The sequence below is a fragment of the Lepidochelys olivacea genome, assembly GCF_965140295.1.
Source record: "Lepidochelys olivacea isolate rLepOli2 genome assembly, chromosome: 11".
NCBI lineage: Eukaryota > Metazoa > Chordata > Testudines > Cheloniidae > Lepidochelys > Lepidochelys olivacea.
Window position 1 is genome coordinate 69,935,026 of NC_140421.1, and position 144,179 is coordinate 70,079,204.

The following is a 144,179-nucleotide window of genomic DNA, read 5'->3' on the forward strand; positions in this document are numbered from 1 at the left end:
TGTCTCTCCATTTTCACTGTGACTGGATTGCAGTTAGCTCTGAAGTAGCTACTCATATTACAATACAAACTTTCAAGGCTTTAAAAAATGCCAACAGAGATTAAAAAACCCAAACCAACCATAGGACGCTTGCAAGAAATGCTGTGTTATGGGGCTGGTGAGCTGGGCAGTGTGTGAGGAATTTGAGGTCAGGACTGAACCTTCATTCTGTCTCAGTGCTGGCCAGTAGAAGCGGGGAATGGATGCTGAATTGGTGGAGAAAATGCAGCCCAATAGCCTGTCATGTAGCACCGCCTTCCAGGGGATTGACGGAGACGGCTCAAAGCCGGGAGTAGTAACAAACGAGGTGTTTGGAAAGAACAGCAGAAATGAGCTTGGCATTTAAAATAAGGTGGCAGCTCCAAGACACTGATGCATTCAGATGCACTTGCTGCTCCTGGGATGACTTGGTTCCTTACAATTGCCGGCTTGAAGCGGCTCTGTCTGCTTCTCCCAGAAAGCATGGCTTTGACCCCTTGTGCAATTATGCCTCACCGTCAGCTCGTGGCCTTATGGTTTCTGTTGGTCTAGTCATCGCAGAGGGGGCCCCGGCTGCAGACTCATCACCCCATCCTGCTCCAGTTGCTCCCCCAGAGCTTGGCACAACAAAAGACTGTGTGTGTGTGTGTCAGGAGGGGAAAATGGGGAGCCCTAGGCCCACGCACTCCATTGGATCTCAGCCCAGCGCCCTGAGGGCCTCTTAAAGTGTCCAGTTACTGACCAGCCCCAAATTATGTCACTTCCTACCCATCTGGAGCTCCTCAGTTTGGGGCACCGTCGCTGGCTTAGCAGACTTCCCTCTGTCTCTGTGTCCAGTTCAGTCAGTCCATCTCTCTAAGGCTTTCATCTCCCAAAGGGGCAGGGGTGGGGAGGAATCCAAGTCCCTGCTGCTGGAGAAACCCTCACAAAGCTGTTGCCACTCCTGGCAAAGCTCTCAGCACCAGCCTTGTTGCCTGGTGCCACATGAAGCTCATTCCCCCTTCCCCTGGGCTATCAGTGTTCTTTTAAATTCTTCCTCTACTGGGAGCAGGCTCTGCACCTGTTGCGGGGCAGGTCACCCCTCTTCCAATACTGGATCAGTGAGGGCCTTGTAGACCCCATCACAGTGAACACCATATTCCCCCTGCCCCCAAAGCAGCATGGGTTAACAAAAGCCAAAAGAGTAAAATGAAATAAGAACAGCTGCTACAAATATAAATATAGATTTGGGAGGGGAGGGGTGTTGGGAGCGAAAGCTCATTTAGCCCTGATACAGAGCCTGCTGGGACTTTTAAGAATCTGTTCTGATAATATTTAACAGCTTAAGCTTAAGTAGAACAATGCATGTGTACGGAATTGCAGGGTAGTCCTGCTTAGTGCTACAGAGCAATCATGTTTGTGAAGCCAATAAAAGATAAAGTAATTACAAAGCTAGAAGACACTGATTTGAACTAACCCCAAACCTGGGAGGGGAGTTAACATGAGAAATGAGAAATGTATAAGAAAAGATAACAAAAAGGTATCAATAAATTTGTGAAACAAATGGAAGCTGAAGCGGTATTGTCCGGTACTGGAGGCATGTGTGATGAAATCATCTTGATGAGCTGTCCACTTGTGAGTAATTGATCGCTGCTTACTGCATGGTTTGCCTTAATCAAGGTCTGTTAGACCTACTGGCTGAGTAAGTGAAATTCTCTATCCAACAAGAGGGAAAAATGCTAGAGAAGGAGGCCTGTTAGTATATGAAGCGGAGGGACAAAATTAAATGGTTGGGATATTGACCTCCTTTGGAAATCTGTCCTCAGCAAGAGAGACAATGAGAAGACATTTGGGCAATTAATACGAAATGGAGACGTGTTATAAACGTAAACAGCAGGTTCTACTTAGTGTCAAAGTACTTCCAAGTAGTTAAAATTGCTTCTTCTAACGAGGCCAGTCCTGCCTTCTGCAATAATGATCTCAGGTCCAGTGTTGCCAACTCTCATGATTTTGTCGTTAGAATCGCAGTATTTGGCTTTGCTCTTAAAGCCTCAGCTGCTGGAATCCAGTGACTGCATGAGAATCTCAGTTTTTACTTATTGTTTGTCACCCTTGTGGTTGTGGGGAAAACCTTGGAAATGTAAGTGTAGTCCTAAAGGGTCAGAAAGGGGAAGGCAACCCACCCCCGTCCCAAACCCCAAGTTGATTTTTAAAGAATCTTGTGGTTTTTGGAGGATCTGACTCAGGATTTTTGAATGTTTCAGGTTGGCAATGCTGCAGGCCTTATTCCTCAATTTCTTGTGGTGGGGTTATGACCCGGCAAATAGACTGTGTTTGTGATGAAGAGCACTATCGGGCAAGTAGAATTGGGTGACATTCTTCATCTGAACATTTTCTTTTTCAGCAAAAATGGCAGCTGCGGGTTAAACAAAACAGTTTGTGAAGTTGCATTGATTTAGCCAAGGGAAAAAATAAAATTCCGCAACAATCAAAACCATTTCATATCACCTTTTTCAAAATGAGATGTTTCGATCAAGTGCAATATTGAAACAAAACCCTTTATTTTGGGATGCACAGAACTTTCCACTTGACCCCAAATTATTTATTTATTTATTTATACTTTTTGGTTTGATTTTTTTTTTTGCAAAACTGCTAGTGAACCAAAAAGTCAGTTATTTGCACAACGCTAAGTGCAACTGAATAAGCTCCAGTGGTGAGAGTATCAATTTCCAAGGAACAGTTCCTTTTATTTCAAAATAAACATGGATATTCTGGTATGGTACCTGTCAATACAGGCATGGCTGACATCCATGCATAAGAGCTATTAAAGTCGCTAGGCATCTGGATCCTGAATCCCCAGTGCAGCTTGATTGCATTCTCTCTATGGCTCCCTCTACACCAGTGGTTTTCAACCTATTTATCCTTGTGAGCTGCATATGCAGGTCTCTGTGTTGTGTGGGCCAAATTCACCCTGTATACCACCTGTCTGAGGATGTCACATGGGCCGCAGCTGTGTGCTGACTGGGTCGTGGGTTGAGAACCACGGCTCCACACTGAAAGATCTGTCTTGTTTCCAGGCACCATTGCAAAACCCCAGAGTAAACAAGGTAATGCTGCTAACTGTCACCAGTGTAGCTTATCCTGCTTTCATGCAGAGATACGCTACACCAGTTCAAGACACCATTTACCTTGTCTGCAACGGGACTGTATTAGACCAGCTACACTGAAGACTAGAATCAGGGCAAACCCTCAGTATATGCTTTGCTTGGCTCAAAAAGCTGGTTTCTAAAGGTCTTGGCTACAGTGGCATAGCGGGTGCGATATTTCAGCCAACAGAGCCTTGAAGTGGAAATGTTACTTTATGAAAGTGCTTGTCCTGTCCCAGAATTGAAAGCGCACTGTAGTGTTGAGAGGCGAGGATATTTCTCATGGAAATTACTGTATAACTGTAGTTAAGCTATATAAATCAACTGTTGTATCCTGCAATTTGTAAGGCAATTGTTAAAGAAAAAATAAACCACAGCCCTGCTGGGTTTGTGTATCCAGGAATCCTTTAATGTTTTTCAACTTTACAGCTTGCCGTTTTGAACAGTTCACCAGTTCAGCTGATGGGATTCATGATGAAACCTGCCTGCTTTCAAACTGCATAAGCCCTAATTAGATCACAGCATCTGAATGTGATTTGTTTGGTCTTTGCAGAGGTGTAGCCATTCAAATAAGTAAAGAACTTAATGCGCCAATAGATAAAACCCTTTTTTGTTGTGGCAGGGGAAGGATTGTCATAAAGAATTTCTCCTGTTCCTATTTCCTTTTATGCATCGATCTCATTTGTTTATCCGTTGATGTTATGGTAATTCCTGTGCTTAAAACACCACAGCATAGGACCCAGGTAACAAAACACAGTCAACAGGGAATGTACAGCATTATTGTTTGACAAGTTTCCTCTATAGCTCCTGAATGAGCGTGAAAACACAGGCTTGTGATCAATGCCAGGTTAATGAAAGTATTCTCTCCCCCCACCTCCCCAGTCCTCTCTTTCAATGCCACAGCTTCATTTCCTGTAATTTAACAACTGCATCATATTTGCAAAATGCAATTGCACTGACTGGTTAAGTGGGGAAAGTCAACGGCGAGACAGACAATTCTGCCAAGATCAAGAGGGAGGAAAGCAGACACAAAATGGGGTGCTAGGATCTCCTAACACAAAATCGGCTTTATTGTAAGATTTAGCATATGTACAGATTATAGAGACAGAGGAGGATGAAAGCAGATAAATAAAAATGGCCTGAAAGCTAATGCCTTATTTTACATTGCCGAAGTTTGTCATGAGATTCCGATAGACTGGTATTGAACTAAAGGCAGAGGATGTGTTTATAGTCAAGGTGGTACTGGACTGTGGCTTTAAAAAACACCAGGCCAGGTGCTCAGCTGGTATAAATCTGCATCATTCTATTGACTTCAATTGAGTTGCCTTACACCAATGAGGATCTGGGTCCCTGGGTTATGCTTGATGTCAGCTCAGTGGTGAGATATATACAACTAGTCATTTAATTTTTTTGCAGGGTGCTCTGATGACATGGTCGTGGCTGGATTTTGGTTTCTAACATAGCGGTAATTATTTACAGTGGACTATACTTATTTCTTGGAACGGCCTAGCCTTATGCCAACTGAAAGAGAACTCAAGATCTCAACTTGGACTATACTAGTGAGAATGGAAATGATTTCTAAAGGGAATCTGAGACTGTAAGTAGCTTCCACATGAATTATACTAAAAGTGATAAGCAGCTGCGGAGAAGTCACATTGGTTCATTTCAGCTGTCATGCCCCAGGGTATAAGAACTGTAAGTTGAGGATACAAATACCATTAGTCAGTCACAACTACAGCTAGTTGGGAATTTTTCATCAAAACGTGGGTTTTTTTACCCTCAAAATGCAATTTTTGTCAAACCACCAGAATGTCTTGAAAAACAAGTTGATTTTGATGAATTTTCTCCACATCCCAAGAAGCATTTTAATAATGTTGAAACATCCAATTTTGACATATTGGGACTAGAACATTTTGATTTTTCAGTTCAAGATGATTTTTTCAAAAAAATATTTTTTATATCGAAACAGCTGAAAGTTTTGCGGTCGAAATGGGAATTTAATGTTTCCGTGTTATTGAAATGAAAGGTTTTGATTGACCCCAAACCTTTTTTGGAATTTGGTTCCGCTGGAGATGTTAAAATATTTTGTTTGCGTTCTATTTCAGAAAGGGAAAAATGCCAAAAAGCACAGAATCTCTTGTGACGTGGTAACTCTGGGTCCTGCCCACTGCTATTTGCAATTACTATGTTAGGTGGCTGCAGGATGTATCTGCAGAGGTTTGTGCCTCTGCTCATGACCAAAGCCTAATGCAATGACCTATTACTCACACAAGGATTCACATGGATCATTCTTAAACTAAATGTTTTTATCTTAAAATACTGAGGTGGCCTCCAAGCCTCTCTTAGGCAGCTTCCGTCGCTCCTGCCCATGGGGGGTAGAGGGGGGAGTGGACAGAACTTGGACAACTGCGGAGTGACCATTTTCAAAGTGTTGGGCTGGGTTTTAGCCACGTGACCCCCATTCGAGGCAATGGGGAGTGGGCACCTTAAATCCACTGCAAACTCTTGAATACTGATGGGTCCAGTCACTGACTTCTCTGCACCAACCCAAGAGGAAAGCGAATGTCAGAGTGGAAACTCACTCCACTGAAGCCACCAGAACTACACCCAGCATGTAGCTGGCCCACTGAGTTAACCCTCACAGCTACCAGCCTTGACAACGCTGCTTTCAAATGCAGACAGACGTCCTTGTTTCACAATGTTAGGATATAGATATTCAGGCCTGTCTGTAAAGGCCTATACTCTAAGAATTTAGGTGTATTCCTATCACTTGGCTAGTTAGAGGTATAAAAGAAAGAATCAAAATCACTGTCTGCTGGTGTAAGGGCCTTCTCTTACTGTGACAGTCTGAGGCCCTGTTCTTAGGCTAAGGCCTTTGGCTAAGCGACAGAGGCAGCCATAAGCTGGGAAGTGAATGGTCACATCCTCACATTCCAAACTAGTCACATTGAAATAAGGTGCTATTGGGCTGTTAGGAATTTAATCCTGTCCTTATAGTGCCTATCACCTCCAGAGAAAGGGAAGTGCCTAGAAGCTGTAAAAGGAAATTGAGGTTGATAGTTTTCTGTCTGGTAAGAACTCACTTATCAATAGACACAGCTGGGAAACTCTTATGTCTTTACAGATGTAGTTGTGAAATCCTCACTTCTGTATTGTTTTGTCATTATAGTTCCCACTTTGCTATTGTTTATTGGCATGGTCTCTGTCTGGTTCTGTGATTGCTTCTGTCTGCTGTATAATTAATTTTGCTGGGTGTAAACTAATTAAGGTGGTGGGATATAATTGGTTAGCTAATCCATGTTAGGATTGGTTAGTTAAATTTTAGTAGAATGATTGGTTAAGGTATAGCTAAGAATATTACTATATAAATTAGGGGCAAACAGGAAGGAAGTTGGGATTCGGAAATAAGGAAAAGGAACTTGTATTTAAGCTTGCTGGAAGTTCACCCCAATAAACATCGAATTGTTTGCACCTTCGGACTTCGGGTATTGTTGCTCTCTGTTCATGCGAGAAGGACCAGGGAAGTGGGAGAGTGAAGGAATAAGCTCTCTAACACACAACATCGGAGACTTGCGGAAGAGACGTAGTGGGTGTGTGGTGTGACAGTTGGGGCTGCTTTGCCAGACACTGGGGGCTGGAAATCCTGTCAGGAACAGGCAGCAAGTTTCTTACTGGGACGTGGTTGCTTGAGTAGCGAGGTGGAGCCGGAGCTCCGTAAGCACGACTCGGCAGGATTTCCCTGACCCACAGGACTGCCTCCTCCTCTCTATCCAGCCCTTCGGGGCGAGAGGAAGCAGGCAGAAGAAAGAGAATGTGTTGATGGAAATAAAGGTGAAGCTCTGAGCGGAGGCCAGGCATTGTTAGTAAAATTGCAGTGTCGGGAAGCTCCATCTTCTTCAGGGTCGATGCGTCATCACAGGCTTCTGCAAGGCACCAAGACACTGAACTGAAAACTGGGAGGCTACAGGATCAAACTCATGAATCTCACGAATCTCATTCGCTGTTTGCTTCCAGTTTCCCTTGTCCTGCAATCTCCACTCACTGTGGGCTGCCCTCTCTGCCCCTTCCAGAGCAGGAGATGAAGCCACCAGTATGGCTCCCGGGGGAGACGTACCCCTGGAAGATCCAACTGCCTCCTTTCATCATGCCCATGTCATAGTCTTGTGTGTGCTGCAGACCTAGTCACATGCCTTGGGATCAGCTCTGCACTCAACAGCTCGATTTCTTGCCTACTGGGCTCCAGTGACCGCACACTGGCTGAGGGCGGGCAGGCTGAATCACACCACAGAGGAATGGTTGCTGGTCTCTGGGCACCATTGGTGTCTCATAGGTTTCAGCAGTGGACCCCCATGGAGGCACCATGCACATCTTGACCGACATCAGAGGGGTGAAATACTCAGTAATACAGGGTTTGCTAAGACTTCTGTGCTAATTTGTTGATGTAGCGAAATGCCCACACCCTATATGGCCGATCAGCAAGAACTCTAAGCAACCCTCCGCTCCTTTCAACCCCCAGTGCAAGGGGGCGGGCATCTGGCACTAAGGAGCAGGACAGGACAGGACCCCCAGCTGCAGGAATGATGGCTTTGCACACCCCTCTCCCACCACTCGGGTGCTGCCCTGAGCTGAGCCAGACCAGAGAATGGCTGCCCTAATCGGCTTCCTGACACTGCAGATTGAAACCCCTCCAATCATGTGTTGGGTCAATAAGTGAGAGTCTGGAAGGTTACCGCGAAGATGCGATCTGCTTTCCTGTTCTTCCCATTGGGGTTCCTTTGTGTCAAAGAGCCTCGGTAAATGGAGTTCCGATCAAAGGATTCGTTGCCGTCTTTACAAAAATAAAAGATAAAATAGCTTACATTGGTGGTGTTGATCTAGATCACGCGTGGGTGACTAGGAAATGCACCTGGATCTTTTGAAATAGCTTCCTTACACTGCTCTGGGCCTGAGTCTCCTCTGACCTACAGCAGTTTTACACTGGTGTGTAAACAGTGAGTTACTCCCAATTTACACTACTGTAAACCAGAAGAGAATTAAACCCTTCATATTGGAGGCAAACAGACCATGAGCCAGGTCATATTCCACATCAGTCAGAGGGGTCAATTACTCACTGAGCTACCGTTGTTATTTCCATTCATAATTCAGGATATACATTTCATGAATGTGCCTGGACCATTCAACCAACAGCCGGCTGGTTATTCAGGCAGCAACTCACCTCAGTGCACTCCTTATTCTATCAGTGACTCCTGAGTTATATTTGTATATTCCCCCTCTTCCCATTCAGGAAAACAGTATGACTCCACCTTGGAGACTATCTGAGCTGCAGCTTCACAGAACCTATTACAGTAGAGTGTCCAGCTTTCCTGGATGTGGCTTGATAATTTCTCAGAACAGGTTCTTGGCCAGCATAGACAAGAGGCAACTCAGGGTGTCCAGGGTGCAGGTGAGGCTGTCTTACAGCAACTCTTGACCTGTGCTCAAATATTCCAGGCACCTTCATTACTGCTGTTCAGAGTAGACATGAGAGTGCCTAAGCACCACAGCGGGTGCATTAGAAACATAAGGGGCCAGATCCTCTGTCCCTCCCATGCCCCCTGCAGCACAGAAGGGACCGCTGTAAGGCAGCAGCGGGGGATTCTCCTAGCATAGGGATCCTCAGCTGGCACGGCTGGTCTGGCAAGTGGGGTTGTGCTGGGGCAGGGCTGGGAGCCACTCTCCACCAGCCCCAGCGTGAGGTGCACATACTGGCCGTAAGAGCACCGCAGATGGGGAAGGAGGATTCCCCTGGCAGAGGAACAGCACCGGGCTGCTGTAGGGGGGAGGGATAGCTCAATGGTTTAAGCATTGGTCTGCTAAACCCAGGGTTGTGAGTTCAACCCTTGAGGGGGCCATTTAGGGATCTGAGGCAAAAATTGGGGATTGGTCCTGCTTTGAGCAGGGGGTTGGACTAGATGACCTCCTGAAGTCCCTTACCAACCCTGATATTCTATGTGGTTCCTCCCTCAGAGGCCCTGCATAGGTGCTTGCTGAGGCTGGAGGAGAGGTATTGGGCTGGAAGGGGCGTAAGTTAGCTGCTATGGCCATTCTGGGCTGTAAACAGCTCATAGGCAGCCCTTGGGAGGCTGCTGGAGCTTAGAGCAGGCCCCCTGCAGCAGCCCAGAAATAAGATGGCAGACAAGGGGCTTAGAACCAGCTTTGCCCATCCACCCCCTGGGGTGCATCTTTTGGCACGGTGCTTCCAGGGGCCCTCTGCTCAAAAGAACAAAGGCTCACGTACACACTACAGCTGGGTTCTGCTTCCACCAGGTATTTCCAGGATCGCGCTGGTCAGAGAAAGGGCTGCTCTTTGAAAGCAGGGCTGCGTTTGCTCTCCTGCAACGATCCCACAGCAAATCTAGTCGGTTCACAAGATCAGGCAAGGTCTGCACTGCCAGCTCAACCTGCTGGCTCACTATGGAGCCAAGTCCCCTCGGCCTCATGCCTCCTCATTAACTAGAAAGGTGCTGGACCTAGGAAGTAGCTGATGATGTAGGAGTGGAATGGAATGCAGCCCGTTCTTCCGCAGCTCGATTGGCGCTGGAGTGGGGCCAGGGATTCAGACTTGTTTCCGTTAAACTAAGTCCGGATTCAAAAGGGATATCCCTGAGGAAACGCAGCCATTCAGGAACCACTGTTCTGATCCTGACGGCCCACTCACGTTTAAGCGATCAAGGGGTTTTCTTTTAAAATCTGTTTGCTGGAGGTCCTTAGCGCCCGAGAAAGACAAACACAACATTCTGCATGAAAACCGCAGTACCACTGAAACACAGACTCGGGTTCCTACGCTCAAAGCATCAGACAAAGCGGGGGTATCCTCTCCATTTCTCCCTTCCTGCACTCAGCTGGTGGGCTCTCTGGTTCTCACGTGGCTTTACTCTTCGCAGACCTTGCAAACACCTCTAGTGACAGGAAAGTCCTCGGGAGTGCTGGAGCTGTGCAAAACGCGTCAGGGGGAGGGGGGAACAAAGGGAGCCTTACAAGAGCTTTTTGTTGTCCCCCCCCGGCCCAGTTCTGGGAACAGCTCAGCCCGTCTCTGCTGTTACGCTGCCTAGAGATGACGGTGCACTCAACCCAGCCCTGTTATGCCTGCCTACACTGGAGGAGCTGGGAGGAATCCTCTGCTGCACAGTTCAGTCACCTTCAGCGACTTTCTGCACCACGGAAGCCTTAGCATGGGCCAGGATCTGGCCCCACATTGGGCACTGAGGCTCCCAATAGCAGGTTAATTACTTCAATTCCTTGGTGAAGGGACACAATGGGCCCAAATCCCCCTTGGGGTAAGCATATGCCACTTTGCTGATTTCCAAAGAGTGGGGCACAGTTACAGCAGGGCTGAGCGTGGCCCATTTTTCTGGTGTATGGCTGCATCCGAAACCCCAGCTACAGGGGTTCGTTCCTCAGTGAGGCACAGACTGGCCAACTGGGCTTCACTGTGGCATACAGGAGCAAAGTATAAACTCCCATTCGTTAGCCCGCTGCATTGAGGAGGACTGCATGGTACACTGTGTTATGGAAACTTCCTTGGCACGAGCAAGTCCCCCTCTGAACTCCCGACACCCCTACAAACCCAGAAACAGCAGGCTTAATGAGGCAGCTTTTTGAACCTCTACATAATCTCCCATTCACTCTCGCCTCGTTCCAATTTCCCCTATCTGCGTCCTTCCCTGCACAACCTTGCACGTCATTGACCTGTGGGGAGAGTGACAAGGAGATACAGAGTCATTCTGCTTCCCTGGGGGGGCGTCTGGGGGATTAGACTCCTGTCCTGACGTCAGCTGATTGCCCCATCGCTCTATCTGCATGCCAGGAGTGCAGCACCCCGGTTATCTAGCTGCCCTTTCAGGGGAAGAGCCGATGACTCCTCTTCACCAACAAAGAGAAGGGACTTTGCTCCCTGTGAGACTCAGATCAGGAAAAGTGCCTTGCAATTCACTTTTAATGCGGGGGGGATGAGAATGATAAATTCATTCTCGGTATTAAATGATTGCTTTTCCCTTTCCTCACCACTCCTTCTCCTACTCAGCACTTATCTAGAAGGAGAACAGCTCTTTCTTCAATCCCTCCTGCAAGCTTATGATTCAAGATAAGAGAGAAGCGGAAAAATCATTTCCTAATGGCTCTTGTCGCCAGCCGCCAGGGCATAACATATCCAGAGACCTTCCCATTGCACGGCCACGGCTGCTGAATTTCTGGACTTCGTCTTCTTTCAGACACCTCTAGCTGCGGTAGTATAGATGGCCCTGGGCTGGGAGAGGCAATGGCTCCTGCCCCCGTGGAAGAGGTCAGAATGGTGACAGTCTGGGGACTGTAAAGACACTCACATAGAGGAAAAACCCACAAGGGGAGTGGCAAATACCATAGACATGAGGAGGTGGGGGAATGCTGACTATCTGTATTTCCTTAGGGGAGTGGAGAGTACAGAATCCCGTTCTCTGCTGGGAGGGGGCCAGGAAGATTTTTTAGCCTTTTGCCTCAATCTGGCCACTGGACTCTACTTCCTTCCCAGATCCCGCAGGCCAATTTCTAAAACCCCACTCCCCTGCCCTTGCCATACCAGCTCTCTGGCTGAAAAACACGGCTGGAGGCCGGACAGACATCACGTACAGCCCCCACAATGTGGGGCATGAGTCCCCACAAGGTATGACATGACCCCCCACCCTTTCCTCAGACACAAGCAGAGAGCACAAGTCTTACCGGCAATTTCAAGGGAACTGTTGAATTTTCTCCTTAACGCCTGTGGCATAGACATTAGCTAGAAGAGAAAGGAGCAGAGCTGCGGTTAATCCCTGGGACTGTGTCCTTTCTCTCGAAGCACTGTAGGAGGGGGCCAGTGGATAGCCTTAAAGCTAGGCTTTCCTTCTGTGTTCAGGAAAGATACCAATCTCCAGCACGCCTTCACATGTCCATCCCGGTCAGAATCAGTCAGCTGAGCGTGCACCGGTGGGAACGCTGTGTTTACTAGCTGACTGTACCCAGGATACATGGGGACGGGATGCACAAGGGGAAAAAGCAACGCAAAGATCATTGTTTAATTCTTCCCCAAAGCAAAACTCCATTTGACAAGAGAAATCCTGACAGCCCTCCTGGAACTAATTCTAGTGCTAGGACACTGTACCTTAGATGGCACCTTGTTAGCCTTAAGGTGAATGGCTAGGAGGCTGTGCACCATACAGAAGTCTGCATTCTCCAGAGGGTTAAGAGATATTATTGCACTTTCAGAATGAAACTAATGCAGCATTCGTAACAGATTCCAGATTTGTGGCCCTATAGTCAGCTACCGAACAGCTAGCACCAGTGCAAACTTCCTTAAGCGGCTCTGCCGTTAGGTCTCAGCCCTGAGCCGGAGTAATTGCTTTGGCCCCGAACCAACAAAGCATTTACACGTCTGCTTAAGTCGACTCCTATTCAGTCATGCACGTAAGCACATGTTCTGCCGACCAGGGATAATTTGGGTCTGTGGCCCAGTGGCTACCTCACAACCCCCCCCCCCGGTAGCCCCAGAACGGTCCTGCATGCAGTCCCTCCTCTCTGTTTCCCTTCTTGGCTCCCCAAATAAACTCCATGCAGGGTTTTCCCAGCCCTTCTTGGGGTCTGATTTATTAACTCAAAGCTTAGAACTAAACACCCTTCAGCGGGGTATAGCCCAAATGCCCTGGTCTGGTCAGAGCCCTTCCTGCCTTAGCAAGCTAAGCCCAGCCCTTCCTAGCTGCAGCCATTCCCCTGGTCTCAGGGTCTGCAGTCTTACTACAGCCCCCAGAGCTTCTGCCTCATAGAATCATAGAATATCAGGGGTGGAAGGGACTTCAGGAGGTCATCTAGTCCAACCCCCTGCTCAAAGCAGGACCCATCCCCAACTAAATCATCCCAGCCAGGGCTTTGTCAAGCCTGACCTTAAAAACCTCAAAGGAAGGAGATTCCACCACCTCCCTAGGTAACGCATTCCAGTGCTTCACCACCCTCTTCACTGCAGCCATCTTCTGCAGGAAATTCCCTGGTTCCCTTCAGGCAAGGCTAATCCTGGTATCGCGGTTGGCTTGGCCCCAGGCTCTCCAGCCCAAGGCAAGCCACCCTCCTGTAGGGCCCTTTATGTATGAGAGGACAGTGTAGTTTCCATGCCGATTACTGGCCTTTCTGCCAGGTCTGCCAACAGCAGCTGCCAATTATTGATGGTGATGAATCTGTGACGCGGACACATGTCCGTTAGGAATTGGCTGAGTCCCCCAAGCCCATTTCACACAGGCTACTTGATGTGTCTTCAAAGGGTAGTGGCCACAATCACTCCAGACTCAGCTTATGTTCAGACAGGTGGCCTAGAGGAGAAAGGCTTTTCAGACCATTCCTGAGCAGACTACCCAAGCTTTCTCTGGTTTGTTTTAATCACCTCCTTGACAGCCAGGAGACATCTGTGTACTCACTTTGAAGTCATTTGGTGATGCCATCTCTGAAGAGTCCGTACTTTGATCCCCTTGACTGCTACCTGCGTTCCTGGGAGGCTGGAGCATAAACAGCTTGGAACAGAAGAAATGTAAAAGATTTCTATGACTTCTTCAGTGCCAAAAGACAAGTGAGAGGCACAGCTGTCCATTGGGCTGACCATAGCAGCTGGGACATTTGCAGCACTGGTTCTCCATGGCAGCTCATCCTCCATGGTGATATCGAGGGACCTAGGAGTTACATTAACTGACTGCTTAAAGAGTGACATTGAGCAAATAGCTGATCCTGTGGGTAGGGCACTGGGTTAGAGCTCAGGAGTCCTGGGTTCTTGTCCCAGCCCTGCTACTAACCTGTGAGGTAACTTTGGGCAAATCACGTCACCTCTTTGTTTCCCCTCCCAATGTCTGACTGTCTTGTCTATTTAGATTGTAATAAGTAAAAAGAAAAGGAGGACTTGTGGCACCTTAGAGACTAACCAATTTATTAGAGCATAAGCTTTCGTGAGCTACAGCTCACTTCCTCAGATGCATATCGTGGAAACTGCAGCAGGCTTTATATATACACAGAGAATATGAAACAATACCTATTCCCACCCCACTGTCCTGCTGGTAATAGCTTATCTAAAGTGATTTCCAGCACAAATCCAGGTTTTCTCACCTGGTGAGAAAACCTGGATTTGTGCTGGAAATCACTTTAGATAAGCTATTACCAGCAGGACAGTGGGGTGGGAATAGGTATTGTTTCATATTCTCTGTGTATATATAAAGCCTGCTGCAGTTTCCACGATATGCATCTGAGGAAGTGAGCTGTAGCTCACGAAAGCTTATGCTCTAATAAATTGGTTAGTCTCTAAGGTGCCACAAGTCCTCCTTTTCTTTTTGCGAATACAGACTAACACGGCTGCTACTCTGAAACCCATTGTAATAAGTGTGTCCCACGAGCTCTTGATGCCAACTGGCAGAGTGCATAAGGGTTACAGGAAGCTCTGGGGTCTGACATTTACATTCTGGTTCATCAAAGAGTGTCACGTGAGGTGTCTACAGAAAGCCGGTGTCACACTGGTCATCAATGTCATTGTGAAATGTGTGTGCGTGTGTTGAGGAAGGAGTTACGTACTTACACTGAAAATTATGTTCTTAAGGTCTAGGGACTGGCCACCAGCAAAGGTGAAAAGCAGGTTTTCTCTCAGACAAGAATCATGTATTGGTCTGTTTACATGTAAATTAAGTCTTGCTTGGTTCACACTGGGCCTCCATTTACAAGCCTGAGCTGAATGCTAATGAAGGATTGTGGAATCTTCATAGAGAGGAAATTTGCAGGAAGAGGAAAACAGCAAGAGTTTGTCTGTTGAGGGGCAATACACTTAACTTCTGAAACCACATCTGAGGGACATATGAAATACTGTGCATTCCTTCAGTTTGTGAGGACAACCTATCAGCAGGATTGATCCTATGAGAAGGGATCTCAACCAAACCAGCTGAAAACACTAGGGAAAGTACTTGGGGTAAGTATGCTTTCTTGGAGGAGGTAGGGGAATACCTCGTCAGTTACTTTTTGGCTCCAGAAAGCAGGTTATGATTTTGTTTTATATGTAACCACTTGTTTCCAATATCCTTTCCCACTCTCGCTTGAATCTCTGTTCTTTGATAATAAACATATCCTTGCTTTCGCTATTGAGAGAGAGAGAGAAGGAGAGGGCTAACAGCTGTGGTGATGCTGAATTCCATCCTGCACGGGTATGTGCTGTTCCTTTGGGAGTGTTGTGAGAATTCAGTGGAGCAGAGGTGGGGCACTGCAGAGGGGTTGGTGTGTGCCCATTGCTCACCTGCACAGAGACAGCGAGGCCTGCAGAGGCCTGGCAGGCAGCGCTTGTGTTGCCAGAGGTTGGTGGTTTCAGGGAGCTGATCTACAGAAGGGGTAAACAAGACTGCTTCCCACTAAGGGCACGTGGTACCTCCCAACCCTGGCTACTCTGGGGGAGTGTCACAGTGTGGTTTTAGGGGCAGAGCTGGTCTCGTACTGTGTCTATGTGTACAGTGCCTAGCCCAGTGGTGTCCTGGGACCTCTAAGCACCACCACAATTCCAATAACAACAGCCAGGAGATAAAATCTCCTTTTACAATATGGATCTCAGCTGCCCTTGGCCCACTGATCCTAAGAAGGTGGGAAAGTTCTCGTGTCCCAATTTTAAGGGGTGGTATGCTGACATGCCAGCGGTTGCTGCAGATGAGGATCTCTAAAATGACTGGTTTCAGAGTAACAGCCATGTTAGTCTGTATTCGCAAAAAGAAAAGGAGGACTTGTGGCACCTTAGAGACTAACCAATTTATTTGAGCATGAGTTTTCGTGAGCTACAGCTCACTTCATCGGATGCATACTGTGGAAACTGCAGAAGACATTATATACACAGAGACCATGAAACAATACCTCCTCCCACCCCACTCTCCTGCTGGTAATAGCTTATCTAAAGTGATCACTCTCCTTACAATGTGTATGATAATCAAGTTGGGCCATTTCCTGCACAAATCCAGGTTCTCTCACCCTCTGCCCCCCCCCCCACAAACTCACTCTCCTGCTGGTAATAGCCCATCCAAAGTGACCACTCTCTTTACAATGTGTATGATAATCAAGGTGGGCCATTTCCAGCACAAATCCAGGTTTTCTCACCCCTCCCCCCAAAAAAACACACACACACAAACTCACTCTCCTGCTGGTAATAGCCCATCCAAAGTGACCACTCTCCCTACAATGTACATGGATTTGTGCTGGAAATGGCCCACCTTGATTTTCATACACGTTGTAAGGAGAGTGGTCACTTTGGATAAGCTATTACCAGCAGGAGAGTGAGTTTGTGTGTGGGGGGGCAGAGGGTGAGAAAACCTGGATTTGTGCTGGAAATGGCCCAACTTGATTATCATACACATTGTAAGGAGAGTGATCACTTTAGATAAGCTATTACCAGCAGGAGAGTGGGGTGGGAGGAGGTATTGTTTCATGGTCTCTGTGTATATAATGTCTTCTGCAGTTTCCACAGTATGCATCCGATGAAGTGAGCTGTAGCTCACGAAAGCTTATGCTCAAATAAATTGGTTAGTCTCTAAGGTGCCACAAGTCCTCCTTTTCTTTCTAAAATGACTGGGGAAAACTTAAGATTTCCTGTGACAGATAGTTGGGATTTCTTTCTTATAAAGGAGGAGACAGCGTGCAGTAAACGAGTTCCTTATAAACATAGGGCAAGGGGCACAGGGGATAGCACAGAAGCCCAGAATTATGTAAATATATGTGCAGTGTCTAGACCACTGGAGTGGGAATCAGGAAACCTGGCTTCTATTCCCTGCCCTGCCACTGGCCTGCTGGGTGACCTTGGGCAAGTCACTTCCCCTCTCTGTGCCTCAGTTTCCCCATGTGTAAGGGGGGGTATAATGCTACTGCCCTCCTTTGCAAAGCACTTTGAGAGATACTGATGGCAAGTGCTGTAAAAGAGCTAGGGACTGTTATCACAGAGCTGTTTTGTTTATACTGTATGTAGAGCAGCACTTGGGTTAAGGACCTGATGCAGGAACTGGCAGGGGAGGCTTTTAGTGCTGGGTTATGCAGGCGGTCAGACCAGATGGTCATAACCGTCCCTTCTGGCGTTAACGTCTGAATGCTGGGTACGTCCTCTGCAGGCAGACACACTCACCTGTGTGCTGTATTTCTTCTTTGGCTTTTCCACTGGTTTCACTGTCAGCCCAGCAGCACTCAGAGCTGCAATTCGAGACTCTATATCGGAAACCTAAGAGACAAAATGCACATAACTTCCCACAGGTGCGCCCCCAGAAATGACTGCGGGAGCTGGGCAGATCCCAATCACCACCAATCCCTCTGGGGCTACCTCCGCTGCAGCCACTGGCCCCAGTGCCCTGCCCGCCAGGTCCATGCCACGCTCAGCCCCCGCTGGGTTGGAGAGTGAGCCCGCCCTGCACTCCTTCCGGAGCAGTGGCTCCTGTCCCCCGGGGACTGAGTGCAGTTTTCCGCTCTGGATGTTGCAACCTAGTGCATGGCATTGCAGCGCTATTCAGGTTTGGCCCGACCACTCCTCTATAGATGGAGACTGTCATAAATATAAAGGGAAGGCTAACCACCTTTAAATCCCTCCTGGCCAGAGGAAAAAACCCTTTCACCTGCAAAGGGTTAAGAAGCTAAAGATAACCTCGCTGGCACCTGACCAAAATGACCAATGAGGGGACAAGATACTTTCAAAGCTGTACCCTAGAGTTCAGAGTGGGGAAGGAACCTTGACAGAGACAGAAGGGTGGATGGGCCAAATTTGATTGGAGTGGTGACCTAGAGAATGGGGGTCGTGGCGCCAGTCAGCTTTGGCCCGCCTGCCCCTCCAGACAGGCCAAACCTGAATGGCACTGTATCCCCCACCTGCAGGTTGCGATTCCACTTGGTTTGGGGGCCCTCAGCAAATTGCCCGCAACTTCCCTGCTGCCAGTGATACACACCGTGCGTACGGCTGTGAACACCACTGTAAATACGGCAGTGTAAAGGAAATGCTCGTTCAGAGTTTATTTTCTTACTGAGTAAATGATGAAGCATTCAGTCGTTGGCCCAGCGCTGTGTTTGTACAGTGCTTAGCACGGCTGGGGGTCTGGTCTATGACTCCAGCCCCGAGGCACTACAATCATACAAATAAATCACAATGCAAGAGCTAGCCTGACCGTGCTGGATCACCCACTTTGCATAACTGAGCTATTACCTCGCTCTCGGCACACTGCATCTGCATGGCCGCTGATGCCACTTTGTCCTCCAGCTCTGACAGCTCGGAGTCTGTGGTCCCGCTGTGCCGTGCACGTTCCTCTAGGTCCCTCGGGGTTTGGTCCAGCCCAGATGTCTTTCCAGCAGTCGTGCAGACCTGAAAAAAAGCCATCGTGTGACTCACCTCGCAGTCAGGCATCGTCTGTTCTGCCGTCTTCCCATTCTAACCCCCGCTGCGGCGACACTGGCTGCTCTCTTTTGCTAGTTAGACAGTCCTCAGGTTACCATGGACTCAGCCCCAGATGGTCTCCATGACTGGCGAGGTCAGCGCTGTATAACTACAAACTTCTCTTTTGCTGAACAGTCTGTACCTTCGGACTCCTGCGGGGCTTCCTTCCTCTCAGTGACTGGGCCATTTCCTCCCCTTTGCTATTTTTCAAAAGCAATTATCGCTATGGCGAAGCGGTAAAAGCTCCTTCTGAAATACCAGGACAAAACGCCACGAGCTGTCAGCGCCCGAACAAGGATCTTCACGTCGTGCATTGAGACTAGGAGGTAGGCACTTTGAAACAACCGCAGGCTGCTGTGTCCTGCCGTAGCATGCTTGCAAGGAGAGGAGAGAGGGAACAACACTGCCAGGCTGTGAACGCCTCCTGTCTTCTGTAGCTGTGTCTGGATCTGCCGAAGAGCAATGTGCGGTATAGAGATGCTACACTTTGGGAGCTGAAGGTGTAATTAACTCACCAGTCCCTATCTATAGCATCCTTATGAATGAAATGAAAATACATTTCTGGGTAGGGATTCCTCCATGTGCCTGCCAACAAGGTGTTGCATTCATGTGCTGACTGGGGTCTATTTGAAGACATGTGTAAACATTTCTTTCTAGATAAAAGGGTTAAAGAAACATTATTACTCATCCTAATACACCATTTGATTATGACTACATTTTCGCTTATTACCACGAATAACGCTTATTCTTGATGACTCCCATCAAATTCTAAAAAGAAAATTGGTTTACTTGATTTTGAGAGAGATTTTCATTAAAATGTACATCATTTCATTGTTGTAGCTTTTGATATTGTTATAGATCCAGTACAACCAGCTTACAAAATAGTTGTATTCAGAGCCTTTTTTTTCTTTTTTTTTTTGTCTAAGCTCCTTGGGGCAGACACTGTCCTTTTGGTCTGTGTTTGTACAGTGCCTGGCACAATGCTATCCTGATTAGGGCTGGTCGGCACTACTGTAATACACCTAATAAATACAGGACAGTGCCCAGCACAGTGGGGTCCTGCTTAAGGCTATGATTTTGGCAGGGAAAACTGTTGGTAAATTTCACAGCAGAGGTGCTGGAAACAATCACGGAAAGTTACAGAATAATGTGTTTTTCTCTACGTCAACATACACAAGAGTATAGTGGGTTTTTTTTGGAAGATAAGGCCCATGGGGGGGAGAAGTTGGAGAGCAAGCCTACTCGACACTTACCCCAGAGGGCGGTTCCCGTCCTGCAGGGAGAGGGCGGTTCCCGTCCTGCAGGGATGGGCCCTGCTTCCTGCTCTGGGTGTTCCAACCTAGCACACAGGGTCCCAACGCCACTTAGGTTTGGCCCAGCTGCTCCTCGGTCTCCATTTATGGAGGTGCTGCCGGGCCAAACCTGAGTGGTGCTGTGACCCCATGCGCTGAGTTGCAATGCCACTTGGTTTGGGAGCCTAATCAAATGTGTTTTTACAGCTGTTTCCAAGATGTCAATGATTTCATTCAAATTCACGATTTCCATGACAAAACTGTAACCAGGTCTGGTTCATGCCTGGGGTTCCTAGGCACCATTGTAAACCACCTAATAAATAATATACAGGGCCTAATATCATGAGAACGTAAAAACATAAGAACATGGTACTTTCGTACGGATGAATACACGCATCGAACACTTGATTCTAAGTGTTATGTTAAACAGAAGTACCACTACTATCTTGATACCCACAAGGGCCGAGTCAACCTAGACGTTTGATTGTACAAGACATTAATAACTAATATGCAAAATAGCCCTATTACAGTAACAGTGCCAGCATACTGCTTACATGCTTTGCTGAATGATCCCATTATCTTATTACTGCAAATAGCCTCTCCTCCCCCACCCACAGATCCCTGGCTTGCTGTCCCTGTACTGTGTAATGTGTGAAGTTAGAGAATAACTCTCCAAGGCAGGAGGCCTTGCACTGGGAGGCACCTGGTACAATTGTGGGGCGTGGTAACATAAATTCAAGTACTAAGAATCCAACCAGGGAATAGAAAGATGCCATATGCCTGATGTGTCCAAAGAAACCTGAAAAATCAGAGTGTTGTATATTTCTAACTAACTGCAATTATCCACTCCAGCTATTTGTTCAATCACTTCCGTGTGTCACTGACAATCACAATCTGTTGATGGACAATTAAAAAACACTCAGAGAAGTTACTTTACAAACACTAATTAATGCTCGTAATATCCAGGTGATGGAGATAGGAGAGGGGAAATGACTTGCCCAGAGTGGCAATATTACTCTCGAATGGGCAATTCCCACCTGTGTGATCTAACTCCCACCCCATTCCTGTTGCTCGTGAACAACCTCGCTGAGCTGAGTACGAGCCCCCCAGTGGTTTTAGAAAGCACCTAAAGTTCATGACTGGATTCTCTCTTTGTGGGGAGGAATTCAAAGACGGAAGCTGATGTGAAGGGTCCCACTGTCACTGGGATGTAGCATTTCATTCGGAAACCAGCAGCACCGCGGTATTTCTGAGAAAGTTTTGCCTTTTGTAGCTGTATTTTTATGACTAAACCCTCTGAAGAATGATTGATACACAGTATAAAAACTATTCCCAAACTCAAAAGCAAAATCCACCGACCCAGACCTCATTTTGCCCACTAAAACTTACAAAACTATCTACCAAGGTCAAAAGAAATGACTTGGAAGTTTAAACGTTCTACTCCCTTTCCAATACACGATAACAATACTATACAGCATTACTTACTACAAAACACTGCGTGGGAGATGCTACGCAATAGTGAAAATACAAACTTACCAGCTCTACCCACACTTGCATAAACCTACACTACCATATTAGCAACAGACCGATCACTCCATTCCTATTCATAGAGACATTCTCCCACTCCACGGACACACCGCACTAGGAGAAATTGTATAGCACTTGAACATAACATACTCCATGAGCCCTCTTCAAGCTTTATGACTCATTGATCCAAACCCCAGTGTAGTTAATGGAAAGACTCAAGTTGACTCCAAAGGGCTTTGGATCAGGCCCTTACAAGTATAATGTCAGCAATATCCACCCAACAGCACACTTCTATCCCAGAACGGGGCAGGGGGCAAAGTAAAGTTTGGGTGGTTGGTAAGGGGTGAATGAATGACATTTTAATCCAAACTTTCCCACTACCACAGGATTGATCGAGTGACTAATATTTCAACTGATATGGTGTAAAACGGCCACAGGATAGGAGACTTTGCCAACAGATCAAAGCTGGGCTCCCCTCCTGAGGACTTGAGCACACCCAGAGGGAGAGAGAGAGAGAGAGTGAGTGTGTGTGTGTGAGAGAGAGAGAGAGAGAGTTACACCTGGGTGGGATATGAAGTAGTAGATGGTTGAGGGCCATGACAGGGAGACTTCTCCCCATCTAAAACTGTGGGCCAGATCCTCAGCTGCAGCTGAGAAGTGCTTGGGGCAGCTTTGGGGTGGTGGAGCAAAGATGGCTTACGGGCTGTTCTGACAGCTGGGGATTGCCAGGGTCAATGTGCTCTTTCCCCCGGCACTGGATGGAGGGGGAGTGTAGGAGCAGCTATGGTGGTTCCATCCCAGCCCAGGAACCTGCTACACTGGGTCATCCTCCTGAGGTTAGCTCAGGAAGCCACACAGCACGGCTGACGCCCAGAGGAGCTAACGCTGCACATGCTTTAAGACCTTTTAAACATGTCACTGTCTAGTTATAACATATTAAAGTGGAGAACATACTCTGCCTTTCCCTTACCTCTATGCCCTTTCTCAATGGCCCCCGTCTCCTGTGCAATCACCACTCACTCCTCATCAACCTGCCATTCTCCTGAAGGAAACCCTCCTCCCACCTCTCCCAGAGCTCCCCTCCTCCCAGCGTGAGAATGGGCAACTTAGTAAAACATTCACAAGGGGCTACAATATTGGTTGGAGACAGTGGGCCAGTATGACAAAATGTATCCGTGTCCACACCTTACACACCAGTGTATCAATCTTTGTACAAAGTACGCCTTGTGAGATATCATTTGAAAACTCATAATTTGCTGGTCAATATTGTCCTAATAAAATACATGCAACAACACTGTATGTGACGTTAGAAGATTCCACTGTATGGTATTCTTAACACATCTTCCAAACTGAGGCTGGCAATCAGATCTGTCTCAATCAAAGGAATATGTTCTCTGCTTCATTTGCATTTAACAGTAAACAGAGTCAGCAAGCAGGAAGGGAAACAAAAGACGCTCCAACAGGTGAGGAAAAAGCAGCAGGGAACATCCTTCCCTACAGACCCTGTCTCCTGAATGTCATCGGGAAATGTTTTCCAAGAGGGGGACTGACACTTTGAAAAGGAAGGAAAAACACCCCTGAGGCACCCTCTCGTCTCTCTCTGTCGATTCACTGCACCAGAAGGGAAAACGAATCAGCATGGAATTGGAGAAGAGGTCCTGACCTAAGAAGTTTGGTCAGTAAAGCTGAAGGCATGTTGTGAGAAAACCTTGCTTTGAATTTAACATAGTTTGTTAAGTTAGGCACCAGTTGTGTTTAACCTTTATTTTTTGTGTAACCATTTCTGACTGTTATGTCTCATGACTTGTACTCACTTAACAGCTCTGTCTTTATAGTTAATAAACTTTTTCTTATTGTTTTATCAAATCCAGTGTGTTTGAACAGAACTGTCTGGAAAACTCCATGGGGGGGTATTATTTCTATTAAAGCAATAATGGACTTTATATGAATTTGTATTGCCCAGGAGAGGGCTGGGCAGTACAGGACATACTGTTCTGGGGGGAAATCTAAGACTTGGAGTGTGCTGGGGTCACCCTGCAGAATAACCCAGAGCCAGAGTGTGACTGACTGGCCGTAGGGCACACACAGACATAGCTGGGAAACTATGTTAACGTGGGTTGAATAGAGACTGGGAGTGGCTGGGTCATTAAACTTATTGAATCTATTTCCCTAAGTTAAGTATCCTCACACCTTCTTGTCAACTGTCTAAATGGGCCATCTTGATTATCACTACAAAAGTTGTTTTCTCCTGCTGATAATAGCTCATCTTAACTAATTAGCCTCTCACAGTTCGTATGGCAACTTCCAACTTATCTGTATGTATATCTATATCTATCTATCTATCTTACTACATGTTCCATTCTATGCATCCAATGAAGTGGGCTGTAGCCCGCAAAAGCTTGTGCTCTAATAAATTTGTTAGTCTCTAAGGTGCCACAAGTACTCCTGTTCTTTCTTCTTATAGCTGGGAGTGACTTGCATGCTGGAGGCTGTTTGTGAGCAGTCCAGATAGAGGCTACAGCAGCAAAGGGGTGTAAAGGGCACCCCAGGTTAGAGGGCAGGCATGACAAAGCTACTCATTAGCCTGGATTGTATCCTGGGGATGTCACAGAAAGATCTAGTTGTACCAGGGAGGAATGGAAAGTGTCAGGGGGAGGGAGTATCAGAAACACCTTGCTTGGAGACGACTAAGAGTTGAGAGCTCATCACACTGAACTCAGTCAACACTCCCTGTAGCCTATAGTAGTGGTCCTCTGCCTTTCTCATACCAGGCTAGAGGGGTGCACCCCCCCTCCCTCTCATATTGTGCAATGCCTGGGTACAGCCAGGAGGTGGGCAGGGGAGCGATTCCCCTGACATCTAATTCTCAAGGTCACGACTCTCAGTTTAAAATCTTTGTTTTTATTCTTACGCCTCCAGAGCAAGGGGCTGTAGCCTCCCTGGGCATTTTGCTGTGCCCCGCACACTCAGCGTGAGCCTTGCCTATGAACAGCAGGGAGCCTTACGATTTCTTCAGGTTTTTGACAGGCTTCATCCACCTCCTTCCTGTCTTTCCGCCCTTCAGGGGGGGGAGAAGCATCCTCACCCTGGCCCTCTCATTCAAGGACTCTTGCCTGGCTCTCAGCACTGTGGCCGTGATGTCACACAAAACCGGACCCGACGACCTCTGTGAACGCCCCACACAGCCAGAGAAAAAAGTAACGTACACGCACACACAACAGCCTAAATGAGGGGGGGGCAGAGGATGAGGAGCTGTAATTAAAGGGCTCCCGTTGTTCCTTGAGGGCTCTCAGCTGGAGATGGAAGTGGCTCTTAAGGAGCACTTTGATCTCGGATCAGACTTCGTGGAGTACAGCTGTGACAAAGGAACCGTCTCAGAACGCCGGTGACGCGCTCCCATTAGCCGGCAGCCTGCACATAACTACAGGCTGCAGGAGAACGCTGCAAGAGGGCGGCTCGTGCCCTTGCAGGGTATTTGTACAGCACCTAGCACAAAGGGACTTCAACCTGAGCTGGGATTTCTAGGCGCCGCATACAGCCAATAGTAATGCTATTTGTTTGCTGGCTGTGGTACACAATATTACCGCAATCCCCCCGACCATTGCAGTTGCCATTCAGCTCAGTTATACACATGCAACCAAGCAGAATTCGGTTCAGGGCTTTGGTGGCTGTTGAACCAAAGGGAAGCTGTTGAACCAGCTTTTCAATCACAGCCACAGCCCTTCCCCCTCTGTTTTCCCTTCCTCACGCCACTGCCTCATGTTGGAAATGCAGACACAGCCGCTGGGAGCTGCTCATGCCCCTGGTGCCGGCCTAGCCCAGCCACCGAGTCTACAAACACTTTCCCGAGAGGTCAACGGTGGTAAAAGCAGCAGCTGAGTTAGGGGCATTAAACGGGGAAGTCCTCATCCACTCAGGTGCCAATGGGGCCCTGGTGCTAACATAACTCTGGGAGCAAGGGAAACAGGAAACAGCAGACGCAGTGCCTCGAAGGCTGGCAAACACAGGTGTGGGTCGTGGGTGGCACTTCATTCCAAATAGCTTAACTGGCACTGCCAGCTGTCCGGCACTGGTTTGGAAAGCGCGGGGTTGGATTAACCGCTGGGCCTTGTGTATTGGGGGGAGGGATAGCTCAGTGGTTTGAGCATTGGCCTGCTAAACCCAGGGTTGTGAGTTTAATCCTTGAGGGGGCCATTTAGGGATTTGTGGCATAAATTGGGGATTGGTCCTGCTTTGAGCAGGGGGTTGGACTAGATGACCTCCTGAGGTCCCTTCCAATCCTGATATTCTATGATTCTATGATTTGCGGGCAGGCCTGTAACTAAACCAGACAACAGCAAAGAGGAAGGATGGGCATTTGGATAAGGCAGTGGGCTGGGACCCAGGAGATCTGGGTTCAATGCCGAACTCTGCCAGAGACTCCCTGGGTGAAGTGTTTAGGGCAGGATTTGAAGGGAGCAGAGTTAGGCCAATCTGAAGTGCTTTTGAAAATCCTGCTCATCACTCTCTCTGCTTCAGTTTTCTCATCTGTAAAATGGGGGTAATCCTGCCTTGCTGGCTGATCTATTCAGACTGTACATTCTTTGGGGCTGGGATTTTCTCTCACTACGTGCAAGTCCAACACCTAGCACAATGGGGCCCCGATCTCAGGCAGGGCCTCTGGGCGCTACTGGAATACAAATAATTCATAACAGAGATGGCTGTGGAGCAGCTCTAGAGGCAAGTCCCAATGCTTTGAGTCTCTTCCTTGTGTGGCCTAAGAAGAAAAGTCTTCATTACTTGCATAACCCATGAAATTTGTGCAAACGTGCAGCGGCTGCAGTCCCTTCCCAGCCACCCCAGGGAGCTGACACTTGCATCAGGCTGTTTACTTATCTTGCCTCTACTTTCCATTTGAGACATCTGCTTCTCAACAGGCAGCCCAGGGAAGCGGGTGGCTGTTATTTCCGGGATGGATTCCCGGGGCTGAATGCTCCCTTCCCCTCCTCTAGCCCAGCTGCGTTCCTTGATGCTACACACCACTGATTTATCAGGCCACAGCTGCTCTTGGTGGGCAGCCCTGACAAGCTGCAGAAAATGTTCCTTTTTCTGCCTCTTTCCCTGCGTGGTCCTGGCTGTGTCCTAGGGTAGTGCTGATCTTACTAACTGGTCAGTTCTAATGCTGCACAGAGAGAATGCTTAGTGTCTAATTGCAACACATGGCTTCATAATACAATGGGTCTGATCCTGGATATCAATACTGCCCAGATTCTGTGGGGATAGGAAAAGGCATATTATTTCCTCAAAACCTAGGAGCAACCCATCTGAGGAGTATTGTCAGAGCTGTATGATAAAGTTTGTACCGTGTCTACCTGTTTCTGGATTAAGCTTGTCAGCCCTGTATTTTGATACACTTAAAAACAGTAAAAAGAAAGATGCCATCCTACTCCCTACTGATAACTTCCTAGATACCATGGTGACAGACACAATATGAACACCATGGGCAGAGACAAACAAGTGTGTTTACAGGGTCACACCATAGACAAGCATGTTTCCTGGCATAGCATTTAGCAAGGAGGTGGCTAACTCTGTCCATTTGGTATTTTGTGGTGTACCCATGGGTGGAAACAGAAATCTGTCTTTTCCAAGTTGCTGTTCACAGAAAAAGGAGTCTGTTTTTATGACATTTCCTTCCGTTTATAAGGCTTTTCCTGAGCAGACGTGGAGTTGAATAAAAAACCCAAATCCAATCTTTGGGGGTATTTGAAATGCAAACCTTGATCAGAATTTTGCAAGTGGCCACATTGTCTTTAGCATGGATTGAATCAAAACCGTGACTTAGACCCATCTAGATTTTGGGGTGTTTGGGATGCGCCTGTGTTTGCCAATTCATGACTGGTGTTTGGTTTTATGAGATCGTAGCCAGTTGACATAAAGTTAGAGCAGACCCAAAGTTGCTCTTATTTATGCAAATGGACCCAGGCCAGTGCAGATGCACCATGAGAATCTGGGAGGAGCAACCTGATCCCTGAAGAGAGAATCTGGGACTCTGTTAAGTAGTTTTCTGGCAAAGAGCCGTTCTGCGAGGGTACAGCATATTGCTGGGGAATTGTGAAGAGAACAGCAAGCTGCACCCCAAGGAGTGTATGTGGAATGCCGACTGTCCCTAGAATTTAACTTCAGCCCTGGGCTGGGAGAGAGATCTTCTCCCAGCACGCACACACACAAACTCAACCCAGGTGCCCTGTACGGCCGCTCGCCACTGCTCTGAGTCATTTACATCTCTGCAGCCAAGCATCTTCTTTCCGGATTCAGATGAACAAAGAGAAAAAGGCCTCCTGGACAAATAAAAGACTCTCTAATCATGCAGATGAAAGCTGCTTTGCACAAGCAGTTACGTGCAACATGGCCCAGCCTCACTCCTTTGATAGTGAAGCTGCTCATTAAAAGGAGACGTGTCAAAGTGCAGAACAACAACAACACAGAGACCCGGACAAAGGAGCCATTAAAACCCAAAGGAATGCTGACCTCTCTGCTTTGTTCTAATGGAACACCTCCGAAGGAAAGAACAACTTGTGCGAGGCCTGCAGAATACACGAGGCACAAGCTCTTTCTTCCTTTAATTAATATTTGACTCACTTCCCATCCTTTATGGGTTGTCATCAACGCCTCATCACCAAAGCTGTCAATACAGACCGACTGAGTCATACAATTTAGGGATAAAAAAAGACCTGTGAAGGGATGGAGAGGAGAGCTTCTAGTGTGTTAACAGCGCAGAACGGCTCTGTCTGCCAAGGCTTTTCATCTTAATAAGAACACCAAGTGAATGACCCTCCTCCTCCAGAGCAGGCCTGGAGACCTCTGTCTCTGGTGGGTTAAGTCAGTGAGCATCTCTGCACTGCCCTGGCTCCGGTGCTGAATGGAACAGCTACTTTCTAGGTGTGAAAAAGTGATTCCAGTCCATGAAAGTTCAATACACCGCAAAGGACAAGGAAGGGTTTATTGCAAAACCAGTCAGAGGCTTTTCATCACTGATGTACCCCTGGACCATATACACTGCCGGTCCAACACGGGGGTCTGAGCCCAGCGTAGGGTGGGCTGGACGCTGGTACTTCCCTATGGGGGCTAATAGCTAGACTAGTCTAGGCAGGCCTCCCTGGGAACTGGAGGATCTACTCAGCAGCAGGTCCTCAGGCCCTGCCCAGCCACCAGCCCTTCACCTGCTCTTCAGGAAGCAGATATGGAGCAGGGCTGTCACACACAGGATCCCCGCATCCAGCCCGATTGCCAAGAGGAACCTCTGCTTTAGGAGGGTCCGTGCCACCATGGAGGGGCCTGGATTTGCTCCCAGTAACACTGAGTGTCCCCACTGAGACCGCACTATCCATGCCCGGGGCTCCTGTTCTTTCACTGGCAGCACAGGACACAACACAGCAAGAGATGCCAAACGTCTGGGTCGCCCTGCCCGCATTTGCAGTCTGATGGCAAAATCTGCTTGGGACTCAGGGAAGGGGCTGCTACAGGAGGAGGGGATGGGAGAAGTGGGTCTATGTCCTGGAGGCTGCTCAGGAGACATCTACACTTCAAAAAAACGTCCCACAGCAGTGAGTCTCAGAGCCCGGGTCAACTGATTTGGACACGCACTATGGGGCTAACCAGAGCAGCGAACACATTCCTGTGCAAGCTGGAGTCTGGGCTCCGAGACCCTCTCCCATCGTCAGTTTTCAGCGCCCGGGCTCCAGCCCGAGCGGGATGCCTACACTGCTCTTTTTAGCCCCACAGCACAAGACCGAGTCAGTTGACCCAGGCTCTGAGACTCGCTGCCATGGGTTTTTTTTTTGGGGGGCTGTGCAGTCTTACTCTGAGCCCAGTGGGTTAGCACAGGCCCAGCTGACAGGCACTCCTGAGTTCAAGCCCCATCTCCGCCACTTCCCTGATTTAGCACTGTGCACTTACAGAGCGCCTGACAGCTATTATTGAGCCAGACCGCATAACAGCCCTCTCTCTCTCCAGCCCTTACAGCAACATCACCTCACTGATGCCCAGCCCCGCTTGACAGGGCAGAGCAGGAGCTCATACTGCTGGGATTATCTTACACAGGGAAGCCCCTCTGGGTTTGCATGAGTGGCTGCTGCTGTGGAGAGCAGCTCCCTGCTTCCCAATTCACTATCCCTGATGCTGCAGAACATCATGGGGAGAGGCATCCAATGAACTGAGGTTCCCCACTGCACACCCATACAAAACAGAGAGCAAATCTTCCATATTTTCACCCATCTTCTGCATCAAAGGCAGGGGGCAGGATTTCACCATTATACTTCACCACATTCCCCGCCATGCCCCACCTTCCAAAGAAGTGGGGAGGGCTTTGTACCCTCTCCACTAGCACTTTAGCAAAGCGTTTGCTGTTCTCAGAAGCCCAGATGAATGTCTCTGTTGAGTAGAAAGTATGCACCCTCATTGGTGGCCGATTAGATTTAGGGATGGGAAAAACGCAGGTAGTTTCCCGGCTTCAGTTAGGATGTGGGTTGGTTTATGAACCACCCTAAGTCATGGGTTCTCAACTTGGGGCTCATGGACGGGCTGGGGCCACCTTGCACTTCCCTTATTGCTAAATGGGAGGGAAGCTGGATGTGTGTGTGTCCCAGCATGGTACAGATTGAGAACAACAGCTCTAGTCTCCAATGTAAGCATCCAGCCAGGGGGAAAAGGCAAAGATCTTAGGTGCCAGCACTGAGTGTCCAAGATGGGGTGTAGGAAAAGTCAATAGGTACTTGACTGTGGTGCAGTTATAAGACGTTAAGAGCAGAGGGAAGCTTAGGAACATAAATGGAAACATGGAGAATGGCGTGAGAATGGTACTGAGTTTTAGAGGGTAGGATGCATGCTACCTTCTGAGCATCACTGGGCGGGTCACTGCTGGAGGAGCTCATTTCTGGTTTTGGTTCATCCTTCTTCTTTTCCTCCTCTTCCTCAGAAGAAACTCCTTTGTCACTGATGTTGCTGGCTAACTCTTCCAGCTTCCTCTTCAATTCCTCCTCTTCCACATCAGGATCGGTGTGGGACTCAGGGGCCGGAGACTAGAGGTAGAAAAGCAAGCAATTCTCATTCTGTTGGTGTTCATGCAATTTGAAATTTGTTGGTATTTTAAGGCTTCCTGTGACATGCCTCTGCTAGCAAAAGGATAAAAGAGAGGGTTTATTCGGTCATTTATTTGGTCAAATGTAATGCAATGCTCTTGGGTGGATTGTTGGCAGCAGAATTCAAACCCAGGACCTCTGGATCAAAAGCAATAAGCCTCTACCTGAGATGGCTGTGCAGAGTCATAAATATCGATGAGATCCAACCACTAGCATGGGAGAGAGAGCCACACTGCGTGATGGTGGGTTACATAATCACCACTTAGCATCTATTACTCATCTTCTCAAACAACCAGACCCTGGAGTCTTCCAGCTCACAGACCTCCATGAGATTCCATGTGTGGTATGACTCCCTGTCAGATTTTACGTGCAATATGGATGACTTAGGGGCCAACTATCTTCAGGCAGTTTAGGGCCATTCCTCACATAACAAATACAAGCTGGAGCACACAAGTGGCATGTTGTATCCCACAATAAGTTAGCTCCATCTGTGAATCCAGGCTAAGAAGCACACAGTGCTATCAGATCCTGAGCTAGATAGGCACCAGACTAGTAACTTAGAGCAGCCTGTCCTAAAGAACGGACCTCCGAATAAATAGGGCTGGTTGAAAATTTTCCATCAAAACTTTTGACAGAAAATTGAGTTTTTGACTAAACAACATTTTCTTTGCAAAAAAGTCTCTGCTTCCTGCAGAAGATTTTGATTTTTTTTTGTAAAAAAAGCCAAACCAATATTTTGGCTGAAACCCAAATGCTGAAATACAATGCTGTCACTAGATGCAGCATGGCTATAGGCTCCCATGATGCACAGCTTCCCATCTACAAGAGGGAAGAGTGTGGTGCATCATGGGAGATTTAGTCTGGCCGGGGAGCCTGGCCTATTGAGGAGAATAGGAGCATGAGGAATACAAACTACAACTCCTGTGAGGCACTCTGGCAGCATTCCCAACCAAATCAAAATATTTTAGTTTTTGACCAAAATATGTTGGTATTCAAATTTGTGCTGAAAAAAATCAAAATTTTCCACCAAGGAAAAACAAAAATCAAAAGGCCAACACAGCAGAGCTAGCTGAAAAATGGTAAGTAAATTTCTTTGATCTAGAGAGGCACCGCATTTAAATCTTGGATTCTAACACCCCCAAATTTTGATGACGTTTGGATCTGGAGCAAGCGCCAAACTTTTCACTTTGAACCCATCTTTCATTTTAACCAGGGAGAAATTACCCCCCCATTCAAGCCAGACCTGCATGAATCTTCATAATTGCTTTTGTCCCTTCTACTGAGCTATCAAATGTCATATAAATTAACTGCATGATCGCACGTAAAGGAAGCAAAGTGCCTAAATATCCTAAAATTGGAAACTCAAATTAGCACTAAGTGACCTACCGATGCACCAGCTGATTCAATGTCACAACAGAATTTAAAATTAAATTGATCTTCTTCCTTGATGGCCATTGAAACAAGGGCAATCACATGGAAAAGACAAATGTCCTTCTCAATTAGAATCTGCTACTCACAACACACCGATTATTACATTTAACGTAGCCATGGATTCCTGTGTCGTAACCCCAGCATTCTCATCCATTCTGGAAGCATTTACACACATACAGGAACATTGCTTAGACCAGTATAAATAAAACAAACAGACTTGTTTGTGCAGAGAAAGGACCTAAGTGGAGCTAATTTGAGGACCTGTCGGAATACCAGTGGCATGTTTGGAAAATGAATGGTTATCATTACATTCAGTTTTCTGATGAGACTTACAACCTGAAAAATGACAAGGGTCTAAAAGGTTAAAATAAATGGTTAAAAAGAAGAATCATCTGCCATTTGAAAATCATATTAGCCTTCATGGAGCTCGAGGACCTTTCTATCAATGGAAAGATGCACACTCACCAACCAATGCTGTATCCTCCTGGGCAGAAAGTTCTGTTCCTCTTTCAGGAAGCTCCAGAGAGACTAAAGCTTGTGGTAGGTGCTGGTGTACGTTTGGGGAGGGACAGAACTAAGCACCTTGGGGAGTTGGGTTATATGTTAGTCTGTCTATTGGTGCAATCAACATCCCAGTATTTAAACAAACGACTTCATCCCTGTCCTTTTGGCCACCACTTCTGTGGCATGCAGGGCACCCTGACTTACTGGGTGTGTCTACACTGCAATCGGGAGATGTGATAGCAGTACAGCAGTTAGCTTTAATCAAGCTAGAATGGGAGCATGGCGTGGTGGAGCAGCTGCCTCCCTACAAGCCTGCCTGGAACCCTGCGTACGTACCCGGGCAGTAAGCAGTGCAAGGCCTCCTGACTGCAGTGCAGACATACTCACAGATGCAGCCAGCGGCACTATCCACCTCCTACATATACCTTCTGTCTCCAGAAGCACCTCTCCTCCCCAGGTGCTGTGTTGTACAGCAGATTTCTTGTCTACTGCCTGTGTAAGTGGGAGCCACGTCTCCTGACGATGCAACGCAAGCTGCTTCAAAGGAGTTTGGGGAGACTGCGAAAGGAAATACTTTCGCCTGTTGTGCATAGCCCCCCAACTTGGCACTGTTACCTCTTCTGAGTGCACCAGGATTCTTTCCTCCAGACGGTTCAGCATGCGTTCAATAGCTGACATGCGTTTGTTGAGTTCAAATATCTATGGGAGAGGAGAGAGAAAGGGATACAGTATAGAACAGACCCCACCACCAGGGCGAGAATACAGTCCAGGGCAGATCTAATCCACAGAATGGAGAATGTGGTATAGAACAGAGCCCACCACCAGTGCCCCTGGCTAAGCATGAAATACAGAACAGATCACTAATAGAAAGACAATGGGTGTGGTTTTCAAAAGGGCCTAAGGGAATCCCGAGTAGAGATGGCCAAATTTTTCAGCCAAAACTTTTTTTTGGGAAGAAAAATGCAGATTCGGGTTGACTGAAACATTTCACAAATTCATGTCAATTTCATCATGTCCTTTCAGTCAAATAGAAAATTTTTTTTAGCAAACCCTGAAACGCTTTGTTTTGACATGCTTGGTTTGATTTTTTAGTTTGAAATGACTTCCTTTTTCAAATTTCCATTTTATCTAAATGATTTAAACTGTTAAAAAAACAACACCCCACTTCAAATCAAACCCCAACTTTTCATTGTAGGTTGAACTCAACGTTTTGTTCAATCTGAAATTAATTTTTCTTTCAACTTCTCATTTTGATCAACTTTTTTTAAAAAAGTAGTTTTTGGGTTGGCCTAAAACCATTGTCTCCCCCTCAGTTTCCAGAAAATTGCCAGTGAACCAAAACACCAGTTATTTGCATAGCTCTATCTACTCAAGAATACAAGTCAAGGGGCTTGGTGTAGAATGAGGTAGGAAAAATTATATGCCTTTCAGATGCCCTTGGATTTGTTCCACCTGAATTTTCATGGCAAACTTAGACTGGAAATGCCAATATCAGAGAGAGAGAGGATAGGGAGGGAGGGCAGCTTGCCTGATGCAGGGTTTGCCTGTTGGTCAGTCAGGACATTGGATGCTCCATTGTGTTGCTGGTGTTTCCTGAACCCTTTTCCCTGAGCCCTGTTGCAGTAGAGGTGTTACCCCACCAACTGGATTTCCTGCTGCACAGTGCATTTTTTTAGCTGACCTTCTGTTTTTATGATGTGGACACCAGCCTGTCATTGACTGAGAGCATCAAACCATTATTATTGCCCCTTGGGAAGTGAATGGTCTCAGAAAGAAAATCATTTTATGTTCATTAACAGACTGGGTCTGATTCAAGTCTGGGCCAGGTTCCATGTCCCATTGATAAATCTTTCAGCCAGCTAGCACCTCATCAGCCTCTCTCTAATACACCAAGGAAAGAAGGTAACTATTCACCATGACACTTTTTGAATGGAAAACCACGCACAGAAGTGTTCCCTTTGAAATTTTCTGATTTTTCAATTAAATGAAAATGTTCATTTTTGGTTTTCAAAACCCAAACGTTTTTCAGTTTTATTTATTTATTTTTGGCTGCTCTGTCCGGTGAAGAAAAGGGGGTGGGGGGGAGTGGAGAAAAGAGGACAGAAAACTCAAAAACTGAAAATCAAAGACAAATACTTTTTTGATGTTCAAAGGCCAAAATGAAAATGTTCATTTAATAAAAATAAATAAATAAATAAAAATGGGAACATGTCAAAGGAAACCAATGCTTTCGGTAAATAATTATATTTCCTTCTAAAAGCCTTTTTTTAGGTAGAAAAAAAAAGATGAAAACTTGTTCTAAATGGAAATGACAATCTTCTCCACGTCATAGCCTGTTCTCATCAGATGCATCCCATTAAAAGATGAATGGCCAGTACATGAAACAAGAGAAATGTGTGTGTGTTTTTAACACTTCCTTCTTTCTTTTCATGCCACTTTTGTATTTGTTAATAGATGATTAATTAGATCCTCACAAGAACTTGGAGTGGCTGTGTCTGTTTAAAAGAATAACGTAAGCTCAGTAGATGAATGTAAAAAAATGGGTACTTCAGAGCAGACTACTGTAATTACCATCCTTAACAGAAAGCACCTTTAGTAGCATTAAATCCACATAGAGGCAGTAATCCAATAATTTCTAAAGTGAAGTCTCAGTAAACCCTGTTGGATCTGATGTGACCAGCGCTTACATCACACCACGGCCAATAAGCAGGCTGAGACTTGCAGCTGTGTCACTAATAAATTAATCCATTAGAAGAGATGGATATAAGAGACGTACTTGATAGGTAAAAGATAGCTTAAGGTTTAAAGCTGAAATGCAAGAAACCTACAGGCTATAATATTTAACTTAGCCAAATTAGGCCTTAGGAGAAATTTGCTATATTATAAAGATAAGTTAGCATAAGTAAATTAATAGTAAACCTGCTAAGCTTGTATCAATGTTTGTGATATGCTGATGTTTTGAAAATAACTGCTGAGTTTGGATAATAATGTCTATGAGAGCTCAGTAGACACCACAAGACGACCCTTAGTAGTTGGGATGAAATGTTAAAAACCTCCTTAAGGTAACTTGCCTGTGACTATTGTGATAAAGTGACATCAAGGGGAACGAACAAGCTAGCCTTTTGGAAAAGGGGCACCCCAAAAGTACTGGGGTGGGGAAGTTCAAATAAGGAAACGTGGTTAAAACCCTCATAAATACATGCTACCGTCAATGGGCGTCGGTGTAACACATTGTAAAAACTGTATCCTGGCTTGCCTGCCTGCCTTGGGAGATACCAGGATGGTGACCACTGGTGATGCAGATGATGGTGGTGGTGAGGATGATGCTGAGGATGATGACTAAATCTCGTTTTTTCCGCAAAGGATGGTGTGTGTCGGGAAAATGCTAGACGTTCTGTATTGTACACTCTCCTTTACCAGACTCCAGCATGTGTATGTTGTTTTCTTGGTTAAGAAAGGCAATTATTAAAGAAAGAGTACCGGTTAATCTCCGTTACGCGTCATTGGTTCCCCATCCATTGATAACCTCTGTACTGTAGTTGATCTGGGGGCTGAACTCTCACAGGTTAAAGTAGGTGTAAGCCCTCACCTTGGGGTGGGTAATTAAAGTAACTCATTACTCTACATAAGGCTACAGCTTGACCATCTGCTTCGAGAAGGGAATCCAGAAGAGAGGGCAAAGCCACACGCCCTTGTTTTAACAGTCCAAGTGGGAGTGTTGCCTTGATGAGGCAATACATTGGGTTAGAAAGGTCAGATCACAAAGAACCCCTATATAAATCGATAATGCTATTGAAAGGGCTCCTTGGGGATACCAGAGGTTGTTTGTCCAAGCTCTAAAATTTTTAATACAAGCTAGCCACAACGTGAAGTGAGACTGGGTCAGCCTCTAGGTCTGCGCTGATGCACTCTCCCCCTGAGAACCAAACCCTCCCAAGGGCCCAGATTGTGCCCTCATTTACAGCCACCCTGCCCCACATAGGACACTGAGGTTACAGGAGTATAACTGAGAGCACAATTCAGCCCCAAGCGCTATCGGGGGTCTACTGAGCTATTTCAGCAGTAATATGGTTACCCAGAGCCATGCTGTAAAACTGCAAAGACTCAGTCAGGCAAGTTCAAGGTACAATCAGATTAGTCCTTAGGCTTTGCCCAATTTATTAGAACCTAGTATATGCAACACCAGTTAGACTCAGGCTGGCGCGTCCTCCATAAATCTCCATTAGGAGCTATAATGTTGCTGTATTGGCTGCATGATGAGGGCTGGCAGACAACCTCTCAGCACTAAAGTTTTTTTTAAAACCACAAACAAACAGTAGAGGACAGCTCCTCAGTTGGTGACTTCAACGGAGCTAGGACAATTTACACCAGCTGAGGATCTGCTGCCAAAACCTCAATTATCCTATGAAGAGTCAGGAGACATCTGAAACCTTCCAGAATTTGGGGGTTTGGTTAATTCAGGGACCCCTATGTTTCTTGTTTGCTTTGCTTTTGGTTGGCATTTGCACATGGTATCACCTCTCTTCCCTGTATTGGGAACAGGCGACAAGGGTATTCTACATACAAGTATCCCAGAAGACTGGTTCATCCATTATGCATTCTGTTCACTTTGGGCCTGATTCAATACCCACTGACTTCCTGGGGGTTTGGACCATCCCTAAGTTGTGTGAACATTCGAAAGATATGAAGAAAGACATCTGAGGAGAAAACCAGGAGCATTTAACTCCATTGAAACACATGGGACTAGGAGAATTTTTGGAGGGAAACAGTGGGGAAGTGGTAAATATTCTGTTATAAAAATAAATTACAATAGTGGTTTCTATTCTTCCTGAAGCCAGTGGGAGTTTTAGCACCATTTTCAATGCGGCAAGGACTGGGCCCTAAACAGAGACCAACTATGCTTATCCATGATTCCAGTGTTGCCAACTCTCATAATCTTTTCACAGGTCTCATGATTGCTAATGTTTTTCCTTAAAGCCCCAGTTCCTGGATTCAGGTGATTATGTGAGAATCTCTATTTTAATTAAAAAAAAAAGTTTCTAGTCCTCAGGGATGCAGAAAAAGCCTGAAGAAAAGAGTTCCTGCCCTCAAAGACTCGAAAAACCAGAGGAACAGCAGGAATCCTCCACCCCAACTTTTATTAAGAATCTCATGATTTTTAAGCCATTGTCATGATTTTGGGGTCCTGACTCATGATTACAATAAGGCACAGTTTTGTTTTGGTTAATTTTCCCAGTGAGGATGATTGACCCCTGGAACGAACTACCCAAAGAAAATTGTGGACTCTCTATCTCTTGAAGATCTCAGATTAAGACTGGATGCTGTTCTAGAAGCAATGCTTTAGTCAGACACAAGTTATTAGGCTCAATACAGGGGTAACTAACGGATTAAATTATTGGGCCTGTGCTATAAAGGAAGTGAGATGGTTCCTTCTGGCCTTACACTCAATTTTTTGAACACTTGGGGTTGGCAATACTTTATGATGGTGTTTCATAGAATCATAGGACCGGAAGGGACCTCGAGAGGTCATCTAGTCCAGTCCCCTGCACTTGTGGTAGGACTAAGTAGGATCAACTTTGTAGGATCAACCTAATTATCTGCAAAAGGAGTCATCACTACTGTGGGCTCAGGGTTGCCAGGTGTCCGGTTTTTGACCGGAAAGCCCGGTTGAAAAGGGAACCTGGCAGAGTCCGGTCAGATGTACTGACCGGACACTAAAAGGCTGGTTACGGCAGGCAGGGGGGGAAGTGGCAGCCTGTTGCCCGGCCCTGAAGTGGCGGCTCCCTCGGCAGCACGCGCGCATCAGCTCGGGCCGCAGGCGGCCCCTTTGCAGAGCCTGGCTTGCGGGGCTGGGGCAGAAGACAGAGTGGGGGACCCACGGCAAGTGGGGTAAGGGCTCTCAGCAGGCATAGAACGTTCCCCAGGAGGGAAGGAACTCGAGCTGCCCCGGCAGCTGGCGCTTCCCCTGGCCGAGCTCTCAGGCGGCTCCAGGGCAGGGAGGGTGCGAGCGGGCGAGGAAGGGGGCTGCTGGGCAGGGCAGGCAGGGCTGTCCCTAGCTATTCTGGGGCCCTATGCAGCCCCCCCATGGGGTGTGTGTCTGGGGCCCCAGGCCTCCACAGGGGGCGGGGCTGGCTTGGGGGGCATGGGGGAACCACCCCCTTGCACTCACCGTCGGCGAGGCTGGGGCCGGCCCTGCTGCACTTCTCAGGGGAGTGGAGGCGGGGCTGGGGCGGAGCAGGGGTGGGGGTCATGGGGAAGAGGCGGGGCAGGGGCTGGAGCAGCATGCCCCAAATTTCCTGGTTCCTTACGCAGCTCCGTACTTTGTGTATGGGTAAGGACGGCCCTGAGGGCAGGCAGTGCAAAGGGGGGCAGGTGGGGGGCTATATCCTAGCTCCTCAGCATGGCCGCCTGGCTGCACCTGCGTGGCCACAGTGCTCTTCTGACCTGCACTCCCAGCCCGCCCGGGAGCTGGGGTTTGCAAGTCCCTTGGGGCTGCTCACGCTGGAGTTGAGGGGGAGAGCAGCAAGCGACAGGGGGAGAGGAGTGAGCGGGAGGGGCGGGGCCTTGGGGGAAGAGGTGGGGCCGGAGGCAGGGCCTCAGAGGCAAGAGGTGAGGCAGGGGCATCCAGTTTTCGGACATTAGAAAGTTGGCCACTCTATGTTATCATCAGAGCAGTTAGACTAGGGCATTATGGATAAACGCTAGGACAATGTTGCAAGACTTAGCTGTGCACCTCTTATTGATGGGCATGACATTGCTAGATCTCCTGACTGCTATAGGCAGACGAGTTTGACTCCTCTGGCTTAAAGGCTGCTCTGGAGAGCTTTATCAGTGGTGATCCCAGGTGAGCTTTGTGATACCATCTTACCGCTTTTTCAGGCCAGCCCATTTGTTCTCCAGTATGAAAAGTGGTTGTTCCCCATTTTTCCTCAGAGGCTTTTTGGCCTGAAAATAATATTTGGTTGAACAATTCTTCCTCTAAAAAACAGAAAGGTGTATTCAAGCAGGTAATTTTTTCCCCAAGAGTAGAGCTGGTTGAAAAATAGGATGTAATTTGAAAATGGTTGCTGAAATTATTAGATCTTTTTTCCCATTGAAATTTGTAGTCATTTTTATGAAGACATGTGCCAAAATTGCAAGTTTTGTCAAAGATTCTTGGCCAGCTGTACCTAAAAACTGATGCTGTGTGTTGGACCCCAGGATCTGCTTTGTTACGGGGAAGCAGTGTGGCCTAGTAAATAAATCACGTGGCTGGAACTCAGAACACCTGGGTGCTATTCCCAGTTTTGCCACTGGCCTGCTGAGTGACCCTTTGGGCAAGTCCCTTTGTGCCTCAGTTTCCCATATATAAAATGAGGATCAGGATCTTGCCCTCTTTTTCCAAAGTTGTTTTGAGCTCTGCTGATGAAAAGTGCTAGAAAAGAGCTAGGGATTATTATAATTTACATTTTCTAGTCATTTCCAGAAAAGCTATTTTGCAGTAAGTGTGTGGTTTTTCTCTTTTAGGTTTAAGTCTTTCCTTTTTCAATAAACTGTCACACTGATCTGAGTATTGTTTTGAAGTCAATAAGCCAGCGTGGCTGTATACGAAAGCGGAATTTGTCCCTACTTGCCCACGGTAACGTACTGTGTTCATTTCATGTGGATACATATATCCAGTTCATGTTTTATCATTTAATGTAAAACGAAGGACAGTCACTACTTACAATAGGCATTGAAGGAACTTAGGAAGAGGAGGGAAAGCACAGTTTTGTTTAAAACTAGCTTTCAACATGTAAGCCTCAGCTTTCATGCTCCTAGGGTCAGAGTGCACATTTGTTGCCCACCCCTCGACACCCACTGAATGCAGCTGATATTTAGGATTTGCAAAGAACCCAGACATGTCCACTTCTTGTAAATGTAGCTTAGAAATTGGCCTGTATGTTAATTGCACGTTTGCTTGTTCAAATACCACCGTGTGCTTTTGTTTAGTGGATGAGCAAGGTTTTCTGCTGAATCAACCTGCTGGTTTGTAATCTGTTTAAAACCTTCAATACAGGGGGAAGAAATCTAACTCCCTTCTCCCCACCCTAAAATAAGCAACATTTGCAGCTTTTCTCCTTGGGATCACTGATCAAAGGTATGAGATGAGTCAGAGTGACTGTTTCCAAATGCCGTTGGAACACTCCAAGAGAGACAAAAGAAGAAGAGGATCACGAAGGTGAGCAGCTATTCCACTCCAAGGCTAAAGCCTTTTTCAGGTGCATAGGAAACTACAGGCAGCTTATAGACTAAATGGAACAGGCTGGGCTTTTCATTACAGCTAAATGGAGCGTGAAGTAGAACTCCATTTCCTCTTCTTGCTGCACTAAAAAAACGTCACGGCGAATAGGATGGAGTGGGGAAACGACGATAGGCCCAGCAACGTTCCGTGTAAAGAAGGGGACAGAGATAGAAGGGCCTGGTCTCTCTCCGCCCAGGCACATAACTCGGGAGCATTGATAGGCTTTAAATGTGCACTTCCAGAACCACACCTGGTTACACTGGTGCAACCCGCAATGGAATCAACCCGCTTCCCTTCTGGATCTGAGAGCAGAACGTGGCCCACAATGTGGCATGGGATATGAATAGTTAGGTGCCAGCCAGCCATAAAATGGTACCGGGAAAATATCTTAAGAGACAGATCCTAGACTCTGGGCAGGTCTATACTAGAGCCGAGATTGACGCTCTGAGATCGATCCACTGGCAGTTGATATAGCGGGTCTAGTAAAGACCCGTCAAATCAACTGCAGATTACTCTCCAGTCGACCCCTGATGAGAAGAGTAAGGTAAGTCGACAGGGAGATTTTTTCCCATCGACCCCCTCGCCACCCCCCCCCCCCGCAGTGTAGACCCCATGATAACTAGACCTTAGGTATGTTGACTCCAGCTACGTTATTCACGTAGCTGGAGTTGTGTAGCATAGGTCGATTTACCGTGGTAGTGTAGTCATAGCCAAAGTTACAGCTCCTTTCACTACTCTGGCAATGCAAAGGGGCTGCAAAACCAACTTAGCCAGTCTCCTGGGGATTCTCTCTGCAGTGGTGGACTCTCTGGTATATCTACTCCAGGCCACACCGTTCTTGGCCCCTAGCATAGGGCTTGTGAGTGGGATCAGTGGGTGTGGCTGGAGTGCCCCTGTGCTGCTGGACTGATCCCTTGGTTTTACAGGCAGTTGCAGTTGCTTTCTTGATTGCATACAGTGTGCTCTCTCTGCCCTCTCACCATCCATCAGAGCAGCTAGTCCAGCGCTGGAGAAGATTATTATTTCACTGTACCAGAGCCACCATTTATGAGACCTATCTGCCTGAACCATTCTCTTTCAAAGGTGACTTAGGTTGCAGAGTCTCAGCCACGGAACAGATCATACAAGTTACTGGGAATGGTTTAAAATCCCTTTGTTACCTGATTTCCGGAGTGGTTTATATTCTCCTGGGAGGAGGCTCTGTTTCGGCGTTTCATGTGATGGGGCTGGCAGACAGGTATCTTCTGGGCTCCCTTTACGTCCTCATCGGAGGTGTCCCTATCCGCCGAGTACTGGGGTCGGTGCTGCTTGTTCCATGGGCTGCCTTTGGGGACAGAACGGGTTCGACTCACTGGAGGCTCAGGGCAGGGATTATCATCTTAGGTTTCAGGAAAAGCCCGCGGAAGGATGGGTGAGGGGAGGTGAAAAAGGAAACAGCAACGTTAGGAAAAAGCACTAAATAGCTTTACAGAACACCAGTGACTTCAGTGGACTTTGTATCAGTTCCTCAGACCAGACGCTCACAAGCCTGCTAAATAAATCACACTGTGATGCCTCGTTAGAAGAGCTGACAAGTTCTTCCCTTTCCAAACTGTAGCAGTGGATATTCTAACAGCAATAGCTTATTCAAAGCAAAAACGAATGCATCCTCTGCGAGAATACCCATAGTGTCCTATACTCACCACGCCAAGCTTTCAGGTAACAAAGTTAGAGGGCTTTTCACGCCAGCAAAGAGAAAGCTACGAAACGCTTCGATATAAAGCCCCTGAGCTCATTCAAGGCGTGTGTCAGAAATCCCTTACTTTCAGTGAACTGCATCATGTAGGCATTGAAAAACAACTGTTTCATCGGGGCTACGGGGGGGTTGTTATCCAGAGGTAACATTTAAGAGAGCAGATATATCAGTGGGGCTCGAAACCCAGTTTAAAATAATTCGAGTGCTCAGAACAAACAGGATTGACATTACAGTTTCTATGCTACATTGGATGGAGCGTGGTCTAACGATCAGAGCACACAGGAACCGTCTCTTGCTATGTCTATGTACAGTACCGCTCTGTGCCTCTGCTTTCCAGTCAGTTAAACTAGGAATCGTCCCACTTAGGGTTTTTGCAAGACTTAATTAAGAGACCCTCACCCAAAAGGTGCTTTATGGGGGAAAGTATTATCTCACAGTGAAAAGCATCTTACAGGACTTCAGTGAGGCAGCTGGACTACTTAGCGGATTGACAATGGTCTAGGGAACTTTTCACTGCTATATTCACGGGTTCAAATCCAGCCCAGGTAGCTGCTGACTGAGTTCTATCTAGCAGCTACTTCCCTCATGTATGTGACATTCATTGGTGGTCTCAGCCTGGTTCCTGGTGGAGACAGGTCCACATCCCAAGACCCACTTGCCCAACTGACACCGTTGCTGGCAGGCTCAGTACCAAGACCAAGGACTGGAATGATTCCCCACAGGCGAACTCTCCAGAACAAGATGTCGGGGCAGTGCAGGGAAGTGTGAATAACCACAGCTGTGGGTGGATCAAGGACTTCACCTACCAGACAGTAAAGAGTCTACATTTTCACTAGTCTTGGGAGCTGAGCTCAGAAAACCTAATCTGAAAACCAATGAAGTCAAAGGGAATTTTTCCATTGATTTCAGTGCACTTTGGATCAGGCCTCAAACCTGGGAGAAATGAATAAAAGCCTTTTTAAATGCTTTTTAAGTCAGTTCCAGAGTGTTATTTTTATTCTATATAGTACCTCCATTTTATTTACCTCTAGTTCGGCTAATCTCAGTGGTCACAGTCACCTGGGTGTAAATAAATCCAGCCAACACATTAAAAACACACGGGAGATTATATTTTAGGACAGCCCATGTTTAAGCTATGCACCATGCACATTTTGCTTTGTTACCCTGGTAGGAGAAAGCACATTAGTGAAAGAAGAATTTGTTTTCTTTAATCTCATTCGCTAGAGTACTTATAGTATCCATAAACTCCTGATCCTCTCAGGAGAGGGTTTGATTGCACCAGGCTCCGGAGCTAGAGAAATCTCCCCAAACAGATTTAAGCATGACAGTACACTTTAAATGAGTACATTTGATGCACAACTTGAAAATGAGGACATAAGCTGTCATCATGCCATACGCAACTGAGCCACTGCTCTGCCACGGTGGCCAAATCCTCATCTGGTGTAGATCAGCAGTGCTCCACTGACTTCATTAGAACTAGGATGATTTACACCAGATGGGAATCTGGCTGAGCAAGTTAAAATGTGGCTGCACTCAGGCCTGAAGCAAGGCTACTTTGGCTTTCAATTTCATCTGACACGCTAAGCAAGGTAGACCTGAGAGACCTCCTCGCACAGCCCAGAGCGCCGCAGGGAGTGAGGCTGGTGATTCGGAAGGTGGCATTCCTTGCTTTGGAGCCAGGATGATCGGTTGCTTATGCCCAAATGACCAGCTAGCTACATAAGCGGATTTGCATGTGCAAATCAGATGGACGGTTATGCACCTGAAAGTCAGGCCCTGTGTGTTTTAGTAGTTTAGTTATTTTTTAAGAGTCTGGAACCATTAACATTTCCATTCTGTTAGAACTGCTGGCCCAGCTGCTTTTCCTCAAATGGGACAGGACACTGGTCAGTGTAGCCTACCAGGTTTGGGATTCCTTTCCAGGCTCTTCCTTCGTGAGTTCACTGTCAGCCGGACCTCGGTGCTAAACTCCTGCTCTGGAGGGGTCATATGTTGTCCCTGCTCCTGAAGGATCTGGTGGAACACTGCAGCCAGGTCTGCTTCAGCAACCATTGTCTCCTTCTGGGAGGTGTCCTCGCCAGCATCAGGGAAATCCGGGAATGACTGAGAAGAGAGGACATGGGTCAGTACCTATAAATAAGCAGTGTGTCCCTTTCCCCATAACCCACTTTCAAGCAAAATATTTTCAGGTTATTTTTCCCCACCAGTGAATTAGTGGATCAACTTTCTAGTTCCAATTCCTGAACCAAGACCTAAAAGTGGATGGGATTTGAAATGCTTGCCTAAGGAATTAGTACACCCCACTGCCATTAGTTTTAATTGGAATTGGGCATCACAATCCCCTAAGCAGCCTTGAAAATCTCAGCCCATGTGTCTATGTTTTTAAAATGTCAAGTCCTTTTACTGAATAAACAATAATGTGGCTCCCAAAACCCTGGTTATATTCAGATGGTTCTTAAAGAGAGTCATTTTCTCATAGGCTACAAGCACACTCCTTCACAAAGACAGGCTAGAACCAACCTACACGGTTTGCCCCAAAAGCTGTATCAAACTTATTTTGGAGTTTGAAAACTCCCAGGTTTGGTTGACTTTTCAACTAAAAAGTTATTGTTACATTTCTCAGCACTTTCTGGTTCTACCCAGGAGACGGGTTTTAAGTGATGAGGTAGCAGGAAAAAGAAAAAAAAGGCAACTCAGTATTTCTGACTTAACCAGAAGCAAGAATGGATTATCCAGTCCTGCAACTCCATGAAGTCTGCACGGTGTGAATTAAGGCTGAGATCAGCACCCAAACATCTGGGCTCTTGTACAAATTGAACCACTACTCTTTACTTTTGAGGTTTGCACACCACTAGCCTGTGTGCAAGTCAGTTCGGAACATTTCAGAAAAACTCTGTCTGCCTTTTGGACATCAAGCAAGAGACGCTGCTTTTTTGTGCATCAAGTAGAATACATGGATCTTTTATGACAGGACAAGGTGGGTGAGATAATGTCTTTTCTTGGGCCAACTTCTGTTGGTGGAGATAAACCTTTAGAGCTATGCAGAGCTCTTCTTCAGGTCTGGGGACGGAAGAAGAATCTCTTATGTTGTACATGCTAGGTCGAGGTGTGACTTTCACAGTCATTGGGTGTGTTGTTCAATCTAGGTACAGTAGAACCTCAGAATTAGGGACGCCTCACGAACAGAGGTTGTTCGTAACTCCGGAATGTTCGTAACTCGGAGCAAAACGTTACGGTTGTTCTTTCAAAAGTTTACAACTGAACATCGACTTAGTACAGCTTTGAAACTTTTCTATATAGAAAAAAAATTCTGCTTTCCCTTTATTTTTGTAGTAGTTTATGTTTAAGGCAGTATTGCACTGTATTTGGTTTTTGTTTGTTTTAGTCTCTGCCGCTGCCTGAATGCATACTTCCCGTTCCAAATGAGGGCTGTGGTTGCCTGGTCTGTTTGTAACTCTGGTGTTCCTACCTCTGAGGTTCTACTGTACTAACATCTCTCAGTTTGCAATGGCTGGTAACAGCCACTGATGACCAGAAGAAGTATCGACGTATTATGAAGCTGGTTTTGTACTCTTCTGCACAACTGTTATGCAATAATTATGCAAAATTGTTGTTTTTTAGCTTTGGGAAATCTTCCGCTACCCATACAATTCCCTCTCTTTTTCAGAAGGTCAATCTCCATGTGGCTTGCTGTGACAGGCCAAGCCAATTAGGAGAGCCAGGCCCCAGGAGTTTTGCAAACAATAAGAACAGCTTTGCTTGTCAAGACTTTATGGATCAGTCTTTTTAGATGGCCTCAGCTCCTCCCCAGAGGGGCCTGCCTCAGTGTAAACACAGGAACAAAATTACAGAGAAAACAGATGTGTGTTGGTTATATGCCCGTCCTACTTAGAGAAGCACCTCCGCTCCCTTCAGGTTTCCCACAGAACAGGGAGAAAAGAGTCTTCATATTTCCCACTCCTTTCCTCAGCAGACTTTGACAGTACCCAGTACTACAATTGTGGATACAAGGACTACAATTCCCAGCCTGCCTTGCTCGCCATCTCTAGCAAGAGCAGCTAGCTGGAACCACAAGAAGCCAACTTTATCCCTTTCCACTGAGGCTAGAAATGAACGGAGCCTATGTTCATGTGGGATTGCAAAGAAACAGAGACTTATCCGATTCCTGCAGGGGCCAATTTAAAAACAAGTAATTAAACCCAGAAGAAAATGAGACCAGAGGACACAATCTTTTCCAAATCTCCTGCCATCCTAGCTCACCAGTCATAGAATATCAGGGTTGGAAGGGACCCCAGAAGGTCATCTAGTCCAACCCCCTGCTCAAAGCAGGACCAATTCCCAGTTAAATCATCCCAGCCAGGGCTTTGTCAAGCCTGACCTTAAAAACCTCTAAGGAAGGAGATTCTACCACCTCCCTAGGTAACGCATTCCAGTGTTTCACCACCCTCTTAGTGAAAAAGTTTTTCCTAATATCCAATCTAAACCTCCCCCACTGCAACTTGAGTCCTCACTCCAATTCACTATCCGCATTCTGATTCATGGCCATCAGGAGTAAGGTCTATGTGGCAGAAAAAAAAGCAAGGGGGAAAAGCTAATCAACATCATACCTTTGGAAACTCCAAGCAGCTGGACAGTGGAAGACAAGAAAGGAAGGGAGCAAGGAACGAGAGAACAGCAGTCCTCAACCACCTCCCCATACCTGGTGGCCATCCTGGTTGACCGGAGCCTGAGAAAGCTGCAAAGATTGACGACGTGATTGAGCAGAATATTCTGAGTCCAGTTCAAAATCAAAGGGATGAACAGACAGCAGACGCTTTGTCTTGCGCATCTTAGAAAGCATAGAAAGTGGAAGAAAGAAAAATTCAGTGTAAACACAACTAGTCTTTAAAAAGGGGTCTGATGACTCTTTCAGCCCATAACGATCTATCTCTGCCTATGTTACTGGTTGTGTCTTTTCTTCTCTACTGGCTACAGATCTGACATTACTGGTTTGCCTAATTGTATTTATGGATCGAATGTTGCTCTCTCTTTCTGCCATGCAACCCTGCTGACACGTCAGTGGAGCTGTCTGGGTGGTTGAGGGCAGAATGTGGATCACATTTCTTCCTATTTAAAGAGTAGATGTGTAAATGAGAATGGGAATGATATCCAATATTGGTGTGGATCCGATGAGCAAGGTCTGTTCCAGTGTGCTTTGAAGTGAATGGAAAGACTCCCTAAGAATTCAATGATTTAGGAGGGTGGTGAAACGCTGGAATGCGTTACCTAGGGAGGTGATAGAATCTCCTTCCTTAGAAGTTTTTAAGGTCAGGCTTGACAAAGCCCTGGCTGGGATGATTTAATTGGGGATTGGTCCTGCTTTGAGCAGGGGGTTGGACTAGATGACCTCCTGAGGTCCCTTCCAACCCTGATATTCTATGATTCTATGATCTTTCGGTCAAGACCATAGTATTCTGGGCTGTTGAGGAGAAACTCAACTGGAGGTTCATTGAGGACTTATGGGGAAGTGAGATTGGCTCAGATTTCACAGAGAATTCCAACAGCTGCTATGGAATCCTCAAACATGCGTCCCCCTTTTCAGCCAGGGGATCCTTCAGAGATAGCCACAGCTAGGAGGCACTGCCCTCTCTGCTCCTTAAAATGCCCCTTGCAATTAGATCTAATTTATTTGGCCTGTGTGGAATTTTACACTTCATTGTGTGATGCTTATGCCCCCAAAGGAGATCCTTCACCAAACTAAGACTATGTCTACACTAGCGTTTTTGTCAGTAAAACTTCTGTCCATCGGGGTGTGAAACCTCCCCCCCGACCAACAGAAGTTTCACCGACAGAAGCGCCGGTATGAACAGCGCTGTGTTGGAGGGAAATGCTCTGCTGCTGACACAGCTACCTCTGCTCATGGAGGGGGGGTTTTAATTATGCTGATGAAAGAGCTCTCTCCCACAGGCATAGAACGGCTACATAGGAGACCTTACAGTGGCCCAGCTGCAGCGGGTACGGCCATGCCACTGTAAGGGCCGTAGTGCAGGCATAGTTCTGGGGAAGGATAGTTTGTATCTTTAACCGGTTAGATTGAAATGAAGTGACTGCATTTCCAGGAGGCCAACTGAAAGAAACAATTACCTCCCCAGATAATGCCAATGATTTAACAAATGGATGGGGTAATAAAGTTGGCTAAGGGGCTGACCTATAGAAAATGAAATGTGACGTTTAGAATCTATTTAACAATACCTAGCTCGCACTTACGGCTTTTCATCTTAAAAGTGCTGTATAAAGGAGGGTCAATATTATTATCCCCATTTTACGAAGAGAGAAAATGAGGCAGAGAGGGCCAAAGTGACTGCAACAGGTCACCCAGCAGGCCCAGGACTAGAACCCAGGTCTCAGTCTAGTGCTCTGCCGTCTAAGCCACACTGTTCCTTCCTATTTAGAAAAAGGTGGTTGGTGTGTGTGACGGGTGCACTCACCCCGCACTGGACGGGGAAGGGTTAACTCCTCAGTGTGGGCTGAGGAAGCCATGCCCCCATGTCCAAACTGGGCATGCTCACAGTGTAGCACCCGAATAAGAGGGAGCAGCCCCCGTCAGTCTGGGCTAGTCTCCAGAGAAGATGGACATATGCTGCAGCCTCCAGCCCGGGAGCGGTGGAAGCCCCAGACTGCGGGAGCCAGAGACACCGAGACTCAGGCAGACAGCCAGGTACCTGAGGACGCCACTTGGAGGTCAGAGCCCCTGGGATTGGTGCATCCAGAGGAGCCCAGAGACCCTGAAGATGTCTACATCAGGACTGCAGAAGTCACGATAGGAAGTAGCCCCGGGAGGGACTAGCCATTGTCCCTGCAGCAGTCAGCGTGGTTCTGGCGAATCCCCTCTACGTGGCGAGCTCACTTGCACATTACCAGGGCCCTGGGTTGAGATCCAGTGGAACAGGGAGGGCCCGGGTCTCCCTACCCTGGCTGCCACCCCTCTGGGAGGCGGCCCAACCCTGTTGACTCCGGCCACTAAATCTAACTGCCCTGGGAGTCAGGGTATTGTCATAGACTCTGGCTGTTAGGCCTTACAGCCTTATAGCAAAGAGCCAGTCGGTAGACTTAAACAGTTAGGCCTCACTGTCTAGAAGCAAATGGCGGCTTGAGGGATAGGGTGCACTCACCCTGCACTGGACGGGACCCCCAACCTGTCACAGTGTGTCACTCTGAGAGAACCAGGATGCTCATATTAATCAGGGGAAAGGAAACCTGGTCAAACTGGGCTAGTGATTTTGGGAGCATCAATTTCTGGAAGTTTGACACCACAAAGGGGCCTAATTTCCTGAGGGCGGGTGTCCAGCACTTTCTTTACAGCATTTACATTGGCGACATGGGAAGATAGGTTTGTGTCAGAAAAGCAAAGCAACAGAAACCCCTGCAGAGAAAGCCCCCCGCAGCTAAGAAAGCCCAGAGCGGGGAAGAGCACAGTCCACACCGAAGCACGTAGAACAAGGCCTGGCATGTCCACAGAGGTAAATGCTCACCCTCGTATAGTGCTCAGCTTCGGCGCCATCCATGAGGTCATCTTCATCATCACTGTCGTTGCCCACCTCACTGCCGGCAGGCAGCTGGCACTCACCTGGGAAGGAGCACAAGCAAACATTGTGCATCAAGGGCTTGGTGGCCCCAGCACCACTCAGGGACGAGATTTCAGAGCGGCAGGCTGAAGCATTCCAGCCATCGCGCGGCTGAAGGAACATTGTCTGTTGGCTACCCTTGGGTTGCCATGTGGCTGGTTTTTAACCAGCCTTGCTGGTTTTCTTACTGCTGCAGCTGCTGGTGAAAAGATTTATTTATTTTTTTCTACTTGGGACAGTTAAACATAAAAATAAACTTAGTGTTCTGGTGTGCGGGCGTGTACAATGGTTCTCTAGCACATTTCAGTAACCGTTAGCCAGGGTTGGCATTGGGACCCTTTTTGTTGGTGGTGGTGTTGGGTGGGGAAGCCAATGTGTCTCAGAGATGGCAACCCGATGGGCCTATACTGGTGTTCCTCTTATAACGCCTCTCGGGGGCAGCTCCTGCTCCTATTGGAGTCATTGGCGTCAAGAGGTGCTCAAGGGCCCATGCTTTCCTAACACACTGCCTTAGTGTGTGATCATGTCTCACTCTAGTGGCTAATCCAAGGAATATACGCTATGTCACCCTACTACAGCACAGGGAAGTCTCCTTTAGCTCAAGAGATATAGGTCAGCATTCCTGGAGCTGACGGTTCCAGATGCGATGTGTCTTGATGACAGTGGTGTATGTGGCCATGGTTCACAACCTGTATCTTCTTATAAAACTTGTATCATCTTATATCCTCTCACTAGTTGCTCTTCCTGCTGCAGACCCATCTTCCAGCTCTTTGATGTAAAAGATTCACCAACATGGACTCACTAGGCCTAATTAAGAGGTGATGGTTAAATTACATGACAGGAGATTGGTGTGAGTCTGAGTCTCGGAGAACCTCAGTGAGTCTAAGCCAGTGATTCTAAAGTTCAGATTAGATTTGCTTATTCTTACCTCTAACTCCAGCCCAATATAATTTTGCTCCTGATCCTCACCTGCCCCCTTATATAAAGCAGGGACAATCAAGAGAAAATCCAGATCTCTTCACCCTTCTGTGCTAACCCATCTATATTAATGGATCACAACCCTTGATTTCCAGACCTGATACTACTGTAAGGAGTAGCTCCATTGCTCTCAATGGGAGTCAACACTGCTTTGAAAAGCACAGATAATCCACAACCCCAAACAGTAACATTCCCAGAGAAGCATCTGTGTTAGTCTGTATCCGCAAAAAGAAAAAGGAGGACTTGTGGCACCTTAGAGACTAACAAATTTACTTGAGCATAAGTTTTCGTGAGCTACAGCTCACTTCATCGGATGCAAGCAGTGGAAAATACAGTGGGGAGATTTTATATACACAGAGAACATAAAACAATGGGTGTTACCATACCTGATCACTCTTGTTACAGTGTGTACGGTAACACCCATTGTTTCATGTTCTCTGTGTATATAAATCTCCCACTGTATTTTCCACTACATGCATCCGATGAAGTGAGCTGTAGCTCACGAAAACTTATGCTCAAAAAAATTTGTTAGTCTCTAAGGTGCCACAAGTCCTCCTGCTCTTATTCCCAGAGAGCCCTTTAGCCAAACCCGAGATGGACAAAATGCCCATTTATAGGAATTGGGGAAATTTTGATTATCACTGGCAAGAACCCCCCAGTTATGACATTATCAAGGCCCAGCAAGGTACTCATGTGCTTAAAGATAGGCATGTGATTAAGAGCACTGCTGAATCAGAGCTTAAATCGGAAAAACAGAAGTCTCAGAACAGGCATCAATTGTTAGAGTGAAAAAGGATCAACATTATGGAGGTTCCAATTTACCATCGCCCCTCCTGATATACACTATTCTGAAGTGTACAACAGCAGGCTGGGCTCACACAAACCAAGAAAGCAGAAGATTTGGGAACCTCCACTAGTACCACACTGAGTGGTCAGAGCAGCCCACTGCTACGATTTCCTTTTAAACGGCATTAAAAAAGCTGACTTACTGTTGATGTCTGGCAAGCTGTAAACTCGGTCATGAAGACCTAAGTACGAAGAAAAATAAACACTTTCTACAGGTATGTTACACAAAGCAACTTCCAGAGCCAAGCTTAGCAGGAGCTCGAGTCTGTTCTCCAGCATTCTCAAGGCACAATCAGAAAAGAAAATTTAAAAAACTGGACCATGAGTTTGGAGTCAGAACCGGACTCAACATCAGTGAGATTTTGCCCCATGCTCCAGAGTCATAAAAAGGCTTAATGCAGCTAGTTCACACTTTATGTATTTGGCACCAACATCTGCACAGTGCTTTCCTGCAACAAACACACAGTTGGTTTTGTTACCTTATTTAATAGCCTGACTAGGGAGTTGTGGGTGATGGGCACTTCTCAGTGTCAGGCCTTAGGATAACGTATGGCAAAGGTCCTGTTCCACTGGGATTCATTCAGCATCACCACAGGACTGAGTCACCTCCCAGTGGAATCCATGGAGACTGTCACTGACGTCAGTGGGATTTGGGTCAGGACCCAGGACAGCAGGCATGAATGGGCACTATATCTGCAGATACTCCTGGGGCACTTCTGGGATCACTTGAGTGGCTCTGTCACTTCCTTCCAAGAGCTCAGAGAGGGCACAGTTGGATCACTGCTCTTCTGCTCATGCCAAGTTTGCACCAGGCTCCGTTCCATCACCCCTTCCTGTCCAGCATGTCTATGGAGCAGCCATAGCAAGTAGGCATGGAATATAATATGCATGATACCCACCTAAGCCAGCTGGTTCAGGGTGACTTAGCCAGCACCTAACACACAGTGGGGCACGCATGAGGGACAGGTAGCAGAGACTCAGCCAGGAAAAGAACAAGAATGCTTAAAACAATGGGAAGTAAAAGATGGAAGTGACCAAGGCTATATTGCTTGACTGCGGGGTATGCCTGCCACTTATTACTAGGCTCACAGCTAGGGGGTGCTGCTGGCCAGCTGGCCCGTTAGCAGTGGTTGCTAACAGTGCTACATACCATTGTGTCCTTTTCTTTCGGCTGCTGCCCATGCCCCAGTTATCGCTGCCCTTGCCATCTCCAGGCCGGGTTGCAGTAACATGCTCTACCCAAGGCTCTGCCTTAACACCACTGAGAAACCGCAGCTGGGGCAGAAAGTGGCGGCTTGTTTGTGAAGCGACACTCCACGCAGCGAGCCCACGACACCTGTGCCCTGATCAGTGCTGCCTGCAACGTGATTTCACGGTGAGGCTGCAGGCGCTGCGGGCCAGCGAGGCTCCGAATGGTTTGGGCCTTGCCTGAAAGCCTGAGTGATGTATGTGCACCTGCCAGGAGCCAAGGCGTGAGAGCTAACCAGGCCATCCACAGCTAGCTGGGGGCAGCAGAGCTCTTAGGGCACAGTACTCAGCTATCCAATTCACTTCCCCACTGAGGGGTTGGAGGGCTTCTGAAGCTCATGACATGCTGCAAGGCTCATCCGTTTCCCCATGTTTTTCAAGGGATCATGCAGGGATGGAAAGGAGGGCGGATAAATATATTGGGGTGGGTTGTATCGGACTGCATGGCCAAGCACGGCATGGGCACTGTTAGGACGACATTAACAACCCGTTAAGACCCTGATTCCCCAATGTAATTAAGCAAATGCCAAACGTTAAGTTTCAATGGGGCTAAACACACGTACTTAACGTTAAATTCCCTGCAGAATCTAGGACTCAGCAGTGTGTCTGGTAGATGACAGGGTGCTGCACAAATCATAAAGGCCTAGCATTACTCTATCATGTTGCCCATAGTAAATGCTAGTTATTATAAGAAAATTAACTCCGTGAAAGGAGCCTGCCAATTTTACCAGTACTTTAATTGATAAAAAATTACTAGCCCTTCTGTGATGAAAAAAGACTAAGCAAATTACGATCCTTCATTCTCATTTCAGTATTCCCTTTGTTTTGTTTTAAGCTAAACACCTCAATGCTTTTTACTCTTTCGGTGTACTGCTGAGAACGGTGCTCATTAGATCCAGCAATCATTTTAATTTCATACTAAATACTATCTACACCCTGGGCTTCTAATTGTATTTCCATGAACTAGTGGACTTTGGAAAAGAATAAGGATATACAGGCTTAATCAATGTACACCCATGGCATCAGTGCATCCTATTTGCTGGGACCTCACAGTGGGAAAAGAATCCCCCCACCCCGATCTCACCATAGACAACAGAACCAGTTCTCAAAGGTGTGCATTCAGAAATAGCAGTAAAATTGTATCATGTTGGCAGCAGCTAATTGTTACAGAGTTCTATAGTTAAGTACATGATGCTGATGGTAGCCTTGTTGATAAATCCAATCCCTGGACTGCCACACTGAAAACGTTTATATGCCATCAGGCCACTCTCTAGAATACCGAAGACCTGTTCCAAAGGCTTTAGCAACAGTGTTGTCAGTCTTTAAAACTGCCCAACGCTGCCACCTACTGGCACGTCAGTATACAAACATTTATCAGCCTGCAGAAAACGATCAGACGAGAAACCTCTGCGATAAAGGGCCAGCTCTTCGCCTTGTGTAAACTGCCCTCGCTCGGATGAAGTCAATTATTTAAAAGCAGCCGCGCTCCTTGGGTTTCTTTATGTTAGGAAGCATAAATGTTGGCTTAGGACTAACTTTTCTGCTGCTCTGGAGCAGAGCATGGCACAGAGGAGACTGGGGGGACGGGGAAGGTGAATTCAAACCCCGTCCCTTCAGCCGGTTGCGGGCCAAACTAGAGCGCGTCTGAATTAACTGAGGGCTGTTTTAGCTTCCATTGGCTTGAAATAAGACCCTCAGGGTCATTACACTGACCGGGCTCAACAGATCACAGTGCACTCCAGCCCTGCACCCAACACATCTCTGTCTCAGGTTCAGAGGAGACCATGGGCACCAGGTTTGTATAATTTTTGGTGGTGCCCAGAATGGGTCCAAGCAGAGCCATCCATCCATAGGACGGCCTGGGGCAACCGCCCCGGGCCCCACGCTTTGAGGGGTTCCGTGCTTCAGGGGGATACAGGGTCCAGGGCAGCCTGGGGGCTTAGCAGCAAGTGACCCAGCCCCAGCTCACCCCACTCCTCTCCGCTCCATCCCGCCAGCGCCCGGTGTCGCTCGGGGGAGGAAGCCAGAAAGAGGCGTGTTGTGGCAGCGGCTTGCGGGAAGGGGTGGAATGGGGGTGGAGCAGGGGCAGGAAGAGGCTGGGTGGGAGCTTGGGGGAAAGAATGGAGGGGGGGGCGGGGCAGAGAAGGGGCAGGAAGAGGGGGGGCATAGCACAGCGGGGCAGGCTGGGGCCGGGTCTCTCGCTGCTGCCGGTGCCAGGCCCCCTGCTAATCCCCCAGGGCTCCCTGGACCCCGCGTCCCTCTGAAGTGCAGGGGCCCCCAAAGCATGGGCCGAGAATGGTTGCCCCGGTCCGTCCTATGGACGGGACGGCTCTGAAAATATAAGCCCAAACATTGGTGGAGCTGGGTCCATGTTCCTGAATATTGGTGGAGCACGGGCACCATGGGTCCATATAACTCATTGCCTATGGAGGAGACAGCTCTGGCAGCTGTTCCTACCTAGGAAAATCCTCACCTACCCTTTTAGGGCAGCTTTAGTATCCCTGTGTGCAGCGCAAAGAGGCCTTAGCCTGGGCTGGAATCTGGCCCTCACTTATAGGCTTAGAGATATTTTAAACAACAGTGAGAATACTGATATAAAAGCACCATATTTGTATATTTTTTATATATAGGTGCACAGCAGACACACACATATATATACATACACACATCCAGATTCATCCCTGGTATCAATGGAGTTACACCAGGGATACATTTTACCTAGTCAGTTTGAGTCTCTGTTTGAGACAATCCAAATTTTGAGGCTGGTGAACTGAAGCCCAGAAAGATTAAAAGACTTGCCAGAGGTTACTCAGGAAATCTGTGGCAGAGCAGCTAATTAAGTGAATCCTAATTAACTGAATCTTTGTCTCATTTACTAACAGCAAAAAATACCAATAACTTAGCATTAATTGGTATTATATTATTATAAGTACTAGTATGTAAGCCTCTGACTGCCAGATGCTGGGACTAGATGATGTTCAGTAATTGCCCTGTTCTGTGCATTTCCTCTAAAGCATCTGGCACTGGCCAGTGTTGGAAGACAGGATATTGGGCTAGATGGATCATTGGTCTGACCCGTATGGCCATTTTTATGTATCTGTGTTGTATATCTTCAAAGAGTCACGTAACACCAACAGACGCCGCTCATCAGCGTGGGGGATTGAACCTGGGACCTCTAGAGCTAAATGCATGAGCCTCTACTGCATGCGCTAAACTCTACGTAGCTCTCAACCGAGGCTGTAGAGCAGACTCATTAATCTCTCTCTCTAAGTGGTCTCGGTGTCACTAGATGGGGCAGAACACCGCACCCAGGAGGCGTGTGGGTTACACTTGCACAACCATTAGTTAAATACGCATGTGAGGCAGATCAAAAGGAGTGCAGCCCTTCGCCATACCTAGCAACGTTGGGTTCATTTGCTGCCCATGCTGTAGCCTGCCGTAGAGAGACCGCATCACTTTAGCACTTCCAAACCGCTTGAAACGGGATCTCACGTGTTCATAATACCAATCCAGGGAGCCAATCTTCACAATCCTGCCCAAAGAGAAAGAGAGAGAGAGGCGGTAACTAACAGACACGAGCCAGAGCGGTCGTGCTTTCATTGGCCAATGTCTGATCCGATCCATCCTAGTCAATGCAAGGATTCTCGCTGACCTTAGTTTACTGAGTGTTGGATTGGGCCCCAGTGGAAGACACAGAGAAAGGCAAGATGTTGGGTTTATTTCCCTACTGTACTACCCTGCACACACATATGTATCCTCCTTTCCACTTAGAGCCAGTAAACAATAGTGGACCTGGAGCCTCCGAGGTCTCTTTACTCCCCATCTCTCTGGGGCATCCACAACATAGAAGTGTAACTGCAAAAAGGGATATTCACATTGGTTAAGTTGCCGTGTTTTCAGGGCGGTGGTATGTTGCCTGGAGTTTCAACCTTAATAAAAATGCTCCCTGCCTACAGTACAAATATGGCGGGTGTCCGGAGTGGTTTTGGCTTTTGGTCACTATTTGCTCCCCCAACACTAATGGTCTAACCTCTCTATGACTCGTTATCAATGGAAACTCTGGCTGTGTGCAGCGGAAGGATCTGACAGCCTGTTCCAGAAGACAAGATCATGAAGGGGCCCACTCTATGCTCGGTCACACACCCACACAAATCCCAGAGCACAGACTGCTTCAGAGGGTCCACGCCCGGGGTGATAATCCCTTCCACTCAGCTGCTCTGAGACACCAGTGCCTTCAGTTTCAGATTGAGTGCTGAGACTACCAGGAGCCTCCTTGTATAGTGCATCTCAGGCAAGGACGTCACCATCCGAGTCCCTACGCCTGGGGAGTGCAAGGTTCATTCCCTCCCTGCACCCTGGGAGAAGAGGGGCATATTGCTCCAGAAGACGGGGAGGGGAAAAGACAGGGACATAGCACCATCTCCTCCTGGGGGCAGAAAGGCCCTATTTACAGTCCAACTCCAGCCAGCTCCTTTAGGGCCTAACCGAGCTCTCCAATGAATCCTCACTCCTCTTTTCTTTGCCAATACAGCAGTGACAGTTCCCGTGCCCGTATTTAGAGGAGCACACGGCCCAGGGCTGCCCTGTTCTCTCCCCCACAGGAGGAAAGGTGCTGAGAGCTGCAGCGGGTCACTGCTCACACCCAAGGAGAGAGGCTGTGCTCTCTGCTACTAGGCACCCAGAAGGCGTAGAGGGGGCTCTGGAAAGTTCAGGAAAATGACCTGAAAATAACAGGAACGGCCCAGCAACTACAACATCAAAACTCTTTGGAGAGGGAACTTGCATGTGAGACCCTTTGTGATCCTTGACCATGGCTTTACTTTGCCTAATCTTTGGGGTTACTCATAATAATAGTGCCTAGCTCTTATGGAGCATCATTCACATGTAGATTTCAAAACACTTCACAAAGGAGGGCAGTATTATGATCCCCATTGTACAGATGGGGAAACTGAGGCACAGAGAGACGAAGCAACTTGCCCCAGGCCAGCAATAGGCTTGTGGCAAAGTTGAAAATAGAACCTAGCTCTCCCGAGTGTCTTGCTTAGGGCCCGCCCACTAGGCCACACTGCCTCTCATCTCCAGCTCCATTGCACTGTGAAACCCCTTCGTCTGCGGGGCTGCTGGTCCCTGCCCTTCTACCTGGATAAGCGGCAAGGGTCACAGATCCAGGCTTGCTCCTTTTTGTTGTAGCGGCTGCAGTTCTTGCAGGTGTAGAAATGGCAGTCCAAGCACCGGCGCTTGCTGTTCACCAGGAACTTGAAGGGCCGTAGGCAGTGGACGCAGTGGGTTTCGTTGAGGTGGGATTGATTGGACAAGAGCTCCCTTTTGGTGCTCTCTTTTTCAATCTTGCATTTCAGTTCCCTACAAAAGCCAGACACTGACATCAGGAAACGAGGAACAGACATGGCTACACTACATGGGTTGAATCTGGAAGCAGCCCTGAGGACTCTCAGCTGGGAGACCAGCTGACTCAACAGTAATCGTTAAGCACACCAACCCCAGTTCTGCTCTGAATTACGTTGCTGTAAATCTGGAGTGATCGTCCCCTGCTATCACACAGCTCTTTTCGTCTCTACAACTCAACGTGCTTTACAAAGGGGTCAGAATTGTTATCCTCATTTTACAGATGGGGAAACTGAGGCACAGGGAGAGAGGTGACTTATCCCAAGTCAGCCAGCAGGCCAGTGGAAGAGCCAGCAATAGAAAGAACCCAGGTCTCCAGAATCCCAGTGGAGTGCTCTAGCCACTAGGCTATACCTCTCTACTGTACACCACTGAAAGGAATGGCGACCCTCTGGATTTCCATCAGTGTATCTGAGCATGGAATTTGGCCCATTAATGGATTTGTTTATCCTGTGTGACTTTGTCCAAGTATAATTTCATTTAGCTCTGCATCCTTCCACATGACAAGCTCCATGACATTTAGAAATCACTCTAGTGTTTTCCAAGCCCCATGGCTTGTTGGAACTCTGCTCTGTTATCACTAATGAAACAAGTATTAGAAACCAGCAGAGCTGGGCCAAAGAGACAGTGTTTGGCTCTGGATTCAGATTAGATTTAGGCTCGGGCCTGGGTGCAAGGCCAAATGGGCTATATGGGTCAGGTTTGCTGAAATCCATTGCTGACAAGGGTTGTTGGGCATGTTTGGTATTTAACTGAGAGTATAAATGGGCCACTTTTAGCACAGTGACAGAATGCATTACACTCTTTGCCAGCAGATCAAGGGACGTGATCGTTCCCCTCTATTCGACATTGGTGAGGCCTCATCTGGAGTACTGTGTCCAGTTTTGGGCCCCACACTACAAGAAGGATGTGGACAAATTGGAAAGCATCTGGCAGAGGGCAACAAAAATGATTAGGGGAGTGGAACACAACTTATGAGGAGAGGCTGAGGGAACTGGGATTGTTTAGTCTGCAGAAGAGAAGAATCATAGAATCATAGAATATCAGGGTTGGAAGGGACCCCAGAAGGTCATCTAGTCCAACCCCCTGCTCAAAGCAGGACCAATTCCCAGTTAAATCATCCCAGCCAGGGCTTTGTCAAGCCTGACCTTAAAAACCTCTAAGGAAGGAGATTCTACCACCTCCCTAGGTAACGCATTCCAGTGTTTCACCACCCTCTTAGTGAAAAAGTTTTTCCTAATATCCAATCTAAACCTCCCCCACTGCAACTTGAGACCATTACTCCTCGTTCTGTTATCTGCTACCATTGAGAACAGTCTAGAGCCATCCTCTTTGGAACCCCCTTTCAGGTAGTTGAAAGCAGCTATCAAATCCCCCCTCATTCTTCTCTTCTGCAGGCTAAACAATCCCAGCTCCCTCAGCCTCTCCTCATAACTCATGTGTTCCAGTCCCCTAATCATTTTTGTTGCCCTTCGCTGGACTCTCTCCAATTTATCAACATCCTTCTTGAAGTGTGGGGCCCAAAACTGGACACAGTACTCCAGATGAGGCCTCACCAATGTCGAATAGAGGGGAACGATCACGTCCCTCGATCTGCTCGCTATGCCCCTACTTATACATCCCAAAATGCCATTGGCCTTCTTGGCAACAAGGGCACACTGCTGACTCATATCCAGCTTCTCGTCCACTGTCACCCCTAGGTCCTTTTCCGCAGAACTGCTGCCTAGCCATTCGGTCCCTAGTCTGTAGCTGTGCATTGGGTTCTTCCGTCCTAAGTGCAGGACCCTGCACTTATCCTTATTGAACCTCATCAGATTCCTTTTGGCCCAATCTTCCAATTGGTCTAGGTCCTTCTGTATCCTATCCCTCCCCTCCAGCGTATCTACCACTCCTCCCAGTTTAGTATCATCCGCATGATACTAAATGAGAATGAGAGGGGATTTGATAGCTGCTTTCCACTACCTGAAAGGGGGTTCCAAAAAGCATGGATCTAGACCAGTGCTACTGAAAGTGGTGGTCCGCAGACCAGTGCCGGTCCGCGAGCCATCGGCTGCCCATGTGCGCGCACATTGGAAAAAAAATTGCCGGTCCCTCAGATCAGATAGCTTGAGAAGCACTGGTCTAGACTGTTCTCAGTGGTCGCAGATGACAGAACAAGGAATAATGGTCTCAAGTTGCAGTGGGGGAGGTTTAGGTTGGATGTTAGGAAAAACTTTTTGACTCGGAGGGTGGTGAAACACTGGAATGCGTTACCTAGGGAGGTGGTGGAATCTCCTTCCTTAAGTTTTTAAAGATCAGGCTTGACAAAGCCCTGGCTGGGATGATTTAGTTGGGGATTCGTCCTGCTTTGAGCAGGGGGTTGGACTAGATGACCTCCTGAGGTCCCTTCCAACCCTGATATTCTCTGATTCTATGAAATCCTGCCAGGTAGCCCTGGAAGATTTTGGTTGTAAACAGTAGAAACCTCAGTAGATCAGCTGTTCTCACAGGATTTTGGCTGAATCCAAAACCACAAAACAGACCCATTGGGCTTAGGTTCCACTGTGGAATTAAAAGCCGTAGGACCAGATGCTTAGAACTTCAATGACGCTTACACTAGCAGAGGGTCTGGCCCAATAACTCTAAACCACGGCCTAAACATGCTGATCACTATTGCCACATTGTTTACTTGTTACTTTCAGATCTGTCTGTACTATCTGTTGTCTCTTGTCTTATGCTTAGATTGTAAGTCTCTGGGGACTTTTTGCTGACTATCTATTGAGCATCTAGCACAATGGGGTCCTAGTTCATGAACAGGGAATCTAGGCATGATGATTATACAGATAATACACACAATAATAAATAATAAAATAATCATAATTTATTTCTGCTTTTCAATTCTCCCCACTCCCTTTAGGAGCTTCACGGGTAGGTTATTTTCATAGGAGTTTGGCTGTGAATTGGGGTTTTGGCTATCTTCAGTATAGACCTGTTGTTACCTAGAAGAAGAGGAGCTGTTTGAATACATATGTCTTCACTGAAAAGTGCTCTATTTACAATTAACATGGTAGGGAACCGAGATTTCACTATCAGTTCTTACAGTTTTTGGACCCATTCCACAGTCCTGCAGTACTAAAGTCCATGAAACATCTACAGTTTAAAAACCGTAGAAGGGTCTCAGAACACCACGTGTCAGTTACGAAGAAAGCAACCATGTGAGACATTCATGACAATCCCATGAACGGCCGTCTAATACAGTGTGTGCTTTGAAAGCAATCTGGGCTGGAACTTTGTTAAGAGTCTATTGTGAGGCAAGCATTTCATTTGCTTTTAGGATATGCTACCCAGTCTGGACAACTGGCAATCCTCAATGCAGGAAGCGCTCCACGTAGCCTGCATTTCAAGCAGCAGCCAGGGTTGGTAAAGGCACATTCCAAATCAGCTGAGCAAGAACAGTGTCCTAATGACAGATCTGTGGCAATACCTGAAGGATTTCTATTTGTTTGCAGTGCAGTGCGTTAGCTAGTACATACCACAGCTTGTTTGCCTTTTGGGTTATGATTAAGAAGCGTCATGTTTGACTTGTAGGAAGGGTCCTTGAAGGCTTGTTTTCCATCTAGGCAGGGCTGGAAAGCTGCCACTTCCTGAACACAGTTAACACGGCCGTTCCACATGGACTCGAAACCTCAGTAGCTCAGCTGTTCTCACAAGATTTAGTTGCGTCCAGGGTAGCCACCCTAGCTGTACACCATTGTAATGCTTTTATCAAGGGGTTAATAAATGGATGTCAGTACGACCCACTAACAGAAAGATTAAAATGCCAGGTCAACAAAGCCAGTTCGGAAGAAAAGAAGAAACCATTCGACTTCATGAACATTTTTCGATATTGGATGGTAGTGGAACGGATGGGAAGAGCCCAAGGAAGCACGCAGGGCAGGATCTGTGGGAATTCTCCTTAGAGCCCATCAGTAGCCTGTGCATAAGATTTTCCAGGAGGATGGGGTACTAAGTGTCACCTGGGGCCAGATTCTGACTTAGTGTAAATCAGCACAGCTCCATTTACTTGAATGGAGCTGTGCCGGTTTAGATCAGCTGTGAATCTAGCCCAATGTGAGCCTGCTCCATGCAATTCCACTGGTGCTTCTGGCCCTGTGATGTTCACAGTAGCAATAAGTTGTTCATCACTGAGGATGACTTACAAAAGTACCCCAGCAGCCACCTTTTGTCTACGTAATTGAATCCCCAGCGTCGCTTGCTCATTCGGGAAAGCCCTGGCATTCGCTGCTTCCGGGAGCAAAGCACTTTCATACAGAAGTTGCTGTGAGTGGACCAAATCCTGCTCTCAGTTACACACCGACTTTGGTGGAGCTATGCTGTTTGACGCTAGCTGGCACATACAGGAGTAAAAATCAACGTGAGAGTCGACTCAGGCCCAAACCCTTTATATTTAGTAAACCAAATCTCTCTCAACGGTGTCTCTGTTAAGCAGCAAATTTACCTGTGGTTATGACACAGATCAAGGGCTCTGGCTTTACAAACAACCTTCTAAAAACAGCTTTCGGAAAGGGGGCTGGTTTTTAGCCCTTTCCAAAGGCGGTTTTTGGCAGGGACATCGGTGCCCAAGACAGACCCTCATTCTTCATCCGAGCTGAAGGTATGTGTGTGCTCCGGTTGGCAGTTTGGGTTATGGAATGAAAGAACTCATCAGGTGAAGCAGAACAGAAGTCTCTGGCTACGAGGCAACACACCGTGCCACCCGGGCAGCCCACCTCCTGCATTCTGAGAGTTGCTCTTCGGAGTAGGGATTGTCCTTTTTTATGTTTGTCCAGCACCTTGCACAAGGGGGGTCCAACCAGCATGTGGCCTTTGAGTAATACTCCAATAGAAATGTTAACTAATAATTGCTCTGTGTTGTGCCCAATGAACTTTCCCACTGTGTACAGTACTCGAGGATCAGTTTTTCCTGTTTTCAAAGCCTGCCAGCTCCTCCCTTCCCCTGCCAAGGAGATAACAGGTCTCAGCTGAACCAATTTAAAACCCATAAGAACCACGTGGCCTTTGTTTATTCTTTTCAATAGTCAGGATCGCAGCCAGCTGTTTTGTTACTAAATTCCCTGCAGAATGAGTAAGTGAAGGTGTGGCTGGCATGGGCTGTTATGGAATTACCGGGAAAAGCCTCGAGCAGATTGAGGCCCAAGTCCTCAGTGGCATTCCAGAAAACAGCTGGATAGGCCTGTGGTGGAATACCTGTTGCAGAGGGAGGGTTTGCTGGGTGGCATAGGGCTGGCATACCACTCCCCGGTATAGAAGAATACTGAGGGGATGGCTTCAGGGAGAGCGGGCTGAGATCGAGCTTTTCTGGATTGCAAATGGTTGCCTTGAGTCTGTTCCAGCCTGGGCATAAAGGAGAACAGTAGCCAAAGAGCAAACCATTCCCTGCTGTCACCAGATGTTCCTAAAAACACCTTTGCCCCCATCTTCCCAGGCTGTGCGTCCGGAGGGGCTCAGATGACAATGCAGGATAGATTCTATGGGCCTGATTGCAACCCCATTAACCCTGGCACAAATCCAGGACAATTCCATTCACCTCAATGGAGGTGCTCTGAATTTACCTGGGTGGTTACGGAGATCAGAATCTGTCCCTTGCTGTCGCTAATGATTGAGGTCTGAAGTCATATGGCTTTCTCCTTGTACAATGACCCGATGTTGAATTAAACTGTAACTGGTATGAATGAACTGAGCAACCAACTCAAGGTAACATAAGACTGAGAGGACAACATTCATATTCAGTTTGAAAATCTAAACACAATCAAGGGTCTGGATTCTGCTCTGCCTTGTAGGTCTGAAGCATTTCCTTTGCAATCTTGAGAGTTACCTGGATTGGCAGCAATGGTGAGGCGAGATTCTGATCCAGTAACAAGCGCACACAGAAGACTTTAGCTGAGAAAAACTGCTCATTCAGGAGAACGGTAGTGAGGGAGATTGGATTTTGCTGTGCACTGTGAGTAATGGAGTTTGGTGCATGGTGAATTACAAAAAAAAATCAGGGGAAAACAACATTTGTTTTAAAAAAAATGTTAGCAAATTGAAAAAATGTCAGGTTCAATTAAACCTTTAGATTTTGAGCTCTTAACATTCTTCAAAAAGAACAGGTGGACTTGGGGCACCTTTGAGACCAACACATTTATTTGAGCATCAGCTTTTGTGAGCTGCATGCATCCGATGAAGTGAGCTGTGGCTCACGAAAGCCGATGCTCAAATAAATGTGTTAGTCTCTAAGGTGCCACAAGTCCTCCTTTTCTTTTTGCAGATACAGACTAACCCGACTGCTACTCTGAAATTTAACATTCTTTAATTTTCTAAAAATAAAAGGAAATTTCATCACACAAACTCATTTTCAATAAAAAAAATCAAAACGTTTCATTTTGAAAGTGTTCAAACAAAATATTTTGGAATTTTTTTTTGACTGAAACTATTTGGCAAATGGACTCACATTGGCAAAGTGGTTTGGGATTACCAAATCTGCATTTTTTGCCTCAAGTTTTGATTGAAAAATTTCACCCAGCTCTAAAAGTTAAGGCCTGAACGAACACTCAGAAGACCTGGGTTCAATTCCTAACTCACCCACAGGCAGTCTGTGGGTATGTCTACATTGTGATTAAAGACCCATAGCACAGCCCTGGCTGGCTCGGGTCAGCTGACTCGGGTATGTGGGGCTTGGGCTGTGGGGATAAAAATTGCACTGTCGGGGTTCTGGCTCACGCTGGAGCCTGGGCTCTGAGATCCCACAAAGAGGGGTAGGCCCGGGTTCTGGCCTAAACCCAAACATCTCCACTGCAAGTTTTAGCCCTGTGAACCTAAGTCAGCTGACCTCCAGCTCTGAGACTTGGTGCTGCAGGTTTTTTAATTGCAGTTTAGATATACCTTTAGTGACCTTGGAAAAGTCATTTGATTTCTCCATGCCTCACTTTCCCCTTCTGTAAAATGGGAACGACGACACTCCCTTTTTCCTACCCTTTGGCCATCTATTTAGATTGTAAGCTCTTCAGGGCAGGGACAGTCACTTGCCATGTGTTTTGTACAGCACTTACCACAACAGAGCCCTGATCTTGCTTGGAGCCAATTAGGTGCTACTCTAATACTCTGCTGCTGCTCTACAGCCAAGATATGGTGCTAAAAATGAACTTTTATGAAGAAGAATATGGACTATTAAAAGGGACCACCTTGCACTCTGCCAAGGATTCCTCTCTGTAGGGCATAAAAAGAATAGTGAGACACAGGGGATGGTGCAGCGGTTCTGGGGCGGTTCCTTGAATCCTTTGTGCACGCTCCCTGTGGTGGTCGGGCACATCATGCTGTTTCCCACTCTTAGACCCCACGGTGATCCTGACAGATTGGCAGAGGAGCACTATGGTCACTGACGGAGGAGGCTGTCCATCCTGCAAGGATATCCGTAGCCATCCCATTGGGGGCAGGCTAGCAGAGAGAGGGGTGGGAGGTTCATGGAGAAGACGCTACTGTCTCTCGAGTTAGGGGTAAAGCTATCATAGAATATCAGGGTTGGAAGGGACCTCAGGAGGTCATCTAGTCCAACCCCCTGCTCAAAGCAGGACCCATCCCCAACTAAATCATCCCAGCCAGGGCTTTGTCAAGCCTGACCTTAAAAATATCTAAGGAAGGAGATTCCACCACCTCCCTAGGTAACGTATTCACCACCCTCCTAGTGAAAAAGTTTTTCCTAATAGCCAACCTAAACCTCCCCCACTGCAACTTGAGCAGTGAGCTATCACAGACAGGTCCGTGGTGAAGGCAGCACGGATGGCGAGAGAAAACAGTGAACTTGCTCAGGCAATAATGCCCGTCACACCGCTTCCCCGATTACTGTACGTGGTGCTGCATCAAGTTGCATGGGCGCACTCCTACAGACCAGGGTGAGCAACGTGCCATGAAACGGGCATGCATCAAGTCCACCGTAAGGCAGCCAAGTGCTTCCAACACGGGCGAGGGGTAGTTATTTGAGCTCGGCTTGTTCTGACCGTGCTGTGTGTATATGTAAATAGCTAACAGATGTTTGCGCTCAGGAGTACGTAGCACAGTTGATGGGTTTGCTGTGCGCTGCAAATGGCTTCTTCTGTGCAGCTCTTCACGTAATTCACCTTACACTTGACTGCACTCCTAGGAACGGATTCCGATCACACTGATGCCCGTGTGGCTGTGTTGACTTAACTAGAGCTCTGTATTGGAAAGGGGCAAAACGCCCCAGGACTGTTTATCCAAGGCACCTGCATGTCGGACAAAACAGACTCCTTTTCTTATGCTCTAATTTGGATCCAAAACACGCCTCAGGTTGGGATTTCACTTTGCAAAACCCAAACCTGAGCGAGGAGGTTCTGAAAAATATCAGAAAGTCAACCCCCTCTTGGCTCTGCCCGTTTCTACAGCCTGTCAGATCTGTGGCTTAGACCAGCCCCCGTTATGAACCCTAGTAAAAATGGATACAGAATTCATGTAAAAAGAAAAGGAGTACTTGTGGCACCTTACAGACTAACCAATTTATTTGAGCATAAGCTTTCGTGAGCTACAGCTCACTTCATCGGATGCATACAGTGGAAAATGCAGTGAGGATGTTTTTATACACACAGACCATGAAAAAATGGGTGTTTATCACTTCAAAAGGTTTTCTCTCCCCCCACCCCACTCTCCTGCTGGTAATAGCTTATCTAAAGTGATCACTCTCCTTACAATGTGTATGATAATCAAGGTGGGCCATTTCCAGCACAAATTCAGGGTTTAACAAGAACATCTGAGGAACAGTGGGGGCGGGGGGGTAGGAAAAAACAAGGGGAAATAGGTTATCTTGCATAATGACTTAGGCTTGAATAGAGACTGGGAGTGGCTAAGTTAATTGTATCCAATTTGCAAATGAATTCCAATTCAGCAGTCTCTTGCTGGAGCCTGGTTTTGAAATTTGTCTGTTGTAATATCGCAACTTTCATGTCTGTAATCGTGTGACCAGAGAGATTGAAGTGTTCTCCCATTGGTTTGTGAAACCTTTGTGGCAGGCAGCTTGTTCAATGGAGCCTGACCGAACATTTTAGACACCGCACCATTCTAGCTGCCCCTCCGCGTGTGGCCGGAGCGAGCAGTCTCCCTGCTCCTTGTCCATACACACGAATGCCTCTGCCATTCAGACAGATGGTCTACCTCAGTGGTGAAGAATTGTAAATTGCCAGGGGCTAGACCGTCACATGGGCTACATGTCTGCACAGAGGAATGAGAATTACCATTGTACACCAGAACAGGGTGCATGGACCTTGGGTCTGGGTGCTCAGAGGTAAAGCGGGCCCCTGCACATTTGTGCACTTACCCACCTAAGCAGGGGGGTGGGATATGGGAGGATCTTTGGATGTTCCCCAGCCCATGCTCCAGCCAGAATAGCTCAGCCACCAAAGCAGGTGGATGGGCAGGGATGAACAAAGCCCTGGCTCCCATGCACCAGCCAGCACAGCCAGGCTAGTGCACTGCTGTCCTTATCTGCCGCTGGTACAGGCCAACAGCAGATTACAACCCTGCAGCCCCAGCAAGGGAGAAGTAGGGATTGGGCCTCAGAGGGGTGTCTCGGAGGTGCAGTGCCTTGTGGTGCTAGACCTAGGGCGATGCATCTTATACGCCCCACTCCAATCAGGGCCCCACAGTTCAGCTTGGAGCGCCAAGGACCTATGCAAGCCAGCCAGGCTCCAGGGCCAGCTAAGCAGATCTGGAGGGCTTTCTCCCTGTGGAAGGGTCATGCAGTGGCTGGTACATCCCCTCATGGCCAGGCAAGGTGCAGCAGCCTCTTGATTCTGGGGTCTCCTCCACTGACAGGCCCCCCAAGTGGGAGTGACTCGCCCCTTCTCACGACTCAGCCCTCCAACTAGGTCACTTACAGTCCCCACCTCTTCGGGGGTAGAAGAGTTCAACAAACAAAACAGTCTAAGACCTTCTGGCAGGTCTGAAGCCCACCCTGGATCCACTCAGTGGTCCTTCTCCCCTTGCATCCACAGGGCTTTTCCTGCCCTTCTGCTGGTGGCAGGCAGGGAACCCAGAGCCTCCCTCTGCTCTGGGTTCCAGCCCAGGGACCCCATACGGAGCAGCTAAGGTCTGCTCCCTCAGACTCACTGCCGCTTCCCTGGGCCACCTCCTACCTTCAGGGGCCTCCAGCTGCTTTCGCAGAGTGACTCATTTCAGAGCTTTGTCTCTGGGGGTTCCAGCTGCTTCCTGCCCCCTTGTGTCTGATGCAAAGTCCCCCTCAGACTCCCTGGCCACCCCCTCCTGGTCCTCAGCTAGTGCCAATCAGCCACCGTGGAGGAGATCGCTACTGCGTCTTTTAACCCCTTAGTGGCTGTGGCAGGATAGTGTTTATACACCCATCAAATGCCCATTCTGCAGGATTGCCTGGTACCTTCCACATCAGTGGAGTCCTGGTCCATGACTATGAACAACCACAGGCAGGCTGGACGTTTTTGTAGGGACCACACAGACAAATCTCCAGCCACTCAATGCTGACTATGGAGGACAAATAAGCTTGTTTGTGTGAGCACTTCCCAAGGTCATGATGGAATCAACATGAAGAAAAGAAAGATGGTAATGGCAAGAACTTCATTTTAAGGCCCAACCTTAAACCAGAAACAGAAATGAGCTGTGTGCTAGAGTATAAAAGTATTAATTTGTAGCCCTGGCAGGTGCCTTGTCCCTGTCCGCCAGCCCTCAAAACACACTCAACCTCCTGATCTCATCCCCCTGGTGACCAGGCAGCATGAAGGGTTCATTGCATTGGCTGACTCTTTTATGTCATACATTGTGGAACAGGGTAAAAAAGGGGGCACTGATAAAAAAATGTTAGCGATAGAAACCAACTGGTTTCTAGGCCCTGCAAGCTTGTGCTCCCAGCCATCAAATGATCTAAAACATTCCTTTCTAGCCTTAGCATTTGGCAAGGTAGCTTCTTTTGAAATCACATGGGAGAGACTTTTGTTTAGCTGATGAATTGGTACAAAAATGGTTTTCAGGACCAGTGACCAGAAAGAAAAAACACTGCTCCCTGCCACACTGAATCAAACTCACCGACTCTAAACATTTAAAGGGCCTATTTAAAGGGCCTGGCATAGCAGGATAAAAAGTTTGTCCAACAGTGTAATTGGCCATTTCTGCTCAGGAGACACAACAGGGAGTTTGTCAGTCCGGAGGGAGGCCTGTTGGCAGAGCCGCAGGGAAACTTTAAGGTATGTCAGAGTCTAGCAGGCATTAGTTGTTTCCGGTTGCCATGAGCACTATAAATTCACTCCTCCCTGGCCCTCCTGAACTGCTGGGAAGTCAGCTCACCATAGGCACGGGAACATGTTTTATGGTTATAGACACTATAAAGGAGTCAATGCAAACAGAATCTCCAGGAAGTCACCCACATTTATGATTCACGGTGGAGCTGCTTTGCTCTCTTACCTCAGCGTACAGTATAAACAATTCCCTCTCCAGGACAGAATTAGTCTTTCCCGTCTCTTTCCAGGTAACTGTGTTACTTTAACGCCCTTGTTGTTGCTCGCCAAGCTGCATGATTAACATGGCACAGCCTTTGGGACCACGTAACGCATAGAGGATCTTGTAGGAAAAAAATCATTCAGAGTAACAATCTCTGCCTCCCACACACACGGCATTTCCCTATTCAAACGCCACATGTTTTGTGAATCTGAGCTCATTCCAGATGTGTGTGGGGCGCATTGGTGCTGCCCATTCGCTATTTACTCCCGTTGGTGCATTGGGTTAGAAGGGGGTCTGCTCTTGGTGCATCACAATCTTTAATGTATTTACCCTCACAACACTCCTGAGACACAGGGCAGTGCAATTATCCCCACTGTTCAGGTGGGAAAGAAAGGCACGTTGAGACAGAGACTTGCCCGTGGTCACACAAGAGGTTCGTGCCAGCACAGGGAACTGAACCCAGGTCTCTAAAGTCCTAGGCTAGTGCCTTAAACACTGGACTTTACTTCCTGATCTGCAAGAGCTCAGGTGCTCTGAAGTCCATTCTGAGAAATTCCTTAGCACCCATTTTTCTAGACACTGTCCAGAGGAGGCTGCTGGTAGCGGGGACCCTTCAGTGGCCATGGGTAAGATGCTCTGATGCTGGTTCTGAAGATTCCCATTACTGTTAGTGATTATTATTTTTTCCATTTTAAAATGTCCCCTTTGTCAAAGGGAAACTACAAACCCCAGCAGGTTGCCACAAACGACCAAATTCAGCCCTGGTATAAGTCAATGCAACCCCTTTTCAAAGCCATCACAGTTGTATCTAATTATGCAAACTGAATTTGGCCCCAGGTTTTTTCGCTGGGGACACCTACCACAAACAAACCAGGGTGGCTCACGCATGCAGTATGCGCATAGGCAGGAGACGGTCACTGTTATTCCATTCTTTTGAGCCAAAGGCCTGAAATCAATCAGTTTCCTACCCCCAGAGCAGGTCAGAGGATAGTGATTTGTCAATTTCAATCTCCTCTGCAGGCTCACCAGTTCAGTGCCAACAAGGTCAGCAGAAGTGCAGCGTCACACAGAAGATGAAATAACGAGTTCACATAAAACTAAGTTTTTAGTCACTCCTCTTTCAAAACAGAACTGGACATTTCTGCTGGTCACAGCAAGTACAGTGAACTTTCCCACCATATATTTTGCAGCATTGAGATGTACAATACATACTATAGAACACAGCTGGGCAAAACCTCTCGGATTAGAAATTTCATCCAATTTTAAAAGAAGAAGAGATGAAAACGTTATAAATGTGGACCTATTTTTAGCCAGCTCTTTTGCAAACTGCCCACTCATGAGAACCACGCAGGTATTTGAATTTACTCTGCTGTTAGTTTATAAAAGCCTGCTCTAATAAATTTGTTAGTCTCTAAGGTGCCACAAGTCCTCCTTTTCTTTTTGCCAATAAAAGTAAAAGCAATGGAGCCAAATTCCGGACTTTGGTCCATACACTGAAAGCTGGGCATCTTTGAAATCAGACTTTGGCCCATGACATTCCTGGGGGGAGGGTACTGAACTTCTGGTCCGATACTTAGCTGGCAAAAATTGGTGTAGCTCCGCTAATTTAAAATCAGTGATTGATCCTGATGGAGCTATATTGATTTGCACCGCTGAGTATCTGGAGCCTCCCCTTCAGACTGTAACCAAATGCAGTGGACCACTAGGTTAATACAATGGGCTGCTCCTTTCTCCTGTTGGCTTTGTTGGCAGCAGGGTCAAGCCCAAACTGTTTTTTCTTGCCCAGACTTTCAAACAGTTGGCTTTGTCTGTTCTCATGTTAAAAGAGACCTCAGGGATCTGAGCCTGCTATTTCCTTTTGTAAGTCATCAAAGCCTTGAAGTGTGCATAAAGAATGTACTCACTCCAATCTCTCTTCCTCTTTCTTCCGCAGATCAAAGTCCCGTTGAACCACCTCCCAGACGTGCTTGGCCTCTTCATCTGTTAGCTTGGAAAGATCCAGTTTCCTTCCCATCCTAGCAAGCAGTTGTGTCAGGGGATCTAAACAATGGGAACAGGAGGAAATAGATCAGTAAGGTTATATAAGAGCCAGTCTAGATTCAAAGAGACATTGTCATGTTCTTTGTCAGACAAGGCACATGCTCATGCATCTCCTGGGAGGTATTTCATATTGACAGAGGGAAGGAACTTACTCCACCTCTGTCAATATCTGTATGAGTTGGTTCATTCCAATGGTTGGAATGTGCGGTGACATTGTGTACAATGGGTGGGCGGTTGTGGCAATGCAAATCACTTGCTGACATAGCCTGCCTTCAAAGAGTAACACTGTAGTGGTCTAAAGCCTATGGACAGCTTCCTTGGAATTAGGGGAAGGCTCTATCCCTTTGCCCAGAGTCATACTGAGAGAGCCTGATACAATTGAGGCCTTCATTTGGAGAGTAAAATGCTTATTAACATTAATAATGCTTCTTATACAGGCTGTTTACAAAGTGTACCTGAACTATACACATCTTAAACATTTCCCAAACAAGTCAAGGCCTGATGTTTAGGGTTTGGGTGACAGGACTTCTAGAGTCTTCTCTGCTTGCCATGGCAGCTATAGGATGAAAAAAATGTCATCCCCATGGACTCCAAAGGGAGCAGGGTGGCTTTTGTCAACTTCTTGTCTCTCCTTTTCCTTATTTTCTACACTAAGCTGCAGGGCTAATGGGTATCAAGCCAACCAGTCCTCAGGCCATGTGGTCCTGGATGTGGTCCCTGCCTGCTGATGTCTCCCTTTTCCCTGTCAAACTGATGTCAACTGCAGCTCCCCGGTCTTTAGCCTGACCTGAACATCTGCGGACAAGGGTGTTGCTGCCCCTTTGACAGAGGGTGCCAGCTTTGGCCTTATGTAAGCATTCTACAGACACCTGCAGCCAATTGTCACAGAACACCTTTTCCCCTCTTCTGGTTCATTGGCTTGTTTCTTTCTCATCTGATTTGGTCCCAGCTTTGTACATAAGCCAAGCATATTTTGGTTGCAACTTATTGAACAGTGTCATCGTAACATTAATGTTGTCACCATGAATTCACTAATGTCACCACCATAACTTAAAAGACAAGTCTGGTTTCAGAGCATGCATGTGATTCCTGAAGGCAGAAGGTTTAAATCTCTTGTTATTAACAAGAGCCCTAATACACAGTACAAGCCACCGGGTGCAGGATAACACCTAAAATAATCTGATTGCCACAACAGGCCTAATTATCACCCTTGCTTCTCATTCACTTAATAAAACATTTCTCTGTCACCGAGTGGGGGGCACTGTCCTTGAATACTCTGGGTATTCAAAGGAATCTATTTTCTTCCTTTGTAGGAGAAAACATTACTTAATATGCTTCCCTCCCCCTGGGTATTTAAGGCAAGAGGAAGACACACTAAAGAGGTACGAAGAACTTCTAATCCTGGCAGAATTATCTGTTGAGACCATGCTCTCAACATAGACCATCCACCCAAAATGAGTTCTACCCATGCCACCTCCATTTCAGATAGTCTCCTACAGTCCAGGCTGGAAATTCCTTGTCACAGCTAGTTAGCTGTCAGGCAAGAGGAAGAGTAATTCAGTCTAGCAATTCACTTTGAGCAACAGATAGAACAACCACCACCGGATTTGGGCCTGAAAAGGACTTTAGGTGAGCTGAATCCAAATTCAAATGAATTTTGTGTGGAAACGGTGTTTTCAGGAGAAGTCAATATCTGAGGTGAGCACATGCCTTTCCTTTGAAGCCATGAATCTATTTCTAGCTTGTCCAGCTGCATTGTGAGCCCAATAAGAACAATTAGTTAACTGGCAGAAGTGAGCAATGAGTTTATCAGCAAATTATGTAAGCAGATTTGAGAGTGGCTTTGCACCAATAAATCCAAACGGCAGGTCAATAGATGACAATTAGCATCACATCAAGATCCTGTCTAAGGGCTTTTGTTGCAATTATCCCAGGACCTCTCAAACATTGGTTTGCTCCTGTTCTGAATTCATTAATGAGAAGACAAAAAACCAAAAACATTCTAACTATTCATACTGTACTGAGTATCTACATGCCTGTTTGCAGTTTCCAGGCCCTTCACAAACACAACAGCACATACGCTGCTCATACAAGGAAGGAAATATTTTGTTGACAAGACAGTCACAACTTTTGGTCCCACTGGGCAAGAGATCAAGTAGAATGCAATGTTTTTGCTTGAAATTGGCATCTATGACCAACTGCTTGCACAACAGTGATGAAAAGTTTGACATCCTGGTCTTACTTTTGTTGCTATTCAAGTCAATGGCAATGCTCCCTTCTAACTTCAGCAGGAAGAGGATCACTCCTTATTTTACAACGTGGAGCCTCGTCTGAAAGTGACTGTGAACATGTCTCAATATCATAGGGTCAGATTCTGCCACCTCCTCTTACCGAGTGGCGCCTTCTACCATGGAAATCAATGGGATTGCTTATGAAGGAAGCTACCACTAAGCCCAAGAGCCAAACACTAAGCATTCAGCATTTGCCCAATTTTCATTCCACTGAAATCAGTAAAACTCTCATTGACTTCAAAGGGACCCCAGTTCAGCCAAGAACGTAAGCACAAGGCTTAACTTTAAGAACTGGAGTAGACTCACTAGAATCGATGTTGATTGGAAAATCGATGCTCAATGGAAAAAACCTACACGCTCAGGTGGTCTGCTGAACTGAGACAACAGCAGAGTTGGTCTAACAGTCTGCACTGGTCCTACACTTCTTATTAGCGGGGCCTCAATATTGCGGTTTTCATAAGCAATGTCATTTTTGTCAGCAATGTGCCTGCAGAGAGGTCAGACAGGGCAGCATCACATGAAAATGACATTTGAACTAGAATTCTGGAGCCAAAAAATAAAAAAATAAAATCTTCCTTGATACAGTTCTGGTAAGTTAGCTGCCGCAACTTTTAAATATGAACCTTTCTCGGAAATCCAATGGGAAAGCTATTGCCTGACAGTGAATAGCACGTACAAGCTGAAGTTGATATTTTTAATGTTTGTTCATGGAATTTTGCAGCTTTACACAAGAGCATTCATCAGCATGAAAGCCTCAAACAAACCTTCTATTTTAAGAAAATGAAATCAATATGACCATCAGCTGATTTCCCCATTCCCTCTCTTACATATGTCCGAATAAAATGCACAAAACTTATTAACTTGAGTCAGCAGATGTTTTACTTATCTGGTGACCATGGATGAGCCAAAGGGAATTAATCTCCATCTCATGTAAATCGATGTAGGATAAGCTGGAAGGATAAGCTGGTTTACACCAGCTGAGGATCTGGCCCCAAAGGCTTCAGAATGACAGCATTACTGTAAGATCAGTTTAAAAAAGGCTTTTTTTTTTGCCATCTCAGCTAATAGCTATGTCAGGCAGGGGTGTGGATTTTTTCACGCTGGACAGACATAGGTATGGCGGTGTAAGTTTTCCGTGTAGATCAAGCCCAGGAACCAACAGGCTTCTCGAACTAAACTGACAGCTTGATTTTCAGAAGAATGGGAGCCCAAGGCTGCACACAAAGCGAGGTGTGCAACTGCATGCTTATTTTACACACAAGATTCCCACAGCGGTGCACAGAAATCAGACACTTGTGCACACAAGTCAGGCCATCACTGGCTGGCTATCGAGGCAATTACCTGACTTGCAAGTGGAAAAAGTAGCACATACCACTGCGGCTGCTTAAATGAAGCTGCCTTCGCCTTCATACTCCCAGCAAAGCTCATGCATTGCAGTGGAGATTTCAGTTCTCCACGTCCTCAGTGTAGTCACTTAAGCAGCCTTAGAGATAGTTCAACAGGAATGAAATAGGAATGAGAGCACTCATCGTGACAGCAATGAAGGATGAGGTGGTATGTGAGAGTGCTGCTAACTCAAGCCAGGCAGAAAAGGGGGAGCCCCTCTTTGCTTTTAGCTGTATTCCACCACCCCCACATCCGCCCTTGAACCCCTGCTTAGTAATAAGTGTACATGCATTTTGCACTACAGCTGGGTGAAGTTTTTCAGAACACAAGTGGCAAATTCAGGTCAAATTTGGTGAATAGTTTTGGCTAAAAAAAAAACAACCCTGAAAAAATTCAAGAAGTTGCAAGGATTCGGTTTGGCCAGTTCCAAATGGAATGTTTCAACTTTTCCATTTTGAAACAGTGAATTTAGCGGAACTCTCAATAAATGAGAGAGAAATACTTGAAAATAACCCAAAATGAAAAAATCAGGGAAAAAATAGTTGTGGGTGTGTGATAGGAACCACTCCCTCTCGTGAGCGCCCCCTTTTGGGTGGGTTCAAACCTGCTCTTTCTTGGGGTGTCCCCTGTCAGCTGGTGCCCTCGTCAGGTGGGTCTTGAGTGGCTCAGCCCTCTGGCCAAGTCACACCCAGTCAATGTGTATGACCTCACAAACCCCTTCCGGGATAAGAGGTCCAACTGGGCCTCTCCCTATGCCCTTGGTAATGTCTGCAACCCTGTCTCCAGGCTCAGTACTCAGTCCTTTCTGGGCTAGCTTTAAGTCTGTCCCTGCCAGGGTACAGAGCAGTGACCCAGGGCTTTCTTTGCCTTTAAATTCTAGCCCTGTGCTTGGGCTTCTAAATTAAACGTGTCCCCTTCTTGGGGCTTTGGCCACTTTTCCAGTGTTGGGACTGGGACCCACCCACTACTCTGGGTCCCAACCCACAGAACCCTCAAATAGCCACCACATGCTGCTCCCTTTAATAGTTGCTGCCGCTATTCACTGGGCAACTTCCCACAGACCCCCTTGCTCTTCACCCTTACCTCAGGGTTCTCTGGTCCATGCTCGAGCAGGGTCTCTTCCAGATCTCGTTACCTGTGGAGTTTCACGGCCTTCCAGTCCTTCTTCCCCCTTCTGGTCCCAGCCAGCAACTGACCTGCTCAGCCCCTGCAGCATCTTTTAATAGAGCCTGATGGGCTCTGATTGGCTGCTTCCCTGCAGCCTTTCTAGGCAGGCCTGGAGGACTCACTTTCACTGCTTCTTTTCTGGGGCAGGGTGTGGTAGGACCACAGGGCCTCCAGCAGGGCGCCTCAAAGGCCCTGGTACACCCTGTCACAGGGTCAAACAAAACATTTTGTTCAACCACAAACAATTTCCCCCCCAGTTTTTCCGTTCTGGTGAGAAAAACCAAAATAATTCACTTTTGGTTCAAACTGAACAAATTTTTTTTTTTTAAAGATAGTTTGATTTGGTCCTTGAACTGAAAAAATCAATTATTTGCTCAACTCTATCGTGCACATTTTCCCAGACTTGACTTTCTGAAAATCAAGTCGCCAAGGTTAATTAAAAAATCTGGTGTCTCTCAGTGTATCCTCAGCTACTCTTTTTGATATTATGGGCCAGATCTTCAGCTGGTGTAAATCAGTGCAATTCCATGGATTTGGACAGAGCTCTGCTGATTTATACCAGCTGTGAACCTGGTGCTGTAAATCTGTGTTTCCTCACCAGGCCATCAGAGTGCAAGACTCCCTAATGGCCTATGCACTCAGAACCGTGGCAAATCCCTGCAAGTGGCCAGGGAGAAGCAAGAGGTCCTGGTGGTGCTGAAATTGAGATCTGAGTTTTGCAGCTCACGCCCTTCTCTGAGCTGAAAGAAGGCAAGCAAAACGAACACAAAGGATCCAATTCACTGCAGGGTGAAGAGATTACACTGTATCCAAACACGGCAGGCAGAAAGCCCTGCCTGCCAACCCCGAGGAAGCCTCCACTCACGTCAAAGGCAAGTTCACTGGCTCTTGTTCGCTCTTTGGAACGGTCACAAGATTTCTCAGGTCTATAATCCCATTTTTCCCCTTCACCCGTTTGTAGTTTTCTACAGCGCTCCTATCGTTTGCACTTTGCATCCCTTCAGAACATTGCAATGACATTCAGTACACAGGGCACTGGGAGAAAACAAGTTCAAACAGCTCTACCTGCAAACTGGATATACACCAGGCATCCTATGGTTTCATATATTGCTATTTGCAACTTTTATTTAATGGTCCAATCTCATTTTGGATAGAGTTTAAGGCAAACCTTATCACAGTTATAACTTTAGGCTAAGGAAAAAGGGCTCTCATTAGTCTTTTATTAATTGCTGGAGCAAACATCACCAGGACATTAATGAGGGTTAGAAATTGACAGCCCCTGGAAATTAGAAAAGGAAGCTTTGTTTAGCAGTTCCTACTGGGAACTGACAATCCGCTAACACTCACAGTGTAGGCTGTAATTTGTAAAGGCGTGTGTTCCAGATTTGACAGCAGTGTGTATGATTGACAGTGGACATTAAGATGGATCATGGGTATAGATTCATAGATATTTAGGTCAGAAGGGACCATTATGATCATCTAGTCTGACCTCCTGCACAACGCAGGCCACAGAATCTCACCCACCCACTCCTGAGAAAAACCTCTCACCTATGTCTGAGCTATTGAAGTCCTCACATCGTGGTTTAAAGACTTCAAGGAGCAGAGAATCCTCCAGCAAGTGATCCGTGCCCCATGCTACAGAAGAAGGCGAAAAAGCTCCAGGACCTCTTCCAATCTGCCCTTGAGGAAAATTCCTTCCCGACCCCAAATATGGCGATCAACTGAACCCTGAGCATGTGGGCAAGATTCACCAGCCAGACACCCAGGAAAGAATTCTCTGTAGTAACTCAGATCCCACCCCATCTAACATCCCATCACAGGCCATTGGGCCTATTTACCATGAATATTTAAAGTTCAATTAATTGCCAAAATCATGTTATCCCATACTAGATAGACACAGCCTAGATTGGAAACTAGTGAGATTATTCTTAGTCTCCTTCCTCCTCCTTTAAATCCCAACCGTTATAAAATCCTGCTACTCTCTTTAAGGGGCTACATTGTAGCTTTACCGCTAGCTTTGAAGGAAAAGTTGTGCATTGTTGCACTGCCCCAAGGGGGGACTAGGACCCAAACTCTGACTCAGTCATGATTCTCCCTTGCTTCATAGGAGAAGTACATAGAATATCAGGGTTGGAAGGGACCTCAGGAGATCATCTAGTCCAACCCCCTGCTCAAACCAGGGCCAATCCCCAATTTTTGCCCCAGATCCCTAAATGGCCCCCTCAAGGATTGAACTCACAACCCTGGGTTTAGCAGACCAATGCTCAAACCACTGAGCTATCCGTTCCCCCCCTAAACTATGCATGACAGGCCTCTACCTGGTGCAGCTTCCTTCCCTCTCCGTGTAGGCATGGCTGTGCTGGCTGCTGCACTGGGGATGAGGTGGATGGACTCAAAGCTGTGCCTGGCTGCTGTCTCCCTTCTGTACTACGACACGCAGCGAGGGTAGACCAGCTTGCAGCCCTCTACTTCTACGTGTGAGCTCTCAGTGATGTTCTAATCGGCTCGATATCAGAGCAACTGACTGATGCCAAAATACAAGCCCGCCGGTTTTAGGAATTCTTATATGACAATAATGCTAAAATCACAGGAGCATTGCTGCTGATTGATGCAGTGATGCTATGCCATGTATTTATTATTCACATACCATTTTTTAAACGAATGTGAGCAAGATTCAGACATTCTTACTCTGCTTTTGGTGTGTCTTTAACTAGGACCAGATTCTACTCACATGAAGTTCCACTGGCTTCAACAGGAGTCAGATGCTACTCAATGGGAGAACAATCTGACCCTTAGCAATACACTTACAATGTTTTTCAGTTTGAGAATCAAGGGGCAGAGTCCCATCCCTTTCCTCATGTTGAGTAGTGGCTTACTCCAGAGGTAGCTGTCCCACTGAAATCCGTGGGAGCAACCCTGGAGTAAAGGTGTGAGAAAGGATAGTAGAATCTGGCCCTATGTCAGGAGGACAGGACTTTTTCCTTGAGAAACCGAGCTTGACCATGCCTCAGGGGAGTTAAATTTTGATCTCTGTTATAAACAGTGTAAATCTGATGTACTGTCTCAGGAATTACATTAGTAAAAAGATTTCAGTGGTAGCCGTGTTAGTCTGTATCAGCAAAAAAACCCAAGGAGTCCTTGTGGCACCTCAGAGACTAACAAATTTATTTGGGCATAAGTTTTCGTGGGCTAGAATGAAGTGGGTTCTAGCCCACGAAAGCTTATGCCCAAATAAATTTGTTAGTCTCTAAGGTGCCACAAGGACTCCTCGTTTTTTTTTAGAAAAGAGGTACACTTGCTTTTGTTTTCTGGTACTGTTTGAATGGGTTAAATCGAATTCATGAAAATATACAGAAACAAGACGCTATTGTACCTGCCTCTGTGCAGATGTTTAATACCCAGCGAAGCCAGCTGCACTGTAAACCAATAAAAATTAATGGAAACGTGCAAAGTAAACAGTAACTAAACAAACACAAGTCAATTCCTTTCCTATCTGACATGACTTCAAGCATACAGCATGCACAGGTGTTTAATGACTTAAATATTCCTATTACAGCTAAGCAGTAATGGATAGGAACACAATGAATTGAATGGCTTGGCTTAAATTGGCCTGTGGGAACAATGCATGAATGCCAGCCACATTCCAGGAGACATGGCTGAGAATCAACAGGAAATTCATCACAGATTTTAACGATACTGACTTAGTGGAGTTACACCAGGGATGAATTTAGTCCAACAAGCCTTGGGCATGAAATGCTATTGTGTGGAGTCTAGAGTAAAAGCATTTCATAGAATCACAGAAGCCAGAGATGGGACCTATTAGTAAATTACCCAGGCCTTTTCCCTACTGCCAGTGCAGGAGTGATTCCTACTGCACATTCCCAATGCTTTACAAATCGATTGCACCAGAGAGCCAAGCAGCCATTAGGCCAAGGAGTCATTTGGCCTTCAGAGACTATTCCACAGCCTCAGACATCTCACTGGCAGAAGCATTCCCAGATATTCAGCCATAACGTCTTAGTTTCATCCCATCAATCCTACTTCTACTCAAATAGTCTACGGTACAACCACAGTGGCTCTGTGATATCATAAACTGGAAACTTTGTGGCAGCTTAATTCAACTCGTTTGCATTTAAATGAGCTGTGACAATTGATAACATGTTCATTATGGTAGTCCCAGTGTTATTTCTTTTGCTATTAATTCCATTTGTGCTGGGCCCACATTTTCAGGATTTCAACATGCTGCAGGTTTTTCTAAGGATAACTGTACTGTAGAAATTGTCATGGGGGAATCTAGATGTTTCAGGAGCTAAGGAGGAAGCCCTTGGGATTTTTAATAACTAAGAATCATAGAAGATTAAGGTTGGAAGAGACCTCAGGAAGTCATCTAGTCCAACCCCCTGCTTAAAGCAGGACCAACCCCAACTAAATCATCCCAGCCAGGCCTCTGTCAAGCTGGGCCTTAAAAACCTCTAAGGATGGAGATTCCACCACCTCCCTAGATAACCCATTCCAGTGCTTCACCACCCTCCTACTGAAATAGTTTCCCCTAATATCCAATCTAGACCTCCCTCACTACAACTTGAGACCATTACTCCTTGTTCTGTCATCTGCCATCACTGAGAACAGCCTAGCTCCATCCTCTTTGGAACCGCCCTTCAGGTACTTGAAGGCTGCTATCAAATCCCCCCCTCACTCTTCTCTTCTGAAGACTAAATAAGCCCAGCTCCCTCAGCCTCTCCTCATAAGTCATGCGCCCCCTAATCATTTTCATTGCCTTCCGCTGGACTCTCTTCAATTTGTCCACATCCTTTCTGCAGTGGGAGGCCCAAAACTGGACGCAGTACTCCAGATGTGGCCTCACCAATGCTGAATAGAGGGGAATAATCATGTCTCTTGATATGCTGGCAATGCTCCTACTTATCCAGCCCAAAATGCCATTAGCCTTCTAGGCAACAAAGGCACATTGCTGACTCATATCCAGCTTTTCATCCACTGTAATCCACAGGTCCTTTTCTGCAGAACTGCTGCTTAGCCTGTCGGTCCCCAGGCTATAGCGGTGCATGGGATTCTTCCTTCCTAAGTGCAGGATTCTGCACTTGTCCTTGTTGAACCTCATCAGATTTCATTTGGCCCAATCCTCCAATTTGTCTAGGTCACTCTGGACCCTATCCCTATCCTCTCCCCACAGCTTAGTGTCATCTGCGAACTTGCTGAGGGTGCAATCTATCCCATCATCCAGATCATTAACGAAGAAGTTGAACAAAACCGGTCCCAGGACCGACCCATGGGGCACTCCGCTTGATACTGGTTGCCAACTAGACATCAAGCCGTTGATCACGACCCATTGAGCCCAACGATCTAGCCAGCTTTCTATCCACCTTATAGTCCATTCATCCAATCCATACTTTTTTAACTTGATGGCAAGAATACTGTGGAAGACTGTATCAAAAGCTTTGCTAACATCAAGATGTATCATGTCCACCACTTTCCCCATATCCACAGAGCCAGTTATCTCGTCATAGAAGGCAATCAGGTTGGTAAGGCATGACTTGCCCTTGTTGAATTCATGCTGACTGTTCCTGATCACCTTCTTCTCCTCCAAGTGCTTCAAAATGGATTCCTTGAGGAAGTGCTCCATGATTTTTTCCAGGGACTGAGGTGAGGTTGACCAGTCTGTAGTTCCCTGGATTCTTCTTCTTCCCTTTTTTAAAGATGGGCACTATATTTTCCTTTTTCCAATTGTCCAAGACCTCCCTCAATCCACAAGTTTTCAAAGATAACGGCCAATGGCTCTGCAATCACATCACCCAACTCCCTCAGCACCCTTGGATGCATTGCGTCCAGCCCCATGGACTTGCACATGTCCAGCTTTTCTAAACAGTCCTTAACCTGTTCTTTCACCTCTGAGGGCTGCTCACCGCCTCCCCATACTGTGCAGCCCAGTGCAGCAGTCTGGGAACTGACCTTGTCTGTGAAGACTGAGGCAAAAAAGGCATTGAGTACATCAGCTTTTTCCACATCCTCTGTCACTAGGTTGCCTCCCCCATTCAGTAAGGGTCCCACACTTTCCCTGACCTTCTTCTTGTTGCTAACATACCTGTAGAAAACCTTCTTGTTACCCTTCACATCCCTTGCTAACTGCAACTCCAATTGTGTTTTGGCCTTCCTGATTACAGCCCTGCATGCTTGAGCAATATTTTTATACTCCTCCCTAGTCATCTGTCCAAGTTTCCACTTCTTGTAAGCTTCCTTTTTGTGTTTAAGCTCACCAAAGATTTCTCTGTTAAGCCAAGCTGGTCGCCTGCCATATTTGCTATTCTTTCTGCACATCGGGATGGTTTGTTCCTGTGCCCTCAATAAGGCTTCTTTAAAATATAGCTCTCCTGGACTCCTTTCCCCCTCATATTAGCCTCCCAGGGGATCCTGCCCATCAGTTCCCCGAGGGAGTCAAAGTCTGCTTTTCTGTAGTCCGGGGTCCGTATTCTGCTGCTCTCCTTTCTTCCTTTTGTCAGGATCCTGAACTCAATCATCTCATGGTCACTGCTGCCCAGGTTGCCACCCATTTATACTTCCCCTACCAATTCTTCCCTGTTTGTGAGCATCAGGTCAAGAGGAGCATGGCCCCTAGTTGGTTCCTCCAGCACTTGCAGATGTGCGAGGTAGCTTGGGATTGTAGAGGAAGGACATTAGCTGGATATTTCTGCTGAAGTGACCCAGCAGGGTCATAGTTAACTATATTAACATTTAAATGGTCAGGTTTAGTTCTCAGATTTAATGCTCTGCTGAGATATATGAGGCAGCTCACACACTGGAGCAATCGTTTCAGGTTGTCTGCAGACTCAGGTAGTTATCACTGCATTGGTTTACACTGGGTTCAAATTCAGAAGGTTTATGTTCACCACCATAAAAACAGAACTGATGAATTAGGAGTGAAGCTATGGTTCCCCAAGGAGCTGACTCTTAACACTAACAATGTTCCAAAATCCCCTAATGCAACAGGGGAAAGGGCCAGATTCTCCTCAAGTGTGCACAGGTGAAAATCAGGAAAATCCACTGAACTCAATGGAGTTAAACTGGTGTAAATCAGGTGTAAGTGAGAGGAGATTCAGGCCTCAAAGCTGATCATGCTGTATTTGGAAGCCTCACATACTAGCTGGGAGAGGAGAGAACAGACTGATTCCATCTGTGGAAGACACTAGAGTGAAGAACCTGGGTCTGGGTGTCATGAAGGATCAGTTTTACACTTCATGATCCCTATAAGGAAACAAAGCAAGAATTCAGTTGGCTTTTCCCCTTTTCAGACATTTATGATACAGACTGTGGCCAGAGCGAAGGAGTTAGAAGGGATTAATCCACCTCCAGGATGTATGCCCCATGACACAAGATCAGAGGGCACTTAGTGAAATTAGAGGAAGTTTGTTGCCAGACCACGTGCATGCAGCCTTACCACTCATAGCTGAGCCTTGTACCCTGCACACAGACAAGAAAACATCTATTCTTGGGGCAAAGACCCTGAAGAGTGGAGCAAACATGGGAGGGGGGGGATAGCACAGTGGTTTGAGCATTGGCCTACTTAAACCCAGGGTTGTGAGTTCAATCCTTGAGGGGTCCATTTAGGGATCTGGGGCAAAAATTGGGGATTGGTCCTGCTCTGAGCAGGGGGTTGTACTAGATGACCTCCTGAGGTCCCTTCCAACCCTGATAGTCTGTGATTCTAAGAGGAAGACCTGGGCAGCTGTAATTAAGCCACCAGAGTTTAATAAGATACATTTTGGTTGCTTCTTTCCTCTTGCTACTTCAACCAGCTCGAGGAAAGGACACATTCCTTGTCACAGAATGTTGGTCCGCGGGTTGTGCTGCCTTCTAGCTCTGCAAGCAAGACCGTGTAATCCTTCTGGGGACGAGTTCTGCCCCCACCACGACATAACTGTGTCCTGGGGGAATCTGCAGGGTGGGGTGAGACAAAAACTCTCAGTGGGGGCTCAAGGAGCCTCTGCTCCCACTGGTGCATCATAGCTTGTGGATTTGATTTTCACTAGAGCAATGTCTTTGCTACCCGGCACTGTGAGGGATTTACACTAGCCTCGGATCGGCCCCGAAGGCGGCATGTGAAATAACAATAGGCTAACCTGCTTTAATATGTGGATTTACTTTCAAGCACCGACAGTACGGAGGTGCGCAGGTTGTGTCAGCACTCCCTTCTCAGAGGCAGTCGGGCCAACAGACTCAGGCTCGTGCTGAGGCACTAAAAACAGATGCTGCAGCTCGGACTGGAGCTCGGGGGTCTCTGAAGCTTGGGGAGGGAAGTGGCCAAAGCACAGCTTCAAAGTGCTATCTACACGGTTAGTTTAGCGCCAGCCCTGTGAGCCTGAGTCTGCTGACCCAGCTGGGAGTCCCGCCACTACCGCGGGCTGGGTAAACATACCCTCTGTGCTCTAATTCCCCATCGGTAAAGGAGGGACAACCCTTTCCGACCTCACAGGGGTGTTGTGAGGGTGAATATGTTAAAGACGGCAAGGCACTCAGATGCTACAATAACGGGGGCCATACACATATCTTGGATAGACGGAGGTTTGCCCAAGTTGAGGCCAACAGTGACTGTGTTTACGGAAAAGCTATTTACGGCTAGAAAAGAAAATCTTCAGCTATAGAAAACCATAGCCCTGATCAAAAGGGTACAAATGAATTAAGCTTCTTTTTAAAAAGAAAATATTTCCATTCATACTGATTTTCATACCAGGAGGGAGGGATAGCTCCATAGTTTGAGCATTGGCCTGCTAAACCCAGATCTGGGGCAAAAATTGGGGATCGGTCCTGCTTTGAGCAGGGGGTTGGACCATATGACCTCCTGAGGTCCCTTTCAACCCTGTGATTTTTAATGTATCGGTTTTTAAATCATTTCCATTAAACCAGTTTGTGTTTGTGTTCAATCGCTTCCCTGCAGCATTGGCAACCCTAAACTCCACAACAAAAGGGAACGGACAATAGGGGCTGGGATGTGTGAAATTGCCTCACCACTTTCCCCCTGTTGTATCAGTTGAGAGAAATGAAAGAAGTAAATTCTAATATTTTAAAGTAGTGGACAGTGAATTTGATTTAAAAAAATCACTCCCTTTAATAACTTAGGTCCTGATTCAGGAAAGCATTCCTATCCAGGACAGCACATAAGCATGTGCTTAAAGTTAAGCATGTGCTTAAATTCTATCCTCAATTTGCATCCTAAAATATTATTAGCAGCACGGGTATAATTTAATTTTTTTTTTAACCTGACAATGTCCCTTTAAGGAAATGAGCATTGGATCTTAGATGCATGAGATATTTTGGCCAGAAATTCTCATGGTTAGTGCACCTCTCAAATGTATTTCCTTTCAGGAGGCATCACTCATGTTAGGGCCCAACTTACTTCTGTTTCACACAATTTTGGTGTCCTCTTGCTTAAATTACTGAAAATTATTTGTATCAGAAATAAGACCTATGAAGCTGAGCCTGCAGAAAGAGTTATCTACACTAAAGGGAGGAATCCCCTCAGACTTGTTAAACGTCCCACATGGCAATTTTTTTATAGCCTTCATTTTTGTCTTTGACACACATTACATCCTACATTTGGGCTTTGGAAGATGCAGCGATATAGCGTCTAAAGAACGCTTAATTTCTAACCTCCGATTATGTTAAGGAAATCAATACACAGGTGTTAAGATAAATACTTCAACTCATCAGCTGTCTGTGTGCTACTCACATGCTCGTCTTTGATCTAACGTACAGTAACTAATTCAGTTATGTACTCAAGTCTTCTGGAATACGTGCATTAAGATTAGACTCGCACAATGATAATAGGTGCCCGGTTCTCGGAAGTGCCGAGCTCCCATTAACTTCAATGTTGGAGGTCAGCAATTCTGGAAATGAAACCTCTTTGGGAGACAGTCCAACGGTTTCTGGAAGAAGCAGGTCTAATCAAGGAAAGCCTAATATCAGTGAATTAAAGTTGGTTTGAGTGAAACAAAAGCTTTTCCAACATGTCTCCCCTAAGAGAAGAAACGAATGTTTATTGTACCTAATGATTAATTTAAAAAAAAAAAAGAAAGAAAGAAGAGTAAGCAGCATTACTGTAAAAGTGCAGTGTTTTGAATCATTAAAACTCTAGAATATCGTAGTGTTGTTCTATGGTAATAGCTGAACATATACTGTAATGTCTGTTAGCATTTCCATGATAAAATCAGCTATACAGGGTTTAAAACTCAAACACATGGGCTTGTTCATACATGAAAGTTATTCCAGAATAAGGTCGGGTATACATTTAAAGTGAACTAGCTCTTCTGGAATAACTCCATGTTTTGACATTTTATTCCAGAAGCTGGTGGTTTGAAATCTGAGCTGTAAGTGTACCTTTTTGGCTCAGCACAGCTTTAAAATAGAAGGCCTGAAAACGCCACAATTGTTTTGTTTTCATAAGCCTTGCCGAGGAGAGGGGCCTTTTATAATTTGGGGAGAATAATGTAAAGAGTTGTTTTAAAAAGTATATAATGAACAAGGTTCACGGAACATAATTTCCAGGTAATAGTTCTTCTTAACTGTACATGAATTTATAAAATTATAAACGGGGGTGGGGCGGAATAACTGAGGGGGGGATAGAAAGTGAAGGAGGAAGACACGGCACAGGCAAAGTGGCTTCAGACCTTCGTTGTTCTTTAAAAGACTTTTGAGGTAGAAGAATTGTTCTCTGGAAATCACAGGACACTGGCAGGGTGTCAAGTGGACATCATAAATACGTACTCAGAACTATTTTTAATGACATCTACTCTCTCACACACCCTCTTCCCCCACATCCGCGCCCTCCCCTTTAGGAATGTGTTAATATTTGCAAAGCATTAGCACTCGGTGGCATACTGTATTTAAGAGCCACAGGGTCAATAAAAATATCAGTGCTTGGAAGCAACATCATTGTTCCCGAGCTGGATGTTGGGAATGGTTCTCCATTTTAAGACTCAGTAGCAAAAGACAGATAGAAAGTAAAGGAAGGGCCCAGTCTGGCATGGTGCGAGGTGCCTTGTAAGTGCCCTCAATTGCCATGGAAGACAGGAGGATTGTGGGCACCCCGCACTTGCCAGGATCCATTAAATTCAACAATTTTTTATCTCCAAAAATGAAACTAACCTCCCCCTACACGAGGGCCAGGAGTAGGTTTTGTTTGAAATGATAAAACCTAAGATATTGACAGGTTTCAGAGTAGCAGCTGTGTTAGTCTGTATCCGCAAAAAGAACAGGCGTACTTGTGGCACCTTCAAGACTAACAAATTTATTTGAGCATAAGCTTTTGTGGGCTACAGCCCACTTAGAATATCAGGGTTGGAAGGGACCTCAGGAAGTCATCTAGTCCAACCTCCTGCTCAAAGCAGGACCAATCCCCAATTTTTGCCCCATATCTCTAAAAGGCCCCCTCAAGGATTGAGCTCCCAACCTTCAGTTTAGCAGACCAATGCTCAAACCAATGAGCTATCCCTCCCCCCACTTCATTAGATGCATGCAGTGAAAAATGCAGTAGGACACAGAGAACATGAAACAATGGGTGTTACCATACACACTGTAAGGAGAGTGATCAGGTAAGGTGAGCTATTACCAGCAGGAGAGAAAAAAAAACCTTTTGTAGTGATAATCAAGGTGGGCCATTTCCAGCAGTTGACAAGAACGTCTGAGGAACAGTGTGGGGAGGGGGAGAATAAACATGGGGAAATAGTTTTACTTTGTGTAATGACCCATCCACTCCCAGTCTCTATTCAAGCCTAAGTTTGCAAATTAATTCCAATTCAGCAGTCTCTGGCTGAAGTCTGTTTTTGAAGTTTTTTTGTTGTAATATTGCGACTTTTAGGTCTGTAATCGAGTGACCAGAGAGATTGAAGTGTTCTCCGACTGGTTCATGAATGTTATAATTCTTGACGTCTGATTTGTGTCCATTTATTCTTTTACGTAGAGACTGTCTGGTTTGGCCAATGTACATGGCAGAGGGGCTTAGGCTTGAATAAAGACTGAGAGTGGATGGGTCATTACACAAAGTAAAACTATTTCCCATGTTTATTCCCCCCCCTACTGTTCCTCAGTTAGCTCACCTTAACTGATCACTCTCGTTATAGTGTGTACGGTAACACCCATTGTTTCATGTTCTCTGTGTATATAAAATCGTCCTATTGTATTTTCCACTGCATGCATCCGATGAAGTGAGCTGTAGCCCACGAAAGCTTACGCTCAGATAAATTTGTTAGTCTCTAAGGTGCCACAAGTCCTCCTGTTCTTTCTAAGATATTGAGAGTCTTAAAACAAAGTTACTTCCTACTGCCACCGTGGTTGTATAGGAGTCAGCCCTACACGGGGCAGATTAGATAGCCTCTCTGTTAACAATAATGGGAGTTGCCCCATGTATTCTGCTTACATGATGCTGAAAATTAACCCCTTGGGGCATGATCCTCTACCCCATTTACACCTTGTGGCTCTATTAAAGTCAACAGGAGTGTGGAGGCAAAAAGTAGGCAGGATTACATCTTGCATGGATTCTAGATATATTCTAGATTCTTGGAGTGGTTTATAGGCTTCCATGAAGATCTATTACTAATACTGCATTGCAAATGAAATTACCACACTCACACAAATGGTCCTTACATTTTCAGGGACTGCACTAAATTTACCCACACAGCTGCAGCTGAAATCGACAGGCGATCCAGTATGTGGACAATTCTTCAATTTATAGGTAAGGAAGGCTATGTCTTAAACCCAGGGGAGCCTGGAAATTCAGAGTCAGAGGAAACTGCCCTGTTCCCCAAGGCATGCTCTTCTGAAAGTTCAGCTAAAGAAGGGCGCCTCCAACCATGCAAATGACATGGAGCGCATGTGAAATTTAATGAACGCACTTTACATTGGCATTTTGCAGCCTCAGGCTAGGTATCTGCCATAACATTGAAGAGTGACATAATTTCCGAGGCCGGCTCGAAGGGCGTTCAATGTCAGGGGAGCATACACCAGTTTCCACTGTTCTTTCCTGCTGATTAAACTAGCATAGGACTTCGAGGGACATTCTTTCAAGGCAGAGCTGCAATAGCTGGGCTGTACTTCTGGACACAGTTTAGACTCTCTGCTTTACAGGTTAATCCAGAATGTAGCTCTCCTTCTTTCTGGAAGCTGACCTGCTTTGAGCACCACCCCTCAAAATAAAACAGGTATTTCTCTCCCTCCTCTGTCCAGTCATCTTTCTTACCTGGGCTGCTGGCAACATCCTTCATTTTCCATATCAAGTGCAGCCTCAGGGCAGGGCTGGTGATTGCAACAGGGCAGGGAAACTCTCAGTTTAAGAAACTTACTGATTAGCAAATAGGCACCCCCAGTCCCTTTCCGATCAGATCCCTTGTTTAAAGCCCCCAGAACTGATCATTAGAAGGTGAAGTTGCACTTTACCTTGTGAAGGGCGGCAGCCGATGTTGCTTTGATCTGTCTCCCTCTCTCCCTGTCTGGCTCAGCTGCAATCCAGTCCAGGGGGTGGAGTAAAACTATGTTTTTGTCACATGCTCCCAGTGCTGGGCTCCCATCCTCTGCCCTAGGGCTGGGCAGAACAAACCACCTAATCGGCGCACAGCGATCACATGGGGGCGATTAGAGCTTCAGAGTCAACTTCCTCCGAGCAAACCAGAGGAGCTACTCTTCGGAGATTGCAGTAAAGCGTCAGGGGAATAGACAGGAAATAGGGGGCCAAATGCAACCCCAGTGTAACTCTGTCGAAGCCGGTGGGGTTACACCAGAGAGGAATTTGGCCCAGGCACTTCAACTAACAGACACTCTTCCTATTGGCAAACTTGGAATGCCTTTGCAGAAAATAAAATACCCCCCCCCCCAAGGAAATGGGAAATATTTGCCAATTTTTAACGAGCTGAGAAAAGACCCAGGGTTTTCAGTCTTGGAAATCTTGTGACTTGAAAGCAGGTGATTGCATAACAGAACAAAAATATAAAGGAACATACAAAACAACAACAACAACCAGGCCAAAAAATAAATCAGAGAAACCAAACCAAAAACCCAGCATCACTCACACACAGAAAATCCAAGTTCATTAGGCTTTGGAGGAAAAAAATCAAGTTAAAGTGACTGTGTTGTGTTATCTGCATCATGCTGGGGCTTATTGCAAGAGAAATAAGCATGGGTTAGTTCTGTCTCCAGAACGGATGCATTTTTTAAAACTAAATTTGATCAAAGTTTGGGAACCGTTGAATAGAGTCGTGTCTGCAGCATGTGATATTTTGCCTACTGGTGCATGATAATTAATGGAGACTTTCAGATGCTGAAATCAATATTGGATTAGATGTGGTGACATAGGGGGTGATCCTATGTATTTCCATTTGCTTATTGATTTTATTTTTGTGGCATGAGTTCATACTAAATCATCATTAAAACTGGGGCCATGACGATGCAAGTAGGTTAACACACTCAGGGTTTTGTTTCTTGAGACTGGGTTGACATCCAGTGGTGATCAGACCAGGCAGTATGAGTTTGGTGGTCTCAACTAGAGATGCTCAGGACACCTCTCCGCAAGACAGCTTCCGCACACAACTGGCAGTGACCATCACAAATCATACTGGTTCTACGGAGCAAGCTGGGTGAGGAAGTTTTCATATTGCCTGCTACCAGACAGTACAGCAAGCCATTTGTTCTCCCGAGCATAGATCCTTCCCTTCTAGCATAGGTCATAATACCATTAGATTTAGGAAAATATAAACAACATCTGTAGATGACGATACACATGATCAATGGCTTTTCAAGAAAAGGGAACGTGGCTTGGAGCAAATTCCACTCCCAAGAACTCTGAGAGGCAACATAGTCTGGTGGAGCAAGCACAATTTGGAGTCAGGCAATCCCAAATTCCAGTCTGGTGACTTGTGTGTGGCCACAGGCAAGTCAGTTAGTCTCACTGCCTCAGTTTCCCCAGAGGAGTGGTCTGGCGGCAGGGGTGTGCCTACCCAGACCTGACTGCAGGATTGCGGGCTAGGCAGACAAGTATTTCCATTTTACAATGGAGGAACAGAGGCACAGAGAACTCAAGTGACTTGCCCAAGGTCACACAGGAAGTCAGTGGCAGAGAAGGGAGCTCCATCCCAGTGACTTAATCACTAGGTTAAGCCCTCACCTTGATAGTAAACAAAAATCTGTGTGCTGAAAAAAATGAACAAACCTTTGCTTTCCAGCAGCATGGTGAGGGGTATCTTGCCCCTGTTCACATGACTGTTCCTTTTTAAGAATGGGGCTAATGGGGAAGACTTGGGTCTCATTCAAAGTCCATTGCATTAACAGCAATCTTTCTATTGGCTTCACTAGGCTTGGATCATTGGATGTATATATCGTTTGGATCTGGGTGTGTTAGTTTCACTATCAGCTTGCCCTGATCTCCTTCCTGCCCAAAGGAACAGCGGATGGACTGGACTGAACTGAACTCAGAGCGAATTGCCTTGCCTTACATTTTCTTGCTTGAAAAGGTTCTGTTTTCAGAACGGCCCTCTGCACACAAAATGCCCCAGGGGTGTAATGAGTTCAGTGGAATTGTGCACATGGAAGATCTGCAGGGAAACTTCAGAATAAGCACTATTAACTAGGTGAAGTTTGCATCACCTGCCCGTTAGTGTCTGAAAGGTGGAGGGAGCGTTGCAAGCATTGTGCATGTTAACACTCCTTTCCTAGTGTCCCTGCACTCCAGGTAGCCACTGGAGGGACTGGGATTCGGCCTGGTTGAAAACACCTCTGAATTCTGACAAAGACCAGATCTAGATGCAAACTGGGCAGCTTAGGTCCATCTCAGTTGGGGCATGTCACCAGATCACACTCGGGGAGCTCCAACGGTAGGTGGCCGGCCCACAGCCAGATTCGGATGCCCGTACTGAGGAGTACCTTGTGACACCAGTATAATCCTGGAAGGCTACACACAGTACAAAGACAGGTACCTAGCCTGTCATTTACCATGCAGGCCTCCCATCAGCGTCTCACAGGGGATACACACAGCTGTTCAGAGAGGGCTAGATTGTAACGGAGTGAGCGGACTTTGCAGGGTCACAGCGCTCACCTGCTTACCTCCTTGCTCTGGGGGCGGGGGAAAGCAGCTCTATCCCCCTATACAGCAGGCCAGCAAGAAAGGGGGTTGAAGCCAGGGCTCTTCCTGTTCCCTGGCCCCTGGCTCAAAGAGAAGAGCAGTGAGAGAGCCAGGGGGCAGGGATCCAGCCCATTGGGCTCAGCTCTGCCTCTCTTACAGTGAGTGGTTCCTTACTCCACTAGCTACAGAAACCAGGGCAAGGCAAGGGAAGGGAAGGGACCGCTTAGTGGGGCAGCTGAATCAGGCCCTCCGTTTGTTTCATAGAGAGGGAGGGACGCGCCGGTCCCCTTCAGCTCCTGCTCTGGTTAACAATTCACTTTATGAGGCTGCCATTGGACACGGGTCAAAGGCTTGTGCTCAGTTCTCAAACCTCTTATCTGAGAGGCTGCCACTGTGGCTTCTTGTGTGATTAAACTAGGTCAGGGCCCAGGGGCTGTATGAGCTGGTGACGGTGGCTAGACTAGGAGACCCACACTTTCAGGGTCTGGCTCAGGATGGACAGTGCCTTTAGGTGCCACCTGAGTTATCTCGCTGCCTTGGATGCTGGGGCAGGGGTCAGACGAGGGAGAGCTGCTTGCCACCCGCAGGGTGAGCGCGAGGCAAGGAAGGTCCCTTTTCCATTTCATTTTGTGGAACACTGTGTCGGTCCCTCTCAGCCCCGAAGAGCAATAGGAATGTAACTACTCGAAGAGGTAGAGGAAGGATGGCTCAGTGGTTAGGGTGCTAGGCAGGTACTCAGAAGAACTGCGTTTAATCCCCTTCTATGGCCCAGGCATCCTGTTCCCCCCACCTAGAGCATAGGAGTTTAGTGGGGGTGTTCTGAGGATAACTGTATTAAAGATATTTGTTCAGTATAGGTTTTTATGCTAGGCTCCTCTCTGTAGTATCCGAGCATCTTCCAATCGTGCTTAAGCAAAAAGCCTAACATCTGCCATGGGTTCGTTCTCTCATCCTCTCCCCAGCAGGAGAATTAAGCCATTTTATAAGCAGCAGAATATGCAGTAGTGCCTAGGAGCCTGAGTCATGGACCAGGCCCGCATTGTGCTAGGTGCTGTACAAACACAGAACAAGAGGACGGTCCCTGCCCCAAAGCATAAGAGATAACAGATGGACACAGGCGGAGGAGAGCAAGGAAACAATGAGACAATATAGCTGATCGGCAGGGGTCACACCACACCAGCCGCCTAACCTCAGGAAAAGGGAGTTTTGAGGGAAGGAGCTTTGTTGCAGCTGTTAATGGGGGGCTCATCCCCACACATAAGCATGGGAGAGAGGATGAAGGTGCTTGTTTGAAAATTTAACAAGTGGGGGATGGAGGCTGGCACCATGGAGCAACCGGAGGAGGAGTCGGCCCCTTGCTATTGAATGACAGAGAAGGGGTAGGGTGGGGCCGGGCAGCGAAGGGCCTTGAAAGAGATAAAAGGCAGCTTATGTTTGATGTGATACAGAAGGAGGAGCCGGTGGAGGGATAAAAAGATGGTGACATGGTCCAAGCGAAGGTCTAGGAGAATGAACTTAGCAGCAGTCTGAATGGACAGGAGCAGGGCAAGACCAGGCACGTGTCAAGCCCAGAGCAAAGGGACATTGCAGGGACTGAGCCAGGAGGTGGGAGCTCAGGCGAGAGCGTGTTGGCTGTGTGGGTGGGTCGGAAAGGCCGTATCTTACAGATCTTACTCAGACAGAATCAGCAAGATTTAGACATAGCCTGGATGCAAGGACCTAGAGAGGTCCAAATTGAAGATTTTGCCCAGGGTACTAGCATGAAGGAGGTTAGATCTGGCTTATGTCCCACAGGTTGGATTCCTCCATTAGAATTGGAATGAAAAGTGAATCACATCTTTAAAAAGCAGCACTAGGGGCTATTTTAGGTCTTCATAGGGGGATTAGCCAAGAAATGTTACTAGTAGCATATGCCAAATGCTCTCTCACTTACACCGAAACAATGCTATGGAGTTTGGAGCAGATTTTGCCCTTTATTCCCGAAGGCAGCCTTTCTATTACAGACCTGATTTAGACCTCTACTGTCATGACTCAGGGCCCGATCCTGGGCCCCCCCAGCTCTTCTGCTCCAGCAGCACAAAGCAGCCTTCAAGCCATCTTAGAGAACCTTTGGAGGAGTCCCAGAGCCACGCCCAGTGAAGGGGGCATGGCTACGAAAAGAGCATGCCCAGGGCTGCTATCACTCCTTTGGGCAGAGATGCCTTCGCACACTCCTTCCTGAGACCGGAACCAAGGATCTAGCCCTTTAGAATCCAAAGTGGTTACGCTAGACAAAAGGAAAGGAGAGCTATAGGCTCTGGACCCAATCCAACAAACCCTCTTCCCTGCATGTAGCCGAGCCGAGACTATTCACTTTACGTGCATGAAATGAAGTCTTGGATGACGGTCTTTTTCTGCACTGCAGTCTGAGGTGTGATTCCAGCATCAATAGACATACCCAAGCGTCACCGACTACATGGGTGGTCTTCCCTAGTGGCCAGAGCAGGAATCAGGCCAGATCACATACCAGGAGGTCAGAGTCTGAGACAGGTCAGAGGGCAAACTACTGAGTCAGGAGGCAGACAGTAGGAGCAAGTGTAGTGCAAAAGAGACAATTCAAAGCAGGGGAAACTCAATTGAAAGAACAACTTCCTGGTACTGGGCTTGATTTAAATAAGAGCTGGGAACCAATCAGGACCCCTAGCATTCCACCAATCAGATCCCAGGACTCTCAGAGTTCAGCTTCTATTGTGGCAGCTGTTAGCAGGTTACTGGATGGCAGGTAGGGTGACCAGACGAAATGGACAAAATATCGGGACGCATGGAGGAAGCAAAAAAAAAAAAAGAAAAAGCCGCAATATCGGGACAAATGGCGTCCCGACCGTGCATCGGTCGGGACGCGGGACAAAGAACTAAAAATCGGGACGGTCCCGATTTTATCGGGACGTCTGGTCACTCTAATGGCAGGGTGGAACTGCCTAGTTCCTAAGAGCCTGGGCTAGACTATGGTTCAAGACCTGCTGCCCTGCTACTGATCTTGCTGGTGTGAGCATCAACAGCAGTGAAGATGGGCAGAAGATGGTCCCTCAGACTGGCGGGTAATTACTCAGCTAACTAGTCCACAGTGAAGCCATGGCTTTACTGCTATCAGTGATCCTCTTAGCTAGCGATCTTGGACCTGTGTCCACAGGTACTGCAATCACACCCAGCCTGCAGTGTAGACGTAGCCTTAGTCTCCAGCAGGGATGAGAGTTTGTAAATTCTGCAGATCTCAAGGTGCAGAGTATTAGATCAAAAGCCTACACAGCTGAGTCCATGCTAAGATACAATAACCAGCTGGATATATTAGCTCACATTAGTTTATCTGAATTAGAAAGAGCAAGTTTTGCTTCCCTTCTCTGAGCCATGGTTATTTCACATTTCTGATTCAAATCATGACTCATCTGATCATGCTCCTTTTGGTTCTAGATTATTATGTAAGCAGAAACAGTAACAACCGTTATGTTCAAATTGGAAAAGAGCCCTAGGCCTATTCATTATGAAGCTGGGAGACATCACCTGACCAGCTTTTCTTTCCATGGTTTTGCAGTTAAAAACAATGCCTGTTACAGTCTGAAAAGGGGTGCCTGAAGGTGTGCAGGCAGGGGAACCGTGTTCCAGAGTGTTATAGACAGGACCCCGAGACCGCTCCCCCCTTGTTATAACCCTGTGCAATGTTCATCGGACAACAACCGCGTACGTACCCTGTGAAAAAGCCTTTCTTGTTACTTCCGTAGCAGTCCCCCCCACTCCAACCCTCTACTACAATTAAAGAGAAAAACTAATCAGCATCAAGGAACAAAGGGCATAATAAACGGATGAACAAAGAAGGTGCACTGCTATATAACACGTCTAGAGCCAGCTCCTGCTCCCACTGAAATCAATGGTAAAAATGGTGGTGACTTTCAGGGCAGCAGGCTAGGACACAAGGCCTAGGCTACAGCCTTTGCCCCACTCAGCTGTGTGGGTCTGAGGTGCTGGAGCTGGGGCAGTGCTGGACATCCCACTGCCCACTCAGGCTTGAGGGCCAAACCTGAACCGAGCTGCGTCCCCCAGGCACCAAGGCGCAAAGCCACTGGCTCAGTTTCAGCCCGGCCACCCCCCCTCATGAGTGGGCAGTGGGGGGGCCCACTGCTGCTCTTCCTCACCACTGCTGTGGAGCTGGTGCTGTCTCAGGGATGCCCCCGGGCTGCCCAGCCTTGTCTCACCGAGGGTATGCACTGTGTGTGTGACTGCGGGTGAAGCTGTGCCCAATGGTAGAAATTAAAGTGCCACAGGGACTTTACCAGCGGAAAGTTAAGCACCTAGAGAATTTAGAAGTCCACCGGGTTAGGCAGCAGCTGAGCCGGCTCCCAGGGATTCGGTGACAATAAATTCATTATTGTGTATGAAGCACTCAGATACTTTCGTGATGAACCCCATAGAAAACCCCAGAGGGCCATTAACAAGCCTGCGTTCAGAGCAGTGCTGGAAGAGCACACACTAAATAAGGTCAAGAGGTGGAACAACGAGGGTAAAAGAAAATATGGACTAGCGGCTCATTAACTGAGCACCGTCCATCCCATGTGCCGAATGAAGCAGGGATCCCGTGGAAAAAACAACGTGAGATCGTGTAATTAAAGACCATCGTAGCGCAGAAGCACCAAAGTAAAGGTGCACAAGCAATCTTTATTCTGGCACGGCCTGCATACTGAGTATTTGCAACCTTAATAATGTTCCTTTAGGGTAGTTTATGTGTGCAGTACATATGATTAAATCCTGCATATGGTGGAAAAGGTAGTAACTTTGCCGCAGAGGGAATTAACAGCAAGCAGGGGGGCAGGCAGTGTTGTAGCAAAGGGATCTTTCTTAAGCGTGCGGAGTGGTGTACCAGCAGCTTGTTCCCAACAGTTCAGTCTCTCTTAGGGCTGGTCTGCACTGGGAACTTTCACAGCTACATCTCCACAAACCCCACACCCTGGAGAGACGTCGCTATGCCAACCTATAGACTGTGCCAGATGGATGGAAGAATTCTTCCATCGACCTAGCTACTGCCTTCCGGGGAGGTGGATGACCTACGCTGATGGGAGAACCCCTCCTGCCAGCATAGGTAGGGTCTATACTGGAACAGCTCCAGCTTGCCTCTGTAGCATTTCCAGGGTAGACATACCTTAAGTCACGGTAGGCTCAGAGACATGCCATTGGCTTCTGTGGATTTACTGGTAGAGCAATGCAGCTGCCAGGTTGCCTTGCTGCTTGGGAATAGGACCTCGGATGTGGAGTAATAAAGATGCAAAGTGTCAAGGGGCATAGAGGTGGATAGCAAGGTGTCAAGGGGCATAGCAAGTGCAGCTATATGCAGAGCATTCCCTGTTGGCAAAGGAATAATGCCCACAACCTGACACAGCACAGCTGTGAAACTGCTCCCAGCAAGGTCATGTAAGGAGAGTCTAACTTGTGTCCCTAAACGTGTGGGGAGCTGCCTATTGATCTGGTCTCTAATGAGTTTCCATTTGGCTTGCTGTTCTTTGAAACTGCACCAAACAAGAGACATTATTTCCTTTTGGATTTTTGGCCGGCAGGAGCAGCTTTCGCCCGACCTACTGGAACGGGGAAGGGAGCACGTGTCCAGAGCACAGACTGAGAGGGGCTGGTAGATGCGCTCATTCTCTCAATTCACATCTCTGTCGCTTCTTGCTTAACACTGATTGAACAACTCTCTCTCATATTCCAGCTCCAGCAGAACGAGCTGGGTAAAGTAAATTTCTTGCTCACTAGTAAAGAGTTAGAATCAGGGAATGTCCTGTATCCTGTCAAGGAGGGACAGAGGTTAGCGGTGCCGTGTCCAGCTGCCACTCTAGTATGTGACATCCCAAAGGGCTGCCCATGAATGAGGAGTAAGAGAGCTCCAGCTACTGTATCTCCTTGCTCTAGTCCCATCTCATCTTTAGATCTTCCCAATGTGGGCCATTGCTCAATCCAGTTCATAGCGTAATGCCCGTTTATGGCCAGTCTGGGCCAGGCCCTTGCTTGGCATAAGCTGGCAATGCTGGGCCAGGCCCTCGCTTGGCTATAAGCTGGCAATGCTCCGCTGACGTCGGTGAGCTATGCCTACTGACACTAGCTGAAGATCTGGTCCCTTTAACGTTAAATGCAGGTGTTGTGCTACATAGTGAACCAGCAGCTAATGGGTAACTTTTTCTGGGTCTGTTGCACAACATGGGTTATTTAAAACACAAGCTGCCTGCTGTGTTCCTACTGCCCTCAGGAGCCTGGAAACAACATACAAGATACGTTTGTGGCAACTGGTGTTCTAGCCTGCACCCGTGTCTAATTACAGCTGACTACAGAGCCAGGCACTGAAGGGTGCTGACTGCTAAGGAGGCTACAGTGTTGTTTGGATTTCTACCACTCCTTAGAGACTTAGCAGACTGGACTATCCAGCCTTTTGCACTGCAGAATTCCCCCCAGCGGGAAAGGGAGGGGACATGCCTCCCTCCTCCTGTGTCCATCACGGGCATGCCAGGGCAGGAAGTGTGCATGCTGGAGCAGAGGTCTGCTAGATAGATATCGCTTCTGCTCCCCTGCAGCTTTAAACTTGCACCGGAATCAGGTAGGCTCACAACTGGCTCCCTGGTGGTGCATCTGGGCAGAGCTCTAGTGGGGTAGAGAATCTACCCCTTGGGGTTTTGATGAATAACCTAAGCAGCTACCAAGGAAAAGCCAAGTGAGTGGCTCATGACCAGGGCCCTGCCAAATTCACAGTCATGAAAAACGTGTCACGGACTGTGAAATCTGGTCTCCGCCCTGTGAAATTTGGTCTTTTGTGTGCTTTCACCCTGTACTATACAGATTTCACAGGGGAGACCAGCGTTTGTCAAATTGAGGGTCCTGACCCAAAAGGGAGTTGCAGGGGGTGTCACAAGGTTAATTTAGGGGGGTTGCTGTTCTGCCACCCTTACCTCTGTGCTGACTTCAGAGCTGGGCAGCTGAGAGCAGCGGCTGTTGGCCGGGCGCCCAGCTCTGAAGGCAGCAGCCCGTCAGCAGCAGCGCAGAAGTCAGGGTGGCGATACTGTACCAGGCCGTCCTTACTTCTCCGCTGCTGCTGACGGCGGCTCTGCCTTCAGAGCGGGGCTCCCGGCTACCAGCCGCCGCTCTCCAGCTGCCCAGCAGCAGCGCAGAAGTAAGGGTGGCAGTACCACAACCCCCCCACAATAACCTTGCGACCCCCCCCCCACAACTCCTTCTTGGGTCAGGACCGCTACAATTCCAACACTGTGAAATTTCAGATTTAAATAGCTGAAATCATGACATTTATGATTTTTTAAAAATCCTATGACCGTGAAATTGATCAAAATGGACTGTGAATTTGGTAGGGCCCTACTCATGACTGGTCACTTCACAGCACTGTGCAGGTTGCAGATTCCTTTCTTCCTCCAGTCCCCTCCTTCTCGGTGCTCCGGTCAGATCCCAACATATGCCCTCATTCTTCCTCTTCACTCTCCCCAACGTCCAGGGTGGGTGTCAGCAACTCGCCTTTGTCCATGTCTAAATCCACCACTGGTCCAGTCTGAGAAGCTCTCGCTGCTCCACAGGGGCAGATATAAAACACAGTTTTCCTCAGAGTTAGAGGCTGAAGGCAGAGGAGGGAAGGGCCTTAATTCTCCCAACACGAAGGCAAATAACTTTATTCACATGTAGGGTTGCCAGGTGTCCGGTTTTTGACTGGAAAGTCCGGTCGAAAGGGGACCCATGCAGTACTGCTGACTGGACACCAATAGTCCGGTTACCACAGGATCTGCAATTGGCCTCCATCACTGGGAGGGCGGGAAGAGCAGCTGCTGGAGGAACTCGGTGGATGGAGAGAAGCTTAATCTGAGGAATGGGCTCCCGGCTCCGGCGGAGAGGTAGGTACCAGTGCTGACCAGGGCGGGGATCCTGACAGCCTGTGGTGTTTGAGTAGCGGGGCCAGAGGCCGGCCTCGCCACCTGTGACAGCCTATTTCACCTTCTCAGCCTCCGGGGGCCCTGGCTCTGGGGACTGATGCCCCACTGTGCCCTGATTGGGCAGGCAGGCAGGTTCTGCATCAGCTCCTCCCAGCCCGCCTTTGCAGGCAGTACCAGTCCTGGGAAAGGGAGGAGCGAGTGGCGGGGGTTGAGGGTGGGAGGAGTGAGCGATAGGGGGGCCTGTAGTGTCCAGTTTTGAAAAATTGGCAATCTATTCACATGGGCAGGCAAGGAGAGTTTGCCAACTTTGCCACATTGGACTGTGAGAGTCTAACATTGTACCACAAAGGCATGTTCACTGAGATGCCGTGAAGCATGTCTGTGCCATATTTGAGCCAGGAAGCTGCTGGTAGATTGCAGAGCTGTTAAATGTTGCTTGAGTAAAATAGAGGTTCTGATAAACCATCTGCTTATCAACCAGTTTGTATCATGTGCCAAGCTAGCTACAGTTATCAATGAACTGAGGCCATTTTATAGTTAATCTCTTATTGCTCTGTGGAGGGGCTAGTGGGCTGAAGACCAACCTGGGAGCTGGGCATTTTCAGTTCTAATCTTGCTCTGCCCCTGTCTCTATTTGGCCTCATTGTGTCCCTCCCCCATCTATAAAATGGGGCTCACACTAGTTTGCTGGCATGTTACCAGCATTGATTAATACACTGGGACAGTGATTTGAAGTTGTAGGCTGGGATTCAAAGCAGCCCTGGGCAAGAAGGCACTTAACTCTGATTGGGTTGTAAGTGGGATTTGAAAAATCCCACCCACAAAATGTCAGATCATAATTATTTAAATCCAAGTTGCCGGCTGGCTGGACCTGGTGTGCAGCAGAGGCCAGGGAAGGAAGGGAAGAGTGCCCAGCATTGTCCAGCAGTGACCCCCTCTGAGTCAGGAGCTGCACTGATAGGATACCAGAAAGCTGGCTCCAGACACTCCTCGGCCAGAGGAATACTGTCTGCCACACAGGGATGGTGGGCAGGGAGAAGCGAGTGCTCTGGAGGGCACTTCTGGGACCTCACAGGAAATAAAGCTGCACCTGCAACATGAGTGACTCAAAACACGAGCAAGTGATTAGAGAGGATGATAATGTGCCAGAGATAAACGGGAGGCGGGGGGGGGGGGGGGGGAAGGAGGGTGCGTCAAGGGGCAGACCCATTTTTAAAGTGATGCCTTGATTCATTAGGGGACATTGGAGATCCCAGTCTTCCAAGGGCCATCTGCCAAGCATATATAGCAGAATCCTCACGCAATGCACCAAAAATACAGGGGGAAGCTTGAAAGAGAGGGGGAGTCGTTTTAACCTTGCTACGTGGTAACTGCAATGTCATGAGTCTTTAGTATTCCTGATGTCCACTTACAGTACCATCCACCAAGCAAATGGCAGTTACTTGGACAGGACAAGTAAACTTTAGGGGTAAAACGAACCTGTACACCTTGTAATCATTTAACCCACAGAACCCCCTTTTCCCCAGCTGCCTTCTATCCCCAGGATGCATGATGAGATTGGACAGGACTGGTTGTCTTGTGCCACCTCGTGGATGTTAGCCCTAACAACAGGACTAGAGCCACATAGCAGCCAAGGTTAACATAAGGAATGCCACGAAAGCTTATGCCTAACTAAATTTCTTAGTCTCTAAGGCGCCACAAGGACTCCTCGTTGTTTTTACTGATACAGACTAACACGGCTACCCCCTGAAACCCATAGCCGAATGAGCGATTGATTCGTTGTTTGCAGGGTCATAGGTCTGTGTAAGCTCGAAAACTCTCTCACCAACAGAAGTTGGTCCAATAAAAGATGTCACCTCACCCACCTGGTATTTCTCAATTGATTCCTGAAAAACTTTGATACCCCTAAAAAGTCCCATCAGTCCTGCAGCTATGTTAAAAAAATATAATCAAGGATATTTTAACAGATTTACAGTGGACAATATCAGAGGCAGAGAGCAGAGCACAGATTCTCTCAGTGCCACAGCTCTGAGTTACTGAGTTTCTAGACCCCAGTCGAAGCAGGGAAAAGTCTTTCCCCCTCACAGGAAGGGGTTAAGATGTTTAAAAAACCCAGCAGGGCCTGGTTACTCAATAGAACCAGAAAGATCACATTGTTGTAAAGCCAAAATCCCAGAATTTCCCCAGCTAGCATTTTCCCCAACTCCCACTTAAGACCTTGCTGCAGTGTCTGAAACACAGCCGTTTCCAGTGCCTGAGGCAAAGCCCAGTGAAGTCAGTGGGATCATGTCCTGTGGTGTCCTGGAAAGACATAAATCACTACAGCTCACTGCCCTTATGGATTGCTCCCCAGACAATCCTACACTGAGGACGTGCCGCTGTGATCTTTTTGCTCCTCAGGGAGAAAAGTTAACCCCATTCCCTGCTAATCCCTAGATATATTCACACTCATCAGTTGTATTCCCCTGGTTTCTGGTGAGCCTCAGATGATCACACCTCCCGTAGAGGTGTGTGACATTTTTGGGCCCAACCCCCCCATTTCTTGGTAAAAAACCCCTGCAGCTTCAGCAGCACAAACATTTTGCAAATGCATGTCAGTTTTTGCTGAATTGTTAGTGCTCCCCACCAAAAGGTTCCACGGTTTTTAATCAAATGACTTTGTCTGGAAATTTCCTTCAGTTGTATTAAAAAATGGAAACATTAAAAAACTGGACATTGAAACATAACATTTCATTTTGGGCCTAACTAAATGTGTGTTTTGATCCACAACATTTGTTTTTTTGGAATTGCTAGCAAACCAAGAAAAAATAAGTCAGTTATTTGCCCAGCTCCGGTCAGAAGTGTGTTTCTGAGCATGAGATCTGAGTTAAGAAAGGGAGAGCTTTAGGATTTCCTGCACCTCAAGGAAGAGGCTAATGAAATCACCCTTTGATGTCATTGCTTGCTAAAGAAATCCCGCAACTCTACATATTTTTATTTCGAAGTGATGTGGTGGTGCCTCACGGGAATTATAGCTTGTTTTCCTCATGTACCCAGGTCTCCTTTCTGGGCTGATCTCCCCTACCAGACCACATCTCCCATGATGCAACCCTCTCCCCCTATTATGAGGTACGAATGTATTGCATTATGGGAGATGTGGTCTGATCAGAGAACCAGGCCCACAGAGGAGAATGGGGGGCATGAGTCATCTCCCATAAGTCACTACAGCAACATTTCCTTCTAAATGGATGTTTTCAGCTTCAGTATTTAAGTTTTTTATTTTTTGCTGAAAACTTGGCCTTGTCTGTGGAAAAAAATGTAGACGAAATTTAATTTCAGTCTTGCAGCAAAAAGAGCTCATTTTCCAAACCAGCTCTACCTCTTATGTTTTCCCAAGAGAGCATGAAGATGTCACACTAGACAGCAGCTAGATGGAGGGAAAATGCAGTGTTGTGTGAAGGAGCGGGGAGGCGTTGGGAGCCATTGGGAGCCACAGGGGCAGAATAAGAGGAGATCAGTGTCTCTATAGTGGCCTTTTGGGAACGACTGAGCGAGGTGTTTGCGAGGACTGGCTGCCATGAAGGGAGGACTGAAGGGGAGATCTAGTCTTCAGTGGGTGTCGGAGGAGAAGAGTGAGAGATGGAGATATCAGGGATGGCCGTGAGCTTCTGGGCAATGGAGCAAGTAGTCCACAGGAAGCAAGAGTCTTGTGGCGACTGTTGATCCCAGTATGCACTGCTCCACTGCAATCAGAGAAAAATAACCCGAACCAGTTGGGCAGGGTCATTTCTCAATGAATGGATGATGTTACCAGCTGTGTCTGAAACTCTCTCTTAACCCAGAAGCTGAATATTGACAGAAGGCTCAATACTCTGTATGAAGCACTTGGGGAAGTGTCATATGGCTTATGTTCTACTACCACCCACCCCGCCACCCTCAGGCACCATAAATCCTGATGGAGAAGGGCTAGATCCACAGCTGGTGTAGACTGACCTTCAGTGGAGCGAGGTCAATGGATCTACAATGATTTACTCCAGCTGACAAACTGCCTTGAAATGTGATTGCACCAAGGTTGGGCCTTTAACAATAGTGCTGAGCTTGTCAAATCGGATTATCATATATTGCCCCCCCTTTTTCATTGCTCTCCTTTGGGTCTCCTTAGGTGTATTCTACTGAGATGAGACAACCACTGCCTGGCAACAAGGATTTCATTGTAGCCGCTCTAGCAAAGTCAGATAAGTAGGGCCCTGCCAAATTCATGGCCATGAAAAACACATCACAGACTGTGAAATCTGGTGTCCCCCCATGAAATCTGGTCCTTTGTGTATGCCTTTACCTTATACTATACAGATTTCATGGGAGAGACCAGCGTTTCTCAAATTGGGGGTCCTGACCCGAAAGGGAGTTGCAGGGGGGTTGCAAAGTTTTATTAGGGGGGTTGCGGTATTGCCACCCTTACTTCTGCGCTTCCTTCAGAGCTGGTTGGCTGGAGAGCGGTGGCTAATAGCCAAGTGCCCAGCTCTGAAGGCAGCGCCCCGCCAGCAGCAGGAGCGCAGAAGTCAGGGTGGCGATACCGTACCATGCCAGCCTTACTTCTGCCCCGCTGCTGGTAGGGGCTCTGCCTTCAGAGCTGGGCTCCCGGCCAGCAGCCACCGCCCTCCAGATGCTCAGCTCTGAAGGCAGTGGCCATGACCATGAAATTGACCCAAATGGACTGTGAATTGGGTAGGGCCCTACAGATAAGGTTCAGCTCCGTTTCAGAAAAGGAAGCTTCTTGCCAAACCAATAGCAAAGGGAAGAGAAGCCAGAAAGATGACATTTCATTTATTACATGTTGTGTAACCCCTTGATAAAGCAGAAGGGAGCAATACTGTATATGGCTGTCTCAAAGAATGTGGAGAAGGAAGGAGTAATGCTAGATTCCCAACAACTGGAGCGCAATGGGAAACAGCTGTCTGATACATTCTTTGAGACAGCTGCTCTGAACTAGGGTCATTTGTTTAAAATCAAACTCCTTCGGCCAGCCTGTTAACCTCTCGAGAAGCTATTGTAAAAGAAATTAGGATGATCTTGAAGTTTGTGAACGCTGAGCATTATTCTAGCTGCAGACGTGACAGAGCGTCATCTTCCCTTTCATCACAAAGTTCAGAGGACCATATGTTCAAAATCACAATGCTGGAGGGAACAAGCCTTTTTCAAGTGTGTGGAAGCAATGGTTTTCAGCTAACAGGGCTTGGCATGGATTGATGTGTGAATCAAGAGGGATAGAAACATATTGCCACCATGCTAATCACAGCATAATAGTCACCCACTCATAGTAAAGTGTTACAGTCAATAGGCATAACAGGAATCAAAAGCAATTCTAATACTTCTACTTCCAAACTGCATCCTTTGTACCTTCCTTTCGTTTTCACCAGACTTAGGGCTGGTCTACGCTACATAGCGTTTCTGGTTTAGCTGTGCCAGCAGAATATCCTCATGAAGGCCCAGCTCATGATGACAGAAACCATTTTTCTGTCAGCATAGTAACCCCACCTTCCCGAACGACATTCGCTAAGCCAACAGAAGCACTCTTTTGGCATGGCTGTGTCCACCCTGGCTGTTTTGCCAGCAGAGCTAAGTTTCCACACCCCTGACCAATGTATTTATGGCAATAAAACCTTGTTCTGTAGACCTGGCCTAAGACCAGCATCAGACTTGCCTTCCTGTAGTTTGTAGATCTGTAGTTTGTAACCTCTCTCCCACTTGTCATTCTCCTGAGCTACCTGGTTTTGAGACTGGCAGTGAGAATGAATTTTCATCTGCTCTAGAACTATCAAGATGACACAGTCCTAGCGGGCAGGTTTGGTTTGAGCACTGGATGCCTAATGAAGTCATCTATTTTTATTTTTTTTTCTGTTGAGAGATAGAGTTTGTCCAAAGTTCTCCAACAGAACCGTTTTCCATTGGAAAGTGCCAGTTTAGATAAACTTTTATTTAAAAAAAAAAATCAAAGTGAAGCTTTTTGTTAAAGTCAAACTAATGTTTTGACCTGACCACAATGGAATGTTTTGAAGTGACTGCTTCAAAAATTGCTTTAGTTATATTAAGAGTTATAGAAAAATCTATAAAATAAAGTCAAAATCCAACATATTTTGATTGACCCCAAACTGTTGTATTTGTTTTAAACAAGTGCCTTGTTTGAATGTAGCTTTAACCAGTGGATTAAGCTAAATTGGAAAAAAGCACTCATTTATTAAAAGCTCCATGTGTAGACAAACTTTCTCTGGGCTTACTTCCATTTTACAATCAGGGAACATATGCACAGGGAGACTGTATGTACAGTGCCCAGCTAATTGTGGCCCGGATTGAGACTTCCCAGCAACAAGAGAAAGTCATGTATTAACCAGGTCCAGCAGACCCGTTGTTAAAGGAATGAAATCCTGCTGAAACTAGGTGCTAAGTTGTGTTTAATAAGGTGTTAATTAAGTGAGCTAGCTAGAACATTTTCAACAGCTTACTGATTTTCCCAGTGTGAACAAAAAATTAAGAACCTTGTCCATGTGCAGAGTTGAAATATCACAAATGAACCCTGTGCAGTGCATCTATACTATGGTGACATAGCTACAGCACTGCCCCGATAGTCCCCGTTCTGTAAGGGTATGTCTACACTACTGAATAAAGTCGAATTTATAGAAGTCGGTTTTTTAGAAATCGGTTTTATATATTCGAGTGTGTGTGTCCCCACAGAAAATGCTCTAAGTGCATTAATTCAGCGGAGTGCTTCCACAGTACCGAGGCTAGAGTCGACTTTTGGAGCGTTGCACTGTGGGTAGCTATCCCACAGTTCCCGCAGTCTCCGCTGCCCATTGGAATTCTGGGTTGAGATCCCAATGCCTGATGGGGCTAAAACATTGTCGCAGGTGGTTCTGGGTACATATCGTCAGGCCCCCGTTCCCTCCCTCCCTTCCTTTGCGAAAGCAAGGGCAGACAATCATTTCGCGCCTTTTTTCCTGAGTTACCTGTGCAGACGCCATACCACGGCAAGCATGGAGCCCGCTCAGGTAACCGTCACCGTATGTCTCCTGGGTGCTGGCAGACGCAGTACGGCATTGCTACACAGTAGCAGCAACCCATTGCCTTGTGGCAGCAGACGGTACAGTACGACTGATAGCCGTCCTCGTCATGTCCGAGGTGCTCTTGGCCACGTCGGCTGGGAGCGCCTGGACAGACATGGGCGCAGGGACTAAATTTGGAGTGATTTGACCAGGTCATTCTCTTTAGTCCTGCAGTCAGTCCTATTGAACTGTCTTATGGTGAGCGGACAGGCGATACGAATTGCTAGCAGTCCTATTGCATCATCTTCTGCCGGGCAGGCAAGAGATGAGGATGGCTAGCAGTCCTACTGCACCATCTTCTGCTGAGCAGCCATGAAATGTGGATGGCATGCAGTCCTTCTGCACCGTCTGCTGCCAGCCAAAGATGTAAAAGATAGATGGAGTGGATCAAAACAAGAAATAGACCAGATTTGTTTTGTACTCATTTGCCTCCTCCCCCGTCTAGGGGACTCATTCCTCTAGGTCACACTGCAGTCACTCACAGAGAAGGTGCAGCGAGGTAAATCTAGCCATGTATCAATCAGAGGCCAGGCTAACCTCCTTGTTCCAATAAGAACAATAACTTAGGTGCACCATTTCTTATTGGAACCCTCCGTGAAGTCCTGTCTGAAATACTCCTTGATGTAAAGCCACCCCCTTTGTTGATTTTAGATCCCTGAAGCCAACCCTGTAAGCCGTGTCGTCAGTCGCCCCTCCCTCCGTCAGAGCAATGGCAGACAATCGTTCTGCGCCTTTTTTCTGTGTGGACGCCATACCAAGGCAAGCATGGAGGCCGCTCAGCTCACTTTGGCAATTAGGAGCACATTAAACACCACACGCATTATCCAGCAGTATATGCAGCACCAGAACCTGGCAAAGTGATACCGGGCGAGGAGGCGACGTCAGCGCGGTCACGTGAGTGATCAGGACATGGACACAGATTTCTCTGAAAGCATGGGCCCTGCCAATGCATGCATCATGGTGCTAATGGGGCAGGTTCATGCTGTGGAACGCCGATTCTGGGCTCGGGAAACAAGCACAGACTGGTGGGACCGCATAGTGTTGCAGGTCTAGGACGATTCCCAGTGGCTGTGAAACTTTCGCATGCGTAAGGGCACTTTCATGGAACTTTGTGACTGGCTTTCCCCTGGCCTGAGGCACATGAATACCAAGATGAGAGCAGCCCTCACAGTTGAGAAGTGAGTGGCGATAGCCCTGTAGAAGCTTGCAACGCCAGACAGCTACTGGTCAGTTGGGAATCAATTTGGAGTGGGCAAATCTACTGTTGGGGCTGCTGTGATGCAAGTAGCCCACGCAATCAAAGATCTGCTGATATCAAGGGTAGTGACCCTGGGAAATGTGCAGGTCATAGTGGATGGCTTTGCTGCAATGGGATTCCCTAACTGTGGTGGGGCCATAGACGGAACCCATATCCCTATCTTGGCACCGGAGCACCAAGCCGGCGAGTACATAAACTGCAAGGGGTACTTTTCAATAGTGCTGCAAGCTCTGGTGGATCACAAGGGACATTTCACCAACATCAACGTGGAATGGCCGGGAAAGGTACATGACGCTCACATCTTCAGGAACTCTGATCTGTTTCAAAAGCTGCAGGAAGGGACTTTATTCCCAGACCAGAAAATAACTGTTGGGGATGTTGAAATGCCTATATGTATTCTTGGGGACCCAGCCTACCCCTTAATGCCATGGCTCATGAAGCCATACACAGGCAGCCTGGACAATAGTCAGGAGCTGTTCAACTACAGGCTGAGCAAGTGCAGAATGGTGGTAGAATGTGCATTTGGACATTTAAAGGCGCGCTGGCGCAGTTTACTGACTCGCTTAGACCTCAGCGAAACCAATATTCTCACTGTTATTACTGCTTGCTGTGTGCTCCACAATATTTGTGAGAGTAAGGGGGAGACGTTTATGGCGGGGTGGGAGGTTGAGGCAAATAGCCTGGCTGCTGGTTAGACGCAGCCAGACACCAGGGCGGTTAGAAGAGCACAGGAGGGTGCGGTACGCATCAGAGAAGCTTTGAAAACCAGTTTCATGACTGGCCAGGCTACGGTGTGAAAGTTCTGTTTGTTTCTCCTTGATGAAACCTCCCGCCCCTTGGTTCACTCTACTTCCCTGTAAGCTAACCACCCTCCCCTCCTCCCTTCGATCACTGCTTGCAGAGGCAATAAAGTCATTGTTGCTTCACATTCATGCATTCTTTATTCATTCATCACACAAATAGGGGGATAACTACCAAGGTAGCCCAGGAGGGGTGGTGGAGGAGGGAAGGAAAATGCCACACAGCACTTTAAAAGTTTACAACTTTAAAATTTATTGAATGCCAGCCTTCTTTTTTGGGGGCAATCCTTTGTGGCGGAGTGGCTGGTTGGCCGGTGGCCCCCCCACCGCGTTTTTGGGCGTCTGGGTGTGGAGGCTATGGAACTTGGGGAGGAGGGCGGTTGGTTACACAGGGGCTGTAGTGGCAGTCTGTGCTCCAGCTGCCTTTGCTGCAGCTCAACCATACACTGGAGCATACTGGTTTGGTCCTCCAGCAGCCTCAGCATTGAATCCTGCCTCCTCTCATCATGCTGCCGCCACATTTGAGCTTCAGCCCTGTCTTCAGCCCGCCTCTTACTCTCTTCAGCCCGCCACTTACTCTCTTCAGCCCGCCACCTCTCCTCCCGGTCATTTTGTGCTTTCCTGCACTCTGACATTATTTGCCTCAACGCATTTGTCTGTGCTCTGTCAGTGTGGGAGGACAGCATGAGCTCGGAGAACATTTCATCTCGAGTGCGTTTTTTTTTCTTTCTAAGCTTCACTAGCCTCTGGGAAGGAGAAGATCCTGTGATCATTGAAACACATGCAGCTGGTGGAGAAAAAAAAAGGGACAGCGGTATTTAAAAAGACACATTTTATAAAACAGTGGCTACACTCTTTCAGGGTAAACCTTGCTGTTAACATTACATACATAGCACATGTGCTTTCGTTACAAGGTCGCATTTTGCCTCCCCCCACCGCGTGGCTACCCCCTCAACCCTCCCCCCTCCCTGTGGCTAACAGCAGGGAACATTTCTGTTTAGGCACAGGCAAACAGCCCAGCAGGAATGGGCTCCTCTGAGTATTCCCTGAAGAAAAGCACTCTATTTCAACCAGGTGACCATGAATTATATCTCACTCTCCTGAGGATAACACAGAGAGATAAAGAACGGATGTTGTTTGAACGCCAGCAAACATACACTGCAATGCTTTGTTGTACAATGATTCCCGAGTACGTGTTACTGGCCTGGAGTGGTAAAGTGTCCTACCATGAAGGACGCAATAAGGCTGCCCTCCCCAGAAACCTTTTGCAAAGGCTTTGGGAGTATATCCAGGAGAGCCGCGAATGCCAGGGCAAAGTGATCCTTTCACATGCTTGCTTTTAAACCATGTATAGTATTTTAAAAGGTACGCTCACCGGAGGTCACTTCTCCACCTGCCGGGTCCAGGAGGCAGCCTTGGGTGGGTTCGGGGGGTACTGGCTCCAGGTCCAGGGTGAGAAACAGTTCCTGGCTGTCGGGAAAACCGGTTTCTCCGCTTGCTGCTGTGAGCTATCTACAACCTCCTCATCATCATCATGTTCTTCGTCCCCAAAACCTGCTTCTGTATTGCCTCCATCTTGATTGAAGGAGTCAAACAACACGGCTGGGGTAGTGGTGGCTGAACCCCCTAAAATGGCATGCAGCTCATCATAGAAGCGGCATGTTTGGGGCTCTGACCCGGAGCGGCCGTTCGCCTCTCTGGTTTTCTGGTAGGCTTGCCTCAGCTCCTTCAGTTTCACACGGCACTGCTTCGGGTCCCTGTTATGGCCTCTGTCCTTCATGCCGTGGGAGATTTTGACAAAGGTTTTGGCATTTCGAAAACTGGAACGGAGTTCTGATAGCACGGATTACTGTCCCCATACAGCGATCAGATCCTGTACCTCCCGTTCGGTCCATGCTGGAGCTCTTTTGTGATTCTGGGACTCCATCATGGTCACCTCTGCTGATGAGCTCTGCATGGTCACCTGCAGCTTGCCACGCTGGCCAAACAGGAAATGAGATTCAAAAGTTCGCGATTCTTTTCCTGTCTACCTGACCAGTGCATCTGAGTTGAGAGTGCTGTCCAGAGCGGTCAAAATGGAGCACTCTGGGATAGCTCCCAGAGGCCAATACCGTCGAATTGTGTCCACAGTACCCCAAATTCGAGCCGGCAACATCGATTTAAGCGCTAATCCACTTGTCAGGGGTGGAGTAAGGAAATCGATTTTAAGAGCCCTTTAAGTCGAAATAAAGGGCTTCATCGTGTGGACGGGTGCAGGTTTACATCGATTTAATGCTGCTAAATTCGATCTAAAGTCCTAGTGTAGATCAGGGTTAAGCGTGACCTGAGAGGCTCCACACAGGGGCTTGTACGAGATTTACTGAACTGCAAGTCTGCGTTGAGAGATCTGTGGAAGCATGTTGCCGTGTCTTGTAAAATCACCTGCCTTCTCCATATTAGCTCACCTGTTCAGGGATGTGAAAAGTCACACCCAGTCATCTGAAATGTGGACACACTCCAGTCTGAGTTGTATTTTTAAAAACCAATAATTGGCATGTGGTGAAGCTAGAAGTGTCACACAGTGACAATCAATACACGAAGCAACACGGGACACAAATTAAAACTGGAGGGATAAAGTACAGATCCCTCCCCTGCTGCCCCAAAGTCCAGAGGGCAATAGGAGCTGGAGTATTAGGTATTAAGCTGGAGTGCTTACATTAGCTCTGGGTTTAGGCTATGGTCCCACAAAATGCTTAAGTACATGCCTCGTTTTGGTTTCAATGGGGCGACTCATGTGCTTAAAGTTAAGCATGTGCTTAAGTGATTTGCAGGATTGGGGCCTTGCTGAATTAAGCCACAAGAGATCTCAATTGAGAGAGCCTGTGAATGGGAGGTATTTTTTGGGGTGATGAGGGCGAGGAAGAAAAAAAGACTACTGGCTAGCTTTTGGGTCTGTCTCTATCGAAGCAGCAATTACTCATCAAGCAGGACAAAGGGGGTGGTGGTGGTGGGGCTTTCCATCCCTCTGGAAACAGGATTTTCAGAGCCTATTCCTCAAATGGCCGTGGGTTGGGAAAAACAAAAATTCTGGAGCTTTTTTGGGGTCACACATTGTGCTGCTCCTCTAGAAAGCTGTTCCATGCAGTTCTTGTGCCAGGGACTGTCAACAGGCCATTTTCCCAGCCAGAAAGTCAACCCATGGAAAAGCAGCAAACATAACTTTTAAAGATTCCTTTTTTTAACACACCTTTTGGAAGGCGTTCCCATTCCTGTGGGAGCGATTGCGTGTTTGCCTTTCCCCCTCCTTGTTGCCTCGGTTGCTAAAGAAGAAAAATATAAACTGTTTGCAAACTATGTTAGTGAAAGCCAGTCTGCGTTTGCTTCTCCCAGGGTGAAGTTTCCTTGTCTTTCTTTTTACAGTTGAGGAGATTAATTTAGTTAGGTGAGCTCAGGGCAGCCCAGAGCTTCTTGAATGTGCACAAACATGTCCTGTTAAGACAAGGATGCCTCTTTAAGTCTGTGTAAGGTATCCAAGCATCTAATATGGCATTCCTCATACAGCAAGGCTCCTACTGAAACCAATGGGCATTTTTGGGTGTATGAGAAACACCAAAGCAGGACCCACACCATGCAGGAAACGGGTACAGAGAAGTAACACCATGGGGGAGGAGAGTGGGCAATAGGGCTGGTTCATTCCTCAGCACAATGAAGAGCAGCCTTAGGGCTGCTGTAAGTTACAGGGGTGTGTAATAAGCTTCAGAGGCTGCTCCACCAGCAGGGGATTGCTCGATACAGCTGTGCTCCAGCTATGTCCCCTTTCCCTGGCCGTGCCCATGCCAAGCCTCCTATTCCAGATCTGGTGCAGAGATGGCTGTGCCCCCATTTACACTCCTCTTTTCTAAGGTGCTCCTGGGGTCCCCCAAGGACAGCAGAGGCGGGGACTGTAGGGGGTTCTCTAGCAGTATGGCTCCAGTGGAGTGTGCGGCCAGGGGAACCGCACAGCACCTTTAAGCACAGAAATGTTGGGCCAGAACCTAAACTGACCAAGCACTGCTCCTAGACGGGGCCACCCAGCCCCTTCCCATGTTTCATCTGACAAAGCAACAGCTGGTATGTCTGAATACTGGATTAAATTTAATCAGTGTACGAGGTAAATGGACAACCATGGCAGCAGTGACCATGAGATGATTGAGTTCAGGATCCTGACAAAAGGAAGAAAGGAGAGCAGCAGAATATGGACCCTGGACTACGGGAAAGCAGACTTTGACTCCCTCGGGGAACTGATGGGCAGGATCCCCTGGGAGGCTAATATGAGGGGGAAAGGAGTCCAGGAGAGCTGGCTATATTTTAAAGAAGCCTTATTGAGGGCGCAGGAACAAACCATCCCGATGTGCAGAAAGAATAGCAAACATGGCAGGCGACCAGCTTGGCTTAACAGCGAAATCTTCAGTGAGTTTAAACTCAAAAAGGAAGCTTACAAGAAGTGGAAATTTGGACAGATGAACAGGGAGGAGTATAAAAATATTGCTCGAGCATGCAGGGGTGTAATCAGGAGGGCCAAGGCACAACTGGAGTTGCAGCTAGCAAGGGATGTGAAGGGAACAAGAAGGGTTTCTACAGGTATGTTAGCAACAAGAAGAAGGCCAGGGAAAGTGTGGGACCCTTACTGAATGGGGGAGGCAACCTAGTGACAGAGGATGTGGAAAAATCTGAAGTAGTTGGGGATTGGTCCTGCTTTGAGCAGGGGGTTGTACTAGATGACTTCCTGAGGTCCCTTCCAACCCTGATATTCTATGATTCTATGATAATGCTTTTTTTGCCTCGGTCTTCACAGACAAGGTCAGCTCCCAGACTGCTGCACTGGACAGAATGGTATGGGGAGGAGGTGAGCAGCCCTCAGTGGTGAAAGAACAGCTTAAGGACTATTTAGAAAAGCTGGATGTGCACAAGTCCATCGGTCCAGATCTCATGCATCCAAAGGGTGCTGAGAGAGTTGGCTGATGTGACTGCAGAGCCATTGGCCATTATCTTTGAAAACTCCTGGCAAACGGGGGAGGTCCCAGACGATTGAAAAAAGTCTAACGTAGTTCCCATCTTTAAAAAAGGGAAGAAAGAGAACCCTGGGAACTACAGCCTCACCTCAGTCCCTGGAAAAATCATAGACCAGGTCCTCAAGGAATCCATTTTGAAGTACTTGGAAGAGAGGAAGGTGATCAGGAACACTCAACATGGATTCAACAAGGGCAAGTCATGCCTGACCAACCTGATTGCCTTCTATGACGAGATAACTTGCTCTGTGGATATGGGGAAAAGAGTGGACATGTTATTCCTTGACTTTAGCAAAGCTTTTGATACGGTCTCCCACAGTATTCTTGCCAGCAAGTTAAAGAAGTATGGATTGGATGAATGGACTATAAGGTGGATAGAAAGCTGGCTAGATCATCGGGCGTAACGGGTAGTGATCAATGGCTCCATGTCTAGTTAGCAGCCGGTATCAAGCGGAGTGCCCCAAGGATCGGTTCTGGGGCCGGTTTTGTTTAATATCTTCATTAATGATCTGGAGGATGGTGTGGATTGCACCCTCAGCAAGTTTGCAGAAGACACTAAATTGGGAGGAGTGGTAGATACGCTGGAGGGCAGGGATAGGATACAGAGGGACCTAGACAAATTAGAGGATTGGGCCAAAAGAAATCTGATGAGGTTCAACAAGGACAAGTGCAGAGTCCTGCACTTAGGACAAAAGAATCCCATGCACCACTACAGACTAGGAACCGAATGGCTAGGCAGCAGTTCTGCAGAAAAGGACCTAGGGGTTACAGTGGATGAGAAGCTGGATATGAGTCAACAGTGTGCCCTTGTTGCCAAGAAGGCTAATGGCATTTTGGGCTGTATAAGTAGGGGCATTGCCAGCTGATCGAGAGACATGATCATTCCCCTCTATTCGGCATTGGTGAGGCCACATCTGGAGTACTGCGTCCAGTTTTGGGCCTCCCACTGCAGAAAGGATGTGGACAAATTGGAGAGAGTCCAGTGGATGGCAATGAAAATGATTAGGGGGCACATGAGTTACGAGGAGAGGCTGAGGGAACTGGGCTTATTTAGTCTTCAGAAGAGAAGAGTGAGGGGAGGATTTGATAGCAGCCTTCAAGTACCTGAAGGGCGGTTCTAAAGAGGATGCAGCTCGGCTGTTCTCTGTGGTGGCAGAGGACAGAACAAGGAGTAATGGTCTCAAGTTGTAGTGGGGGAGATCTAGGTTGGATATTAGGAAACACTATTTCACCAGAAGGGTGGTGAAGCACTGGAATGCGTTACCTAGGGAGGTGGTGGAATCTCCATCTTTAGAGGTTTTTGAGGCCCGGCTTGACAAAAGCCCTGGCTGGGATGATTGAGTTGGTGTTGTTCCTGCTTTGAGCAGGGGGTTGGACTAGATGACCTCCTGAGGTCTCTTCCAACTCTAATCTTCTATGATTCTATGATATATTGTTAGATATACTACAGGATGGGGGTATAGGGCACAATAATATGCCGGGCCTAGAATCCCAGAGGTTGAGACACAGAGATGACATCTCTCTACTGGCTCCCCCTTCTCCATCACATCAAACATAAGCTGCTTGTCTTCACTGTCAAGCCCCTTCAAAGCCTCTTTCCACCCTACCAATTATCTCTCATTTGTTATCAAGATGTCAGCTCCCTCCTCCAATCAACCCATGTGCCAGCCTCCATCACCTACTAGTTACATTTCCAAACAAGCCCCTTTGTACTTTTTCCCATGCTGTCCCTCACACTTGCAAGGACCTCCTCAAAGATCTGCAAAAGCCACCACATTATCCTGCTTCAAAGTCTCCTCTGTGTGATGGCTACGAAAAACATTGTATGGGTAGGCCACTGGTACACTGATACCACAGCCTATTATGCTGACCAATATCTTCTCCGCTTCCTGGTACTCGCCAATCTGTCTCTATCCGTTGTCTTTTGTCCTATGCTTAGCTTGTAAGCGGTCTGAGGCATGGGCTGTCTTTTCATTCTGTGTTTGTACAGGACCTAGCACTGTAGTGTCCTGGTCCATAGACTGGGGTTCCCAGGCACTACAGTAATACACCTAATACACGCTAAGAGGAGGAAACGCCCTCCCCCAATCTACCAGTTTAGTCTGCAACAACAAATCTCCATCTTACTGTTATAGCATGGTCTCCCTACAGGGTTAAAGTTCTTTGAGTGCCTTCAAAGAAGTCCAGACATTAACTTTAACCATATGCTCTGAATTTCCTTGGTTTGCAACACAGTTTTGAGATAATTACCTCACACATGTATTTTATCTAAAATTAGAAATATACACGCACAATCTTAAATCCGTTTTAACAGTTTGTCGCAGACAACAAGATATAAAGCATTGAAGCTCTATAATAAGCGTCAGAAATGTAGGTACCACAGTCTATGTTTGGTTCTATAAACTTATACTTTGATACAGCTGTATATGCCAAGGGGTGTGTGTGTGTATGTATATATATATAAGCTGGGAATTTTTGATGCCAAATACTGAGACACCTTAAAGAGACCTGCTGTTCTGAGAGTGGGTGTTCAACTCTTTCTGAAGGTCAGGCCCCTTTAAAAGGGGTTTCAAGCTGGGCATCCAAAAATCAATAGTAATGGCTGAAGCCTTCACCCCATAAAGGCTAGGGGAGAATTGTTCCATCATTAGAAGCCTATGGAAATGGATTCTTCTGTTGATGTAACTCTGCATAGCTCTGCTGAAGTCCATTTGCACTACTCACGGTTTTGACTCAGTAATTTTATTAGCTGCCAGTTCCTGCTCAGCCAATTTACAACGGCAATGGTTTCCTTTCAAAGTTTCCCTTTATTCTGTATTTCTCTGGTTGCTCTTGATAATTTGTTTGAAATGCTGCTTGGTTTGTGTAGCTATCACAGCCCGGTTGTTTTGCTAGCTTGACTGTTTGGTTTTTAGTTCTTTGGGATATAGTACCGGTGCTATCTTTGGGGACGACAGATGACTTGGAGACTATAAAACACCCAGCGGCAGTGACCTAAACATCTCTGCATTAGGGGAACGCTGATCATGTAGCTCACATTCCCGTGGGTTTTGGGCATAGCACAGAGAGATCAGGGGAAGCACCACAAGAAGGGAAAACAGTTGTCTGGGAACTCAAAGAGCAGAATTCTTACAGGTGTAACCTCCTTGGATGGGTTGTCGGCAGCGGGGATCGAACCTGGGCTGTCTACATCTTCATGTGTGAGCTCCTATTGCCTGAGCATGGCACAGGCTGTAGACAGGCTCCTTAATGTCTCAGGCCCAGCCATCACTGGAGGGGGACAGAGCATCACATCACGTGGCCATGGCTTACACAGGTCAAAGTTTTAGGGGTGGGAAGGTTCAGATAATTAGGGTGATGGATTGCGGAAGAATGGAGCAAGGTGTGGGAGAACAAGAACTAACGCGTGCGCTACAAGGATTATTTTTGTGGCTGTACTTTGTGTGTCTATTGAGGAGAGAAGAGCCCAACACTTTAACCACTTGCCTACCTCCTGTACCTACTGAACTCAGGAAATGCATTTTACAGCTAGCACACCGCTCCAATGTTTTAGAATATTAAAGTTTGACACCTGGTTTGATAAAAACGAATAGTCATTTTCATTCAATTTAATAGAAATCACCAGAAAGACCACATCCTGGCTGCTGTAAAAAGGCTCACTTTAATAAGGGAACACTCTGTTACATAGAGAGATTTGATGATTATATTACTGCCCAATGTTTCTCTAAACAACAACAAAAAATAAGCTCACTGTAGTAATGATTATCGTGTGTCTGATATTTACATGGCAATGATTTGTAAGCCTCTTAAAACTTCCTCAAGAGCTAAAAAGAGCATTTAAAAATCCTCTGCCAAGTGCATCACAGCTAGACATCTCAGTGGGTGCTTATTTCATGTAGAATATATTTCCACTGAGTTCTCTTGTGACAGCTATTTTATACAGGGAGTTTTAGTGGGATGCTTGGCTAAGCTATTTGACCAGATGTTTTCTGCAGAGATTTGTACTTCTATAGAGCACAGCTAGGAGGATATTAGTGGCATGTTCCTAGAGTATATACATCAATTGAAACATTAAGAGGACAGTTGGAGAGAACATGCTGCTGTGAGAGCAGGGTACATACTGTACTTTGAACATTATCGCACGTTCCTGCTGGCTGAAAGGAACGGATATAGCCAGTAGTTTCTCTTTTGGAACGCAGATGTGCCCAAGTTACTGAAGCAGATATATGGCTTTTCTGTCAGATGCCTAAACTCCTTGGATGTTATTTAACTTCCAAAAAAGACTGATGCTTTTGGATTGTGGGCTTCTGAACATTTTTCAGGTGAACAGTTTGCCAAAAATGCAGTTTTGGTCAACCCGGAACTATTTGAACATTTGACACGGGTAATTTTGGCCATTCTCAAGAGGGCCAGAGGATGAGGAAGTGGTAATGGTGGAGCTGTTGCCGCCCCCCCCCCCCCGCTCTGTTTGCCATGATAACTTTTAGCCCAGCTATTAGGGCCCTCACCTAAGATGGGGAGACCCAGGTTCAAATCCCTGCTCTGCAACAGACCCCAAACAGATTTTTGATTCACCAGAAGTTCTGAAATTTTTCACGTTCAGTTTGACCTGATCCAAAAAGTTTGATTTTTCAGAATTGCCACCAAAATGAAAAATCAGTTATTCCCCCAACTCTAATATTAAGTGCTCTGGAGATAGGGGTGGATGGGACATGGGGAGAAGAAGGCATTTAAGGTACACATTTGACAGGATCTCATTACAGCAGCCTTAAATGTGCAACTCAGTCTGTTCACAGTCTGACCAGAGTCAGGTTAATGAGTGCTTCTGTCACAATGTCTGAGGATGCTGTTCTTGACATGAGCCTTTCATGCAGTATCGGTACTAGGTGGAGTTAGTGCATACTCAGAGTGAGTGTGAAGCAGATTGCTGGAACTCTGCTAATAAAAGAGCATTTATCTTATGCCTGGACTACAAGATGCTTGGGAGGAAGATGGCTTTTGATTCTAAGAATTAAGAGATATAGTTGGGTCTTTTGACACCACTGTTCCATTGTGATGCCACCATTGTCCATCTGCCAAGCAATAGCAGATCTCTGGTGCCATGCCCTCCAGGGGAGGAGACATGGAGGCTGGCTATATTCTAAGTTTCACTTGCTTTATTTATACCATTCCTGAAATAAGATAATCAGACAACACATAGTCAATCCCTTGTTTCGAGGATCTCAGCCCACACCAATCCTTAGTTCCAGGATAGCCAGTCAAGAATGGAGCCTCAAGAATTGACTCTATTCAGAGCCCAAGGCAGAGAGTAAATACTACTATTGCTCAGACAGTTCTTTCTCCAAGAACCTTTCATTGTCTGGCTAGGTTAGAACAGCATATCTTCCCATGACTGACCATTTGCTCACACACTAAGAAGATCTTGGAAGACAGTTTAGTCATGCCATCTTGTTATGGCAGGAATCACACTGTAACATGCATTAAATCCTACTTCCAAGAACAAAAGGGCATTCTCACACTGAGAAGACGGGAAAAATGAAACCCGTAAACACTATTTAAGTCACACTTGGCACAGAATCATAGAACTGTAGGACTGGAACGGACCTTGAGAGGTCATCGAGTCCAGTCCCCTGCACTCATGGCAGGACTAAGTAACAACTAGACCATTCCTGACAGGTATTTGTCTAATCTGTTATTAAAAACCTCCAATGATGGAGATTCCACAACCTCCCAAGGCAATTTGTTCCAATGCTTAACTACTCTGAGAGTTAGAAAGTTTTTCTTAAGGTCCAACCTAAATCTCCTTTGTTACAACTTAAGCCCATTGCTTCTTCTCCTATCCTCAGGGGTTGAGAACAACCCCTCCTCTTTCTAACAATCTTTTATGTACTTAAAGCCTGTTATCATGTCCCCTCTCAGTTTTCTTTTCTCCAGACTAAACAAACCCATTTTTTCAATCTCTCCTCATAGGTCATGTTTTCTAGACTTTTAATCATCTCTGTTGCTCTTCCCTGGACTTTCTCCAATTTGTTCACATCTTTCCTGAAATGTGGTACCCAGAACTGGACACAATACTCCAGCTGAGACATGGAGTAGAGCGGAAGAATTACTTCTCATGTCTTGCTTATAATACTCCTGCTAATAATTCATTCCAGAATGATAGTCACTTTTTTTTGGCAACAGTGTTACACTGTTGACTCATATTTAGCTTGCGATCCACTATGATCCCAGATCCTTTTCCACAGTACTCCTTCCTAGGCAGTCATTTCCCATTTTGTATGTGTGCAACTGATTGTTCCTTCCTAAGAGGAGTACTTGGCATTTGTCTTTATTTAATTTCATCCCTTTTACTTTAGACCAGTTCTCCAGTTTGTCCAGATCATTTTGAATTTTAATCCTATCCTCCAAAGCAGGGGTTTTCAAACTCTGGGTCGCAGCTCTGCAGGGTTAGCTGCTGGTGGACCGGAGATGCTTTGTTTCCCTGCGGCATCCGCAGGTATGGCCTATCGCAGCTCTGTGGCCGCCGTTTGCCATTCCTGGCCAATGGGAGCTGCGGGAAATGGCGGCTCGGCCCACGCTGCTTCCCGCAGCTCCCATTGGCCGGGAACAGTGAACTGCGGCCACTGAGAGCTGCAATTGGCCATATCTGTGGACGCTGCAGGTAAACAAAGCGTCTCCGGTCAGCCAGTGGCTAATCCTGAGGAGCTGCAACCCAGAGTTTGAAAACCCCTGCTCCAAAGCACTTGCAACCCTTCCCAGTTTGGTATCATCTGCAAACTTTTATAAGTGTACTTTCTATGCCATTATCTAAATCATTGATGAAAATATTGAACAGAACTGAACCCAGAACTGATCCCTGCAGGACCCCACTCAATATGCCCTTCCAGAATGACTGTGAACCATTGATAATTACTCTCTGGGAACAGGTTTCAGAGTGGTCACCATGTTAGTCTGTATCAGCAAAAACGAGGAGTCCTTGTGGTACTTTAGAGACCAACAAATTTACTTGGGCTTAAGCTTTTGTGGGCTAGAACCCTCTTCATCAGATTCATGGAGTGAAAATACAGGAGCAGGTATAAATACATGAAAAGATAGGGGGTTGCTTTACCAAGTGTGAGATCAGTCTAACGAGATAAATCAATGAACAGCAGGATACCAAGGGAGGAAAAATAACGTTTGAAGTGGTAAGAGAGTACCCATTACAGACAGTTGACAAGAAGGTGTGAGTAACAGTAGGGAGACATTAGTATTGGGGAAGTTAAGTTTAGGTTTTGTAAAGGTTGGATGCAGGGACTGAGCAGAGGTGGGTTATGGTTCATCTATCCTGGAGGACAGGGTGCCAGTCAGCCCCCCACACTACTTAGGACTATCCTGCCTTGTGTCTATCTAGAAGTGATCATGTCTCTTCCTGCACCTAGCACACCTCCTGTTCCAGGGGCTCTCCACTGCAGTGCAGTCTGTGCTGCTGACCAACACCAGACTTATTTCCCTAGGAGGAGGGGCATAGGGCTGCCAAGGCACTTGAAAGAGTCACTGAGTACCAGCAAACCAGCCCCAGAGTGAGCCTTGGTGTTCAGCTAGAGAACACTGAGATGAAGGCTGCTTAAGGACATGTCTACACAGCATTTTGGAGTGCACCTCCCAGCTGGGGCCTAAGAGGAGAGGTAAGTTTGAAGCGCAGTTACTAACTAAGGGGCATTAGAAGTTAGACAGTTGAGTCTTTGCTCCGGCCTTCTGGCACCAGAGTCCGACAGAGAGGGGAGTGGCTCTGTCTGGCAGGTCAAGTGTACATGTGAGTTCCTGGAAGCATGACTGGAAAAGTCACACAGGTCAAAGGCCAGCATTACTCATGGAGGCCAGCACTACTCATGGTGGCCAGCATTACTCATGGTGGCCAGCATTACTCATGGTGGGAGAGGAGAGAAAAATTTGCTGCCATATATCTAAGAACATCCCCTCTGCAAAGCTGCTGGGGAAACAGCTCTACCATGGTCCTGGGGAAATATCTGCAGAGCAGACACCAAGCTGTGCCTTAGGGGAGGGGCTGGAGCTCAGGCAAGAGAGACTGTAAGTCAGGGCAGACCTCCAGCCGAGTGGCATATCGTTACCTTCCTTCATTGTTAAAGCCCCTTTTGACTGTGGCACTAATAGAAGCCGTGCCTCAGGACAATGCTGCAGTCACGAGAGAGAATGTGGGCAAGTTGCTGCTAGGCCTAGTCCTACTTCAGGCCACTACCACCACATGGCCAGGCCTTCACCAGCCAAGAGCACCAGGCTTCATGGGTGGAGCTTAGAAGTTCCAGCTCCTTTGGAGGCCTGGGAAAAGCAGTGGGGGAGCAGAAAACACTTTCACAGCTGGTGGGCATGGCTGCTGACCTCACAGCATGGATTTCTCCAGATTAGCCCCTGGGCTCCGGACGCCCCCAGATGCAGTTCATGGGCTTTGCTGACACTTGCTGTTACCTACTCACTTTGCCATGAAATGACTCTCCCATCTGCTTTCCCATGCTTCTCTTCCCCCTCCTCTTCTCCATGCTGGTGCCCTTCACATCTCTTTCCCCCCTTCCCCTGTCACTTACCTTCCCACCCCACACAAAAAGAGTTAAACAATTAATAAGCAAGCATCACTCACACCCTAGGAATCCAAGACATAACTTTATACATTGGAGGAGCACTGCAGCTATTCAAGCTAATCTACCACCAAGCACCAACCCACCAACAAACTTAAAAAAGCTAAAAATCCTCTTCCCTCCTTACAGTTCCCCTTCCCCAGGCCATTTTCTGCTGCATACATGTCTGTGTTCACCTCTAATGGCTGGTCTGTATAAGAGGCAGCTACTTCAGCCTATAACTTGTTTAGTTAAATTGGTAGAAGCTCATAGTTTTTATTACGGAAGGTTCCAAATTCAAACTCTACTCACAACCCAAGCACAATGGTTGTTATTTCCTGATTTCACCTCAGGGTATTAACAGCTGGTATTTCCTAAGACACAGGATCTGGCATTAGAACTGTGCATGTGTCAGGAGAATACCCTGTTGTTACCATGATCTATCCAAGTATGTTTTTTATACCCACATATTAGGGCCCCGTGCAGCTGAAGGTGTGGGAAGATAAAGAAAGAAAGAAAATGAGTGTGTTCCAGGACAAAGGAGTTACAATTTACAGCTATTTCAATCTGCATCTGCAAAGGATTTTTTCTTGCTTCCAACTGTTCAACTTCAAGTGTAAAGTGCTGTGCTCCCGTATGGACATTTGCTTTCAATTAACGAAGTTAAATCCTGAACTGAAGTAAAACGAGGTTACACGATTTACCAGACAAAACACATACAAGTTGAATGTGCTGCTAAGCTAAGGTTATTTGCCACCTGGTGTTACCCTCTCATTTTAAGTTTGAAATCCAGTCAGAACAGACAGACTTGTTTAGATAGCACCAATGATCTTGTTATATACAACAGAGGTTCTCAAACCGGGGAGTGCGCCCCCAATCTGAGGGGGCGTGAGAAGCTCTAGGGGCATGGCAGCTGCTGGCCGGATGCCCAGCTCTGGGCCTACAGCAGCAGTGCAGAAGTAAGGGTGACAATTCCCTACCAGGCCACCCTTACTTCTGCGCTGCTGTTGGCGGCGACGCTGCCTTCAGAGCTGGGTGGCGGTATACATACTTGTGTTGTGGGCGTGGGGGAGGGGGCATAAATGACTACAGACACAAAGAAGGGGAGTGTGATCAAATAAGTTTGAGAACCACTGAATTATACAAGATTCTGTTGGTGATCTTCTGGCCTCCCACTCAACTTTACATTTCTAGAAGCCTGCAATTGGTATGACATGGCAAATATTATGTCTAGGTGAGTCATTCTTGATCTGAGTGATTTAAAGCTGGTAAAAAGATTGTCATCATATTGCTTGAGGAAAATTTGGTTTTTCAACTGAATTGAATTTTTGATGGAAAATGCCTGTTTTTAAAAACTAGAATTCTAGATTTTAATCAAACCTGAAAACCAAGATTTTTTTTTTTTTGGCCCTCAAAAAAAAAGGGGTTTTCAGTTTTGACTGAAATGGAAAGATGTTTGATGAAAAAGGGACAAAAAAGGAAGGTGTGCCAGTTGAAATTTTGTTGAAAGAATTTCCTAATCAGTTCCAAGTTACTATCATTTGAAAGGTTTCAGAGTAGCAGCCGTGTTAGTCTGTATTTGCAAAAAGAAAAGGAGGACTTGTGGCACCTTAGAGACTAACCAATTTATTTGAGCATAAGCTTTCGTGAGCTACAGCTCAAATAAATTTGTTAGTCTCTAAGGTGCCACAAGTACTCCTTTTCTTTTTATCATTTGAAAATTCAGGCCAAAAGTGTGTTAGATTTTGCTTTAAGAACTTTCAGTCATCCTAACATGGAGAAGGAATTACTGGTTGCATACCATGAATCCGATGAAGTGAGCTTTAGCTCATGAAAGCTTATGCTCAAATAAATTGGTTAGTCTCTAAGGTGCCACAAGTACTCCTTTTCTTTTTGCGAATACAGACTAACATGGCTGCTACTCTGAAACATACCATAACCAGTGGATCATCAAGGTGAGCAGTTCACAAATATGCTGTAGGCTGTAATCTGATTATGTAAATTATTCATACAGATGTTAGACAGGCATTTGGTAATCATAGAATATCAGGGTTGGAAGGGACCTCAGGAGGTCATCTAGTCCAACCCCCTGCTCAAAGCAGGACCAATCCTCAATTTTTGCCCCAAATGGCCCCCTCAGGGATTGAACTCACAACCCTGGGTTTAGCAGGCTAATGCTCAAACCACTGAGATATCCCATTTGATTTGTATTTAAAATCTATTGGGTGATTATGCTGAAAGAATACATCAGTAGCAATCTGGATCTGCAAATGATTCCAGAACTAAAAAGGGAGAGAAAAGGTTAAATTCATTGTGTATGTTATTCATAATCAATACTCCGACCAGCTCCAGTACTGATCCAAAGTCCATGAAACAGTTACCATGTTGGAGGGGTCTGTGTGTTGCACTTCTTTAGAAAACACCAGCAGGTGCAGCTCCTTTTTGATGGGAAAGATGCCTAATTCAGGAAGTAACTCTGAGCACGTTCAGGGTGGGGTTGTGCTTCCTGCTTGGAAGGAGAAGAAAATGTTTTTTCCATCAGTACCAACCGGCGTCATGAGGAGCTGCCTCTGTGATCTGTATGTAACCTAGTAATAAACACATGTTCTGTTTACTGAGCTCACGCCAGCATCATCATTCCTGGGGCTCTGCCTGTTTGTGATAGTCCACCAATAAGGTGACCACGAAGTCACGCAACACTCATTTGAAATCAGCGCAAAGATTCCTGTTGCATTCAATAGGCCCAAACTTGGCATGATTTACAGAGGAGCTACACTTAGTGTGTTCAGTATACCATTTAAGGGTTAGAATGAGCCCTTGTTCAGGGCTCTGAGTATGGCATGGTGCATAGTCATGCTGTTCCAGGGACGAACTGACTCAGAACTGCCTCCTTCTGGGGATGAGGGGTGAAGGGGTGGGGTGTAATATGCTGCTCCCTTTTACAGGGTGTAGCATACTTCCCTCCCAGCTGTGAGCTGAGGGAGCACAGCCAAGCTTTGCCCTGGCCTGGTCCCTCTCCATCCCCTCCCGGCTCAGGGTGGAGTACCAGCCACTCAACCCTTGCTTTTCCCTCTGGACCCAAGGTCCAGGGACCCCTAACATGGCCATCTGGGCTGTAGGAGGTTTTCTTTGCTGCATTAGAGCCACACACAATATAGCCTGAAATAACTATTATTACCCTCTATTCTTATCATTGCACTGAAATTTTCAAAAACACCTAAGTGACGTAGGAACCCACGTTACTTTTTCAAATAGGACTTAGACTCCTAAGTCACTTTGCAACATTTGAACACTTCAACCAGAAAGTATGCTTCTTCCAGTGACCGAATCCCATGTAACTAAACACATGGAAAGAGATCCAGCTGGGACAGGGGACATCCGAATCCCTGCTCTGCCAAATTTGGGGCAGGTATGTGACCCTGGGTTTCCCACATCCCAGGAGAGTGCCCTTCCGACCAGGCTATTTTGGGGAAACTGTAACCCCCCCACCCCTTGCAAAAAAAAATTCCAAAGGTTTTGGTTTCATCCCAGTGTGGAACAGCAATTTTTTTGAAATCTCAAATTTGCATGGGATGGGAAAGCCATTTCCTGCCCAGCTCGAGTTCAGACTGGAAGGTGTTTCTGAACTGTTCACTTTAACTATTCTACATATACGTTGCTTAGTTGGTCACTTGAGTCACATGGTATCGTTTCTGCTTCTTGATTGGAAGACTAGAAACATTTTAAAGAGGAGAACAAATAACCAGCAATTAGTTAACTCACTTGTCAGTTCAAGTTTTTGGATGAATAAGTTTATCCTGAAGAGTGAAGCCATACAATTTGCAGAATTCACCACGATGTGGATTTCTACATCCTTGGTTACTGTTTAGACACAAAAAGAAAGTGCCACAAGTCCTCCTTTTCCTTTTGCGAATACAGACTGACATGGCTGCTACTCTGAAATCTGTTTAGACACAGGCAATGCTATGAGTATTAATCTCTATACATGGTGACAGTGATGAAGTGCTTTTCACGGCTCAAATTAAAATCACACACTTGTTTTTGTGTGCAATAGCATTTCTTTCCTCCAGATGTTTATTCATTTCTCTCTTGGGGGGGAGGGATAGCTCAGTGGTTTGAGCTTTGGCCTCCTAAACCCAGGGTTGTGAGTTCAATCCTTGAGGGGGGCATTTAGGGATCTGGGGCAAAAATTGGGGATTGGTCCTGCTTTGAGCAGGGGGTTGGACTAGATGACCTCTTTCCAACCCTGATATTCTATGATTCTAGCAAAAAAAAAAAAAATTAGAGAGATACTGTTATCTTTCATAAGACATCTGCTATGCCGTTCCGCAGACCATGTGACCTTACTGTTTAAGCTTTTGTCTTCTTGGATAAACTCTTCTGCTGCTAAAGTATCCAAGATACTTCCTATGTCTTTACTGTGGCTTATTTCCATATGGGGAAAAGAGTGCAGAATGCCATTCTGCAATCTGTATCCAAGCACAAATGACTTTTGCTCAAATTCATCCTCTCTGCGTTCTGCCTTAGAATGGTTACCTATACTGTATACCAGTGAGACCTTATTCCACTGGAAGAGAAAAATCACCCAAAAGGGGCACAGCCGAATTATTTGTGCTTTATTGGGGACCACAGTTCAATTCCTCAGCACTTTGCTGTTGCCGTTTTTGGAGCAAGTTTTGATGACGTCTCTTAAGATCCAAGCAACTTGCTGCTCGGCAGCTTTTTTTACAAGAGAAAGGGACAAATGTGCAGTGTTATAACGCTGGCGGGTGACAGGGCTTTCGCACGCAGAACGAATGAAATGTTTGACTGAGAATGCGTTAGTAAGGCTGGCGACTTCATTTGAACCATGTTTTACAGGGAACTTTGAAGCCTTTTTTCCACTGGCTTCTGCCACCAGCTGTTGAAAAGGCTGGTAAACAGTAACTGTAACTATGTAATCCTTCTCCACCTCTTCCTCTCAGAGAACATGTCAATCTTGCATGTATAAAGAACACCTAAAAAACCAGACTCCCTTCATATAAACTAGTTAACAAGCTCAGTCCACTCCACATAGGGGGAAGTATGTGGGGAGAGGGATAGCTCAGTGGTTTGAGCATTGGCCTGCTAAACCCAGGGTTGTGAGTTCAATCCTTGAGGGGGCCATTTAGGGATCTGTGGCAAAAATTGGGGATTGGTCCTGCTCTGAGCAGGGGGTTGGACTAGATGACCTCCTGAGGTCCCTTCCAACCCTGATATTCTAGGATTCTATGATTCACATAGACCATGTGGTTCAGGATACTCTTGCTGCTTACCAGGGAGGATATTCACCCATTCAGGGTTCGAATTTCAGCAACACAGCCAAACAAATAGCCCACAGGAGACCCAACAGCCCTCTTTGTGCTATGCCATCTGAACAGAAAAACCCAGCAACGGTTCCCAGTCCTGCACGTAATTAATGAAAGAGATCTGCCTCGTACCGTGCTCTGGGGGCTTCTTTAAACGAAGCAGTGACAGATGGAGTGAGGGCCACATTTAAAATGCCTCTCCTTCCCACTTAGAACGCCTTGCTCCTTGTCTCCGAAAGGAAGAATCTGGCACCCTTACTCCCACGGGGTACCTTATAGCATGAGTAGATCCACTGCTGGTAGAGGTGGTTATCAGAATCTGACCCTCTTAGAGGCTGCCTGCAAACTGATTCAGCTGATCTCATTCATCACAGTGATGCATTGCTAGAGAGGTCCCAGGTCCCCAGCCATATAGGGCTTTACAGAATTGGAGTAAAGTTTTAAACAGTACCCAAAGCCCAGACCGTCAAAGGCATTTAGGCACCAAATTCCCATTGAGTTCAATGGGAGTTAGGTGCCTAAATACCTTTGTGGGTCTGGGCCTAAGTAACTTAGGCTTGGTCTACACTTAAAACTTAGACCGGCATAGCTGTCAGTCAGAGGTGTGAAAAAAACCACACAGCGATGTGACATAGCAGTGCTGGCTGCACCCCCAGGGCAGACCTCGCTTTGGGGCCAGAAGAGCGCTTCTGTTGGCTCAGGTTTCAGAGGAGCAGCCGTGTTAGTCTGTATTCGCAAAAAGAAAAGGAGGACTTGTGGCACCTTAGAGACTAACCAATTTATTTGAGCATAAGCTTTCGTGAGCTACAGCTCAAATAAATTGGTTAGTCTCTAAGGTGCCACAAGTCCTCCTCATTCTTTCTGCTGGCTCAGTTAACGTTGTTCAGGGAGATGGTGTTCCTACGCCAGCAGAAAAACTCCTGTGGGTTTACACTGCCTCTGCATTAGGGGGCCACGCTGGCACAGCTGTGTCGGCATAGGATCTGTAGTGTAGGCCCAACCCTAGAAGTCAAAGCCCCATTTTTAAAAATTAACTTAGGAACGTAAGTCCTACTGATTTACAATAAAACCTAAGCTCTTACGGGTCCGATTGGTCAAGGTATTTAAGCAACTAACTCCCATTGACATCCTGGGGGGTGTGTGTAATAAAAATGTTTTGCATTGGATACAGTGATTGGAAAGTCCATCACTGTTTGCCTTGTAAGGGCTCTTTTCTCTCCATAGTCATGTGCAACTATAGCCAATCTCAACTGGAGTTAAGCATGCGTATGGAGAAAACAAGAGAGCTTGAAATCTACCATGCAAAATTCATTGTTTTCAGTGTTTTTAGAAACAGGATCACTCTCTTTATTATCCCTTCCTTTGAACTTTCTTTTATCATCACGGAACAGCCTGGCCCTCACACATTATCAAGCAGGTCAGTGATATAAACACAGCAAACAATCTTTGGTTTCACTTTAATAATCCGGCTTTCATTGCACACAAAGCAACAACCATTTTACCATCTATGCTGGTCATGAATTCCTGGCACTTCTACTGCAAATTTTAACCATAGGTTTAACCACCAACTGTCAATGGGATTTTGGCTCCTAGGTGCCTAAATCTCTTTTGAAAATGAGATTTAGGATTGTCAATCATTAGTCATTGTAACGCTGAGCACAGCGATGCTTAAATAACTTTACAAATCTGGGATTTAAGTGCTTATGTCACTTTTGAAAATGTTACCCCTGAACTAACACTTTTCGGATTGCATCCAGAAACAATCAGAAAACCAGAGCAAAACACAGCTGTGATAATATGCTCCCATCAGACCACTTCCACTGGGGGAGTTTTGCCCAGGGGTGTCTGTCACCCCTCGGTTAACATTTTCAGCAGAAGTGCTAATGAACACATGAAAACAATTAATTTGGATGGTAGATTTCAAGCTCTCTTATTTTCTCCATGTGCATGCTTAACTCCAGTTGACCTTGTTTACATTTGCACAGGAATATGGAGAGAAAAAAGCCCTTCAAGGCAAACAGCAATAGATTTTCAAGTCATTGGATCCCACGGAAAACATTTCTACTAAAATTACTCAAGTTTAAATGCTGACCATGTGACAAAGTGGAATACGAAGTAATGAAGCAGGAAGCAGAGATGTTGTCAGCCTGGTGACCATGTATCAAGATAGGAAGATCTGAGCTGCAGCCAGAGACAAAGGGAACAGCAGGAAAGTTCTATAGCTCTTTTTAAGAAAACTTCTGTATTTGTCTCTGCCACGCGCCCCCCATCCCCTGACTCTCCAAAGGAGGAGTGGAAAAGGGAAAGCTATGCGGGTGGATCTCATGCCACTGCAGCTTTTTGACTTTTGATGGAAAATTTTCAAACAGCCCTATTCACTGCACACACAATTCTCCCCTGGGGGAGAGAAAAAAGAAAGAAAGATCATCATGTGACAGATGTTAGTCATGTCCTTCATGCACAAATGGAAGGTGGTCAGGTCCAGATCCCCATGGATATTTAGGCACCTATATACCTTTGAAGATTTGGGTCACAGATACTACAGGGGTGAGGGCAGTATAAGAACCTGTATAGAATAGGCCTCTGAGGTAGTATCTTAGGCTTCAGAGTTTATTATCCCAGTGTTCAGTTATCATTGATTTAACCTTAAGTTTTTATTACACTGAAATGTGCTCTCCATCTTGTCACCAATGAGCTCTTATTGACTTCTGTCCTCAGAACTCATCTCAATGGAAACCAATGTGGCCCCTCAGATCCCCTCACACTTTTCTCCACATTGCCACTTCAATTCACCCCACGCTCCTCGAGCTCTCTTCCTGCCCCTTGAGGAAAGGCTTAGTTCCCCCTCTCTCCACGAAGAATAGCTTCTTTGATAATTAACTTGTAATTAATACCTGAGGTTAGCTGTGGTGATAGGTTAGGGGTCAGGCAGAAGACGAGGTGGGCATGTGTGTCGTGGGCATATGTGCCGGGAGTTCTTAAGTCTGTGCTAAGACAATTGTTTGTTCTGGATTGAGATACAAGACTTTTCTGTAGGAAGTCCTCCAGCTTCCTGGAGTGCAGCCATTTAACCTTCTGCAGAAAATCTGAACCTTGTAGAAGGAAATAAACAAAATACATTAGAGGGCTCAGAGTATGTCCAGGGACCATGAGGTGCATGATTAGACATGAGAAGGAATTAAACAGAAAACGAAACCAATTGGGAACACTGCATGATGCATGTGATATAGAGGAGAGGAAAAGCTCATTACTAACTGTGGCAACGTACTCATCATGGACAAATTATTAGGCCAGATTCTCAGCTCATGTAAATTGGCATAGCTGTCTTAAATTCAGTGGAATCTCCCAGTTTACACCAGTCCTCTTAGTGCTCAGTCTTTATACTTGCACCAAAGAGTTACCAAAAAATCTCTGAAGTATCTCTGATTTGAATGTGACAGGCAGCTGAGAAAGAGCCTAATTAATGATCCTTGGTCTCGGAGCCAAAATCAGGTCCCTAGACCACAGTACTGGTATGCAGAGAGCCTCAGGGAGTGTTTCTGACTCTTGTATGGCAATCAGGGTTTCCAAGTGAAGCTACTACAGATGTTTGGAATGATCACATTTGTTTTTCTTGAAATAAGCAAACCTGAGGTTACCCATGGACAAGATATTCCTCCCACACTCAAACCCCAGCCCCAGTTTACCTATTCTTGCATACAGACTTTAGCGGTGCAAAGATCTCCGCACAGCTATTCGCAACAGCTGTTATAATAAAGCCACACACAGTCAAGACAGCCGATGAAGAAGAATTGATTTATAGGTGGGATCTCTGTAAATGGTGAATTCTCCCAGAGCCATTTTTATTTTCTCAGTTGGATTCAAAGTAATGAAATTTTGATGAGTGGGGACATTATGAAAATACAGATTTAGGACCTGATCCAAAGTCCATTAAAGTCAACAGAATGGCACCCATTTACTTCAATGGGCTTTGGATGAGGTTCATTTCTCCTACATCTGTTGGGGCACGTCCTCTTCTTCATCTGTCTTATACTGGTGAAGCAGCAGGGGCTATCAAAGGTTATGGCACTTTCATTCTCAGCCCACCCCTAAACAATCACAGAGAGGAGCAACCTGGGGGCTTGTTAGAGGGCTTATTCCTTCACCCACTTACTTCCCTGGTCCTTCTCACAGGAACAGAGAGCAACAATACCCGAAGTCCAAAGGTGCAAACAATTCGATGTTTATTGGGGTGAACTTCCAGCAAGCATGATTCCAGTTTCCTTCCTTAGTATCCTCCTTCCCAGCTCTGACACCACAGAGCCTTACACCTGTGTCCCTGTTCCCATTCCTACCCTTAGCCAAACATGATTCCAACTTCCTTACTCCCATTCCCTGTTCCCATTTCCCCCTTTAGCAAAACATGATTCCAATTTTCTTACCCCCATTCCCTGTTCCCATCTCACACACCCACATGCCCACCCACACCCCCTCACTTCCTCATTGACTACAGATTATATAGTAAAACTTGAGTTCCGCTTAGCTATACCTTAACCAATCATTTTCCTGAAATTTAACTAACCAATCCTAACATATTGTAACATGATTATGTAACCAATTATATCCCACCACCTTAATTAGTTTACACACCCAGCAAAATTAATTATACAGCAGACAGGAACAATCACAGAACCAGACAGAGATTATACAGACAAACAATAGCAAAGTGGGAACTATAATGACAAAACAATACAGAAGTGAGGATTTCACATCCCAGTATTGATAAGTGAGTTCTTGCCAGACAGGATGCTGTTTCCTTTTACATTTTCTAGGCACTTCCCTTTCTCTGGAGGTGATAGGAATACAATCCTGTCCTGATAGTGCCTAACAGCCCAATAGCACCTTATTTCAATGTGACTAGTTTGGAATGTGAGGATGTGACTGGTCGCTTCCCAGCTTATGGCTGCCTCTGCTGCTTAGCCAAAGGCCTTAGCCTAAGAACAGGGCCTCGAACTGTCCCAGTAAGAGAAGGCCCTTACACCAGCAGACAGTGATTTTGATTCTTTCTTTTATACCTCTATCACTAGCCAAGTGATAAGAATACCCCTAAATTCTTAGAGTATAGGCCTTTACAGACAGGCCTGAATATCTATATCCTAACAGGGCTGCTCTAACCTATACCAACCGACAGTCATCCCTAAGGGAGCATTTGCTAGGTGGTGATGTCAAAGTACATTGTGCTCTAGCTATCCCTCCCACTCTGATTCTCCCAACACACCCCCTGGCACAGAAGTCTGCAGAGAAGTGGTGTAGGAGCCAGCTATGCTAGGCAGGGACTCCCCTGTGCTAGGGGACTCCCCAGCAAGTGACCAATGCAAAGGGACTGAAGGGCTGGTGAGAATCTGCTCACAGTTTTTGCCACCAGACTGTCCATATTAAAAGACTTCTACTGTCCATCCTTAGCTACAACTGGAGCCCCCATACGTAAACCATACACGCTGACAGTACAAAACTGAAAATCCACTCCAGCCTGTCTCTCCCCCCGACTTCGCTGTGCCATTTGATTTAAAAAAGAACAACACAGTAAGTGAAATAATTACTTAAAATCATTTAGTTTAAAGAAATCCAGAAAATGGCAGGGCATACATGCCAAGAATTGCCTTGAACAGGAAAGGACCCATATTTTGATTCGTGCTATATTCTATTCACCCTCATTTGGAAGTCTTTGAAGTCAGGATGTATTATACGTTTATATAATGGCTTTATAATAGTCTCAGCATTGTTCTCTTTTGTAAGATGCCCTCACATTGTTTATTTATTACCACACAATAAGCAGATGTTTTCAATGAGCAGTACTTAGTGATTCATAGGCCCTTTTTTCTCCTGAGTGTGTACAGATAATTTAATGTGTTTCATTAATTCACAATATCCCTTCTTATACCGATCTGAATGTGCCGTCATGTTGCCCAGTCCCTGTGCGTCGTTAGGTCATTCCAGAGTGATGCAGCCTCCTTTCTAGATTTGATTAACCTCAAAAATTTTGAGCCATCGGCAAATTTTGCCACCTCACTTGTTATCCCTTTTCCGGATCATTCATAAATATTTTACAGAACAGCCATTGTCTGTGTGAAGACCTTGATCTGACACTTCATAACCAAAGTATATGAACAGCTCATAGTCATTAATACTAATACCTAGCATGTTCCATCAGAAGGTCTCAAAGCAGTTTATGAAGTAGGTTGCCATCATTACCCCAATTTTACAGATGGAGAGGCTGAGTCACAGAGATGCAAAATGACTTGTCCGTGGTTGCCCACCTGGGAAGAGAACCCCTCTCTTCTGAGTTCAGTGCTGTATAGTTTAAGTCACACTGCCTCCCTTTAATTAGTTAGTGGATTTCATTTTCACAACCCCTCTCTGAGGTAGGAGAGTACAGCCATGATATAGATTACGTGATTTGGCCAAGGTCATGTGACCAGTGTAAGAGTGAACTGGGACTCCAACCCCTGTGCTTTGTCCACTAGAGCAGTGGTTCTCAAAGCCGGTCTGCCGCTTGTTCAGGGAAAGCCCCTGGCGGGCCGAACCGGTTTGTTTACCTGCCGCATCCCCAGGTTCGGCCGATTGCGGCTCCCGCTGGCTGCGGTTCGCCGCTCCAGGCCAATGGGGGCTGTGGGAAGCGGCACGGGACAAGGGATGTGCTGGCTGCCCTTCCCGCAGCCCCCATTGGCCTGGAGCGGCGAACCGCGGCGAGTGGGAGCCGCGATCGGCTGAACCTGCGGACGTGGCAGGTAAACAAACCGGTCCGGCCCGCCAGGGGCTTTCCCTGAACAAGCAGCAGCCCTAGTTTGAGAACCACTGCTCTAGACTACCCTTCCTATCTGGCTGAAAGCCTGAGAGCAGGCGAGCCCTACAATCTATTTTTCCCACTGCTTAGCTGTGTTCATTTGTCTTTTTATGTCTGATCTCCAAGCACATTTAGATTCCCTCTGAAGTATTTGTTTGAGTTTTATACCCCTCGGCTGTGTAGTATTTTGAGATACTTACACAGGCATGTTCTGTTCACTTGCTTGAACCTGAATAGCTCAATAAACCTGTACGTGCTTTTATGCTCATGTTATACAGAAGTAGGAAAGCTATGCCCGTAATAATGCAGCAAGGGGTATGGCTTAGCAGGAAATGGGGAGGGTGGCTGGGTGCGGGCACAGAAAGGAAAAGGTGTAAGGGGTACTGTGACGGTCCTTACTTGGGGGTCAGTGGGTAGGGCAGCATCATGTAACGGTCAGGGCTTAGGCCTTTGACTTGCAGAGGGGGTGTTGGTAGGGGAGTCTGGACCCTCGCACTCCACCAGGCTCTGACCCAGGGCTCTTTGAGGGCTATCAGTGAGCTGACAGCTGGGGCTGCTTAAGGATGCCATCCCTGGGCCACTTCCTATCACCCCTCCCGCCACCGCAATTGTCCGAGGGTTGCCATCTGGGTTAAGGCGGTGTGAAGGGTGTCTGCACACCACAAGGCACCTTCTGGCAGCTGCGTGTAGCGTGGTAGCTTCCTCCTTTGGGTGGCACCTGCCTCCTTCCATCGTGTGGCCAATCCTCCTGGACCAGCTCAGTCCTAGGGCTTTCCCCTGCAGGGGTAGGCCAACCCAAACCAAGGGAATTACCAAAACCCAAAGCTTGTATAAGTGAGGGATGCTTCCCTCTCAGGCTGTCTCTGTAGGAGGCCCTCCCATCCCTCAGAGAGGGACCTTTGGGCAGTTGTCATGGGGAGAGATTCTGCCTTCCCCTCAGCTCTTCTCTGCCGGAGCTGCAGGGTGGGGAAGAGAGGGTCTGCTCTCTTCTCTGGTCAGCCCCCATGTGTGCTGCTCCCCTGCCTGTTAACTCCTCCTCCAGGTGGAGCATTTCCTACAGGTGCAGCGGGGTGGGGCTGGCTGAGCCCAGAGCAGTGCCTTAACCCCTTGTTGCCCAGTGTGGGGTTTGTACACTCCATCAGAGGTATAAACAAGAAAAAAATGTGGGCAAATGTTATTCCTATCCTCAGATGGATTAAATGCTACAATAAAAGGTGCATAGCCATGAAGTGCATAGAGATCTGCTTACAGGAATGGTTGTACATGTTTGTGATCCTAACCAGCACTGTAAATAATTATTGTGGAGTTTAGGTGTTTTTTCTGTTATCCACACAGAACTCGCTCTAGACCATATAGTAATACACTGGCTTGGGTCCTGATCCAGAGCTGGTGTCAAAGGGAGTCTGTCCATTGCCTCTGATGGCTTTGATTTAGGGTTTTCATGCATATGATCATTAGTGGCCAGGTCCAGGGTTATAACAACCTGCAGCCACTAAAGAACTTCTCCTTTAGCTGAAGCCTGAAAGGACTGGGCTTGATTGTCCCAATTTTCCTCCCCAGATTTGAAATTTCATTCAGACTCTGAAATTCATAAACTGTCAGCTGGCTCCAAAAACAACACAATTTCTTTGAATTTGCCACAAAAGATTATGGCCAAAATTGACAAAAGTGGCCAGAGATTTTTGGTTATTCAACTTCAGACGCCACCATGAACTACCTTGACCCTCGCACAGAACAGAGGAACCCCAAGTCAGTGGCCACTTTTGAATACTTTACTTACAAATTAAACCATGGTCCTGTACATACATTACATTACAGGGAAACAGGATTAAAATTATTTAAATGTTTGAGAGTAGTTTGTTCCTTGTGATTAGAGATGACGTGAAAAGAAAGTGGTAAAAGAAAGTGGTACGACAGGAGTCTTTTCACTTGGTTTTGTTTTTTGCATAAGCTCCAATGTCCTATGACTGATAGCCAAATAAGAGACAGGTTTGGATTAAGCACATGATTTGCTATGTATAGCATCACTATGCCCAGCATCACTTATAGTATCAATACAGCCTTGTTTTTTACTTCCTCGTCTGAGGTTATCCCATCACTCTATTTATCTTAGGTACTAAAGATGGCTGGGAATTTTCTGAGAGAATGTTTTCCCATCAGAAAATGCCAATTTGTTGAAAGTGAAATGTTGATTTAGACGGATTTTCATTTTTAAAAAGTGACGCAAAGGGCTTCCATAATGTCTGAATGCAGCATTTTCAGAATGGACCATTGGGATTTTTTCATTTGGAAATGACTGTTTGTTTTGAAATATCTTTTATTTTGTATTATAATGTAAAAAAATAAATAAAAATGTAAAAATCAACGCAAAATGATATTCCCTACCCCCCCCCCCATTTTTATTTTTCAGGATATTTTAAAATTTTTGATTTTGTTCTAAATGGAAACAAAAATTCAAATTCATGGAATTTCCCACAAAATGGAAACTCTAGTTCCTACACAGCTCTATTGGGTACCTGGCCCCCATTAACACTGCATCTGAGCTCATCACAACTTCTAATGAATTTACCTTCATTACACCGCTGTGAGATAGGGCAGTGTTCTTATCTCCATTATACAGATGGGGAACTGAGGCAAAACAGCTTGCCCGAGGTCATATAGCCACACAAGGAATTGAACACCCATCTCCCAGGCTAGTGCCCTAACCCTGGGACCGTCCTTCCTTATATAATGACTCAGCTGAACATAGGATCAGCAGTAATCTACTACTCCAATGTGCATTATGGGTAAAATCCTTGCTCCACTGAAGTCAATGGGAGTTTTGCCATTAACTTAATGGAGCCAGGATTGCACCCAGGATCTTCTGATCTACTCATCAGGACCCAACTAAGATTCCTCCTTCCCTTGTGGGACCCACCCCACAGTGCTTCCTCCACTTAACATCACATCACAGACTAAGACTAATCGGGAATATGAACAGGGTAAGGACAAAGCAGGGAATCATATTTGGGAGGCAGACATTATTTTGAATCACTCCCCTGGCTGCAGGTGTATTCTTTGCACCATGTGATGAGGAAGGCAGAGCAGGGTACGTATTCTCCTAACTTATTCACATGCAACATTTGCTATTTTCTATCTTGTCTGCATTTCCCTCCCCCGCCACATACCTCAGAATTTCCTCTGCACTGTGCCGCCTATTGTTTTAAGCCCAAGTACAGTCCCAAATAGTTGGTGGAAATGTCAGTGAAGTATTTGCATGCAGTGCAACACACAAAACACAAAACTTGGAGAGAAGTGGAACCAAGAGAAGCTTTAGAAAATATGTTCCAGATCATTTCCTAACTGGGGGAAAATACTTTAGAAGAAAGCTATGAAAAATCCTTTGGAACTAATGAAAAACATATATTTCAAGCAAAATTATAATGCAGCCTGCGATCCTGGTCTAGGACGTAAATCCTTTGTGTTGGAAGGAAATAATAAAAACAGAAGAACAATTTTCTTAAGGTGACAGGGTACAATATACACAAAATCAGATTTTTCTAGTTCAGTTAACCATGCATAATCCAGGTTAGATGTTGTCCTGTTGCTGACAGACAGAGGGACAAGATGAACAGGTCTTTTCGGCCCCTAATTTCAGTGATTTGTCACTAGCTAACCTCACTACAAACATCAATCTTGTCTTCCAAGAACTGCAAGCACTTTCTCTGGGAGGAAAGCCACAGATCCCGAAGGACACACAACCCATGCCTTCTGGAGGAAGAGAGATACTGTTCTGAGCATGTTCAGCTCCTCGTACGAGGGGTGAGTTGCTTAGGCTTGTGATGGAGTGGAAGGCAGACAGGACTTATTAAGCAAGGTCCTCAGTGGTGGGCTAAGTACTCTAAGTGACCCAAGCTGTAGGAGTGGTTTATGGATCCTCCCTGTGTGTATCTGTGGGAATGGTTAGTGCCTAGGTAAGGTGTCAGTAGATGGTGCTTAAGAATCTGTAGCTTAGATCCTGGGTTTTGTAGGACCAATACAATTTGATATCAGCACGTCACACGGCTTCCTCTGTGCAGCTCCTTACATCAGCTCTTAATGTAGTATCAGAAATCAGAGACTTCTCACTCCTTCAGCTCATTGGGCAACATTCTAGTCTCTGCAGTGATGAGTGAGGATAGCTGTGAAAAGTGGAGCTTCTCCAGGGCCTCGCAGTCAACTTATTGACATAATTACAGATGTAGCGCACTCCTGGAACAAGGGGAAAAGTTTAGGGGCCTCCCTCACACTTTGGTGAAGGTGGCCTTACTGGTGGGCCTTCCCCCACAAGGGTGATGTTATCCCAAGGTGGGGCTTTCTGGAGGCATCCTACCCTCTATATGGGTGATAGCGCCCCATGGGGAGGCTGTCTTAGGGCTTACATTACACGGCGGGGCTCCATTTGAGTGGGTTGCCGCAGATGACATTGAAGCTTTTCATAGAAAAGAGAATAAATGTCTGCTCTTAACACACAATGCCATTATTTGATGGAAATTCAATTTATTGTAAGTAGGGAATAATAAATAAGATTCATCCCTTTTGGCACAGAACCCCTGCTACACTCACACAGATGGATCCCACCCTCCCCGACACATACACAACTCCCAGCAGCTTCTGTGTCTATGCCTGAGGGAACAATCTGGCCCCGCTGCATTCAAGGAAGCTGAAAAACCCCACAAAGCATCTCTTTCTAACCACACATACAAATGTCACTGCCAAATCCTAACTACGTGGGATTTTCAAAAGGGCTCAGCACTGGCCCACCTCTGCCCCACTGACTGTTTTTTTAAGGGGCCCAATCCTGGAGCCCTTACTCCGGAGAGAAGAAAGGTCCCCTGGGTGCAGTGCCTTCAAATTGCATTGTTGTATGCAGTGTAGCTAAGTTGGTCCCAGCATATTAGAGAGACGAGGTGGGTAAAGCTTGTCTCTCTCACCAATATAAGTTGGTCCAGTAAAAGATATTACCTCACTCACCCTGTCTTTCAAATTTTGTGGAAATTTAAGGTTCAAGATTGATGGTAGAGTATCCTCATGCTAACAGGAGCCTTGAGTACAGGGTGGGGGCTTGAAAAGGGGAATGCTCCCCAACCTTCTATTTGGCCATGCAGGTGATGACTTGATCCCCTTCTCTGAGAAATGATTTTTCTTCTGCAAGGATAGGACCAGTTGGTGCTGAGATGACTTGCCCAAAACATGGTTCATAAAGAAGCCTTTGGGTTCAACTAACAAAGTTCTTTTGGGATTCCTGACATAGAAATAGCTTATGTTTTTGCTGTAGAAGGCAGAAAAAAATATATATACAAAGCCCGAGATTCTGGTACCCTGACTGAGAGCCTTTACTCCACTGCTGAAATCAGCAAGACGACTTATGGAGTAAGGTGTTGAGTGAAGGGATCAGAATCTGGCCCAAAGCCAATAGAAAAAGGATTGCCCAGCCCTCAAGCCCAACAAGCGGTGGAAAATAGGGCTCCTTCTGGCCTTAAAAATGAATTTCTTTAGGATAATACCAAAGCTGTTCTTCTCCTGCCCCCTAAGTTGAGAATTTACCACAGTATTGAAAAGACAACATCTTCTGAGACACAGGAAGTAAAAGTTAGGAAGGAGCTTGGTAAAATTAAGTGCTAATCTTGTGTCCTGCTGTGCGATGTATAATACAAGTGATGCAAAAATGTAGGTGACTCCAGATGAATCCCAGCAACAATGCTTCCCCCAAAGACTTTCAGAATGACTGGCTGCAGAATCAGCATTTGCCCCAAGCCCAGGACGTCCTGGGTCCGATGGGTCAGTTTACACAGCATTCTGGTTTAGCTGCGTGCTAAAGATGATGGCATGGATTTCAGCGGAGCCAGGACTGCACCCGATCTGCTTTTCAGGTGCTTTGGTGCTGATTTCAATATTGATTTTTCTTCCTATCCAGACTTTGGGCTAGATTGTGTCCTGAGCCCATTGTAAGGGGCAGCATGTAGCTTTGTTGTGCCAGGAACATTCCTGGGAAGGAATTGTGGCTCAGGAAACCACTGTTCCATCCCGCTATCCGCCTTGCTCCTTGTGGGAGTAGCAAATTACAGCTGGTTTATACCAGCAGTAACTGCTGCCTCGCACATGCTGGCTAGTGAGCGGCAGGAGGAACTAAGGCACTCTCCGTTCCCCACCCTTCCCTATCCACCTGCTCTGAGGGATGAATAAGTACGCAGAGAGGCTAGTCTAGAGGTTAGGACTCTAACTTGGGATACAGGAAACCAGGGCTCAGCTCCTGTAGATTGGTCAGTTAAGGGGGGAATGTTCTAAAGTTGCAAGTGGCACGTAGGTCAGGTGCCTAACTCCCAATGACTTTCAAGGAGAGTTAGGTGTCTGTTTGCCATCTGTGGGCTCCCCCTCAGTCTGAGGGTGGCTGGCCCCTGTAAATGAAATAGGCCCCACACCAGGAGAGATGCTCCCATTTGGCCAGTGAAGACGGCGGGGTAGCACCTGGGGGCTATAAAGGCTCAGGGAGCGAAGCCAGAAGAGGAAGTCCCCGCAGGAAGCCAGTGAGTCAGAGCAGACCGGTCTAGGTGGGAGGAGCAGGGGACTGTGGAAGGTTCTGGAAGGAAGCAGAAGGTGTTTCCCGGGGGAAGGCTGAAGACACGGAGAGTGCCAAGAGCCCATTGCTAGCTGACTTCCCCAATCTGACAGCCAAACAGCCTCCTGGAGGCAGGAGAAACAGCAATAAAGGGAGCTGTCTGCAGGTTCTAAGCCAGAGCACAGGGCTGGAGTGGCCTGAAGGCAGGGGAGCAGTGGATGGGCTGACCTGCTGACATCTCCAGGGCTGGACAGCTGGACCCTAAGGCACCATCAGAGGATGGGGGATGCTCGCCTGGAAAGGATGCTCCCAGTAGAGAGGCTTGGGGGTTACTGCTGGGAAGAGCAGGGTTGCACTCCAGTTGGAAGACTGTCCTAGTATAAGGACAGGAGAGCCAGGGCCCGGTGAGGGGCACTAGGGCTGCGCTGGCGAGCCAGGGCCCAGTGAGGGATGCCAGGGCTGTGCTGGCAAGCCACAGCCTGGTGAAGGGCATCGGGGCTGCACTGGTGATCCGGGACCTGGTGAGGGACGCCCCGGCTGTATGTTGCATGTACTGTTTGGATTATACTTGGGAAATCTGGACTTTCAGTGAGGACCTCCTGTTATGATTGATGTGCAGGGAATTCTTATAATAAACGAACCCCACAAGGGCTATATTTATACATGGGAAGATGCTTTGGAGTACTTCTGGGGAGTCTGAAGAAGGGAAACTGAGGCAGGCATGCCTGCTATGCTATGGGTTGCTGAAAGGGAGAACTCCAGACGGGTCCACACTCTTTGACAGGAAAATTGGAACTTTTCTATCTGCTCGGGGAGTTGGGGATAAATATGTTAAGGAATGTGAGCTGCCTGGATACTGTTATAATAGGGGACATAGAAGTACCTTAGCTAGACAGACACATGAATCCCAGGTAGCCTGCATAAGGCTATATATGGGCTGGGTATATTTAATCCTGGGGGTTGGACTAGATGGCCTCTTGAGATCCATTTCATCCCGACATTTCTATGATTCTGGATAACTTGCTCCCCTGTGCAGGCGTGTAGTCCAACACTTAATCTAGCTCTTTGCATTAGGGATCATAAAATAATTCATTGGGTTTTTTATTACTCTGTGCTAGCTAGATGGGAAAGGAATCTTTGAAAAACCTAAACCTGACTCATGGCCATTAAATCATGTCTGGCTATAATACTACAGAGAGGAAATGTACTAGTGTTAGCCATTCTGCTCGGCTACTGTCTGCAGACCTTCATGCACATCAAGATGGTGTGTTTTAATAATGATCAAAGTCCCCCCGCCCTTAAGGTTGAAGATGGAAACAAGTCTGAGTCTCATAAGTACCATTTCCATTTTCTACGCTATGTTTGTACCCCATCATCTCTAGATAAACTCTGATGGCAGACTGTAAATATGGCTAGGATTTGTCTTTGCTTTGAATTGACCGTTTCTATCTGGAATGTCTCTCTTTGATATTTTCCAGCTGGCAGATGGAATATTTCCTGATTCTGCCGGGGAGGCTCAAAGTGCCTCTGCAGAAAGAGAGGGAATTGCTGGAGTTGATGATTGAGGCTGTTATGAAACCACTAACAGAAATAACTGAAAAATATTATGCATTACAAAACCCTCCAAGCACATTGCTGGATTTGCTATGACACCCTTGCCATGAAGCCTTCAACCCTTTTTTTGTAAAGAAAAACCTTTAACTAGATTTTTAG

The 144,179-nt window shown here is 46.7% G+C and overlaps 1 protein-coding gene across 1 annotated transcript; it reads right to left on the reverse strand.

Annotated features, from left to right (window-relative positions):
- Positions 1–6,324: 6,324 nt before the first annotated feature.
- Positions 6,325–90,531, reverse strand: MLPH (melanophilin). Its single transcript, XM_084643029.1, has 17 exons — positions 90,353–90,531; positions 71,933–72,068; positions 58,272–58,493; positions 56,528–56,664; positions 52,028–52,066; positions 49,968–50,062; positions 47,156–47,284; positions 44,358–44,559; positions 41,882–42,045; positions 33,074–33,157; positions 30,275–30,463; positions 18,361–18,516; positions 17,299–17,391; positions 13,598–13,690; positions 11,877–11,934; positions 7,874–7,971; positions 6,325–7,066 (listed from the first exon to the last, which is right to left on the reverse strand). The coding sequence occupies exons 2-17, from the start codon at positions 72,040–72,042 to the stop codon at positions 7,040–7,042; spliced, it is 1,896 nt and encodes a 631-aa protein (XP_084499155.1). The 5' UTR covers positions 72,043–72,068; positions 90,353–90,531; the 3' UTR covers positions 6,325–7,039.
- Positions 90,532–144,179: the final 53,648 nt, after the last annotated feature.

Excerpts from the sequence above, each read along its gene's own strand:
- MLPH (XM_084643029.1), bottom strand. The coding sequence starts at position 72,042 with ATGGGAAGGAAACTGGATCTTTCCAAGCTAACAGATGAAGAGGCCAAG. Across the intron at positions 33,158-41,881 it reads TAAACCACTCCGGAAATCAG|ATATTTGAACTCAACAAACG; the intron begins GTAACAAAGGGA and ends CCTCTCCCATAG. Across the intron at positions 7,067-7,873 it reads AAGCAGATCGCATCTTCGCG|AAGCCTGTGATGACGCATCG; the intron begins GTAACCTTCCAG and ends GGTGCCTTGCAG.